Source organism: Cucumis melo, chromosome 1 (assembly GCF_025177605.1).
Source record: "Cucumis melo cultivar AY chromosome 1, USDA_Cmelo_AY_1.0, whole genome shotgun sequence".
Classification (NCBI taxonomy): Eukaryota; Viridiplantae; Streptophyta; class Magnoliopsida; order Cucurbitales; family Cucurbitaceae; genus Cucumis; species Cucumis melo.
This window is the reverse complement of record NC_066857.1, coordinates 25,051,773-25,192,760: the sequence shown is the minus strand read 5'-3', so window position 1 is coordinate 25,192,760 and position 140,988 is coordinate 25,051,773. Positions and strand designations below refer to the sequence as shown.

The window sequence follows — 140,988 nt, the reverse complement described above, 5'->3', positions numbered from 1 at the left end:
AATTGAGGAGAAAAATGTTAAATGACCCAGATTTTGAAAAAAAATGTCAAATGATCTTTTAGTGATGTCAAATTCGGGTGAAATTACCAAAATACTCTATTGCACATGCAGAAAAGCATCATGCTCGTCTCGCTCTCGCTCACTCTAGTGAAATGGAAACCTAAAAATTAACAGATACTTTAACTCAATTTAAATATGAACCTAAAAATACCAGTACATTGGCAAAAAATATACAGAAACTAATTTCTATTATGGTTAAGGATGAAACAAATTACGTTACGGAGAAGAGGAGGAGACACCACTACTTAGATACTTAGAAACCTTCCTATTCTCTCGGTTATTTGGTTTGTGGGAACTAATTGGAATGAGGGAATTCAAAGAGATAATTTTCTTCTCGGTTATTTGGTTTGTGGGAACCACTTAACAACTCTGTTCTCACATACCGGTATCTTCCTCTTCTTAAAGGGAAGTTGGAGAGTAAAACGAGGAATGTGGGAAAACTGCTCACATTCTCTATTGATTTAACTAATTAAATTAATCGTTGATTAAATCATTTTTAATTGATATTTAAATTAAATTATATTTAAAGGAGTATCTCTCACATGACATATAGTTTTAATGTAATTAAATAAAATTAAACTAAATTATTAATTAATTAATTGTTAAATTAAATATCACATATGTAATTTAATCCAAATTCGAATCATATTCAAATATAAATTTCTCTCATAATCTATGATTTTAATGTGAATCATATACACATTAAATTTTAACCTATAATTTTAATATGAATATAATTTACATTAAATTAATATTTGAACTTATTCGAATATTTTATTTTCTCATAAATTAATTTGAAATCAAAGTAGATTTGAATATTTCAAACTACAACCAATATAAATAAATTGTATTACCCTTTACGAGCTAGGAAGGGGACCTAATGGACCTACATATCAAAAGCTACAACGATATGAAATTAATTGGCTAAACTCATTAACCATATTAATCAATATTCCTTAAATGTGTGTACACTCCACTAAAGACTCACAACTGAACTTTTCTCACTGTAGATATATTTATGTGTCCATGGATATAGACCAATACCTGTAAGTTAGTCTTTCACAAGTGTTCGTAACACCAGCTAGGTAAAATTACCATTTTACCCCTAAGTTACTTCTAGTCCTTAAATATCAGTGCTCCTCTAATGAACAACTCGTTTAAGGTCCAACCACTAAACAGAAACCCATTTCGTGTCATAGGAGGGTGGGGCCCTTTGTTCAAGTTTCGAAGACACCATTTAAGGGAACACTTATCTACTTACTCTAAAGTCGGGAAAGAGTGAATTTCATATTGTGTGATTATATTTCCAGCTTCCCACTCGATCTTGTTCCCAAAATGATAAGCATATTGAGTCGGTAATATGACCACTCTCATCCGTACAAATCAAAGGACAATCCCTCGCGAACATGAGTTCATAATACACTAAGGATTAGGACTAGGCTACCTAAGTCATCCTAATGAAATAGAAACCTAACTAGTAACATCTAGTGGTTACTATTTCACGGTTCGGTCTTATGCAAACTCATTGCACAGAATACCCTCACTCGCATGTCACCTCCATAAATGCATTGGATCATTGCGTTTGTATCGAATACAAAGTGAACCGTATCAATAGTGTTACCAAGATAAGGTACACAATATCATCCCTATACTATAGACCCTTTAAGTTGTATCTCGAACATTGATCCATGTATGTCTCTACATACTGTTCAAGACTCATAAAATAGCTTAGGATGTTAGTTTATTGGATTTAGGTTATTAAGACAAAACTAATAATTTAATCGATAACACTTATTGAAATTATAATAACAATAACGGTCAATGAATTATATTTACTATCTACGAGTTTTATGAAGACATAAAACCCAACATGTCTATCACTTTCTCAATTAATGAAAATTGAAGGATAATACAACTTATTTCTCTGCATGCGAATTTGAATAAGTTCTATGTTTTGAGTAGTTTGAATTGTTCAAGTGAAATTAGAAGTTATATTTAGTATGGTTGGAAAGTTTATTCAATTGTCTACAACTTTCATGAAGATCATTTAAGTTAAATCAGATTGGAAGTTGTTGAATTTTTAGGTAGAAGACAAAAGGGTTTTTGGAATCATGAAATTTGAGTAGTTCCTGCTTCGGGAAATTTCTGAGAAAACCTACATTTGGTCTTTACTCCTTCAAATAAGTTGTATAGAACTTGAAAATAAAGAGTATAATATAAAACAGACTTATTTTGGTTAAGGAACGAATGAGATACGAACTTCTAAAGTTAGGTCTTTGAATATGAATTAAAATTTATATATGGGTAAAATTGAGAAAGTTTGGTTTTGTTTTTTAAGTTGGAAATCAGTTTGGTTTTTGTTTTTTTAAGTTGGATTTATGTATGACATTTTTAGTACGTCATATTAAGTACGCAAAAGAACAAGAATATTGAGGGTTCTAATACCCAATTATGATTTGTTTGTTGGGTCAAGAGGAAATAGGTCGAGTCTACAAAACTAAGGATTTAGCCAAGACTGTGAGTGACAAGACAAGTTTCAAAAATAGATTTTTAAACCTGTTTATTTAAGTTTAAATGTTATATATGCTTGGATGAACAAAACATGATTTCTAGTATAGTTTTCAAAAATAAGTTTCAATTTTAAATTTCTTAATGAGATTTATATATTAGTATGTGACTGTTGAGTTTCTGAAAAGTATTTGAGACGATTTGGACTTAAGTAAAGCATAATTTATGACAAGTATTTACTTAAAGATTTTTCAGTTTTTTATGAACAAGTTGAGTAAGTCTGAGTTTTAAGCAACAAATATATAAACATACATGTTTTAATATTGTCATGATTTTTGATATTTTAACTGACTATATGATTGTGATATTGAGCCTGAGGCTATATGATATCGTGTCATACAAATTATATTTCGATGTTGACGTTGAGTGTACTCCGTGATAATGATGATGTTTGAGTACTAGGTGCACGAGCCCCACTACGACAAAGATGTTGGGAGTGCTAAGCGAATCTCACTACATCTAGAGCTAATAAACGTTGGTTGTATTGGGCGTGTCTTACACAACGTAACTAAGTTATCATGTTAGTTATACAATTCTAGAAACATGAAATACCTTGTTAGAGATTTACAAATGTACTTGTTGAATATATGAGAAAGTTGTTTACATTAAAATCATGAGTTTGCTTTGCTTTACAGATTTATCTATATATTTGGAAGTTTATCACTTGTTGGTTTACAAGAATATCGACCTTATAAACCAGTCACTCACTAGGCTTAATAGCTCACTATTTCTAAATGTTTTCTCACTTTTCAAGTACCGATTGTGCTCCCTGTGCCTGATACACAATCATAATCTGCTAGAAGTTTCCAGTTCTATTTTCAGTACATGTGTCGAGTTGGCATAAGAGTTTGTATAGCCATATAAGTTGGATTTCGTAAATAAGTATGGGTAGTGAGTGTTAGTATCGTAGACTATTGCACGCTTGGTATTGAACACTAGCTGTAAATGTTTTTATCAGGTTATTGTTCTTTTTTAGTTTATTGAGTTGCATCACATAATTGCATTGAGTTTATATTAGAGTCTAATGTGATCTTGAGTAGGATGCCTTATTTTTGCTGTGTGATATGGTATAGGATGCGCATTGCTTGCTGTTTGATATGGCATTGAAAGATGTGTTCTGCATAGTAGAATTGATGAAACTTGCTAATACGTCGAGGTTACTCTACGTAGCCACAACTTGACATAAGAGTATGGTAAATATTTGAGCTGAGGAAGGGTAATAAGATGTAAATGAATATGCAAATTGGTTATACGAAATGACCATGTGTATGTGAAATGCATACGATGTGATATGAATTGCGACGAAATAACTGAAATGTTACGTATTCCTTTAGCATTATGATAAGTAGTTTATAAATGATTTGAGTTTAAAAGCAATCTCTTGATGATACTAAATGTTGTTTACACCGTTTGATTTGGCCAAAATTTTATGGCGCATTGAGGTAATTTTTATGAGTAAAAGGTGATGAGAAAAGGTTTCACTCACTAGATGTTTTTGCCTAATCTTTCAATGTTTTGTTTTATCTCCCTCCCCCAAATAGCGAAGGACATTCTGCGTTGAACTTGGATTGCTTGTTGTGCCCCTATAATCGCATCATTTGGTAGTGACCATTATTACCTTGCATAGCATGTAGAGTTAGGCGAGAAAAGTCAAGTTGCAGGTTTTGAGTGTGTACTTAATTTTTTTGAAAAACTTGTGTACCAGAACTTAAATGTATTTTCATGGTTTAATCATCAATGAAGTTTTCTTGTTTCATCTATGTCAATTTCCACATTTTACTATTATGTATGCATTTATTTTTGCTTACTGGGTGTGATGCATTGAATATCTAGACGGCACGTCCCTACTAGTCTTATAAAGTGACTTTTGGGACAGGGCGTGATAGATAGATACAGAAAAAAGTTCATTGACATATTCTATAATTTTTTTTATGTTTTGTAAAACTTTCAAACAGTTTTAACATTTACAGTAACTTTTTTGCTTTAAATCTTGGTTTAGTTTTAAAATAAAATTTCATACTTCTTACTTTAACTAATTTGAAAGTGACATTTTCTTCTTACACTAATATGCAAACTTAAAATTAAAATAAACTGATATTATGTATATATCTACACATATGTATATCTGTACCTATCAATCAAATTTGGCCTCCAAGTTGTTAACAACCAACATTTTAGTTCTTTGAGTTTAAAAATTATTACGAGTCTTCGAGATAGTCAAATTGACTAATGAAAAAATTGGAGAAATTATTAAATTACGATAATCAATACAATATCATTGACATGTAGAAAACAAAGGAATAGTTGCAAATACAATAATTAAGTTCAAAATATGAACATATATAACAATATTTTAAAAAATTAAAAATATAGTAAAATCCTTAAAGTCTATCAACTGATAGACCATGTTGACAGCATTGGTATATCACTGATAGACTTTGTTATATTTATAATTCTTTTAAAATGTTGCTATACACTTAATTATCATTCTTAAAATTGCTATTTATTATAATCACTAAAAATAAAAGGTAGTTTTCAAACCCTAAGATACGATGATTTAATATAATAGCACCTTATTTTAAACATGTAAGTCACTAAAGAGAATTAAAAAAGACAAAAGAAAAAAAAAACCAAAAACAAAACAAAAAATGGGTTTTTTCAAAAATATAAAAAAGCAGCAAAATTTTACACTGTATAGAACAATTCCGAAAATAGAAAAAACCTAGAGACCTACCGTATAAAATACAAAAAATGTCCCGTCAACTACGCCGTCAACAACACGCGCTTAATATATTTGCGATCGTTTAGATTTGGCTATTGTTTGGTACACGATCGTTTAAATATGGCTACAATTTATTTTTCAATTCTATTGTTTAATTTTGTTACATGATCGTTTAATTTGGTTATGTTTAAATTTGGTTACACGATCGTTTAGATTTGGATTTGGCTATTATTTAGTACACGATCGTTTAGATATGGCTACGATTTATTTTTTCAATTCTATAGTTTATTTTTGTTACACGATCGTTTAATTTGGTTACACGATCATTTAGATTTAATCGTTTAGATTTGGGCCCCAAATCTAAACGATTTTTTTTTTCAAATCTTGGTACACGATCGTTTAGATTTGGCTAAACGATTTTTTAAAATTTTTTTACTACACGATCGTTTAGATTTGTTTACACGATCGTTTAGATTTTGTTAAATGATTTTTTAAATTCTTTTGGTACACGAACGTTTAGATTTGTCTACCGATGATTTATTTTTTTTTACACCATCGTTTACATTTGGCTACTCCAATCTGAATGATTTTTTCAAGATTTTTTATACACGATTTTTTAGATTTGCTATTTTTTGTATACGGTCGTTTAGATTTGGTTATCCAAATTGAAACGATGTAAAAAAAGAAGAGGAAAATAAGAAAGATAATAGAAAGAAATTACAAGAGAGAAAAAAAAAAGAAAAATAAGAAATACGATGGAAAGATTAAACGACGTAAAAAAGAATCAGAAAAGAAGAAATACGAATAAAATATTAAATGATATAAAAAGAATAAAAAAAAGAAGAATATACATTAAAATAAATCGCAAAATCAAAAAAAAAAAGAAAAAAAGAATTGAAAAATAAGAAAGATTATGGAAAGAAATCGCAGAAAAAAAGGAGAGGAAAAGAAGAAAGACGATGAAAGAAATCGCAGGAGGAAGAATATGAAAGAAATCGCAAGAGGAAGAAGACCATTCCATCGCGAGGAAGAGAAAAAGATAGATGGGCAAACCTGAAATATTTAAAAAATGGCTACGAGTTTTGTTACACCGTCCGTAAATAGTTTGATATTTTGTTACATCTAAATTTTCCAAAAAAAAATAGTCTATTAATAATAATTGTTTTATAAATAATAATAATAATAATAATAATAATAATAATAATAATAATAATAATAATAATAAAAAACAAGCAAACAAATTAGAAGAGAGAAAAAGGTATAAAAATATGGTTATTGTAATATGGGTTCACAATATAATGAAAATGACAACTAAATTGATTAAATTGGATATTTAAAAGAACAATAACAACAACAATAGTATGGATCTCCGAACCAAAATAGTATTTTGTTGATATATACATTTAAAAACATTATTTTTTAAAAAAAATATCTTTAACCATTTTGCGAATATAAAGATTGGTTAAGGTTAATTCCAATTAGCTAATGAATTCAAGTGGTGTAAATAACGTTCGTGGAGGAGTTTCGATTAAATTTTATGCATTGAAGTTAGGTTAAAATACAATGTTTATGAAAGTGTTCCAATTAATTGTTTATTTTATTCAAATAAATAGTGTTCAAGCAAGTTCAATTATTAACTTCATTCATATAAGAAAAATGGAGGCTAAGAAAATTTCTCCCATTTGACTTTTTTATAGTTGAAATAAAAGAAAACAAAATAAACTATGAACGACACCACTAATCACAAACATAAAACTAACTATTTGTATATAGGGTAGAAAAACAGAGACTCACACTTCTCTAGATTTAGAGACATAGAAGAATGTAATATGTTCTTTTGACATCAACAAACATGAGGGAAATAAAAAAAATCTCTATGATACTTAAATAAAAAAATCTCTATGATACTTACTCATGTTTATTCAATAAAGAAAGAAACCTCTAACATATTGTCCATAATATTAAATCGATCACCTCTAACTAATCAAATTCTATCAAGATAGTCCAATGAAGGATTTGGTCAATGCACACCATCTCGAGAGAAATTGTCATCATTTCATGAGCTCTAACCTTATTGTAATTGGGAATGAGCTTTATGTCAGCAAGATAGACACAACCTAACTGGTTCCTGATGAACCTTGTTCAAGTCATCATGCTTCGTAAATAATATTTTAAAAAGTATAAGGGACCGTTTGGAGGAAGGGTTGGATTATGAAAGGTTAGTGTTATGATAAAACTAATTTTAAAATAAAATGATAGTATATGTTTGGAGGAAGAGTTACGTAAGTAGTGTTATGATAAAATGTGTTTGGGGGAGGGGTTATAGGGTAGTTATGATAAGATGTATTTGAGAAAAGAGTTGTGTATGTGGTGTTATGAAATTTATTTTTGTATACATTTCTTAAAAAATTGTATTCTAAATCCAATACATAAGTTTCAATTATTTAATTTACCAAATTGTCATATTTTTGTAAATTAATTTTCAGTAATTTTTTTAAATATGACATCCATTTTCAACATTTTTTACTCGAATGTTACGTGCAAATAAATTATTAATTTTTTTTAAAAAAGATTGTATTCTAAATCCAATACACAAATTTCTTATATTTAATTTCCCAAAATGTTCTATTTTTGTAAAACAATTTCGAGTAATTTCTTTCAATACGATGTCTATTTTCAACATTTTTTTACGTAATTGTTACGTGTAAATAAATTATTAAATTTTTAAAATCAATATTCTAAATCCAATACAAAAATTTTGTATATCTAATTTAAGAAATCATCATAGTTTTCGTAAAATAATTTGCTAATCACAATTAACATTTAATTAAATTAATTTTGTAAATAAAATATATTTAAAAACAATATTCTTTTTAATATCATTAAATTAATTAAAAAAATGACATTTGATAAATAAAAGAGTATGAAATAATAAAATTATGGAGGAGTTGAAGAGGGATGAAAGAGAGGGAAGAGAGGTTATGATAATCTTAAAACAAGTGTTATGATAACCCATTCCCCCAAACAAACCAACCCCACACAATGATAACCCTTAGGCCAAACGGCCCCTAAGTGTTTATCTTCTAAAATGCCATCGTAGATGGCTGCCACCCAGATAAAAGAATATAGACGTAGATAGTTAGATCTCCACTGCATCTTTCTTATATAAACTCCACCTCATCAATATGCTTTCGGAAGGAATCAAATCTCTCGCTGAAGTGTGTAGTAATGTTGAATAAACGTATTGATTCTATTAACTTGCATTTTCTACGGAGGAAAAAGGAGAGAAGATTATGACTTATCCTTGACGCCCAAAATTTTCACGAAATTTCTCTCATTTGGATCACGAGCAGCCACAAACTCTTATTCTTCCAAAGCAATTTACAGAGTACACAAGGAACACTATCAATTTAGTCTTCCTTGGTATGCTTAGGATGAGAATCGAATGAGTCGTGAACTCTTCCAATTTTGGCTTAGGGAATGAAAGAACAAGAGAAAGAGTTTAGAGGGTGAATTTTTACAAATAGTTATTTTTTTTTTTTTAACAATTAATCTTCTTTTCACATTCTGCAAATCTCTCCTGTATGTATGAGACAGGGAGTAAGGAGTTATCCCAAACAACTTCCCATCCAACACTTTGATGACTTATTCTCAATTTAATAAGATCAATTTTAATTTATTAGAAATAAATCAAATCACATTTAATAATAAATTAATTAATTAATCACATATTTAAATCATGTCTAAATAATATTATCAAATCACATTCATATTAATTTTAACTTATACTTTTCTAGGAATATTATTCAAATATCTATCTAACTTATATTATAAAAGCATATTTTTTAATCTCATTGATAATTTAACTTTATGTTTTAATATATCCGTATACATGGTATTAATTGCACCATTCATAATTAACTTTGTGTTGTATATGTATCTATATACAATTAATATAATTGTGTCACTCATAATTAATTTTTTATTATAATGTATATATATATTTTTTTATTATAATATATCTATATATATTATATTAATAGCATTATATACAATTAACACTCTTATTTAATTTTCATAATTCAAATTAAGTTAAAAGTGAATTGATTTTTATTTAATCCTTAACGAGCTATCAAGTTGACCATGAAACCTACAAATTAGAAACTTCAATAATACAAGGTTAATTAATTAAACTTCTTTAATTAAAATTAATCAACATTCATTAGTTGTTATAGGTCATTCCACTAAAGACCTACAATTGCACTCTTTACACGATGTTCGTAAATATAACCATCGAATAGTAAGTTGCTCATGGGTATAGCTGGGTCAAAATTATTATTTTATCACTATAGTTACATTTAACTTTATAAGTATCACTAATCCTTATAACGAACAAATAACTTATAGTCCAATTATAAACCAACTCTTCTCGAACTAGTGAGAGGACGAGAACTAATTATTATTCAAGACCTGAAATCAGCTATTAAGAGGACAATTCATCTACTTACTCTCAAGATGGGAAGAAATAAATTATATTTTGTATAGTTGTGTTTCCATCTTCTTACTTGATAAATCCCATAATGGTAGGCTTGTTGAATCGGTGAACTTGGTCATTCTCATCCATACAGATCAAATGATCGTCTTTATAGACAAGAGTTCACAACTCACTCAAAATTAGGCTTGTTGAAATGTTTATCTCGTCAATTAACATTGTTATAAAGAAAAATTAGACATTTCATGGTTTGATCTTATGCAACGTCTTCGCATAGAATTCCTTCACTCACATGTCTCTACATGAACAATTAGGATCCAATCATTTATAATTATTTACAACTTATGTAACAATTACAAAATGAGTCGTATCAACAGTGTTATTAGGATAAGACACCTAACTTTATCCTTATACTACAGACTTTTTGGTTATTACTTAAACATTGTCCATCTTTGCATGTCAACCACACATATGTTTAAGTTTACTTAAAATAACCATAGATCTTAATTTATTGGATTGAGTTAATACAAATAAATAAAATAGACCCATTATTTTATTAAATAGATAATTAGTGTATAAGTTTACAAACAACGATAACCACAAAATTTATTGCACATATGTGAACACCTTTCATATGTACATCCATCAATAATTGATTCACCTAATGGACGAAACATCAAGTTATATTTGGAAAAACATCTTATTGTTCACCTCCCAACTTTGAGAAACCGTGATTATAATTGTATCTCAATTTTTGAAGAACACATGAGGTAAAAGTGATTTATTATAGTTAAGTTAAATAATTTGTATTTATGATGTACATTATTTTAGTCGAGTTATAATAGCATGTGTTTAATGCATAAACTATTATAATTTGAGAATGAAATAATACACACTGTAACAAATAATAAAATATGACAAATGTCAAATAGTAAAAGTTGTAGTAATATGAAGTTTAAAAGTACATACCTAATTGAGAAATTTTAAATAGTATTAATGGTAGATAGAGATGATTATTGCAGTACGACATAGTTTTTGCCTCAATCGCTCCCTAAACTTTTAATTTTGAGTATAATGAATCCTTTAAAAATTTTAATAATCGATCAACCGACTATTATTTCATTGATTTTTATGTTGCATCTAAGAAATTTAAAATATATCCAAAATATACTTTTTTATTGGTGACATAAATTCTAATTTTCTGTTTGATTAAACTTTAAATTTTATTTTTTCTCATAATAAGATATATTTATTTTTAAAATAATGTTGGATATGACAAAAATAATAATCTAAAGATATATTAGACACTAATTTTAGTTTAAAGACCATATATATATAGATATACATATAGATGATTAAACGTCAAACTTCACAAATTGTATGAATTTGTGCTCCTAACGTCACACTTTGGATTCGTTGTTATTGAAACTGATTCAATTTTAAAACTTTGAAACTTATTCAATTGGTTAAAATATCTAATTGTTTATATAGTTTGACACTCATTTAACTTCAATTTATGTATTTTTTTAAAATTTTATTTTTTAATAAATCTTAAATTTGATGATGATTTCTAATTTATGGTTATTATTTTAATTTAAAAAATTATAGAATAATATTTTTATTACAAACTTATAAAGGAGGCATATTTTGAAGAATAGAAGAATTTTGTTGGATGAAAATTAATAGTATTTAATCAAATTGACCAAAAAGAAAAGATTAAAATGGATAATTTTATTAAAATTAGATGTAAGTCTAAAAGTAAGCACATGAAAGTATATTAAGTTACATTGAATAAGTTGGAAATTAGATGGTATTTTATTTTAACTATTATTTATTTAAATTGTGGAGAGAAAAAGAAAAGGATATTGGGAAAGATTGAAGTAAATAATTATGAAAGAATATATATAAAAAAAAAGGTTAAAAGAAAGAGAAGGAAGGAAATAAAAGAGATAGATTGATTGATTGGATAGTCCCATATCGGAAAGGGTGAGGAAGAGGGAGGTTAAGAGATGCGTATAAAAAGAGAATAATGAGAAGGGAAAAAGCATACCTTTCTCGGCCTTTTGGCTAAGATCAAGTGTAGTATCTGTTCTTATCAGTTTAATATCTGATACGTGGGCCATCGGCCCACATGATATTAAATTTATTTTTAAAGGGGGAAGGCCCAACACAATAGCTTGCTATTGGGGCTTTCGAGCGTCGCCTTTGCGTTGCACTACTGCATTGGCCTGGCGCACCCCTCCAATTTGTTAGTCTGAAATTAATTTTTTGTCTTCCTCCTTCCCTGTTTATCGTCCAATTTGTTAGTCTCAAATTAATTTTTTGTCTTCCTCCTTCCCTGTTTATCATTATATTTTTCTTACGATGTGTATTAGTGTAACAGTGGGTAGGAGGAAAAAAGGGAAAATGTATATTGTGTATTATTATTTCAATATTTCACAGCTTTAAATCCTTTTGTATTCTTCCTCCTTCCTACCTTTGTAGATGAAATAAAATGTATATTATTATTGTTTTCTTTCGAAGTTTAAAATGTCTTTTCTTCATCCTTCCTTCAATTTATGTAAATATATATATATATATATATTTATTATTGGTTTCTTTCGGTGAAAATTATTTGCTTTAAACAATTCTTTGGAAGCTCTTTTTTGTTTCCTTCAAATTTTAAGCTCTTTTTTGTTTCCTTCAAATTTTAAAAAACAAGTTCTCCCTAAACGCATCTTAAATTGATTCGAAATAGAACATTTTTAATTAATTAGGGATTAGGGGTCGTTTAATACCATTTCTCTCTTACCATAAATTCTATTTAAAAAAATCTTTAACAACAATAAGTATTTGTTAATTATTATCAGTTTTTACTATTTTACAAATTCATCAAAAATTAAAAGTTCATTACTTCTTTATCAAAATAAAACAATTTACATACAAAATATATCCTAGTGATTTAGTTTTTCAAATATCCTAAAAAATAATATCAAAAATAGGGTACGAGGCAAACTATTGACAAAAATAGAAGTATTATTAAAAAAAATATTCCCAAATTTTGTTGGATTTTATTTATATAAATTTGATGTATATATAGAATACTATTGTCTTAATTTTTTTAAGCTTGTTTTTACTTATTTTTCATCTTTTATCTGCTTAGCTTAGTCCGAATAACGAAATTTGGTGGAATAGAAATTTAAAAGATTGAGTTTGTTTAATTTTGTTTTAAGAAGTTTAATGCATTTATTAAAAATCCAAAATATATTAAATGTTCCATAAATATATAATACATTTAAATTTAAAAATAAATAACTTGTGGGACCCACGTATTAAATAATAAATAGATAAATATATAAATATATATTTAATACGTGTGGGACCCACACATTAAATACTAAATAAAATATATATATATATATATATATATTGAATATCTTTGAATTAAAAAGAAGGGAGTGGGGTCCACGCATTGAAGTCGTGGACCCCGTCTACGATTTTCTAGCAAAGTCGTGTACGGGGTACACGACTTCCACAAAATCACTCTATTTTTGTCAATACTTTGCCTCCCACCCTATTTTTGACATTACTTTTTTAAAATGCATTATTAAAAAAAAGATTCTGTATTCTTCCTCCTTCCTACCTTGTAGATGAAATAAAATGTATATTATTATTGTTTTCTTTCGAAGTTTAAAATGTCTTTTCTTCATCCTTCCTTCAATTTATGTAATATATATATATATATATTTATTATTGGTTTCTTTCGGTGAAAATTATTTGCTTTAAACAAAATATACTTCTTTGGAAGCTCTTTTTTGTTTCCTTCAAATTTTAAAAAACAAGTTCTCCCTAAACGCATCTTAAATTGATTCGAAATAGAACATTTTTAATTAATTAGGGATTAGGGGTCGTTTAATACCATTTCTCTCTTACCATAAATTCTATTTAAAAAAATCTTTAACAACAATAAGTATTTGTTAATTATTATCAGTTTTTACTATTTTACAAATTCATCAAAAATTAAAAGTTCATTACTTCTTTATCAAAATAAAACAATTTACATACAAAATATATCCTAGACGGGACTTTCTATTACAAAAAGGAAGAGAAAAGAAACAAATTTTATTACAAAATGTTATTTCAATAGACGGGACTTTCTATGCATCAAATGCTATATAATATTATTTACAAGAAACTGGATGCGACCAATACAAATAATTGTTGACTTCTTATCTTAATCATTATTTTTATTTTTATTATTTTTAAATTTTTGCCATCACCGGTTGACTTGAAACATTTAAGTTGATAATAGAAATGTATCACGCACCAATATTCTTTAGGGAAATCCGTGGAAATGGCAAACATAAGAATGGAAATTGTCAAAATAGCAAACTGTTATTTTATTTTTATTTATGACAAAACTAACTGCCTGAAATAATTTTCAACTTTTTTCGACCGAAAATGCCCCTCAACGGATGAGAACTGTCCATAATCAAATACAGTATATTTAAGGAACCCGGGAAATCAAACAAAACATCACATTGTAATCATCTGTAAACACACCCACTTATGATAATTATTAACCAAATCAAATAATTTTTATATTATTTCAAAGATCCCTAACCATATTCAATTGATTTCAATATCCCCTAATTATTTCCATTTTTTCTTTCAATAATTATATATTCAAACTTTAGCTATCGATTTTTTCCTTCAATAGCTATTAACGAAATGAATAGGTTCTAAAATTTTAATGCAATGAATTATTCCTTCCTAAAATAATGATAAACATGATGCAATAATTAACCATATACAAAAACATTAAAAAACCTAACGGAAAAGCATTTAAAACATTCAAAATTCAAATCTCTAAAATTCAAATTTAAATTCCAACAATTCCCTAAAATTATGGCAAATATAATGGAAATACATATGTTTAGATTCAAATCCCAACTATCTCTAAAATCATGCCAAAACACAAACCGGAATTATCCCTAAAATTGGGAATATCCATAAAATTGTTATCTATCTTTAATGTTGCCAACAAACCGGAATTAATCGAAACCAAAACACAAGATTCACCGAAAGACAATCTTTTTGAAATTTCACCGAAACGTTCATGGCCATTAAAACATAAATTTCAACGAAGAACGGAGCAAAGCATATTATTTTTGAAATTTTAACATATTTATATTCTAAACTACTTTAGAAAAATAACTAATATTGCTTTCCCAACATTATATTCATAAGATTATGCTATATACATTTTATTTCTTTGCCCTTGTCTACCATATTTTCGTAATATCCGACCATTACATCAAATTAAAACGTGATCCCTACAAATGAAACAGGTACTCGTATAATATATGAAACAATAATTTAATTTAATATTCATCCCTCCTATATACAATCTAGTAGTGAATACTTTATTCGATAAACGTGTTCCCTTTGAATTTTTTCCATGGCTTTACAACGAGTGAAGACCGTATTCGATGGTAGATGGATTGAGTCCTGCCAATATATTGACTATCGCCTCCTTAATGTATATGTTCCAGTTTCATCCTCGTTTCAAGAATTTGCAAATTGTATCTAACGTAGACTTTTTCCAAATTCAGAAGTTTCTGTCTCTAGATTGACCGTTTACTGGAAAGATTGCAACAATTCGAAACTCATTCGGATTGTTGATGATAAGGATGTGTCTTGGATTATGTTACTTATATCGAAATTCCCCGACAATGATCAAATAAAACTCAACGGATGAGAACTGTCCAGATTCAAATACAGTATATTTAAGGAGATAGAAAAATCAAATAAAATATCACATATTCGATTACAGTGTATTTGTGAACACACTCACCTATGATAATTATTAACTAAATCAAAAAATTGTTATATTCTTTCAAAGATCCCTGAACATATTCAATTGGTTTCAATATCCCCTAATTATTTCGATTTTTACCTTCAATAATTATATATTCAAACTTTAACTATTAACGTCCTATAATTTTAATGCAATGAATACTTCTTAAAATAATGATAAAGATGATGCAATAATTAACTATTAACAAAAATATTAAAAAAGTAACGAAAAATCATTTAAAAGATTCAAATTTCAAATCTCAAGTAAAATTCAAATTCAAATTCCAACCATTCCCTAAAATTATGGCAAATATAATGGAAATACTAAGTTTAGAATCAAATCCAACCCTCCCTAAAATCATGCCAAATAAAATGTGATTTAATTATGACAAATATAATGGAAATACTTAAGTTTAGAATCAAATCCCAACCCTCCCTAAAATCATGCCAAATAAAATATGATCTATCTTTAATTTTGCCAACCAACCGAAATTAAGGGAAACAAAAATAGAAGAATCACCGGAAGACAATCAACCGAAATTAAGGGAAACGAAAATTTGTACTAAAAGAAGAAGGTGGAAAGCGACGGTGCGGGTGGAAAGCCATTCGAAAATTTGAAGAATGTTAGAACCGGAGAAAGTTTGAAGAAAATTTTGAAGAAAATTTTGAGAACTCAGTATTTTTTACCGATACATGCAGAAAACAGAGGAAAAATCCAAAGGTTGAAGAAGGAACAGAAGTGTGAAACAAAACAACCCACCGATACTTTGGGTGGTGTAAACCGATTAAAAAAGGAAGGGCGTGCAAACGGTGGAAAAGCGACGGAAGAGAAATCGATGGTGAAAAAGTGTCGAAAGAGAAAGCGATGGTGGAAAAACGGAAGAGAAAGCTACGTTAGAAAAGCGACGGTGGAAATACGCCGGAAAGCTTTTAAAAAACGGAAGAACAAATACGCCGGAAAGCTTTACAGAAGATGGTTTATTTTTTTGGGAGGAAAAATTAGAAAATTAAAGGGAGTGTATAGTATGTATTAATTACGGGGTATTTGTGGTTTTTCTTACTATTGTATTTAGGAGTCTATATTGTAAGGTATGTAGGGGCATTTAAGGTATAGTTATCCCATTTATTAAGTGGAAATTAACTGTTTTGCTATTTTGACAATTTAAAAATAAATTTGTCATTTATCCAAAGTAAACTTTAGATTTCGTTATTCTTCTTGTCGCCCCTATTCTTTACATGGCTGTGGCCCATTTATGAACCTAACCATTTCTTGATCCAACCCCACTTACCTTGGGCTTCTTTCTTCGCTTATCAAAATATTTTTTACCAAATTGGTATAGATATCAAATTTTAGGTATGGTTCTAAAAAATGTCAAAAAAAAAAAAAAAAAAAAAAGAAGGGAAAAAAAATGAAAATCTTAAGAATTATAGCAAACAATTTATACCACACATAATTTCATTTTTAGATACTTGTAACAACCCCTCTAAATAAAAATATTTTTAACAAAATGAGAAAACACAACACTAACTTTTAATTGAAAATCTCAAATGCTCATTAAAATCATAAATAAATCTTAAGAATTATTGTTGCATGTCACGGTCACTTCTTGTCATTTGTCGGCTTCCCTCTAACTTTGCCTCAAAGATTAAACATAGAAAAAGTGATTATAAACATATACTTAGTAAGGGAATTACTAGTAGTCACATTAGGTGTCTGTTAACTTTCGACCATTAGAGTATTGTAAAGAAGTACCCTTAAACTGTCTTGTTCCCGAACACACGCAATCTAATGATCTCGTAGGAACATCTCTGGTCTTCGGTGAACCCAAAGAAACACTTAGGAAAAAACTGATCTTTGGTAAACTCGAAAGAACATTTAAGACAATCTGGCTGTAGGTGACTCCGCCGGACCACTTATATACATAACATCTCATGAAACTGGTAATCCCGTCAGACCATACAGTCATAAAAAGGTGGTGATCCCGAGGGACACCCATGAGGGTACGACTCTAGTAGATAAAGTTAACAAATCACCCTATTCATAGCATGTAGCACATCATAACATCATAAACATGAATTGAAAATTAATCATAACGTTTTTAAACATGAGATTAATATTTCATGCATCAACATTAACATAATCAGTCATTATCATTAACATAACTCAATCATCAACATACATCATCAATACATTATGCATTTTAGTTACATCAATGCATAATAGGAAAATCACATGCAAACTCTTAACTTCATTACGAAGGTCTAATAGGAGAATCCCTTACTTAGATTAACTTAATTATATTATTCCTAAGAGCAACGGTCAGACTTTCCAAGAATCAATCCTAAACAGTAAGGGGAAAAATAACTAAGTTCAATAACTTAGCAGTTGCTTAAAGATCCAAAAATCCATTTAATTCAACTAACTCAAATTGAGGTTGAATTCCAATTCAACCTTAATTGGGAAAAATCAAACTCTTAGTTCCTCCAATAAATTCTAACCAAGCCTTCATAAAGTTATACTCCAACTCAAATGAAATTCCATCTTAAAATCCAAAATTAATTTCTTTCGGTTCCAAAATTAATATATCATAAGTATTATAAAAAACTCATTAAAACTTACCCAAAACATTCCAAAATAGGTGAAAAGAGGGGAAAATGACTTGGCGAGTTGCAAGATGGGGGAACTCGGCTGGGGTGTGCGACTTAGAGGAAATGGATCGGCTAGAGGCACACAGCTCGGACAACCAATGGGAGGCTCGCGTGCGGTTCAGACTACAAGACGTGGCTTGGGTTGCTGATGGGGCTTGGATGCGGCGAAGACTTAGCTCGACCAACACTTCAATGACTCGATCGACGGTGGAGCGATCTGACGACTGAACAGAGGTGGCGACGAAGAAGGACAGATGGGTTGACTTGATGGGAACGATCAGAGAATCGAAGCGCGATGGAGACGAAGACGTTTTTTGACGAATACGACAGCTCTCGGCTTCAACGACGACTTGAACGAACGACTTCGCGGTGAACTGATCAACGAGTAACGACAAAGACAAGCGGAGAAAGAAATCGACGGATAGCGAATCCTGATTAGCGACTAGGGTTTCTTGAGGATAAAGAAGATAAATAGTTACTTGCACGCTTCACGAGGCTTATATAAGGAAAATAATAATAATATAATTATTATTAATTTTCTTTTCTTTTTCCTTATTCTTTTTCGAAAACAAATCTCATACTTTCTCTTTCTTTATTTAATACGAATCAAATCTCCTTTTTATCTTCTTTTTCTCTTCACCAAAAAGTAATGTCAAATACTTCTCTCTACTCAATCACATCCAACTTTATCTTCCCAACATAATGTATATTTTCTTAAAATGATTATATTATCTTTATAATATAATTATCCTTAACTTTATAACTTAATTAATTATATATATATATAATTACACATAATCTCACCAACTTGAAACAACCAATAACATTCTACTTAAATCAAATCTTTCAAAAAAGTTCCAAATTTCAAATAACTAATTAAATATTATATCTAATTAATTCTAATTTCTATAAAATCAAACAATTTCCAATAATATCTCAAATTATCTCCAATTAACACCTCAATAATTATTCCAAGATAATTAAAAAAATTAAAAATTACCTTATTTTTTGGACGTTACAATACTCATAAGGGGTTATAAAAAATAGAACACTTTATCGAAAAATCAAGTGTAGCAAATTTTTTTTTTGTAGTTTTGTTCTTTGAGGTGCAGATAGTTCATCAAAATTTTCTATTTTCGAAAAAACTCCTAATCCTAAAATACATTTGGGAGGATTGCAACTATTTTATTATAATTTTTTCTCTCTTTTTTAAAATTGAGTTTTAGTTGGTAAAATCTTTTCTTTCTAATATGATATATCTTTGGGATCTTTTAAAAAATATAACAAAGCGACAAAATATTTACACTACATAGAATAATTTTGAAAACGGAAAAAACCCACAAACTTACAATGAAAAATACAAAAAATGCCCCCATCAACAACGCACGTAATATATTTGGTACTAGCTATTGTTTGGTACATGATCGTTTATATTTGAGTAGGCAATTCTAAACGATTTTTTTTCAAGATTCTTTGTACATGATAGTTTAATTTGGTTACAAGATCGTTTAGATTTGCATTTAGATTTGATCATTTAGATTTGACCAAATCTAAACGGGTTTTTTCTTCAAGATTCACTGTACACGATCATTTAGATTTTTTATACACGATCATTTAGATTTGGCTAAACGATTTTTTTCAAGATTCTTTTGTTACATGATTGTTTAAATTTGGTTACACGATCGTGTAGATTTGGGTATCTGATCGTTTATATTCAAATTTATACGTTTTTTTTAAGATTATTTGGCATATGATCGTTTATATTCAACGACGTTTTTGGTACACGATTGTTTAGATTTGACCATCCAAAATCTAAACGACATTTTTTTTCAAGATGTTTTATATTTAGAACATGATCTCCAACAACCAAATAACATTTAAAAAAAATAAAAAGTTAGATTTTTTTTATTTGGTACACGATCTTAAACCAAATAACAGTTTGGAAAAAATTGAAAAAAAAAAAAGACGGAAATAAAAAAAATTGCAAAACACGAAGAGAATGAAGACGATGAAAAGAAAGGAAAAATCTAAAATATTTTAAAAAATGACCATATTCATGGATTTGTTCAGTTCGTTACACGAACCGGTAATATTTTGGTTATTTGTATATTTATGAAAACTTTCCTCTATCTTTCATAATTTTATATTTATATGATATATACATTCTTTAAATTTATTTGAACAAATTTGTTATCAACTAAATTTGTTAAAGATTCTATATTTAATCCTTATGACTATGCAAATTTGTGCATCTCAATCTACGAATTTCAATAAAAACTCAATTCCTCTCGATTCCTCACACATATCCAGTTACAAATTTCAATTACAAATTTCAATAATATATGTTTAGTAATATTATTGTGTATTTATATTTGATTGACTTAGTAAGTTATAGAGGAAGATAACTAAATTTGTCCAGTTAATTTCCTACAACTCTCTTTGATTGGATGAGGAAAAAGTTAAATCAATTTGAAACGATTTTAGTTTTTTCAAGGTCATTAGTTTTTTTTAAGGAATCTTTTAAAAAACATACTAAAAATAATTAAACCTAAACATGTACCAATTAAAGAAAAATTATTTAATTTGAACTATCGTGTAAAAAAAAGTTAAACGAAATTGATTAAACCAAGATCTAAACTATGTTATATCAAATCTAGATGATGTGTACAAAAAATCTTAAAAACATTATTTAGATTTGGCTACGATCAAATAACGTTTTTGTCAGGATCTTCTATATTTAGTATATAAGCATGTCCTCTAAAAATTTGAAATAGGAAAAATAAGATAAAGAAAGACAATAAAAAGGAAGAATAAACCTCAAATATTTAAAAAAATGATTACCTAGATTTTTTTCATTTTGTTATACGGTTTGTCATGTTTACGAAAATTTCCTTTTAAAAAATTTGCTGTTTTTTTGTTAGCCCATATTTTTTTTTTGTATTGATCGGCATTCGAATAGTTAAAAGTGTGTAGTTGACCTAAAAAGAATGGAAATATTCCTCGCTTTAAGTTTTCTTCACCGCTGCCTATCGTTTCCTTTCTCCTGCAATCTGCCACTGTATTGTTCTGTTCTTTTTTTTTTTTTTTGTCGATATAGCACAAGTATTCCTCCTTTTTAGTATCATTACATCAAATTAAGATTTGAAACTACAAATAACAAAAACGTGCAAACCATAAAATCCAATATAAAGAATGTGGAATGAAAAATTATCACAAATCAGGTCGAGTTCTCTTACTTGCCTCTGCTGTGGTAATAAGTTCTTGGATCTCCTTGGCATGGTTAGCCATTCCCCCATCTGAGTAAGCTCTAGCCATAGTCCTGTAGGTAGTCTTATCAGGTTTGCATCCTCTCTGCTCCATCATTCCGAGCACCTTCTTCATCTCCGCAAAACATTCCATTCGCCCGTAAGCATCCACAAGACAGTTGTAAAAAACGGTATCCAGCATTATATCAGAATTCTCAACTAAGTTCAGTACACTGTTGATTTTTTCGCATTTTCCTGCTTGCCCGTATGCTTTCACAAGTGAACAAAGTGTTACACAACTCGGTTTGATCCTCTCTGATCTCATAAGTCTAAACAGATGCTCCATCTGTTTCAAATTCCCAGCCCTACCGAATGCGTCAATAACAATGTTGTAGGTTACAATTGTCCATGAGTAATGATACTTCTGCATATACTCCATCACAGCACTCATTTTTTCGTAACTTTCAGCTTTGCCGTATGAATCCAGAAGGATGTTGAAGGTCTGAATATTTGGTTGGATTCCAGCTTCCTGGAACTTTTCATAACACTTCTCCATGGTCTCTATTTGTCCACTGTGGCCAAAGGCCCGGAGTGTCGAGTTCATGGTCCAAACATCGGGTTTACAACCATCATCGCTCAACATTTCCACCAGGATGGACTCCATTTCAGCGAACCTGCAGAATATATATACATATAAAAAGAAATTACTTTTTTACAATGGAAGTAATAGACACATTCATCTGGTTGCCAATTGTTTGATAGGAGAATGCAAATAATAGAAAGAGAATTGATTTCTAGTTTGTCTAAAAGACCAAACCATTTTGTTTTGATAGCCCCACCCCGCTACTACACAATGAGACACCCCATGCTAGCTCCAACTACTAGTCACAATCAATCTTAGCTTCTAGCAGTTGGTTTTGGAGCTAGGAATAAGGATAATTGGTTGTGGTAGGTTTTATGGCTGCATCGAAAGATATAAGCTCCATCTAAAAAGTGAAGTCAATGGTCATCTACAGTTTTCAAATCTAAACATAGTTCACTCGGCAACCAGATGAATCATTTATTATGTTCTCAAAAGGCAGGCACGTCAGAATACATTTTTGCTTTGCCATAAGCATCAATGAAGGTATTATATGTAATAGTGTTCGGTTTTATTCCTTGAGTCACCATGTCTGAGAGTAGAGTTTGTGCTTTGTTGAATGCAAACACCTGCAAGCATGACTTTATAAGGATAGAGTAAGTGTGAACATCAGGCTGGCAATCGGGACTGTTTTTCATCTCATTGAGGATTGAAAATGCCTTGTCAAGAAGACCACTCCTACTATAGGCCGACAAGAGAGCAGTATATGACTCATGACTAACTTCACAGCCTTCCTCAATCATTTCTTGGAACAGCTTGTACGCCTTTTCAGGTTGCTTACATTTTCCAAGCATGACGATTAGCTTAATGTACATCCCAGCATAAGGTCTGTACCACAATTGTTCACGTAGTAATTCAAAAACCTGAAATCCACAGAAACTTGCACAACTAAGAAGACATATTAGCTTCATCATGGTAGTTCTTGGCAAAGTTTTAAACTTTTCTTATTCTTAATAATGAATCAAATTTAACATTGTATGCTAATATAACAATCCATAAAATCTCAATGGTGCTATCTTTCATAAGTTGCTGGCCTTACAGTAGTGTATAGAATGCTCTTCTGCAGTCCAGTTTCAAGTTTTCTCATGCATCCAAATTTACAATTGTAACACAATCATCATCTCACTATATTTTGAGTCTGACAGACACCAAACTCAAATTACAACAGCAGCCTATATTTAACTTGTAAGACGAGCCAAAACTTTAGATCATTGGGGGCCAACTGAGACTGATGTGCGCCAGAAAGACAAGATACCAACATGTCCTTTTCCAGTTGATCGCTAACGCACAAGCAAAGCTACCGAGTGAATGCCAAATTGTTGCTATAAATCAAATTTATTCTTACCCCATGGTTAACCTTTGAGGTTCCATGTTTGATTTAACAAGACAACAACAAAAGCGATAGATAATATCTTCCTATCTCAACTTCATGTACCAATATCATACATATTTATTCTCTTTTGGTGCTGCACTTGCGTACTGATTGATTCAAACAAAAAATACAATTGTTTCCTTTCCTAGTTCCTAAATGAAGAAAGAACCAACTTCTGAGCTTCAATTGATGTTCGTTTGCACTCAAAGCAGTCAAATCGAACAGAGCTCCAGAGTAACTAAATCTCAATTTATTTTTGGATATCCGTGACTGAGTGACCGACCAGCTTATTGGCACCTGAACTAATCAACTAATCAACTAATCTTAGGGAGGTGCTGTCTGATACTACAACATTTTGGTATCCAGGAAACTGTAAGATATTAAAACCTAGGCACCATGAAATGAAATCATAACTAAATCTTAAAGTAAATTAGATTAAACTCAAACGTGAAGGAAGGGAACCTGCAGGATTCCCAATAGAGCCATTTCACCCATCATACAAGAATCACAAAAAGGGGAAGGAAGAAAACACTTGACCTTCTTCGTCCAATATTATCCAACCAAAATGACAACAAATTTCCGAACGAATAGAAGCAAAGCAAAAATGAAGGAAGAGGCAGCCTAAGACCAAAAGTAACTGACCTTGAGAGCAGACTCCCATCGTAAGGCCGTTATTCGATCATGAAGAGCTTCAAGAACAGTTCGAGGAAGCAGTTTCTTAGAATTATTGGGACCTCTCTTCCTCTCAATGACGGCCTTCGTGGCTTCTCGGCGCAAAATCACCGAAATGGCTTTCTGAGAAGCAATCTTCCGATTGACCTCTTCCTTTCTCTCGGCCGCTTCCTTAGCCTTCAGCTTTGCAACGTCCATGCGTCCTTCGTGAGGACTTATCTTCACGAGCTTACCATCTGTAGTAGTAGTAGAAGAGGAGGAGGAGGAGGGGGCGGGAGATTGGAATTTGGGATAGGTGGGTTGTTGTCGACGAAGAAAAAGGCGTTTATTAGGGTCTCGATGGTTGATTGGGGGGGGAAGAGGGTTGGCGGCCATGGATGAGCTCTGATGCTATTCTCAGGCCATTCGCTTCAAATCCGTGGCGGAATTAGAATCTCATCTCGGATGACTATAAATATATATACATAATATTGAAATATTTTAATTATTTTACTCTATAAGGTTATGTGTACTGCTTGGCGGACATTTGTAATGAAATTTGGAGTGGTCACGGTTGGAAATTTGAGACTATGGATCAACGAACTAAACAAGAGACTTCATAATGTTAAGGCCTCTTTTGCACAAGTGTGGTTACCCAAGTTAAAGAATATATACTATCATCACCAACTTAGTTTAGAATCTCTTTTGAAGGTTTAAGAATATATACCCACTTCCCACTTAAAAGATTATCAATGTGGGACAAAATACTCAACTTTGCTATTTGGGCCAAAGCCCATAAGTCATTTCTAACAATCCCCTATAAATGATTGTAGCAGCAAAGTTACTGGATAGGTGAAGAAGAATGAGATTTCATTGGAATTTGTTCTGAGCATAGAAGAAATATTAAGCTTAGACACCAATATCTGAAGATTTGAATTGATGCGTAGTGAAGTAAGGTAACAACTTTGTTAGAGAGAGTGAATTGTATCTTGAACTCCTTGTAACACTGGTTGAGACCCTTATGACACACTCTATCCCTAGTTACGGTTTTTGTCTCTGCAATGTAGATTTATGCCTTTATGGTCATGCACATAGAATGAACCTCGGGTCGACGTGAGAGCTTTAGAAAGAGACCTTTAAACTTTTTCGTAGAAGGCGGTCCCATCTTTACTGTCACGTTATATGCTCCATCAAGTTTGCCAAATCAAACCACTCAAAAAGAGCTATGGAGACTTCAACATTATCCACAACAACTAGGGACCCAACAAAGGTTTTTGTATCATCCATCAAGTCCATTTAAGGACTGTCTACACAATGGGATATACACCATCAAGTTTATCGCAACAGACCACCCAATTACCAAGTGCTATGGATCTCCGAAGAGCTTTAGGCCCATGTTCACTAAGGAATCTAGAACCACTTTCCTTATTAGTCCTTTGGTTAAAGGATCAGCCAGGTTCTTCTCAGATCGAACAAATTCTAAGGAAATAGTTCCTTCCTTCAGTAGTTGTTTTACCACTGCATGCCTAAGACAATATGTCTACCTTTTCCATTATAAACACTGTTCTTGGCAATACATATGGCAACCTGTGAATCAAACTGCATGGACATAGGCACAAATGCCCCTCATAATGGTACATCTCCTAGTAGGCTTTTGATCCACTCAGCCTCCTGTCCTACCAACTCTAATGCTATAAACTCGGATTCCATAGTGGATCTAGCTATATAAGTCTGTTTCGCAGACTTCTAAGATATTGCTCCACCCTCGAGAAAAAAATACATACCCACTAGTAAAGTTAACCTCATCATTGTCTATGACCCAGTTTGCATCACAATATCCTTCTAGTACGACAGGAAATTTGTTAAAGTGCAGACAGTGATTTAACGTCCCTTTAAGATATCTTAATAGATGGCGTAAAGCATCCTAATGGTATCTATCAGGATTATGTGTATATCTACTCAATCTACTGACAACATATGTAATATCAGGTCTAGTATAATTCATTAAATACAAAACACTACCTATGATCTTTGTATATTTAGGTTGAGACACACTTGTAAACTTTAGTTTCATGATTATACAATAAAACCCCAACATTGTATATAACGATAAGTGCCAAGATCTTTGAACTAGATAATTTTACAAATTAAATTAAGTTAAAGAACAACATACCTTGATCCATGATAACCTTCTTGAGGAATTGTGTTTCTCTCACTTGCCTTCCTTTAAGACTTAATTTAGGTTTCTTGATGGGAAGAGTAAACTACTTAATCCCCAGGGCAGTAAGAAAACCAATTCCCAAGGTTCTATTTATAGACACCATCCATCATGGTGTTAAATTAGGGCATTATCTTTTAACCTAATGGGCCTAATAAAATAATAAGTCCAAAAGAGATAAATAATATATAATGCAATTAGGCCACATTAATAATAATATTATATTTAAGAATAAATCTAACATTCTCCCACTTGGCCCATTGACATTATTTATCATCTACGTTCGTAGACATAATGTGCAAAATTACATTTCATAACATATCATGTCAAGTCAAAGAAACTACTAAAGGATCATGGTGGTCATACATTATTGCATTAACATACTCCCTTCCACGTATCACTGAAATAGTTCTTCTCTTAACATGATCTATAATAAAGATAATCAATAATGGTCCAACAATAAGTGTCTTTATCAAAGACCATGTCCTATTTGGTTTACATAATTCATTTATGTATATACTAATCATAAGAACAGAACCATAAGATAAAATCAGAAACAATAAATAAATGAGCTCAAAGTGTCAAATAACATAATCTTGATCTCAATAATGATATCTATTGATGCTCATACGTTCAACGTGATCATTGAACGTCTTTGGTGGCAATTCTTTAGTCAGTGGATCCGCAATCATAAGTTTGGTGCTAATGTGTTCGATTGATATCCTTTGTTTCTGAACTTCTTCTTTAACGACAAAGTATTTTAATTCCATATGTTTAGCACCTTTAGAATACTTGTCGTTTTTTTTAGAAGAAAACTGCTGTAGAATTATCATAATAAATTCTCAGCGGCTTGGAAATATTGTCGACAATTCCAAGTCTTGAGATAAAGTTCCATAGCCATAAACCATGAACTGTAGCCTCAAAGCATGCTACAAATTCAGCTTTAGTGGATGCAATTATAATAGACTGCTTTGCACTTTTCCATGAAATTGCTTCTTTAGCTAATAGGAACAAATAGCCAAAAGTGGACTTTCTTGTATCCACACATCCGGTAAAATTTGAATCTGAATATCCAATCACCTCAAGATGATAAGATCTCTTGTAAGTAAGCATATAATCCTTTGTTCCTTGCAGATACTTTAAAACTTTCTTTGCAACTTTCCAATGATCCATTCCTGGATTACTTTGATACCTGCCTAGCATACCCACAACAAAACTGATGTCTGGTCTTGTACAAGTCTGTGCATACAATAAGCTTCCAACAATAGATGCATAAGGAATAGTTTCTATCTGATTTCGTTTCAATTCATTCTTGGACATTGCATGAGACTAAATTTATCTCCCTTCTGAATTGTAACTACACTTGAAGAGCATTTGTCCATCTTAAATTTTTCTAAAACTTTATTAATATAGGCTTTTTTGAGACAATTCTAACAATCCATGTGTTCGGTCACGGAATATTTCAATTCCAATCACATACGATGCCTCACCCATATATTTCATTTCAAAGTTTTTAGAAAGAAATTCTTTGGTTTGACATAACAAACCAAGGTCATTTGTAGCAAGCAAGATGTCATCAACATATAGAACAAGAATTATAAACTTACTTCCACTGATTTTTAGGTATATACATCGATCAACAATGTTTTCTTTAAAGCCAAAATATGTGATGGTATCATTAAACTTAAGCTTAAGATACCACTGTCTGGAAGCTTTGTTTAAGTCCATATATTGACCTCTTTAATTTACACACCATATGTTCCTTTCCTTCAACCATAAAACCTTCTGGTTGATCCATGAACTCTTCTTCATATAAATTTCCATTTAGAAAGGCAGTTTTCACATCCATTTGATGAAGCTCTAAATCATAATGAGCTACCAAAGCCATAATAATTCTTAACGAGTCCTTTTTCGAGACAGGAGAAAAGGCCTCTTTGTAGTTAATGTCATCTTTCTGAGTATAAACTTTGGCAACAAGTCTAGCCTTGTATCATTTGATATTGCTATTTGAGTCACGTTTGGTCTTAAAGACCCATTTACACCTAACTCTTTTACTTTCTTTAGGCAATTCTATAAGATCCCAAATTTCATTATCATTCATAGATTTTAACTCTTCTTTCATGGCATCTAACCATTTGGCAGAATTATCTCCTTTAATGGCTTGTGAAAACGAAACTGCATCATTATCAATGCTCAAGTCAAATTTTGACTCATGCAAATAAACCACATAGTCATCAGAAATAGCTGATCTTCTTGATCTTACAGATCTTCTTAACTCTATTTCTTGTGGTCCCTCAGTTATAGGTTCATTTGTTATAACATCATCATGTGGTGTTTGACCATTAATTTGTTGTTCTTATGGACTGTTAACAGAGTCAACAACTACAGGAACAACAACTTGAGAAGAAGTTATAGATGAAGGAATTTCCACCCTAACTTCTTGAATTTCCACTTTACGTGGTTCCAAACTCCCACTAATTATGTCATTCTCAATGAACCTTACATTTCTAGTTTTAACTATTCTCGTACTGTGCTTAAGACAATAAAATCTATACCCTTTTGATTTTTCTGGATAACCAATAAAGAAACCACTGGTTGTTCTTGACAACCCCAAACATGTAGGTGTCTTAAACTAGGTTTTTTTGCTGTCCACAGTTCAAAAGGTGTGTTTGGAACTGACTTACTAGGAACCCTGTTTAATAAATATTGAGCGGTTCTTAATGCATACATCCACAAGGACACAGGTAAAGATGGATTAATTAACATGCTTTTAACAATATTCATTAATGTACGATTTCGCCTTTCTGCAACACCATTTTGTTGTGGTGTTCTTGGCATTGTGTATTGAGCACATATGTCATGACTTTCTAGAAATTTAGCGAATGGACCGGGGCATTGTCCATTCTCATCATATTTCCATAATACTCACCACCTCTATCAGATCTTAAGATTTCCACCTTTCCATCTAATTGCCTTTCAACTTCATTTATAAATACCTTTAAGGCATCTATTGCTTGAGATTTTTTATGCAATAAATAGATATAACCATAACGTGAGAAATCATCAATAAAGGTGATAAAATACTTTTCTCCACCAAAAGATGGTACATCAAAAGGCTTACAAATGTTAGTGTGTATAATTTCAAGAAGCTTACAGCTTCTTGTGGAGTCTTTATTAATTGTGTGTTTTATTTGTTTCCTTTAATACAATCCACACAAATTCCAAGGTCAGTAAAATCCAAATCTGGAAGAATTTTATTCTTTATCAATCTTTTAATTCTTTCTTTGGATATATGACCTAAACGTTTATGCCACAAGTAAGCTGATGATTCATTAGTTTGACCACGTTTAGTATCAACGTTATGATGTAGGGTTACAAACTCTCAGCAAAAACATTATTAAGCTTTAATTTATATAATCCATCACAAAGAATACCAGAACCAATAAAAATGTTCTATTTGAATAAACTAAAACACTAATTTTTAAATTTAAAGTAGTAATCTGAAGTATCAAGTTTTGACAAGGAAATCAAATTACGAGAAATAGAAGGGATATAAAAGGTATCAAAAAGGTCTAGTGTCTAAAGTTAAAAGATAGGTTCTCACAGCTTCAACTGGAACTTTGACTATGTTTCCCATAAAAATGAATTTCTCATTTGGGTTTGTGGTTCGAATCGTAAGGAATCCCTACATCGTATTGGAAACATGAATGGTACAACCAGAATCAATCTACCATGTATTATAAGAAACTTCAGTTAAGTTTGATTCAAAACATACTAAAACATTATGCTCACCTTTATTCTTGAACCATGCCTTACGTTTTAGACAATCTTTCTGATAGTGCCCAGGTTTATTGCAAAAACGACACTTATCCTTAATTTGTCTCTTTTTGTGGATTGGGGCAGATGGCTGTTTTACCTATAATTGTCCATGAATGTCATTTCCATTCTTTTTTCCAAGTTTCTTTCCAGCTCCTTTGTGACCCATAAGATTGGTAAAGTGAATTACTGGTTTCTTAAGCCTCGCTTCCTCTTGAATTAGCATACTTTGTAATTCATGTACATTCCATTTATCTTTCAGAGTGTTATAGTTCATGTGAACTGGACCATACTCTGAAGATAAAGAATTAAGGATAAACGTTACCAAAACATTCTCATTAACTTCCATTCCCATGGTCTTTAATCTTGCTGCCAAGTTCGTCATTTCAAGGATATGCTCATGTATAGTACAAGAACCATCAAACTTGATGTTGGTTAAAGTACTTATAAGTGTTCCAGCAAGTGACTTATCAGCCGACTCTGACTAGAACATTTTTCTACAAATTTCATAAATTCCTTAGCATCTTTAGTTTTCTTAATTGTGGACTTAATATTGCTATAGTCATTCACATAAACATTAAGCTCAATCTATTTGATCTTTCCCAAGCTTTATAGAAAGATCTATCCTCATCACTGCTAGAAGAATTAATTGCAGCAGGTTTCTCACTTAAAAGTGCTAAATCAAGATCCAAAACTCCAAGATGGAATCAGATTTGTTCGCACCAATCAGAGAAATTGAGTCCATTAAAGTTTATTATAGATGTAGCATGCGAATAAAGAGAAACAGGAGCTGAGCAGATGCTGCAATTACAAAATAAACATGCTTATACATAATTGCTTTGAGAAATAAACTTAAAGATACTGACATATTTTCAGATAATATTAAATAATCATTAATTTATACATTGAAGTTCTTCTTTGGAAGACACAACAATGTATAACATTTACACATAACTGATGTTAGATTTAGTTTCATATAATTGGTAATTTAAATGCTCAAATTAGATACATTAGTTATATTTGGATATACTAATAATATCTAACCAAACACCTCAATTAACCACAATAAGATTCAAAATTATAAAACTGTTAATTATCTTTGGGCAAATTAAATGTTCTATAATAATGAAAATCAATATACTCATGACAAATCATTAATGTTTCATAATATTATCTCATTCATTAGCATCAAATGGACATGAGTAATTGAATCAATCTTAATTTGATGTCTAAAGATCTACCAATTTGGCCACTTTGGTGACTAACAAATTGTTCATAACATAGGCATCATGATAAAGCAATTCTAATTAACCACAATAAGTTTCAAAATTATAAAACTACTAATTACTCGGAACGACCCAACTTTTCAGACTAAGCTGAGGTTACTACTTACTGCTAAGACTCGACAACAAAACATGCAAACTCATAAAAAGACATGTTTACGATTCATTAAAACCTTCAATACATAAGAAAAGCATTTTTGGGCCCTATTTTAAATCACTTTCCTAAAGTTCCAAAACATAATTCATGACTCAATTTAATAATTAAAAAGGAATAGAAATAACAAATACGTTCAGTGGAAGCATAAAAAAACTAGACATGTCCATATGACCTTTACGCATCCTTCTTGCCTCTCGTCGGTTTGCCCCTAGCGTTACCCAAACCTAAAAAAAGTTAAAGAGTAAAGGGTGAGTATAAAAATATATCTAGTAAGGGACCCACTACTGGCTCGCTGGGATAATAACAGTTAGCTTTCTATTAAAGGGTACCCTACATAAAATAGTTTAGTGGTTCCGTAGAACGCACACATCAATCAGTCTAGTGATCCTGAGGGATACACATATCAGCCTAGTGATCCTGAATGATGCATATATCAGTCTAGTGATCCCGGAGGATACACATATCAGTTTAGTGATCCTGGAGGATACACATATTAGTCTAGTGATCCCAGAGAACGCACGTATCAGTCTAGGAATTTCGAAGGACACTGTGCCTGCAAGGTACACTACCCCATAGATAAAGCTAACCATTACCCCTCCGTCCATACTAAACCGTCTACAACAATCACATCACAATATCATTCAAGCTAATGGCTCAGTTTATAAGCTTAGTCAGTCAAACAGTTTAGGTTTAGTCAACAGTTCCATCAGTTGCTATACGTATATCCAATCCACACAATACTATCACCTTATCTAAGTCCAGTCAACGAATCAAATCATCACCATGTAAATACACCTGACAATCACTTTTCATCTCAATCCAAACGCTAGTACAACTACAAGTAAACCATATTATGCATAATGTCCATATTATGATTAACGTCCCTCTTCAATCTACAACACAGTCCATGAGCGAATACACAATCTACACATGAGGTTCCCGAACCCTTAGTCCATCAACGACATAAATCAATAATAAGCAGCCCAACAACATACTTCAACTATACATAACATCAAGATTTTCATAATCCATCGACATTACTATTTTAGTTAACAGCACGACCCATCAATATAACTAAATTACACAGAACATCTGGGCATCCGTACTCCATCAGTAGAACAACCCATTCACATATATACAAACTACACATAACATTTTAGGCATCCAAGCCTCATCAACAAAACAACCCATTCATATATATATATATATATAAGCTACAACTAACAATCATGTCACCTTTAATCAGTTAAGAGTGCATACTAGTGATGTTTTCTAGGCATACATGCATCAATCGATTCAATACAGTCGCTATTGTATAATCATTATATGAGTTACTACGTTTCTCGTCTCGGTTTGGGGTCCAGTAGTAAAAAATCCCTTACCTGAGATTTAGCTACAATCCTTGTTCAAGTCAACGTCCAAACGAATCTACCTAAACACAAACATAAGGATTGAAACGATGACACCACCAAAATCCAAATTTAAAACGCTCCAAAGCAACATCCACAAACTTACCCAAGTAGAGGAGAGTTGACTCCAAACTACACTTGCCATAAAACCCAAGAATTCGAGCGTCACCTCTTTAACACCTTCAAAGATCAAAAGTTAACCCAACCAATAAGTCCAACGTTTTAATCCAACATTTATACTCGAATCGACTATAGAAAACATTAAGAACTCATTAAATTACCCTTACCAAAACTCATCAGGACTCAGCGCAGATGGAAACGGCTTAAGTGGCTCGATGAACAGGGAGATCGGCTTGGAAAAATCAGCTTGGCTTGGGAGGCAGCTCGGGTCGGGTCGGCTCGAGTCGGCTTGGAACGGCTCGGCTTGAAGGTAGCTTGGCGCGTGCGACTAGGTGAGCAAAAAGGCTCGATACGGCTTGGTGTAGCGCTGCTCGTCAACGGAGGAGAAATCGAATCAGATGCAGTAGCGGATGACTGGACTTCGTCGAACAACACACAGAGACGAAGAGGTGATGACACGAATGGTAGGGCTTCAACGATGGAGATAGATCTGGCCAACCGAAACCCACTCAACAACTTACGTCATGGCTCGTAAAAAGATGCGATCGTGGCAGCTCGACGTTCTGTTGAAGATAGAGACCCGACTATTGTGGTGGACGGAGAAGCGACAGACTTGGCAGCGGGGGTAGAGATGCGGCAAAAAGAAGGAAAGGATTGGAGGAGGTGGTGGCGATGAAGAGGAGAAAAGGAAAATGAAAAGACAGGGGGGGCTACGGTGTGTGGGAGAGAAGAGAAAATTAGGTTAGAAAAAAATATAATAAAAAAATAATATTAATATTAATAATAATAATGATAATAATAATATAATTTATATTATATTATTAAAATTTATACATTTTTTTCTTTTCTCTACTAAACCTAATTAATTTCAACATCAAAATTTTTTTAAATCCTCAAAATTAATATAAAGTGTTAAAGTTTACCTCAAAATTTTGGGGCGTTACATTGTTCCCTCCTTAAGGAACTTTCGTCCTCAAAAGTTCTATTCCTTAAACAACTCTGGATAACGAGCTCTCATGTCGTCTTCCCTCTCCCATGTAGCCTCTTCGACTTTGTGATGCCGCCATAAGACTTTAACTAAAGGGATCTCTCTGTTTCTCAGCATCTTTACCTCTCTAGCCAATATCTCAACTGGTTGTTCTGTATAACTCAAATTTTCATCAATCTCTAATGGCTTGTAATCTACTACATGGGATGGATCTGACACATACTTCCTCAACATAGAAACATGGAATACGTCATGAACTGCCGAGAGTGATGGTGGCAACACCAAACGATACGCCACAGGGCCAATTCGCTCTAGAATCTCAAATGGTCCAACAAAATGAGGACTCAACTTTCCATTCATTTCAAATCGTAAAACACCTTTCATAGGTGCTACTTCCAAGAACACTTTATCTCCCACATCAAACTCAAGATCTTTCTGTCTCATGTCAGCATAGCTTTTCTGTCTACTCTGTGCAGTCTGCATGCGTGCTCTAATCTTCTGTATCGCTTTGTTAGTAGACTGAACTAACTCAGGACCCATCAATCTCTGCTCACTAACCTCATCCCAGCAAACAGGAGATCTACAACATTTTCCATACAATGCACCAAATGGTGCCATGCGAATGGTAGCTTGAAAACTGTTATTATAAGAAAATTCCATCAAAATGCAAGTGAGAAACCCGACTACCTGGAAATTCTAATGCACAAGCTCACAACATATCCTCTAAAACTTGGTTCAGACGCTCAGTCTGACCATCGGTTTGTGGGTGGACATCTGTACTAAAGTCTAACCTCATGCCCATAGCAGCCTGTAAACCCTTCTAGAACTTAGAAGTGAAATGGGCATCTCTATCAGAAACAATCGACACTGGTACTCCATGCAGTCTCACTATCTTAGTCAAGTACAATTATGGCCACTTACTAGCAATATAAGTGGATTTTCTCGGAATGAAATGTACTGATTTGGTAAGCCTGTCAACAACAACCCAAATCACTGTAAAACCCCTTAGAGTTCTAGGTAGTCCTGTAATGAAATCCATAGACACATTTTCTCACTTCCATTCCAACACACTCAAGGGTTGTAATAAACTTGTTGGTTTCTACCTTGGTGCTTTAATAGGCTGCTGATCAGCCTTTCTTTTCTGTCATGAAGTCGACCCTCTTCCTGCGATCTTGGACGAGTTAGCCCTCTCCTGTAAACTGAGATCTACTGCCAGGCACAGTGCATCAGCATGGGTGGCTGGTCGAAAGGCTCGAATAAGACCCTGGATATCTAGCCTGAGACCTCTGATAAAATTATCGGCTCTGGTAGCCTCGGTCGTTATCATCTCAGGAGCGAAACGGGACAACATATCAAAATCTGCATCATACTGCTCTACTATCCTATCGCCTTGCTTCAGGTTTAGAAACTCTTGCTGCTTGGCATCTCGCAAACTGACAGAGAAGAATTTCGCATAGAAACTCTCTTTGAACTGTTCTCAAGTGATCTGACCCACGTCACCCCTTAGCATCCTCTCTGCCGTCTTTCACCAGGTAGTGCTTCTGTTTGTCAACTTAAAAACGGCACACTGAACTTTCTGATCATCAAGACACTTCATATACCGAAATATGGTCTCCACAGAGGACAACCACATCTGAGCCTTGGTGGGGTTCTCCAAAGACCCGTCGAATGTCGTAGGGTTGTATTTTCTGAAATCCCTAAAATGTTTAGCCTCTGCCGACAACTGGTCCGGCACGCTCTAGGGTACGACTGAAGCCTGAGCAGGAGCTGGCGGGGCAGACTGTTGCGACTTTTGCATCTGCATAATCAAATCCTTGAACCTCTGCTCCATAGTAGCGAGGTCTGCATGAGTGACTGGTATAGCAGGGTCGGTAGCTTGAGCTACAGGTTACACTTTAGGTTGGACACGTCTTGCTCCTCTTCCTCGACCTCCTCGACCATCCCTACGAGCACCTCTCCTTGGCAGCATTTTCCTAACAACCACCAATGACTCCTTTAGTCTCATACAATAATTTACTTCACAGTTTAACTTAGGCAAGTTCATACATATAAAGTTATACATATAATTTCATGAAAGCGTACCTGACGAGTGGCAAAGGATCGTTTTAGCCATAGGGACATAAAACACAGACTCACATCATAAGTCAGTCTACAGAACCTAAAACTTAGGCTCTGATACCAACTGTAACGACCCAACCTTTCAGACTAAGCTGAGGTTACTACTTACTGCTAAGACTCGACAGTAAAACACGCAAACTCATAAAAAGACCTATTTACGATTCATTAAAACCTTCAATACATAAGAAAAGCAATTTCGGGCTCTATTTTAAATCACTTTCCAAAAGTTCCAAAACATAATCCATGACTCAATTTAATAATTAAAAAGGAACATAAATAACAAATACGTTCAGTGGAAGCATAAAAAGACTAGACATGTCCATATGGCTTTCACGCATCCTTCTTGCCTTTCGCGGTCTGCCCCTCACGTTACCCTTACCTAAAAAAAGTTAAAGAGTAAAGGGTGAGTATAAAAATATACCTAGTAAGGGAACCACTACTGGTCCCGCTGGGGTAATAACAGTTAGTTCCTATTAAAGGGTACCCTACATAAAAAATCTAGTAGTCCCGTAGAGCGCACACATCAATCAGTCTAGTGATCCTGAGGGATACGCATATCAGTCTAGTGATCCTGAAGGCTGCACATATCAGTCTAGTGATCCAGGAGGATACACATATCAGTCTAGCGATCCTGGAGGATACACATATCAGTCCTAGTGATCCCGGAGGATACACATATTAGTCCTAGTGATCCCGGAGGATACACATATCAGTATAGTGATCTCGAAGGATACACATATCAATCTAGTGATTCCAGAGGACACACGTATCAGTCTAGGAATCCCGAAGGACACCGTGCCTGCAAGGTACAGTACCCCATAGATAAAGCTAACCGTTATCCCTCAGTCCATACTAAACCGTCTACAATAGTCACATCATAATATCGTTCAAGCTAACGGTTTAGTTTATAAGCTTAGTTAGTCAGACAATTTAGGTTTAGTCAACAGTCCCATCAGTTGCTATACATATATCCAATCCACACAATACTATCACCTTATCTAAGTCCAGTCAACGAATCAAATCATCACCATGTAAATACACCTGGCAATCACTTTTCGCCTCAGTCCAAACGCTAGCACAACTACAAGTAAACCATATTATGCGTAACGTCCATATTATGATTAATGTCCCTATTTAGTCTACAACACAATCCATTAGCGAATACACAATCTACACATGAGGTTCCTGAACCCTTAGTCATCAACGACATAACTCAATAATAAGCAGCCCAACAACATACTTCAACTATACATAACATCAAGATTTTCATAATCCATCGACATTACTATTTCAGTTAACAGTACGACCCATCAATATAACTAAATTACACAAAACATTCGAGCATTTGTACTCCATCAGCAGAACAACCCATTCTCATATATACAAACTACATATAACATTTTAGGCATCCAAGTCTCATCAACAGAACAACCCATTCACATCTATATATATATATAAGCTACAACTAACAATCATGTCACCTTTATTCAGTCAAGAGTGCATACTAGTGATGTTTTCTAGGCATACATGCATCAATCAATTTAGTACAGTCGCTATTGTATAATCATCATATGAGTTACTACGTTTCCTGTCTCGATTTGGGGTCTAGTAGTAAGAAATCCCATACCTGAGATTTAGCTACAATCCTTATTTAAGTCAACGTCTAAACGAATCCACCTAAACACAAACATAAGTATTTAAATGATGACACTACCAAAATCCACATTTATAACAATCCAAAGCAACATCTATAGACTTACCCAAGTAGAGGAGAGTTGACTCCAAACTACACTTGCCATAAAACCCAAGAATTCGAGCGTTACCTCTTTAACACCTTCAAGGATCAAAAGTTAACCCAACCAATAAGTCCAACGTTTTAATCCAACATTTATACTCGAATCGGTTATAGAAATTGTTAGGAACTTATTCAATTACCCTTAGCAAAACTCACCGAAACTCAACGCGGATGGAAACGACTTAAGTGGCTCAATGAACGGGGAGATCGACTTGGCTTGGAAGGCAGCTCGGGTCAGGTTGGCTCGGCACGGCTCGTGGCTCGGCTCGGCGCGCGCGGTTAGGTGAGCAAAAAGGCTCAGCGCGGCTTGGTGTAGGCGCTGCTCGTTAATAGAGGAGAAACCGAATCAGATGCAGTAGCGGACGACTAGGCTTCGTCGGACGATAGGGCTTCATTGGATGACACACAGGGATGAAGAGGTGACGACACGAATGGCAGGGCTTCAGCGTTGGAGATAGATCTAGCCTGTCGAAACTCGCTCAACAACTTGCGTCGTGGCTCGTAAGGAGATGCGACTGTGGCGGCTCGATGTCCGGTTAAAGACAGAGACCCGACGGTTTTGGCAGACGGAGAGGCGGTGGGCTTGGCAGCGAGGGTGGAGACGCGATGGAAAGAAGGAGCGGATTGAAGAAGGTGATCAGCGACAGGAAGGAAGAGAAGAGGAAAACGAAAATACGAGGGGAGGGGGAGGGGCTGCGGTGCGCGGGAGAGAAGAGAAAATTAGGTTAGAAAAAAAATAATAAATAAATATTATTATTATTATTATTATTATTAATGATAATAATAATATAATATAATATAAATTAAATTATATTATATTATTAAAATTTATACCTTTTTTTTCTTTTTCTTTTCTCTTCTAAACCTAATTAATTTCAACACCCAAAAATTTTTAAATCCTCAAAATTAATATAAAGTGTTAAAATTTACCTCAAAATTTTGGGACGTTACATTACCTTTGGGCAATTTAAATGTTTTATAATAATGAAAATCAATATACTCATAATAACATATTTATGTTTCATAGTATAATATAATTCATCATCATCACATAAATATGAGTAATTGAGTTTAACCTTAATTTGATATCTATGAACTTACTAATTTGGCCACTTTGGTGACTAACAAATTATTGATAATATAGATATCATATTAAAATAATCACAAATAATTATTTCCTTAATTTGCAAAACATTATCAATGGAATATCTATAAAACTTATTAATTTGGTCACTTTGGTGACTTACTAGTTTGATCACTTTGGTGACTAACAAATTATTCATAACATATAGATATCAAATAACATAATTCCAAGTGATTTACCTTATAATTTGTAGTTAGATAAAATAATTTCATCAAAACATCATACATTCATACATTATCCTCCAAAATTTAATTGTTTAATTTAAATTTTAAAGATAAGTGGGTCCTTTAAACATAACACATAAAATATAATTAACACATGATCATCAATTCCAACATAAACTAAATATATGCATACTAAATACAACATTTTCGAAAATCATTGAAATCTAAAATTTAATTAGATTTAGAATGAATTAGATTTTCGACAATATCCTAACCTTCATTAGATTTTAATTCCTTTAATTATGGATTAGGAAATTGATTTAAATTACTTATGCCTTCAAAAGATAATTGAAATTTATATTAAAGTTCAATATCTTAATCCTTTAAATTATTAATTTTTAATGAGAAACTTTAATCATTAATAGTTAACATTCCATAAAGTTTATGGCTGGCAGTGGTGTTGAATAAGAAATTTTGGAACCAATTACAAATTAGCATGTCATTTACTAAAATAATTGTATTTGGGATTAACTAAAAATTGGCATGTGTCCCAAATTAAATTTAAAGACAAATTGGACAATTTTATTGAGATCACATGTCTTTATTATGACAATTGGATCAAATTAATTATTTTTGTTCAATTAAATATTATTTACTTCGGCTAAAATTCAATTAAGCCCAAAATTAAATATGACCCAAATCCATGTGATTGAGCCCATGGGTATGGTCTATGAACTAGACCATGCTCAAGTTCATAAAAACTCACCATGGAACTCTATAAATAGAGGAGTTCTCTTTATTTGTAAAAGGAAAATTTTTTACTCAATAAGGTCTAGAGAGAATTTTTCCAAGAGATAGAAGACTCTTCAACTCCTGAAGTCGATCACCCTCGAAGATTGAAGCTCCTTTGAAGATACAAGCTTTCTTCCAAGACTCCAATTTCAAGAACACCCTCGAAGTTGAAGCTTCTTTGAAGATACAGGTTTTCTTCTAAGACTCCAACTTAAAGAACATCACGTGCTCCGCTTCCTGAAATCAAGCGTAAGCATCCAGCCAAGAGAGAATCAGAGGATTAAATTCTAGAGATCGAACCACATCGAATCGAATCAACATAAATACAACATCAACACAAGTTCAACTTTACGAATCACATTTCTTCAGAAATCTCGTGTGAACAAATTGGCATGCCCAGTGGGACCTCTCTACCTCTCATCTCTCTCTTGTCATCCAAACCTACAAAAAAAATCAATGGCATCAAAGAAGGTTGCATCCAAATCTTCTGTTGCAAGCTACGGTTACACAGGAACCTTCACCTACAGTCATTCTAAAGGAATCACTCAAAAGCAGGATCAAGGTTCTGACGTTGCTCAGAGCATTCTTAAGCAATTGATGGAGTCTTATAAAGCTGGGATTGTTATCAAGGAAAATCCTTTATATGATAATTCTGATTCTACCTCTAGCAAGTCAAAAAAGGAAGCACATCCTGACGTGATATCTGTCATGATGGCTGATATAACGGCCGAGGCTGCCATGGCAGAGATGGAGAGGAAAGTTAACTTCTTGATGAAGGTTGTGGAGGAACGAGACCATGAAATCACAACTTTGAGAGAGCAGATGAGGACTCGTGAAACTGCTGAGTGAAGTCAAACTCCTGTTGTTAAAGCTAGATAAAGGAAAAAATGTTATGCAGGAAAACCAACCACAACAACAATCAGTCTCTGTTGCTTCTCTCTCATTTCACCAGCTACAGGATATGATCGCGAACTTCGTTAGAGCTCAGTATGGAGGACCGCCACAAACTTCTTTCACGTACTCTAAGTCGTACACCAAGAGAATTGACAACTTGAGAATGTCGCTCGGGTACCAACCTTCGAAATTCTAGAAGTTCGATGGAAAGGGCAACCCAAAGCAACCTATCGTCCACTTCGTCGAAACATGTGAGCATGCAGGATCAAAAGGAGACCAGCTTGTCAGGCAGTTCGTTCGAAGCTTGAAAGGAAATGCTTTCGAGTGGTACACCGATCTAGAGCCGGAAGTCATTGACAACTGGGAACAGTTAAAAAAGGAGTTTCTAGAGCTTACAAACACCAAACAACGAAAGGGAGAGCCAGTCATCGATTAAATAAATCAATGGAGAGCTCTAAGTCTTGACTGCAAAGATCAACTCACCAAACTGTCGACTGTAGAAATGTGCACCTTAGGCATGCATTAGGGACTCCTCTACATTCTACAAGGAATAAAGCCACACACATTCGAAGAGTTAGCAACTCACGCTCATGATATGAAATTGAGCATCGACGGCAGAGAAACTAAGGATTTTCCTGTTCCTGAAGTAAGAAAAGATAAGAAGCAGACGAAGGGTGCTGAAAAGGTAGTGAAGAGCACCGTGAAGGAATCTATGGTCGTAAACACGACTTCACTAAAGTTCTCTAAAAGAAAGGAAGGGAGAGCTGAAAAGAAGGATGATGGAAGCAAAAGACGACGTCTGACTTTAAAAGAAAGACAAAAAAAAGTTTACCCATTTCTCGATTTAGATATTGCTGACATGCTAAAGCAACTACTGGAGAAGTAGTTGATCCAGCTGCCGGAATGTAAGCGACCTAAGCAAGCAAGAAAGGTGGATGATCCAAACTACTGCAAGTATCATCGGGTCATCAGTCACCCAGTAGAGAAATAAAGGTTAGCTCATGAAAAAAAGATCGAGCTAGACCTGGAGGAGGTAGCTCAAACAAACCATGCTGCAATAACCATAATGTCAAAGGCTCTTTCGCCAAGATTGATTTTTGAGCAAAGGGAAAGCTTGGTCCAGTTTGGGACTTTCGAGCCTATAGTGGTCCAATTCCATCAGGAAGTTGCACTCGAAGATTCTCAAGAAAAAGAAAGATCGATCGAAAAGGATGAAGAAGAGTGGATCGTTGTGACCCGCTGAAAGAAAAGAAAGTCAACTCCGACCCAAAAAAGAGTCTCATTTCTATAGAAATTATAGAAGAGGGAATAACACTCGAAAGCTTAAGCTCGTGCACGAGGAAGACAAGGATTTTCCTCAACCTCAGTGCTTAGTAATCTTGGCAAACTTCTTTCCAACAAGATTCCTTCGTGATCATCAGGATGAAAACCCAAGAGTTGTTGCATGTCATGCTATTAATGCAACGAAGAAAGAAAGCATCCCGCCAAGATCATTAGAGGAGAAATGAGTGTCAAAAGACCTATCGAGGTTCAATGTGGATGATTTGTTATCACTTCCTCAAGAAACCAAAACCATCCTTATTAATGCATTGTTGAATTCAGCAGCATCAAGTTCGAGTGCTCCAACTGTGACATACGAGAGTACTCCTTATTGTATGTCTATAAACTTCTCAGATGAGGATTTACTATTGGGATCTAAACTTCATAATAGACCCTTGTATGTTTCTAGATATGTTCGAGAACAGAAAGTTGACCGAATTCTCATCGATAATGGATCAGTTGTCAACATAATGCCAAAGTCGACTATGAGGCAATTAGGCATCTTAATGGATAGACTCTCAAATAGTAAACTGGTAATTCAAGGTTTCAACCAAGGCAGTCAAAGAGTAATAGGTATGATACACTTAGAACTCATAATTGGTGACCTAAATGCTAGTGCATTATTTCATGTTATAAATTCAAGGACCACTTATAAGTTGTTACTCGGTCGTCCTTGGATTCATAGAAATGGAGTAGTAACATCGACACTGCATCAGTGCTTTAAATTTTATCAAAATGGTGTAAAGAAGGTTGAGGTCGACTCTAACCCATTCTCAGAGGCTGAGTCTCATTTTGCAGATGCAAAGTTTTATTTGAAGAATGACAATAGCCCAGAAGCCGTACCTGTAGAAATTCCTCTTGTAAACAGAGAAGATAATTTACAGTTGAAATCACTTGCAAGCAGGGAACCACATAAAAGTACAGGAACCTTTAATTTTGGAAAGGGTGAGACATCCATGAGCACCACAAATCTTTATGGATGAAAATACTTCAAACCCACCGATTTTGCGCTATGTCCCCCTGTCGAGGTGCAAGAAAGGCGAATCACCATTTGTAGAGTCCCTACAAGGCTTGAAAGTTGATGACATTGAAGTCCTAAAAGAAAGCTTCACTACACCGCTTACCAAAATAACTAAGCAAGAAATAAAGATAGACCTGACATAAGCAAGCTTGCCTCAAAGGTGGACGAAAGACGGGTTCGACCCCAAGGCTTACAAATTGATGGTGAAAGCAGGTTATAACTTTACAACTCATACCGAGTTTAAAAGCTCGAAAATTCACGAACAACCCAAGCTCTCCTCAATCCAAAAGAAGCTGTTACGGGAAGGACATGCTATACCCGTGTCAAGAAAAGGACTTGGATACAAGTTGCCAGAGCCAATCCATATAATTAGAAAAAGGAAGGAAAAAGCGGTTGACAGTAATCATATAACTGTAGAGGAGGTTGATAGTATGGAAGAAAAAGAAGGTGGCAGTCAAAGAACCTTAGAATTTGACCGAATTAGACCACATGTTGCACGCGCCCCAATATTTGAAAGACTAAGCATGACAGAGATAGAAAGAAAAGGTCACCAGTCAATATCTAGCCTTAACCAATGATCGACCCTTCAAAGGCTAACTACAACCTTTAGAAAAGAGAAAGACATATATCAGGCCTTAATGGCTACAAGACCATCAACCTTTGAAAGGCTAAGCGTGGCTAAAAAGAAAAATATACAAACACTCCGTGCTTCAATTTTAAATCGTATTGGGGATGGAGGCTCACATGTCAAGGCTGGTTCTAGCATAGATACAAAGAAGAAGGAACCAACATCTCGCATGTCAGTTTGGCACCGAATTAAGCATACAGATGTCGAGAATTACCATGGTAAAGAGTTTTCTTGTGAGGTAAAGGGAGAGAGAGAAATTCGTAGCAATGTTCCTACCCAAATAAAAAGAAAAACTTTTGTTATTCTCAATACAAATCAAGGTTCCTTGAAAGTGAAAAGACATGATGTTATACTAACTAATCCTGAAAAGGAAGACTCAGAACAAAAAGAAGGTGAAACCTCATGTCATCACATCACCATTCTTAAAGAATCAGAGATTGAAACCCTTGAAGACGCAAAAGATGTCCCACAGAGTCTAAAGGATGGTGGCCAATCTATTGTAGATAAGCTGAAAGAGGTAAACCTTGGTACAATAGAAGAACCACGCCCAACTTTCATTAGTGCATTTCTCTCTAGCGAAGAGAAGGGTAAGTACATGAGTTTGCTCACAGAGTATAAGGAAATTTTTGCTTGGTCGTACAAGGAGATGCCAGGACTTGATCCAAAGGTAGCAGTCCACTATCTCGCAATTAAACCAGGGTAATAACCGATTAAGCAAGCATAACGACATTTTCGACCAGAGCTTATTCCCTAGATCGAGGTTGAAGTCAACAAGTTAATTGAAGCAGGATTCATTCGCGAAGTCAAATATCCCACATGGATAGCAAATATTGTCCCTGTCAGAAAAAAGAACGGCAGTTTCACGTTTGTGTAGACTTTTGTGACCTTAATAATGCTCTAAAGATAATTTTCCTTTACCCATCACAGAAATCATGGTTGATGCAACTACTGGACAAGAAGCGCTGTCCTTTATGGATGGGTCATCTGGATATAACCAAATACAAATGACTCTTTCAGATGAAGAAATGACAGCTTTCAGGACTCTAAAGGGAATATGTGATGCCCTTTGGATTGAAAAATGTTGGCGCCACTTATCAACGTGCTATGCAAAAAGTGTTTGATGATATGCTATATAAGTATGTCGAGTGCTATGTTGATGACCTTGTTGTCAAATCCAAGAGACAACAAGACCATTTGAAGGATCTAAAAGTCGTGTTCGACCGCCTGCAAAAATATGAGCTAAGGATGAACCCTCTCAAATGCGCGCTCGGTGTGACTTCAGGAAAGTTTCTTGGCTTCATTGTAAGGCACTGAGGGATTGAGATAGATCAATCCAAGATTGATGCCATTTAGAAGATGTCAAGGCCAAAGAGTTTGCATGACCTAAAAAGTCTTCAGGGACGATTGGCTTATATTTGAAAGTTCATCTCCAACCTGGCCGGTCGGTGTCAACCTTTTTAAAAGTTGATGAGAAAAGGAGAAAATTTTGTGTGGGATGAGGCTTATCAGAATGCTTTTGATAGTATAAAGAAATACTTGCTTAATCACCCAGTATTAGGAGCTCCAGTACTGGCAAGCCAGTAATATTGTATATTACTGCACAAGAAAGGTCTCTAGGCGCATTGTTGGCCTAAGAGGAGGAGAAGAGAAAGTTGGCCTAAGAGGAGGAGAAGAGAAAGGAACATGCTCTCTACTATCTAAGTAGAACCTTGGTTGGGGCCGAAGTTAACTATTCTCCCATTGAGAAAATGTGTCTTGCACTTTTCTTTGCTATTGATAAGTTGAGGCACTATATGCAAGCGTTCACAGTTCATCTAATAGCAAAGGCGGACCCTATAAAGTATGTTCTGTCTAGGCCAATTATATCTGGACGTTTAGCCAAATGGCCAGTTTTACTCCAGCAATATGATATTGTCTATATTCTTCAAAAGGCGACAAAAGAACAAGCTGACAGACTTTCTAGCAGACCACCCAATTCCTTCAGATTGGAAGTTATGTGAAGACTTGTCAGACGATGGAGTTTTCTTCATGGAAGTTATGGAACCTTGGACAATGTATTTTGATGGCGCAGCGTGAAGAAGTGGCGCGAGGGCAGGCATCGTCCTCATTTCTCATGAGAAACATATGTTGCCTTATAGCTTTGCACTTGTTAAACTGTGCTCAAACAATGTGGCTGAATATCAGGCTTTGATAATTGGCCTTCAAATGGCATTAGAGATCGAAGTATCATTCATAGAAATTTACGGTAATTCAAAGTTGATAATCAATCAGCTCTCGCTTCCTGTATGATATGAAACATGAAGACTTGAATCCATATTTCGCTTATCTCAACAATTGATGGAAAGGTTTGACAGCGTGATGCTGGAGCATGTCCCTTGAACAAAAAATAAGAGAGCAGACGCATTGGCAAATTTGGCCACTACCTTGACGCTGTCGGATGACGTAGCTTTGATTATACCACTTTGTCAACAATGGATTATGCCTCCAATTTTATTTGAATGTCAAGAAGCGAACGTAACAACATCCCATTTGATTGACGAAGAAGATTGACGACAACCTATCATAGAATATCTTGAACATGGAATGCTTCCAAAGGATTCTCGTCATAAAACTGAGGTACGAAGAAGAACTGCACACTTCATTTATTACAAAAAAACCTTATATCGTCATTCTCTTGAAGGGCTTTTCCTTCAATGTCTTGGAAAGGAAGAGTCAATAAAAGCTCTAAAGCAAGCGCATGCAGGCGTCTGTGGAGCACATCAATCTAGACAAAAGCTTCAATTTCAGTTGAGAAGAATGGGCTATTATTGGCCTAAGATGGTTCAAGATTCAATGGACTATGCAAAAAAGTGTGAAGCTTGTCAATACCATGCAAACTTCATACATCAACCTCCAGAGCCTCTACATCCAACTAAGGCTTCTTGGTCGTTCGAGGCTTGAGGACTTGATTTAGTTGGCTCTATTACACCAAAATCATCAGCAGGACATTCTTATATCCTTGCAGCAACAGATTATTTCTCAAAGTGGGTTGAGGCCATTCCCTTGAGAGAGTCCAGGAAAGAGAACGTGACAAACTTTATTCGTACCCACATCATCTATCGATACAGTATTCCTCACCGGATTTTGAAAGATAATGGAAAACAATTCTCCAATAGCATGATAGACAAATTATGTGAAAAAATCAAATTCAAACAATACAAGTCATCTATGTACAACGCAACTGCGAATGGCCTAGCAGAAGCATTCAATAAAACTTTATGCAATCTTCTAAAGAAAATTGTCTCCAAGTAAAAAAGGGATTGGCAAGAAAGAATCGGTGAAGCATTGTAGGCTTATCGAACTACTAATTGCACTCCTACAGGGGTTACACCATATTCGCTTGTTTACGGTGTAGAGGTTGTCCTTCCCCTTGAAAGAGAAATTCCATCGTTAAGAATGGCAATGCAAGAGGGGTTGACTATCGAAGACAATGTCAAGTTACGTCTTCAAAAGTTAGAAGCACTTGATGAAAAACGATTAGAAGCTCAGCAAGCATTGGAATATTACCAAGCGAGAATGTCTAAAGCTTTTGATAAGCATGTTAAACCTCTCTCCTTTCAGGTTGGTGATTTAGTACTTGTTGTAAGAAGATCGATCATCACAACGAGGCATACAAGAAATAAGTTCACACCTAAATGGATGGACCTTACATTGTCAAAGAAGTTTACACAAATGGTGCATACAAGATTGTTGATCGAGGTGGATTAAAAATTCTCTTAATCAACGACAAGTTTCTCAAGAAATTTTATGCTTAACGTCATTATCCAGTAAAAAAAATCAATTGAACTACATTACGACTTGATCCCTAAATTATAAAGGGTACGTAGGCAGCTTAAAGGAAACTTTAAGTTCAGTCACACGTAAAAAGAAAAATCATGTTTCATTATCATCTCATATGTAAGAATTGCAAAATAAATGTAAATGTAGCCACACTAGAATTAAAAAAAAAAATCTTTGCATTATCATTCAACAATTTTTTTTACATTTACAAGGATTGCAACAAAAGAAAAGGGGGCAAAGGGGGCATAAATCAAAGCTTCCACTTAAAGTTCTTAAATTCTTCTCGTGCAGCTTCCATGCTTCTGCGGACCATAGCCAAGGCCTCAATTGCTTATTCAGTAATAGCAAGGGTGCCTTCAAGGGTGTTAACTTCATCCTGGAGCTTGGCAACTTCTAGTTCTTACTGGTCTATGACCTCTACTTTCTCACAAGATAAGATCGACAGTTGTTCAGACTCAGCATTTATATTCTGAAGTCTCCTCTCTAGTTCCTTCTTTTCTAAAGATAACTGCGTGGCTCTTTCTTGAATAACTTTGGCATCCCCTCGTAGTTGTTCCATCAAAGTTAAAGCTTCCTTGATGGTAGAGGTCTTTTCATCTAATTGACGAGCTTTATCTGTTGACAACAATTGTGCTGAATATGAAGATTGCACATCGTTGAAATTGCCTACCCTCTTAAGATAACTATTTAGATACTCTTCAAGAGGAGTCAAACCATCTGCATGGATCTTCTAAATCCCCGAGAGAACTGTTGCTATTTCTGGCCTAAGCATTGGGATATATTTAAAAGGAGTTCGCATGATCTTATCTTGTATATCCTCCCACATACATAAGGCTGTTTTCTTGAAGAAGTTTGAAATCACCTTTTCACCAACCCATTGAAAAGGCTCAGGATTTCTTGTAATCTGTCTATTAGAATTGTCTAAAGGCGATTGAGAACACTTAAGGGGAGCATGTGTCGAGCTGACCTTCTGTAAGGGTTCTTAGGACAAGCATCTCCTTTGGATGGAGGACTCCCAATGTCTTTTCCTCCCACTGTCATCTTGCCTCGATGAATCTCCTCGAGAATAGCAGATGGATGTAAGGACTGTTCGACTGGTTTAAAGACGGGAGTCTTCGAGGTACCAACTTCCTCAATGGTCGAATCAACTGCATGAGGTCCCGTCAAAGATTCACCCAAGCTCCTTTGAAGATACTCCAATTTCAAGAACACCCTCGAAGATTGAAGCTCCTTTGAAAATACAAGCTTTCTTCCAAGACTCCAACTTCAAGAATATCACGTGCTCATATTCCTCAAATCAAGTGTATGCATCCAACCGAGAGAGAATCAGATGATCAAATTCTAGAGATCGAATCAACATAAGTACAACATCAACACAAGTTCAACTCCACGAATCAAATTTCTTCAGAAATCTCGTGTGAACAGGTGGATCAATTAAGACTTGAAGAAAACAAAGGTGAATTTAAAAGCTTGCCAACGGTGGATTTAAACTTTTAAAATTTTCTTTCCTTCTTCCGGCTTTCGATAAAATCAAATTCTAAACTTCATAATCTTTAATCAAAGAATATTTAATTCAAATGATAATCGATAATTAAAGAATCTTGATTTAAATTTAAGAAAACATGCAGTGAAAACATAAAAACATATAAACCATCCATGTAAAATTACAAGTTCTCAATCAAGGCTCTGATACCACATATAAACTTTAGTTTCATGATTATATGATAAAACCCTAACATTATATATAACGATAAGTGTCAATATCTTTGAACTAGATAATTTTACAAATTAAATTAAGTTAAAGAACAACATACCTTGATCCATGATAATCTTCTTGAGGAATTGTGTTTCTCTTACTTGCCTTCCTTTAGGACTTAATTTAGGTTTCTTGATGGGAAGAATAAACTACTTAATGAGGCAGTGAGAGGACCAATCCCTAAGGTTCGATTTATAGACACCACCCATCATGGTGTAGAATTAAGGCATTATCTTTTAACCTAATGAGCCTAATAAAATAATAAGCTCGAAAGAGATAAAAAAAATATATAATGCAATTGGACCACATTAATAGCAATATTATATTTAAGAATAAATCTAATAATACTAACTCATTTATTCTTCTTAAGATGTTTACTAGCATCATAGGGAGTTCTTACTGGAGAACATCAAAGGAATCAAATTTCTTTAGTATTTTCTCCATATAATGAGATTGACACAGGGACAAACCGATTTTTTTCCTGATTTTAACACAAAGAATTACGTCTGCTTCTCCTAGGTCTTTCATTTCAAAGTGTGATGAAAGGAACAACTTAGTATCATTTATCAACTCCATGTTTGTTCCAAAAATTAACATGTCATCAACATATAGACATATTAATATGCAATCAGCTCCAAACAACTTTGAATAAACACATGTATCTGAGGAATTTACTTTAAATTCATTGTTTATCAAAGTATTATTAAACTTTTCATACCACTGTTTAGGAGCTTGCTTAAGACCATATAGAGATTTTCTAAGTTTACACACTTTGTTTTATTGGCCAAGAACTTTAAACCCTTCTGTTTGTGTCATATAAATTTCTTCTTCTAAGTCACCGTTTAGAAAGATAGTTTTTACGTCCATTTGGTGAATAAGAAGAACATTTATGGCAGCTAATGTAATTAAGACCTTAATTGTGGTTATCTTAGTTACAGGGGAATATGTATCAAAGTAGTCAATACCTTGCTTTTGAGTATACGCTACCACCACTAATCTAGCCTTGTATCTTTCTATTGACCCATTTGGTTTTGTTTTTCTTTTGAAGATCCACTTACACCTAATTGGCTTGCTTCCCTTTGGAAGATCCACTAAGTCTCATGCTTGATTCATGACTAGTGAATCCAGTTCACTTTTAATGGCCTCTTTCCACGTACTTGACTCCACAGAGTTCAGGGCTTCTTGGTAATTTTTAGGATCCTCATCTATTAAAAACAAGTTTGTGAAATTACAGTCAATTTCATCGCGTCTTTCCATTATAAAGGTGCTTAGGAAGTCTGGACCAAAACTTTTCTCAGTTCTTTGTATTTTACTTCTCCTAGGCTCTAATTCATATCCTAAGATCGAAGTATTAGCAGTTTCAGAAACAGGTGTTTCACTAATAATTAAGAGGTTTTCAGGATCATGCATACTTCTAGATAGGCAGGGAACAGACAAAGATTGCTTTAATGGAAACACATGCTCAAAGAATTCTGCATCCCTAGATTCATTTATAGTTTTATCATTTAAACACATAAACCTATATCCAACACTATTTTGAGCATAGCCAATAAATACACAGTCAAAGGTTTTAGACCCTACCGTAGATTTCTTCAATGCAGGAAATGGTACCTTAGCCAAGCATCCCTAGACCTTCCAAATATGAGAGATTTGGGGCATGTCCTTTCCAGAGTTCGTAGGGAGTTTTGTCTAGCCTTTTGTGGGGAATCCTGTTAAGAACAAAGCACGCAAAGAACACAGCTTCCCCCACATATTATTAGATAGACCAGAGCTTAACAACATGGCATTCATCGTTTCTTTATAAGTTCTATTTTTTCGTTCTGTTATGCCATTTTGTTGTGGTGAGTAAGGAGCAGTAAATTCATGAACAATACCATTTGACTCACAAAAATCTTTAAGAGTTTTATCAGAATACTCACCACCTCTATCTGATCTTAATCTATTTATCCTTTTTCCTAGCTAATTTTCAGATTCTGTTTTAAATTTCAAAAACATAATACCAGCTTCATCTTTTGTTTTTATTAAATAGATCTTAATAAATCTAGAGAAATCATCAACAAAAGATACATGGTAATTTTTACCACATCTACTAATAGTGTTTTTAAAATCGGCTAGATCATAGTGAATTAATTCTAATAGATCAGTACTTCTAGATTCGACTAGTTTGAAAGGTATCTTATAGAACTTACTTTCTACACAAACATGACATTTACCAGTTTCATGCGATTCAGAAGTATTAATAAGTCTTAAGTCTTCAAGCTTCCTAATTGATGCAAAGTTCACATGTCCTAGTCTAACATGCCATAAATTAACAGATTCAACTATGTAGGCAGAACTAGAAGCATTTGCATTCATGGAAACAGTGTTAAGTACAAACAGACCATTGGACAGATACCCTTTACCAACAAATTCTCCGTTTTTTGTGAGGACAACCTTGTCATTTTTTAGTACAATCTTAAGCCCTGCTCGATTTAACAGACTCCTAGACACCAGGTTCCTACGTAGGGAAGGGACATATAGAACATTACTAAGAGAGAGTTTTTCTAGAAGTTAACTTTAAAATAACCTACTCTTTCCCGATTACGCCTGCAGTGGCTGAGTTTCCCATGAGTACGCATTCTTCATCTATAATATCTTCGTAGTCATTCAAAAGTTCTCGATTGGTGCAAAAGTGTCTCGAGGCTCAAGTATCGAGAATCCAGTCAGTCTTGTTTTCTATCAGGTTGACCTTCACAACAGTTGTTATGACCTCATCGTTTTGTTCCGCTAGATTGGCTTGAAGTGTTAGTTTCTGGATTGGTTTCTCTTTCCTTTGGTTACATTGGTATGATTTATGTCCTTTTTCGCATACATAACATACTAGCTTCTTGTTCTTGATTTGTCCCCTTTGAGCCTTGAACTGCCTTTTCTCTGAGTTTTTCCCCTTATGTCCTTTATCCTGCTTGGTCCTGTCTCTATTTACAACAAAAGATTCAACTAAGTTAGCATTAACTGAATTTAATTTTTTGAAGGCTAACTTATCAGTTCCTGGAGTTTCAAATCCTTCTTTTTGTGCTTAAGGTGATTACAGTAGCCATTCCATGATGAAGGAAACATTTCCAGCAAGACATTTTCTTGAAGAACTTCACACATCTTCATGCCTTCAGGTTGAACGTTCGTCACGAGGTTCTCGTACTCATGTATTTGTTCCACATCTGGCTTGTCGTTTGTCATCTGGAACTGCAGCCACTTTCCAACAACATATTTTTTCCATCCAGCATCATCTTCTCCATACCGAGATTCCAGAGTGCTCCAGATGTCCTTGGTAGATTTTTGAGCTACGAACAGGTCGAACATCGGGTCTGACATGTGGTTCAACAGATGCCCATGAACAGTCTTATTATCCTTTGCATACTTATCAAGATCGATCACTTGGTTCTTCTTTATTAAGTCAGCGGCAGTAGTAAAAGGTCTTGTGGATGATTCTGGATCAGAAGGTGTTGGAGTGGTAGCTGGAGGATCAGACGGCAGATCAGTGGTAAGGACGTGGTTGACTTTTAGCTACTAAAAAAATATCAACAATTTTTTGGACCAACAGTGGTAGTTTGTTCCATAAAGTGGCTCTAGCTTGGACAGGTCGGGTAGAATTTTGTTAGAGGTCTTGATCGACATATTTGCTTTCAGATCGTTGGAAATTTGAGACTATCGATCAAGATAATTGCTGTGTCGTGACGAACCACTGCTCTAAAAGCAAGTTCGGCTGACTGTGGTGCTAATCGTGATGTCGGTTGCTCCTCAAGGTTAATACAGCTTTCCAGTACTTACGTGCACTCGTCAAAACAGGGAATATAGACAAAAACTGTGTGTAAATGCTCAGGACATTGAGAGGAAAGCCAAACAAGAGACGAAATAAGAGAAGAGGAATTGGAAGAACGTTTTGGTGTGTTGAAACCAAATGAGATCCCTCCAATTTTTAGAGAAGTGAAGGTAGAGAGTGGAGGAGAGTGAACGTGTCCATGTAAATTACCAAAAGTAATAAGAGATAAAAGATAAATTACCAAGATATAGGTAATAAAAGTTACATCACTTTTTGATGTGGTGATAAAGTCAACTTAATTTGAAATCTCCTTTGAAGGTTTAAGAATATATAATCGCTTCCCACTTCAAAGATTATCAATGTGGGACAAAATACTCAATTTTGCTATTTGGGTCAAAGCCATCATTTCTAATAGTCACCTGGATCCATGATCTCCTCAATTGCCTGTGATGTGATGGATTACAAGACTTCAGAAGAGGTCTGAAAAGCATTAGAAGATCTATATGGAGCATCTAAGAACTAACCAATTACGAAATGCTTTGCAAAATACATAAAATGGAAATATGAGAATGTCTAATTATTTATATGCTCTATGCTTTTGCAAAATTGAGTAGGTCCATTTATATTAACGTAGAGTCCACAATTATTTATAAAGACAAATTTCAAAATTTTTAATGTAAAAACAGGGAGTCTATGGTCCCTTAAATTGATGTTAGATAATTTTCTCAATTTAGCCATCTACTTCAAATTTCCAAATTAATACCATTTTCAAGAAAAAAGGACCTAAAAGGTTTTGGATTTTGGGAGGTTCACACTCGTAATTATCTTTACATATATACATATACATATGAAATTTTGTTTGTTTGTTTTTTAAATTCTTAATATTGGTTCTGTTAAAACGAGTATTGAATAGAGTTGGACTTGAACAACTCTAATTTCAGTCTAAAGTTCAGTTCAATTAAGTAAAAATTGGATTAATATTGACAAGACGGATAAATTTATTTGAAAGCTATTCTCATATTTTAAATAAGTTGTCTATTTAGTTGATTAGATGTAAATTTAATACATTGAACTAAATTGGCTTGATAAACGATTAGGCAGAGAATTAAGTATATGTTCCATCAACATTTCATTAGTAGTATCAAACAATCAACAATTTTTTTTTTTTAATTTGTTTATCAGGTTACTACTTTTGTCCACTTTTACTTACAGCCAACCAAATATTAGATTAAGAAGTTTTTTTTCTTTTTTTTTTTTACCTTTTCGGATTGACTAGATAAAAATTGTTTTTCAAAAAAGCCATTTTATTTAAACGCTAGTGATGCAAACTATTTTTACCATCAAACAATAATTAAACATATACGAGAGAGGCGTTATGCTTCAAAAGATTAAGAGTATATTTTTGGTGTTCGAAATTACTCCAACACATAGCTTCAATCAATCAAACACAATTAAATGTTTGAGTTCACACTTTCTAATTACCATAAGAATTGATTTTCAACGATTACATGTTTCACCAAGTACTTATAAACAAAATAAAGTGATTCTAACCATCAAACATCAAAACATTTTTGAGTAACTGTTGATATGATATGGAACCGAGTTAGAAAACATGCAGGAGATATCCAAGAATTGGATCAAAAGGATAAGGGGAAAACAAAACAAGAAATGTTTTGTATATTTAGTAAAATGTAAGTTGACATAATACACAACTGAGTGAGGTCATGTATATTTCTTATATCTATATATTAGATTAGTTTCAGGACTCACAAAGGAAAAGAGAAAAAAAGAGAAGTGTAAATCATGTACAATACAAATTTTGGAAAAGAAACAGTTATTATGTGTGTGGGTGTGATATTCTGTGTTATGCACTATACAAGGGAACTATGTCTCTGTGTACATGTGGTGTATACTATTTTCTTCTCTACGATGAGAAACGTCTTTTCGACCCAAATAAAGATCTGAAAAGAACAATGAAATTGGAAGCAAAATAAGATGATGCCTTCTAACAAGCCATCTCAGAACTTTGAGAGAGAGAGAGAGAGAGAAAACCTGAATTGATAGTTCGACAAAACTTCGAACTGGTGGCAACTTCACTCAACTTCTATACAAAAATGGGTTTCGATTTCTAGGCCAACATGAATTTGCTCCCTGCAAATTGTGATGAGCAACTTAATCAGCAAAGTCCTCAATTGTTAACAGAGATTATGCACACTTTTCTTTTCTTTTCTTTTCTTTTCTTTTCTTTTCTTTTTTTTTTTTTTTTTTTTTTGAGAAATAAGTATTTTGGAGACATACAACTAAGTTGTTTTCCTTTATACTTTCCATTGACTCAGCAAGCTCCACTTGTTTTGATGCAGTAGCAAGCAATGCCTAAAGGAAAATAAATTCATCAGTTAAAAGCACATATTTCACTATTTCAGCATTACTGTTATTATGGAAGAATTTTCTTACTCTCTTTGTCTTCTGCAAGTCATATTCTATAGATTTTATACGATTCAGCGATTCGTGAAGCATGTCCTCTTTTTCTAGAGGGATTTTTGAAGGTTTATTTGTAAGTTCCGTCACCATAACTTCCAAATTTTGCAGCCTTTTCCAGAGTGGGTCCACTGCTGATTCTTTAGATTCTTCTCGAGTCCCTGAATCCTCCAAATGATGGTCGGAAGAGGCTTCACGTTGTTGGTTCTCAGTGTGTCTAATCATGAAAATTCTCCCGAATCCAGGAACTAGTAGATATATACAAGCAAAAATTTTGAATACAAAATGAATAAATGTACTCGTAACTTGAGGAATGAATTTTTTTGGTTGCCCTGCTGGTTGGACATCAGCGTATAGATTATCTGTCATGTTTACGAAAACCCAGTCAGACAAAGAATGTTACCAAATAAAGTAAAGTACTATTACTGCCATCACATGTAACATTCTAGTTATTACAATTTGAACAATTCATCAGTTTCGTGGAATAAGAATATCCTTAGGCAACTTTATAAAAAGAACATATTGGAAGAGGTAACAATACGGTGTCACTTATTTGATGTTTAACTAGTGGAGAATTCATAAGCTACCCGAAAAAATGTTAAAAAATATTAACCCTGGCAATGTTAATTTGATGTTTAATTGTAAGATATGCATAAGCATCCTTCAAAGAAGAGGGAAAAAACATCAAACCCTGCAGCGTATAGGAAGACACATGGATCATTTTCTTTGATACCAGTAGAAACAGTAAGAATGAAAAGAAATCCAAAAGTGCATATACGGTTCAAGTTTAAGCATGCATATGATGATGCTATCAGAAGAGGATGGAAAACATATGCCAAGGAATTCAACAAGCATATGAGTTTTAGCTATCCAAATGCAGCATATAGGTCAACTAAATTAGTTTCCAAAATTGTTATTGATAGGTTTGTCTTTTCATTATTATAAAATGATTTTTGCTCGCTTTGCATCTCCAGGAGCACATTCTGCCACCAGGTAGATATTTCATGCAAACGGTGCAAGAAACTGAGTGAAATGATGTTCAACATGATGATTGAAACTTTTTTGTTTTTCTTGTTTATGTTCTTGTTTGTGTTTTTGTTTTTGTTTTTTTTTTTTATTTATTTATTATTTTTAATCATAGCATCAATGAACTAATTGGAAATTACCCCACCGTATCCACTGGTGATTTGTTGCAATTCAATGCATGAATAAAAAAGGGATTCCAAGCGGTCAAATTTAACAAGTATGGAAGCCAGATACGTGCAATGTATATGTGTGTGCATGTGTGTATGTATTCTACAGCGAAGATACATCCTTCATCTTGCATAGATTTTATCAGGCTCGTTTCTAAGGTAAGAAAATGAAGGAATAGTTTGAATGTTAACCTACTTGAACTATATTCTTCAACTAATCCAGCAGCATCCGTAGGTTCAACGACGCTGTTAATGGGCCTAGACGCAGAACACTTTTCCTGGCACAAACATATAATAAAAAAAGAGTAAAAAGATTGACATTTACATAAAAATGTAGAAACTATTCCTCAATAATGTGATCTGCTAATGAGATCAAAGCTGCTCGAAAGCATACACCTTACCAACTAACTGGACAATTTTCAGCACCTTTTCCCTTTATACTTCCCTGAAATGCAATGGTATTTTTGAATTTATGATAGACCTAAATAGAAGTACTTCTTTTGCAAGGGGACCATAAAAGAAAATTCCTAAAACCTATCCTGCCCGACTTGTAATTGCTATATTTACAAGACAAGCAAACTGCTTTTCAGAGCAAATGTTTCAAACAATTGCAGTTATATCACAAACAGCATACAGCATCCTAGTGTTGCAACAGCTGAAGGAATCAACTCCAGCTTTGTAATAAAGAATTAAACCCTCAGAATATGTTGAGGCTAAAAAACCTCTTGTTTACAAATGTGCATAAAAGAATCTAATTTCCTTCATGCTTACCCTGGCAGTCACTGAAACAAAATTTCCGATGCTAGAAGCACTGGCAGTTGCAGTTGCCTCTGACCCTGATTCAGGTGAAGAAATTTCATTACCCTCCATCTGTGAGTAGGAAAAGAAATAGCATCACAAATGGCAGGTCAGCAAAAAGATACAATGAAGCCAGATATGATATGAAACAACATGGCCACCTTCGAGTTAAAAAAGTTGATTTCAAAACTACTCCTGCCGTAGAAATTGTTAGCCTTTCTTGAGTGAGTAGCTTCTTCGGTAAAAACAAGCTGCTAGGCAAAACAAGCAATGATGTAACTTCATGCTTTATGTAATGAAGCTAACAATATAATAAATATGAAGACTCCCATTGATTTTAAGATTTTTAGAAATTGATAATTACAAAGTATAATAAGCATCCTAAATTGAACAGGATCAGACTTTCTTGATTTCGGGATCATTCCAGGGGCCCTTGTCAGATCTAAGACATCCACCTTCATTTGAACACGAACAATCTCCTCCTAGGAAGTCGGGAAGCTGACTGTTTAAGGAGGAAACATTCATGTCAGTTCGGAATTAAAAAAAAAAATCAATACAACGTGAAAAGAATACATGAGAAACAAAAGTATTTTGAAAGGATTTCAGACCTTGAGTCTATGACCTCCAACAGCTTATATTGAAATTTGCAGCCCAAAACCTACATAACCAGAAGAAACAACTTCGTTGCTCAAAGTTCATAAATAGTTGCAACCTCAGAAAAATGAAAATTCACTGAAAAGGGGCCTTTTGTACATGAATCTTCGCTGTAGTCCTTGGATCAAGAAAGGTTTTTGCAGTATTCCATAGAAATTTGAACCCATTGCCAGCATTTACAATGAACATTTGATTCAGCGTCTGCAGAGTAGTGTGTATGAAAGAAATTATAGATGCTCATGCTCCTAATGTAAGAAAACTGCGTAGTATAAAGTATAGTTTAAGCAACCTCAGGATAATTTTCCCCATCAATTTTTTGCATGCGCAAAACAAGGTCAGTCGCAAGCTTTCTAAAGCTCATCAAGTTCTACACCATTAGAAGAAACAATACTGATGTCAGCAGATACAATGCAAAACTACAATAACATGATAACACTCGGATATGCTCAGAAATTACCAGTCCCTGAACATCCAGTATCGTTGTTGTACAATATATGTGCCTTTTTGCAGCAATAGAACATGCTGTGAATTTCTCAGAAAAAAGCTTCTCAAACCCTTGAACATGATATTTCAAAAACCGATCAATTGTAGTGACATTCATTAGCTTTCCCGGTTCAATTTTTCCAAGTCTTTCAATATAAACAGGTCTTCCTCCTTTATCCACACCATGGTAACCATGAGGATAATATCGTTGAACTTCTTCATACTCATCATATACGAAATCCTACAGTTTAGGTACAGCATCTCTTAAGTAATGAAAAGTGCACAAGCAGAAACTTCTCATACACAGAAGGGAGAAAAATTGCATTAAGAGTTGCTTCTGATTAATACCAGCTGAAGGTTCTTCTATAACCTCCCTTGGTTCTAAAGATGGGACAGGGGTCCCTTCCATACTTTCTTTTTGTATAGAGAAAATTTGTTTCATGAAAAACTAAGACCTCACTGCTAACTCAGGGTATAGGCATTAGCACATTCTTGCACAATCGTTGATGTTTCACGTTTGAAACACCTATTTATGCAAAGGAAAAAGATATATATACAAAAGAAGCAGGCATCATCTCACATTACCTGCATAATAGTATCTATATGATTATCTTTTCTCCAGCTGAGCATCTCAGTCCACATGTTGAGAGTTTTATCCATGTCAAACTTTCTAGCCTTGAGAAATCTGAGACAAATGAAAAAAAAAATCTGTAGAGAAGTAACAGGCAACAGTAGAAACTTCATATCTCATTTCTCTTCCATGGAAAATCACAATTTTATCTTTTATGACATAATTTTAAACTAGATGCCTCTCCCGCTTGTTGCAACATCTTATGGAATTCTGAAGTCCAACATAAAGTTGAGATGTCTACGTGGTATATGGTTCTTGGTGGAGTGCACTAGCAATAACTTTAAGAAATAAGTCCCATTTATCCTCGTGATGCTCGCTCATACATAACTGATGGTTTAATCTTTTTCTAAAACACAAACAAAGTTTTCACTGTCCACTGACGACATAAAAATTTTAGCAAGGATTTGTTTGTTCAAATCTCTTTAGGAATTTACAAAGAAGGACCCAGCTAGTATTAGAATTCCATAATTCACTATAAATACACAGAGGCCACTGTTAGACCTCCCATCAAGTTTGTTTACAAAAGAAAGAATAAAGAACACGTGTAAAATGTGGTAGGAGGAGATAAGTTAGTGAGCTGTCTAGTATAAATAGGAATTGTTTAGGCGGGAAAGTTAGTTAGCATTTTATGTGAAATTTAGTTGTTGCATCTTGAGACAAAGATCAACAAAGTGTATTTCTGGATTGATATTCTGTCAATTCAGATTGTAAATCTATACTGAAATAAATACGAATTTCATACCAAAGATAGAGTTCTATCATTTTGGTATCAAAGATAGCTATAATGTTTTCGAAAATAGATCTCAAATCTAGGTATCATCAGATAAGAATGGTAGATGAAGAAATTCAGAAGACAGTTTTTCGAACTCATGAAGGGCACTATGAATTTCTTGTTATGCCCTTCGGTTTAACAAATGCATCAGCCACTTTTCAAGCATTGATGAATACTATTTTCAAGCCTTATTTAAGAAAGTTCGTTTTAGTATTCTTCGATGACATCTTGATTTCCAGTAAAGATGAGAAGGAACATGTGCATCATATGGAGAAGGTATTCGCTACTTTGAGGAAACATTGCCTATATGCGAATAAGAAGAAGTGCAGTTTTGCTCTCAGCTGAAGATCGAATATTTTGGGACATATATTATCTAGAGACGGCGTTGCAATTGATCTAGACAAAATTAAAGCCATAGTTGACTGGCCATGCCCCATGAATGTCAGAGAAGTTCGAGGATTGACGGGTTATTACAGGAGGTTTGTTCAGCACTACGGTTCTATAGCAGCTCCATTAACTCATTTACTTAAAAAAGGTGGATTCAAATGGAATGATGAGGCCAAAGAAGCATTTGAGAAGCTGAAGAAAGCTATGATGTCTTTACCAGTGTTAGCTCTCCCTAGTTTTGATCATCCCTTTGAAATTGAAACGGATGCTTCAGGCTATGGAGTGGGTGCTGTGTTAATACAATCTAAAAGATCTATTGCTTTCTACAGTCATACTTTGGCGATGAGGGTCAGAGCAAGAGCAAGACCTGTTTATGAAAGAGAATTAATGGCTGTGGTTTTGGCTGTACAGCACTGGCGTCCTTATCTATTGGGAACAAGATTTATTGTTAAAACGGACCAGAAGTCACTTAAGTTTTTGTTGGAACAACGAGTAGTCCAACCGCAATATCAGAAATGGGTAGCCAAATTACTGGGATATTCATTTGAAGTAGTTTATAAACCAGGCCTTAAAAACAAAGCAGCTGATGCTTTGTCTAGAAAACCGCCGGATATACAGTTTTGTGGAATCACTGCACCAGTTTTGGTTGATTTAAAAATTATCAGAGAAAAGGTGGAGAAGGATGAGCAACTTTGGAAAGTAGTAGCTGAGTTGAGTAATGAAAGGGAGCTGAAAGACGGTAAGTTCTCATTGAAGAATGGGTTACTGCATTACAAAAATCGACTGGTCCTTTCAAAATCCTCATCTTTAATTCCAGCAATGTTAAATACCTTTCATGATTCAGTCGTTGGAGGCCATTCTAGATTCCTAAGGACATACAAAAGAGTGGCAAGCAAATTGTATTGGGAAGGTATGAAGTTTGATGTGAAAAGACACTGTGAAGAATGTTTGACATGCCAACGCAATAAGATTTTGGCAGTTTCACCAGCTGGCCTGTTGGTACCATTGGAAATTCTACAAGTCTGGAGTGATATTTCCATGGACTTTGTTGAAGGATTACCCAAGGCTAAAGGATTTGAAGTGGTATTAGTGGTGGTTGACCGTTTGAGCAAGTATGGTCATTTTCTGCCATTAAAACATCCTTATACAGCCCAAACAGTAGCAGATTTGTTTTTGAGGGAAGTAGTTCGTTTACATGCTTTCCTTCATCTATTGTTTCTGATAGAGACAAGATTTTTCTCAGCCATTTTTGAAAAGAATTGTTTAGATTGGTTGACACAAAGCTAAACAAAAGCACTGCCTATCATCCCCAATCCGATGGCCAAACTGAGGTAGTAAACAGGGGATTGGAGACCTACCTACGATGTTTTTGTAGTGAGAAGCCGAAGGAATGGATTTCTTGGCTACCCTGGGCTAAGTTCTGGTATAACACCACATTTCAGAGGGCGCTGAGCGGATCTCCTTTTCAGGTGGTGTATGGGCGTAAGCCTCCTACATTGTTGTCATATGGGGATGGTGACACTTCAAATTCAGCATTGGATGAGCAACTGCGCGAAAGAGATATACCTTGGCAGCTTTACGTGGGCATCTTCTTTTGGCTCAGCAACAGATGAAACAATATGCAGACCGTAAAAGGAGACATGTGAAGTTTCAAGTGGTTGACTTGGTGTTCTTAAAAATTCGTCCATACCGACAGCTCACGTTAAGGAGAAAAAGGAATGAGAAACTTTCTCCGAAGTATTTTGGACCATATAAAATCTTGGAAAAAATTGGTGTAGTAGCATATAAACTGGATTTACCAGCAAATACAGCTATTCATCCAGTTTTCCATGTTTCTCAGTTGAAGAAATGTGTGGGAGATCAGACAGGGGTGTTGCCAACAATACAGTATGTTAATGAGAAGTTTGAATGGCAGACACAACCAGAAGAAGTCCTGGAGTACAAGTTGAATAAAGCCGGCAGTTGGGATGTGTTGATTGGCTGGAAAGGACTTCCTAAACATGAAGCTTCATGGGAAAGCTACGACGAGATGCATAAGCTCTATCCTATCCTTCACCTTGAGGACAAGGTGAATTTGGAAGGGGGGAGTAATGTTAGACCTCCCACCAAGTTTGTTTACAAAAGAAAGAATAAAGAACACGTGTAAAATGTGGTAGGGGGAGATAAGTCGGTGAGCTGTCTAGTATAAATAAGAGTTATTTCTGAATTGATATTCTATCAATTCAGATTGTAAATCTATATTGAAATAAATACGAATTTCATACCAAAGATAGAGTTCTATCAGCCACTTGATCTACACATGGAATCTAAGTAACTCAAGCTTTTCTCCCACTCAGACCTTTTATCAACAAATTTCCCATGACAGTGCTTTGACAAGCTTGAACCCATTAATTTTTCTTCTTTGAACTGCTTGAAACCATCATACAGTTAAATATTATTAAACCTAGGCATCACACACCTGAGAACAATAAAAATATTGCAGTGTCCTACCCCACAGTACCAAAGGATAATGAAGGGGAAATGTACTCCCAAACCTTCAAACACAACACAGCTTGGATTGATTAGATATGGACGTCCATGCTCATCAATCATTTCAAGAGTAGACAGCATCCCTAAGTATGTCCACACTTATAGAATTCGAATACTTTATGGTCATTCATTCAAAGACTAGGAAATCCTATGGGAATATGCTTGTTTAGCTACTGTTTGGGAGTTTCAAAGTGAAAGGAATGAATGAGTCTTTAGTGGAACGAATTAGACTTCAATACTTTTGGGATTATTGTGTTCTTCAACTTCTTGGAGTGCTGGGACAAATTCCTTGTGTAATTAATCTCCCTTTCTCTTATTTAATCCCACTTGGAGAAGACCAGTTTTTTAGGTCTTTAAAGACTCAGGTTAATAGAACATCCTGTCTCCCCGGTTCCATCGATTTATTTTTCTCTCTTCAACAAAAGTTTTTCCATTGAAAGTTGCATCAAAAGCAAAATGATTTACTTGGTACAATGCATACTTCAAAAGATGATATTTATTTCTACATGAATTTCAAACATGCATTCTTGAGTGCTCCCCAAACCTGCCACTAAGGACAGAGAAAGGAGAAGCAATTGAAGAAAACTGGCAAGAGAATAAAGAATGAAAACTGTAAAAGAACAAGAACAATGGAGAATGACCAAACCAAACATCACCACAAAAGCAAATGAGTTTCATTTATCAACGACGTATTCAAGAAAGAGGAAATTAACGTTCCAAGGACTACACTGAAACCACCGACGGGAAGACCAATATAGAACTCTGGCCAATTAAATGAAGCCGATGGATACTTAAGGGAACCTAGCATCACCCTCAAAAAGGAATCCCGAATCCTATAGGCTATAACTAACCAAATAACAAGAAAAGCACATCTTACAGATCATGTTATCAATACCTATTCTTACCAATCAGGTCAATAATACCCATCTCCCATAGAATAAATGTTCAGAAAGACAGAACTCCAGCTTAACCAAATTGGAGCCAGCCTTTTCTCCAAATGTCTCATGAAATTAAACTCTCTAAAAGCCTAGCAACGAAGGTAGGAATTTTTGCTTAGGTAATAAAGAATTACTATGTTTCTTGCATAAAAAAGAGAAATCGATGCGATTGTGAATTTCTAGCAAGATGGCCAACAAGCACAGCGAGGCAAATTATTGTATAAAAAAAATGCCGAGAAGACGTCTAAATCTAAAACTTTCCAGCAATTCTTTCATCAGCGTCGTCTATACTATTGAACTTTATTCAGATCATTTAAATATCCATTAGTATTCAAACAACAGAAACACCCATTCAAACTCGAGAACTTCAGAAACGAGATTATGATAATCAACAAGAAGAAGGAGCCTACAAGGATTCAAGAGACTGGGATTGATCCAAAATACTTTCAGCTGTCAAACAAGAGTTTAGGTACCTGAGCATAGTGTGATAATCATCATGACGAGGTGGCAACAGATCTGTAGCGATCAAAACCTGGCGGAACTTATTGACAGAATCTTCCTCCCCAGCATCCCGGACCTCATGAACCGAAATCGTAGCAAAGCGGCAATCAGCAACCCTACTACTTTGCTTTCTCAGCGTATTGCTAAATTTAGCAGAAGCAGTAATGGCTCTCTTCCTAAGAGATTTAGAGCGAGTTCGGCGTCTGTCATCTTCAGAGGATTCAGGTTCAAAGACCCTGGGCCTCTCATCATCTTCAAATTCTCCTGAAACACAAAAGAAACAAGAGGATCAAGCTATGAGAAGCAGAAATGGAAATAGAGCAAAAAAAAAAAAAAAAAAAAAGAAGAATGATTCAAATCGGATCGGAAAGTGTACCCGGCATTGTGATGGATGAAAGCGTAAAGGAATCCAGAAACCGACGGAAATAAGGGAGAGATGATAGAAAGGAAATGGTGAAAGAGAAAGGTAAGAAAGGGAATTGTATTGGGGAGCGGCGTTGATGGTTGGTCTTCTCCGATGGATGGCTACTTTTGGGTTTGTAATTTGACTGCTCAACTCCTACTCCTTTTTCTGTTTTTGCTTTCTTTTTCTTCACACCACTTAAAGGAATCTATTCACATCACAATTACTCTCAATCAATTCTTTTTCCAAACACGTTCCATCGAATCACGAATCTCTTAAATGAAATCCATGTTAGAGTTGTCAACCAGTAAATATTAATTTCTACCTACGTGACACCATGACCATGTTATGTTATCACAATTGTCTTTAATCTCAATTGTCTAATACATACACTAGAATTTGAATTGGTATGATATGAAAAAAGTTGAGAATCTATTCTTATTTTCATCTCACCTAATTCTTTTTCTAACCGAATATAATAACAACAATTAGACTCTCTCTTCCTCTGTTATTATAGTCCTAAATCTATTTTAGAAGAGTTTTGAAATAATGTTTACTGCCACAATATGAAGTTTTGGAGTCCAAAATAATCTTTGTTTCAAACCATTCTTCGAGATTATTTTTTAGTTTATTAGAGGACTGTACACTTTTTCTATTTGCGAAATTGTTCCACAAATATTTTATATTTTTTAAAGACTCCTCTACGTTTTATATTACTTTAAATTAGATCATCTTAATTTACTATGGTAAATATTTAAATAAAATATATTTTATATAGTTCAAATATAACTATTTTTTGGTGTAGAGAAATAAAAGTAACTAATTCAAAAATAAAATTGTACTTCTTATACAACTTCGAGAATAAAAAAGTGCACAGTGCCAAAATTATAGTTAAAATAAGAAAAAGATATATCATACCCATTTCACTTATTTCTATACTTTTCAAGGGAATAATTTATCTGCAAACTTTGAAATTTGGAATTGGGCTGAATTAGATTTATTTTTTAAAATTTTTGTTTAAACTAATTTATTTAACCAAATACAAAATTTATTACACTGGTCAAATATTTTATTTTTAATAAGTTTCCATTTAATTAAAAACCAATAAAAATCCTACTCAAACAATAAATGTATAAATGTATATATGTAACTAAGGTAGTGAAGAAATACCAAATATGGTAACTTTTTTGAATTTGGTTTTGTTAATAGAGGCTCCATGCCATTTTGAGTTGTATGAAGTTGGCATTATTTCAAATTAAAACAAATCTCACCATTTTGAATTTAGCCAAAAATGTTATTTTTAGCCATTTGAAAAAGCATCTTTTGCTATAAATAACCCTTTCTTCTTCATCCACACAACACAAAGTAATGAAAAATTCACCAAAAAAAAAAAAAAAACTAAGAAATTTTTACAACATTCACTTCCTCCATTTTTCATCTAAGTTTCTAACCTTCATGGCTTTACTTCTAACTTTCATATCTTCTTAAAAAAACCAAAAGATCTACAACATCCATTTATCTTCTTTAAATCTTCATCTATTTCCCTACAATGCCAATAATCCAACACACAAAAGAAACTCTAACATAGTTGGAGGTGTATGGTAGGGCTTTGATCCAATGATCCACACCCCAAACAACATAAGTTTGGTGTGTTGGGATTTCAATCTCTCTCTTTTCTTTTCTTTTTCTTCTTATTATTTTGTTTAATTTTTCTTGAAAGTTCTTTATTTTTCTTCTTATTCTTACTATTCTCATTATTTTACTTTATCTTTCTTTAAGCTACCATGAAAAATAAATAAATAAATAAAGACCAAATGGTTAAATACTTGTTTATTATTTCTATTCTTATTTCTTTACTTTTCTTTCTTCTATAATTATTTATTTATTATCTTGTGATAATTTTATTTATTTATTTATCATGTATCTTTACTTTATATATATAATTAGCATTTTTATTTATTTAAAATTTTTCTTTTTATATCATTGATTATTTATTCTTTAATACTTTTCTCATATTGCTTCTTTAATATGTTCTTGCCTTTTATATATTATTTAATATTGTATTTTATTTCTTTATTTTGTGGTCAATTTAATATGTTGTTGCTAATAATTTTTTTAAAAAAAAATTGTTAATATTTTCAATTATCTTTTCTTTAAAAACATCCGATGATGAAATCTAGGAAATTTGATAATCCGATTACTTAGAATTCTTGAGGTGAGGAAATCAATTATTCGGAAGTCCGAGATCGATCTTCAATATATTTTTATTAAAATCTCAATATGTTATTTTGTATTTGCATAAATTATTATGATGTTTCTTTATTCTTGTTTCTACTTATCTAATTTTCATATTAAGTCTCATTTTATTTCTTATTTAAAATTTTCAACTCTTTCGAATAAAAATTTCCAAGTTTTAAAATTCTTCTAATTTAAAATTTTCAAGTTTTAAAATATTTCACAAAACACTTTTTTTAAAAATCATTTAGATTTTTTTTAAGTTATAATTTTTCATGTTTTTCAAACGTTCAAAATTTAGTCTATGATTTCATAAGGTTTTAATCAATATTTTTTAATAACTTATACTGTTTTTTCTTAAACAAAATCCTACAACGGAATTTAGGAAATTTGGAAGTCCGATTTTCTAGAATTCTTGGGATGATGAATCACATCTTTAGGAGTCCAAGATTTGATCCCAATAAAGAATGATTTTAATTAATGTTTTAAAAAAATCTCTTTATTAAAAGGTTATTCTTATGCCGGATTTTGAGAAATTGTACTAATTCCTCACTTTCTTGAAGTGAGAATATTTTCTTCAACATAGTCCAATTGATGGAATGTTTTCCACTTATTTTATGGGAACATTGCTTCAAATATTGGAGTAATGGGGTAAAATAAGACATTAACTTTTAAAGAAATTAAAGAATATTTTCAATTCAAAATTTAGAATTTGGCAACTGTTTTCTTAACGGGTGTTCGGGAGTCATACACAAATGACTCCCAAATTCAACTCTAGTTTCACATACCATTTTTTAATGATTTTATTTAAAAGGTTTTTACTATATTTCGATGTTCAATCACACCGTAAAAAATATTGGTGGCGACTCCTATTTTATTTTAAAAAAACTAACCCATTTTGAGGACGTCGGCTGCTCTACGTCGTCTCGAGTTTATGAAACTTTTCCTCTATAATAATTATGAAATAGTGTCTTAACTTTTATTTGTTCATAAATTTAAAATGTGTCTACTATGCCTTTCGACTTTCAAATTTGTGTTTATTTGATCCCTAAACTTTAAAAGTGTTTCATAGGCTGTGCAAGTTTATGCAATAGGTCTCTAATATATATCATATAATTTCTTAACATTCATAGAGTTGTTACTGTTAGAAGAAAGTTTAGGTTTTAGAGTCCTAAACATTAAATTCCATTTCATATTTAACGTAGCAGTCAAGTTTTAAAAATTCAAATTTTCTACTAATCTATCGAATACAAAATTATTGAGGTATGGAACACTTTTTATTTTAATTCTATAGGCTTCTAAGACATAAAATAAAAAGTTTTGAGAACTTTTTAGACACAAACAAGATTAATATAACCTATTTTGATAATTATCAGGCCAATAAAATAAAATCGAGTAAAATTTATTTTGACTTATATGATTATTTTTGGAGCAAATAAATAATAAAGTTTAATGATGATGATGATAATAATAATAATAAATAAATAAATAAATAAATAAACATGAGCATAATTGTTGAAAAGAAATGCAATGGGAAAGAAAAGATGATAAAAAAGAAAAAAGGAATAGATACCGTGAAAGGATAAAATTCTAAAATTTGAAATGTAGTTGGGGAAAGCCGAAAGGTGCCAGAATTTAGGGATTTTATTCTAAAAAAATTGCCAATTGCCCAATTTTGCAAAATAAATGAATAAAGTGGCTTTCTAAATTTCTCCTCTCACTAATAAACTAAACGCATACACAATGCTTATGCTTTAATTAAACACGTTGAAATTGTCAAACCAAAATATATTAGGACATGTATTCATCTATACCTATATCATGATACACGTATATAATAATTTATTTTGATTTACCTTAGTTTATCATATATAAATTATGATATTTTATCACATTTTGAAAGTTTTGCTATTTAAAATAATTTGTTTAAATATGCACATATATGTTAATTTGGTTAAGCCATTAAGATCCATACCACTGGTGCTAATTACAAATATATTTTCAGCTAAAAGAGGGTTATTCATAACAACTTTGGTACTGAGCACATTTTTTTAACTATTGCAATTGGGCACCAAAACCTCATTCCTACGATGAATTTTTAAAAACCAACAAAATTATTTAATCTATTTTAACAAATAAACTAAATAAGCTGTCCATTTAAACATATTTTAATGAATAAAAACATTACTTATTTTGAAAAAAAATGTTGATTTTTATAAATATAACACAAAGTAAAAATATTTACGGTTCTATAACAAAATTTACAAGTCATGGAACTAGTCATTTTTTTAAAATATTTGTCCTTCATTTTCATCGTCTTTGTAATCTTTTGCGATTTTTTTTTGTCTCTCTCTTATTTCTTCTGCCATTTTTATATATTTTTTTAAATAATTATTTTTGTTCAATCAATCATATATCTTGGATTATTATATTCAAAGTGTTATTTGATTCAAGTCCGTGTATCAAATATAAAAGATCTTGAAAAAAATATAAACGATTATGTAGCTAAATGTAAACTATTATGTACAAACAATCTAAAAAAATATAAATGATTTGGTAACCAAATCTAAAGTGTAAGTACCAAATATATTACACGCTTGAGTTTTATTATATTTTTTAAAGATGTTGAACTATTGATAGCTTAAAATAGTTGAACTAAAACGAAGTCAAAATTTGATATTTGATTAAAAATAATATCTTTAATAAAGATGTTGAAATAACTTGATAATTTGAATAAGTCGAACTACCCAACCCAAATTGTAAGAGTTAGGTTCGAGTTGCATTTTTTAAGATTCGGATTGAACCAACTAAATCCAAATTTGTAATATTATTTTAAAAAAAAAGTATATATATATATATATATATATATATAACTTATAAATATAATGATATATTATTTGTGAAGTTTGTAATTGAATTTTGTATTTAAGATCTGAGTTTTATGAAATCACAGTTATTAATTTATTAATGAATGAGGTAAATAGATTTTAAGTATTTTAAGTTAATAAAAGAATATACCTAAAAAAGAAAATAAATAAATAAGGATATTGTATCAGATTATTTGGTTTTTGTTAGAAAGACAATTACCACCAAGACCGTCCATGTTCATGAGAGGAGACTTGACAATCATTTTCTAAAATTCATTAAAAATAGTTTCTTTTATCCACCACTACAATTAACTCTTTTATATTATAAATTATTATTAGCTTCCACGGTGAAATCTCGGTAGATTATATTTGTTCCCATGGAAAAATTTATGTATTTTTAGAACAAAAAGCGTGAGCGGCAGGATTCGAACCTGCGCAGGCAAAGCCCACATGATTTCTAGTCATGCCCGATAACCACTCCGGCACGCCCACACTGATGTCATATTCACCGAGACTTTTATTATATAACTAACTAACACCCAATTTTCACACTTGCCTTTTCAACTGTTTTTAGGAATTTAAATACTTTTTTCGATATGAAATCATTGTAGCTCTAAATAAAGATGACTTATGTTCATTGTACTAAAAAAAATGAAATTTTAAATAACAGTTAGTGTAGATAATTGTGAGTTATAATATCTCATTAAATCTGAATCAATTTGAAGTACAAACATCTCCTAAAATTCGAAACTATTTAGAAAGGAAAGCGGTGAAAATTTAGTTTAACTAAAAGAATTATATAAATAAAGTGGCGGTTTTATCCACAAAGTGTGGGCGTGCCGGAGTGGTTATCGGGCATGACTAGAAATCATGTGGGCTTTGCTCGCGCAGGTTCGAATCCTGCCGTTCACGTTTTTTTTTTTTTTTTTATTTTGTTTTATTTTTGATGTTATTATTATATTATAGCAAATTTCGTTGTTCCTTTTTTATTTTTATATTAAGCATTGTAATTTTCTTTTTGTTATACGAATGTGTGATTGACTTTTTTTTTTTAAATCATAATTATTTGTAACTTGGGGAAATGTGAGCATTGGTCTAGTTTTGTCCTCTACATTAAAAAGAAAAAAGAAAATAAAAGAACTTTCCCATGCCATCCACTCTGTAGAAAAACAAAACAAGTAATTCTTAATTTATTTTTTTTTTTTAAAAAAAAAACAGTTATGAGAGATAAGTTGTAGATTATTTTTTTTATTGTTGAAATCCAGCCAGAGATGTGTTTAATTTAGCCAATTTAGAAACACTAGTATATGGAATATTTTTATATGTGGTAAAATATACCGATCATAATACACTGGTAACACTCATCTAATATGACAGGAGTCTATCATTTAGCATTTACAATAATTTTCTTTTTTATTTTTCTTTTATTTTATTTAGTGACATATCTTCACCATAATTATTAAGAAGAAATAATTGAAACCAAAGTGACATTTGGAAACTGAACTCTAGACATTGCAACAAAGCCAACATCTCAATATGTCAACAATAATTAACATGGTCAGATCTTCTCTTAATGCTTAAATGGAAACTAAAAATATAGTTTAGGGACGAGAATAAAAAGTTTGTTAAAAGAAAATCTTGGAGAATATTGACAAATTTTTATTTTGTTTGAAAGAACAATACAAAATGTAAATCTTTACAACAAATTCACAAACACTATTTAAATCTTTACACAGCACCTATCTCAAAGTAAACTGTTACAAATATAATATAACTTAAAAAAAAAAAAAAGTACACAGAAATTTTTTCTTCACAGGATGGCCTTTGCAATCCATATACGCGTCTTGGCCTCCTGACCTGAAAATTATCCACAAAAGTATTACTATTAATAGGAATCTAAATGCTAAGAACAAACACTTACTGAATTCTCTAAACAATTTTCCATGCTTATATATGTTTCAAATAATCTTTATGAGTTCCTTGATTCGATAATTCTTGATCTACACATACTTTTCAATAACGATATACTATAAAGTGCTAAGATAAAATCCACATTCTAATCCATCAGTTCCATACTTCACAGAGAATATCTAACGGTACATGAACATGAAAGGTAATCAAAATAATATATAGACATAAACGAAACACGTGCAACACATCTAGTATCCAACTAGTAGAGATTAATAGAAGACCCTTATTGTATAGATGAGCAAACGAGGACCTTCAAAAATATTTCTACCCAAAAAAGTAAACCATATACGAATGAGAATCTTCTGCACGATATCTAGGAAGTCCCTAAAGTTCATTTTTGTCTCAAATAAATCCCTAACGTTTGAACTTACTATTTTAGCTCTAATAGGTCCCTTCTTCAATTTTGTGCGTAATGAATCCATTACCTAATCAACCGGTACACACAAAATTGAAAGTTAAAGGACACTATTGAACAAAAAGTTCATTTTTTTATCCAATAGACGAGTTAACTTTTTAAAAATTTGAATATGTTGAGTAAAGGAATAAAGCTAATGATAAAGAACAAGGAATGCTGATAACCTGTAGCAACAACCATACAAGCAGAAGGAATCTCAGGAAGAGAAACTATTAATTAGCGGAAATTATTTGGATAGTATTACATAGCTCCCTATTACTCTATTTTTCTTCTTGCACATTCCAAATTCTGTCACATCTTTAGATTCACAATTTGCTTTCTTAAGCACTAATAGTAATTTATGGTAAGTTTTTTATCTTCACAAAAATGAAATTAATATCTGCAATTTTCCAAATCATTGAAATTCAATTTCAAGAGATAAAGTAAACAGATAATTCATACCTTAGAAGAGAAGAGGTTAACAAAAACTGTTAAAAAGCAACTCCAAGCCGTCAAATATATTGGAGTTTGATATTTCAACAGGAGATTCCATTTTGCTCTTTCTTTTTCTTCACAGATGGAGAAGTTCTGACCCTTCTAACCCCATAGCTCTACGACACGACCTTCCACTATCTACCGAAGAAAAAAACTCTTCTGGAGCACATTGCGACAGCCTAAAATTCTACTTCTGTACAGTGAATCTCTACTTCAGACGTTAGATGTTCCAATGGTTGCCATAGTCGTAGGACCATTTGATGCCAGCTGAATTTTAATTATCAACTTTTCTCTCCACTTTAGTGTCCTCCATGTGGAGTTTTTCATCAATCACATGAATATCTTGAACATCTATTTCCATATCAACGATAGAACCTCCTAAATCATTGACTGCGTGAGTTATGTGATCCAAATTTTGAAGTGCCCCACGAGAAAGAAAGCTTTTCTCAAAACCACCACAGTGTGGTGCTGCTTCAATAGCATCAGATAACAAGCTATTATCCCTCAGCTCGTTCAACTTTACCGTCCTTTGAAGTGAAACAGCATTTCCAATTGGATAACCAATGGGTGGATCTCCATTTGAGCAATGAGCTGTGACAGACAGTTCTTTATGTTCATCCAAAATGTAATCCCGGTTTCCTTTTAACTGTTCCTTTTCTGCAAAATCCATCTGTCTATACGCTTCTATTTCCTTCTCCAGAACATGATAGTCTATGTCCCTTTTGACAAGGATCTCTCGAAGGATATTCATCTTTTCTTCATCATAAGAAAACTTTTCTTCTACTTCCCTATGATATTGCCTTGCTTCCATTTCAAATGACGCCTTCTCATTTTGCAAACGTGTTATCATGGCTATTGCTTCATCAGCAGCAGTGGCAGCGGCAGCTCTCTCCTCCTCTAGTTCCACAAAAAGAGATGCCCGTGCAGCTCTCTCTTCTTCAAGGGCCAGCTCCAACAATCTAATAGTACTTGCTTCATTTCTGATAATGTCTCTCTCTTCAGCATTACTGGTACCTTGTCCTACAGTGGAAGAACCTTTATTCATATAATTATTTTCGCCAAGTGAACCACTTGATTCAAAGCCTTGCCAGATTCTTTGACCCAAGTCTGGGTGATTTGATTCATTACCATCATCTGAAACGGAAAGGTCACAGAAACATAATTATATAGCAAAAATTTTGACATAGAATCCCTCCTTCACCTTCTTTACATACCCCACACCCCACAACCCTCCCACACACACACACACACACAAAATAAAACAAAGCAAAAGAGATGAGAATCCCTGATGGATCAAATACAGCTTTCAAGCAATTCCTTTCATAGGGTAAGTGGGTTCGTTACTTTCTAGTCGGAAGGCTGTCTTCTATGGATATAAGCTAATGTTGTTAGCTGAGTTGATTAGGTCCATATTTGGGAGTGATTGCTGAATGATTCAATTCACTTTTGTCATGTTTAGAACCACTTCAAAGTACCCTTTCAGTCGCTCAAAATCAATTTAATTTTTAATTTTACACTTTTGAATGCCTTTTTCATACCATTAAATTGGCTTTGAACAATATCAAAGAATGAAAAAAAGATTTTAACCACTCTAGAATCACTCCCTAACATGCTGTATTTCTTGTTTGCTAGCTCAGCTACATCTATAAATTAATAGGACGAGAAGAAAAGGAATCAGACAATGTTTCTTCACTATTACTCTGTGGCGTTAAAGTCCTTTAATAGGCTGCCACCAAATCAGTTAGCAACAGTTCTGTTAATCTGAAAAATATGTGCATAACCAGAAAAACAAATATAGAAATGGTAAAAATAGAAAGAAAAAGGATAAAAGAATGTGAAATTAATCACATAACACACCTGTAATAAAGTCTTGTCTCTCAACCAATGCCACAAATTCCCTTTCCTTTCTAGTTTCATTCCCCTCACAAATTCCCTTGGACAATTTCCCATTGTCAACGGCAGCTCTCCTCCGCCGTCGGATTTTAGTCCTCGGCTTCTGGTACATCATCTTCTTACCCTTACCATCATATTCACCATATTTATCAACCATATTTTGTAACCTTGGGACAGTACTACAGCATACTTCTGATTGCAATCGAGAAATTCCATTCTCCCTTAACATATTCCTATTCGAATTCCCAATTTGTTCAGCATCCATAAAAAACAAATCAAAAGGAAACCTATTCTTGACCAAATCGAGCACCAAATAGATCTTCCTCTTAGGCCAATTAACAACGAGTTTATGTAAACACAAATTAGTGTTGTGATTCCCATAAAATCCAGTACAGGGACAAGGCAAGCAAAACCCAACAACTTTCAAAATCTTGGAAGGGATAAACATAGTGGCCGACACACACAAAAGAAAATAAACAACAGCTAGGTCAAGAAAAGCTCTAACTAGTCCAGATAAAGTCCATGAATGAATCTCGTGGAAAGACATCGATTTCAATTACCAAAATCCCAAACTCTTTCTATAACTTAGCAACTAAGAAAAATCAGAAAACCAACAAAAGACTAAGAGAGTTGAGAAACAAATACCGTCCAGAAAGCTTTCCAAAAACTGAAGAAAAAGCTGAAGCTGAAAGAACAGAAACAGAGTAGGTAAAAAAAGGAGAAAAAGGAGCAAAAAAAAAAAAAAAACAGAATAACACAGAGGGGCAAGATTAAAAAGTGAAGGAATTTGCAAAACCGGGACAACCCATGTAAGAATCGAGGGAAATTGATGACGGGTTGGACTGGAAAGAGGGGAAACTGAATCAGGTGTCCATTTCAAGGGGCAGAGTAGGTGGAGGAAGAAGAAGAAGAAGAAGAAGAAGACAAGGATTAAAGCTATGTCGTCTTCTGGATCATGTATAGGATTTGATTGAGGAATTGAAGGAATTAAAAGGGAAAATAGAAAAGAAAAATTAGAAGAAAAAAGAAAAGAAAAAGAAGAAGATGAAACCACATGCGGCAATGATATGGTTGACACAGTGTCACCGCTAAAAAAGCAGAACGTGATATGATTTCATCCAAACTTACTTAAGAGATGATTCTCGATTCTATATTACAATAATTCATAGTTACTAAATATTAATCTATTTACACGTGCCTTTCTTTTTTTTTTCTTTTTAAAAAAGAAAAAAAGAAAAAGGTTTATATCCAACTTATACACACGCATAAAGAAACAAAAGAGTCAAAAAGTAGCTTCATTACAAATTTTTTAACACATCTTTCCTAAATTTAACTTAACTCTCAACTTTCAACTTTTAAAACAACAGGCAAATTACATTTTTATTATTAAGTGCTCATTTTAATTTTTGCCCTCACTATTTAGTAATTAATTTAAAATAATTATGAAGTAAAATTTATAATTTAATTTCAACCGTGATGGTAAAGAGTAGTGTTCATACGAGATTTCAAAAGAAATGTAATTCGTAGAGTTGAATTTTATATTGATTTATGTATCGTGGATACAATCCTTAATATTTACTCTTTTAATTTTCTCTCGCATATAATTTAAGACTTATAACTTTTTTTATCTACAATTTTCAGGAAGTTGTGGTTACAAGTCTATTTGAGCTTCAAGGAAAGTTTGATATTCCAAATCTTCAATCTTTCAGAATATGATCTTTTGAACTTGCACATTTTTAGAGCTTTTTGAAGTTTGAATCTTCAATTCTTCAGAGTTTCGATTCTTCCTTCAACTAAAAATCTTCAAAATGAATAGGAAGGTCTCTATTTATAGAGAATTTCCATGAGTTTTAGATGGGTTTGGGCTTGGGCTCATTTGACTGTTGGGCTTGGACTTAGGCCCATTTGCCTGTTGAGCTTGAGCTTGGACCCATTTGCTTGTTGGGCTTGGGCTTGGGTCCATGCGCTTGGTGAGCTCGGGCTCGGACCCACTTGTTTGGTGAGTTTGGGTCCAGTATTTCTTTGGCCCAATTTTTCATCAGGGGCTTGACCTAGGTTGGATATGAGAAAATTTGACTACCCAAATCCAATCAAATTATAATCATCATATTTCTCTCAAACAAAGTTGCACGATCTAGCCGAGCCAAACATCTCTCTTTTTGCAAGCCTCGTTCTGCACCCGCTCCTTTCGTCTTTGAGCCGCTTCTGTTCTCCGTCTAAGTTGTAGCCTCCATGAAGCAGAACGAAACGTTTGCCAACTGCATCACTGTTAGAATTTATGTCTTAAAACTCATAGTTTGTAGTTTAAATTACATTCTATTCAATAAAGTATTTTTTTTAGGACTTATTAGTGAAAATTGAATACTATAATCTTGAATAAAATAAACTAAAGTCTTGAGGCTATCTAGTATAGACTTGAACTTTATGTAAAGACATAAACGTGGATCGGGTTCGAGTATATAGCCCAAACGGTCTAAAATGTATGAATAAGGTTGGACGCCTTATTCTAGGGACACTATGGATGCGACCTACTTTATAATTAGTATAAACGATGTTATCCTGAATCGTTCATGTAGAGACATGAAAATGGAAGCATTTTTTGTAAAGAGTTTACATAAGATTGGAACCATGAAATAGTAACTTTTAAATTATAACACCATTGACTTTATAAAACAGACTATTTCGACTATTGATGACTTAGGTAACTTAATCTTAATCATGAGTTAACTATGAATTTCTGTTCAAACAGAATTATCCTTAGACTGCATATGTGAGGGCATCTTAACAGCATTGACCCAATAAGCTTCAAATTTCAGGGGTAAGAACGGGTGGATGGCTAGGGACATAGGGTGCAAGATGAAATTCGCTCTTACTTGCTTTAAGGTTAGTAGATAGGTTATTTACTTAAGGACTGAATCCAAGTCTTTAATAAGGGGCTCCACTCTCTCATTGGCCTGAGAGGAATTTGGTTTATAGGTTAGACCTTAAACAAATTGTTCAATAGTGGATCAGTGGGCTTCAGGATCAAGATATAATCTCGGGGATAAAGGATATTTTGGCCTAGTCGAGGTCACGAACAACTTTTGAAAGATTAACTTACTGATCATTGTTGAATCAGAAGGACACAAATATATCTATATTGAGGGGAGTGCAACTACGAGACTTTAGTGGAATGACCCATTAGTTAACAAATGATTATTAGTCTAGTCTAAAAGAATTTAGCCAGGTAATCTCGGATCGTTAGATCCCATGACCTATAGGTCCATTAGGTTTCCTTGATAGCTCATACGAAATTAACTTAGAACAATATGTTGGAATAATTCGAATTGTTCGGATTAGATAAAGAGAGAGAAACCGACAAATATATGTGATATAACTGTCTGTTATCAGTTTGAGATAGAGCTGTTCACACGAGATTTCAGAAGAAATGTAATTCATGGAATTGAACTTTGTATTAATTTATGTGGTGTTGTGGATACAATTTTTAGTATTTACTTCTTTGATGCTTTTTCTCAAATACAATTTAAACTTAGAACTTTTTGATATTCGATCTTTAAGAAGTTGTGGTTGCAAGTCTATTTGAGCTTCAATCTTCTGGAATTCAAGGAAAATTTCATTTTCCAAGTTTTTAATCTTTCAAAAGATGATGATTTCGATGTTGATAAGAACTTGCACATCTTGAGAGCTTTTTTTGAAGTTTGAATCTTCAATTCTTCCTTCAACCAAAAATCCTCAAAATGAATGGGAAAGTCTCTATTTATAGATAATTTTTATGGGCTTTAAGTTGACTTGGACCCATCTTCTTGTTGGGTTTGGACCATTTGCTTGTTAGGCTTGGGCTTGGGCTCGGGCTCGCTTGCTTGTTGGACTTGGTCTCGAGCTCGCTTGATTGTTGGGCTTGGGCTTGGGCCCGCTTGCTTTTTGGACTTGGGCTCAGGCCCACTTGCTTGTTGGGCTTGGGCTCAGGCTCATTTGCTTGTTTGGTCAATTTTTATATTTAGGGCCTAAATTAGAATATTAGAAAACTTGAGTATCCAAATCCGATCGAAATATGATCATCATAATTTTGTTGTGATAACGTGGTACAGTTTAATTGGCTGAAATTTCTTGTTCCATAAGAGCTTTATGTTTAAATGTGATTTAAATATTAAAAATATGAATTGATCAAATTTATATTCGAAAGCTCGAAATTGATGAAGATGGTCAAAGTTGTAAATAATCAAAAGATTGACTTTTGACTTTGAAAAGTCAAACTTTGATCGACTTTATATTCAAATGTGACTTGAATTTCGAAAAAATGAATTCGAATTCTACTTAGAAGGTCGAAATTAGTCAAGACACACAAAATGATAAAAAGTCAAAATGTTAACTTTTGACTTTGACTTGAATGGTTAAATGACCATATTGTCATTTGACTAAAGTTAGTGAGAAAATCCAACAATTTGTTGGATAATCTCACTAACACTTAGTGGGATAAATGACTACTGAGATGTAAACACATAGCACATTAAATTCCACTAATTGTTTATGGAAAATGAGGTGTTAAACTTAGGTTAATCTTTGGTTTGTTTTCAAAGTTTGAAAAAACTTTTGGAAAATTTTTAAATTTTGAAATTAAAACAAAAGGTGAAAAAAATCTCTCTTTTCTCGCCAACCTTCAACAAAATAAGACCCAAAATTTTAAAATTTTAATAAAATAAAACAATTAGGTTGAGAAAAATACCTTAAATTTTTTAGGCTTACATCTCGGGTTTGTGTACATGAGGAGATTACGAGGAACATGAAGCTACAAAGGTGAGTTTTTCTATAAACCCTAATTTTGTTTAATTAGGGTAGTTTATACATGTTAATCTCTAAATAGTTTAGACGCAATTAGAGTAGATTCCATCTTTATTCCATTTCGCATGTCTCGTTTTTCTATCAGTTATGAAGTCATTTATTGTTGATCCTCTATAAATATGATAAATATTGAATACAATTATGGTAATATTTTCAATCATCTTTCTCTCCCCCAATTTCTTATCCTTCCGGTGAATTAATGTATGTTAATATTTCCAATCATCTTTCTGTCCATTTTTTATTCTTCTAGTGAAATTTTTTTTGGTGAGTGCATATTTCTCTCCAATCATCCAACCAATCTCTTTGTCTGTCTATTCTTTCTTATTTTGTTCATCTCTTTCAAGTTTTTCGGTGAGTGCATATTTGTTTCATGTTATTCATGTTTTTATGATGAAGTAAATTATAGTATGCCGGTGAAGTTTTCCAATGAAATAAATTTGTTTCATCTTATTCATATTTATTTCTAGGTATTTCAAAAAAAAATTCTTACATTAATAATCAGTATTTTTTTTTAACTTGAGAGTAATGTATTTCAAATTTATACTTATTGTATTACATCGAATTTAATTAGCAATGATTTTCTTGTATAGAAAGTTTTCAGAATTTCTTACGGGGTCTAAAATTGTTTTCGGTTTACATGAATCATTATATACCAGGATATATTGTTGATAATACGGTACAATGATATATATATATATATATATATATATATATATATAGGTATGACAAACATTGAAGTACATTATATACCGGGACATATTATGTATAATACAGTGATATATATATATATATATATATATATATATATATTATTTTTTTCATGTATGACCAACATTGCAATATATTTTAGTCCATTAACAAATGTCGTTTCAATAGTTACACGATAGTTCCTAAAAATTGTATTTTCTAAATCAACCATGTATATTGTTGATAATTTTCGTTCAATTGCGTTGAATATATTATATTTATGGGACAATGTTATTCTTATATTTAAAGTTTTGTTTCTAAATTATCACATTATATTTTTCATATTATTCGTTGAAGTCAATCTGAAATTACACATTCAATATATGTTAGCATATGAAAAACTCAATATATAAAGTATGTGAAACCAAAATATTATCATCATTAACAACTAATTTTATTACATGATATTTTATTGGATCGGATTAATTGAGTCTTTAAGATATATTAGGTTTTATATAAAACATTGTTACAACTATTTATTATATAATAATATGCAATATAATTAAATATACATGTTTATATATGAGAAAGTATGTAAAATATATATCTTACTATTATGTAACTTACTAAAAATCTATAATTGTTACAATTATATTTGATATAATATGATATATATTTGAAATTAATAACTAAACCAAATAACTGCACGAATATAACAATTTTACAACATATTATTTACCAAATAATACATGAGATGTATATTTTCATTTTTTAATATGTTTATCAACACAAATACTCGAGCAACATAAAAACATAAGAATGAAAAATAATGAAAAATATGTAAAATACCATATAACAATAATAATAAAAAATAAAAATAAATATAATTTATATGGAAAAGAAAAAATGAACCAAATATTTACAATTAAAAGAATAAATATATAATATCTCACATCACATAAATCGAGTCTCATATGATTAAAAAAAATATACATGTATTATCTCACATTAAATGCTTAAAACTAAAATGAATAATAATTTCAAAAGTCAAATTTGAAATAAACTTTTATTTTTTTTCTCCATATTTTTGTCATTACGAATTTCTTTCATTTTTTAATAATATTAATCATAAGTCTTTAACTCAAATGCCTCATAAACTTTTAGGGTGTGTTTGGGGGAGGGAAAGAGTTATGGGGGAAAAGGATTATGATAATCCTAGGATTATGATAATCCTAGTATTATGATAATATGTGTTTGGGGGAAGATTTATTATTGATAGTGTTATGATAATATGTGTTTGGGGGAAGAATTATTATTGGTAGTGTTATTATAATATGTGTTTGGGGGAAGAATTATTATTGGTAGTGTTATAATAGTATGTGTTTGGGAAAGGGATTATTATAGTAGTGTTATAATAATATGTGTTTGGGGAAAGAATTATTATAGTAGTATTATTATAATATGTGTTTGGGGGAAAGATTATTATTATAGTATTATTATAAAATGTGTTTGGAGGAAGAGTTATGATTGTAGTATTATTATAAAACTTGTTTGGGGCAAAGATTACGTTAATTAGATTTATGTTATTTTTTTTTAAATAAGGAATGTTAATATAAGAATAAAAAATATATAATTTTTTTTTCATGATCAATATTCAATTATGTAATTAGAATAATCTAAACATAATTCTGTAACTAGGTTTTGAAAATATAATTCTCTTACGTTATGTCGTCCAAAATTAAATCGTAAATCCGTAAATTCATTAGCGTATTTAAACCAAATTATTTCCACGTATTAGCAACTTATAAATATTGTAAAAAAAAAACTTGAACGAAAACACTACATTAATAGGATAATACAACAATTCATACCATTACATTTTAAAGCGAAACGAAAATACAAACTAATTAACTTCAACAGAATTTAAAGTTCGTTATATAATAAGACATAACAAGTTAGAAGAATAACATATAGTCCAAGTAAGAAAAGTTTCATTAATACAAATAAAACAAACTAACTAGTCATTGGTTTTCTTGAAGAATGAGGCTGCAGTAGGGGTACTTCATATGGTCGGGAACTTCAAGGAAAGCTTTCATGTCATCGACGTTACGCATAAGTATACGCATTAAGCGACACCTATCCATCAATGTGAGCTCAGGGATGGCCTCCAAATGTCGAACAATCTCTTGACGTGTTTGGGTAGCATCTTGACGTTGTAGGATAGGCCATTCAGCAATGCGATGAAGTTGTTCATTTCCATACTCAATGGCAGTACGAACTATGTCCCCACTATCTGTGGCATGTCCTGGACGTTTCCGCTTAGACCCGCTTGAAACATTTCTACGTTCACTGACCCTAGCGGTTCTTGTTTCCATGAAATCATCAGGCGACATGTTCAATCCCGGACTGTACATTGGCGGAAAGTCCGTATCTGGCATAGCATCAGCAGCTCCTGCGTCATACCCAGGAGGATCGTTTGACCCAATGTCCGCAAAACTCTCAGCCCGACCTCCTGTTGCACGATCTTTGCTAAACACGTACGACAGTTCGTCATAGTGGACAAACGACTTATTAAGGAGGCCTTTCGCCGCCGGATGACTCTGTATAAGTGCAATAATAAATTATTAGTCCATGTATTCAAATAATCAAACAAGTGTTCAAATATCTAGTAACGCACCTTTACCCAATCGTCAAAGACTTCTTTCTCAGCGACGATGCATTTTTTTTCATCATTCCACCCAAAACCACTACAGTTTGGGCCACGCATCTCCGCAAGTGCGTGAAACATTCTCTTCATCAATTTGATTCGACTATCGATGGTTGAAGCATGGATATTAGAACCTGGGATCTTGAACGCCATCATTCTCGCCAGCTGATTTAAGTACCCGGGACGAAAGGTCCCATTGTCGGACCTCCACCCACCAGCATTGACCAACTCCACGAGGCACTCCACGAGGCCTGCCTCTTCCTCTTTAGTCCAAGTATGTTTAGGTAGTCTCGATGAACTTGTCATGCTAGACGTAAAACGCAAAACATATTAGTTTCATTAAGTTCCGTATGATTAGATAACATACATACGATTAATTTCATAGTACAATGAACTCCTGCTGAAAAACAGTTTGGCAGTAAGTTAATTGGTTAACCAATACATTCAAAATAATCATGTTACAAAAACTATGACAAAATAAGACTTATTGGCAGAACTACTTAAGTATGAAAATGAACGGGGAACATTTAATTTTTCTATTGGTTACGCAACTCCCATTCAGTAAACATTTCTTCTGCAAGGTTGTCCCTCCATTGACTCCACTCATTCGACGTCTCTATGTAATGTATGTCATCCGCGGCAGTAGTCGCGTGGGTGGAATCAACCTCATCTATGTTGTCTTCTATATCAAAGTTCGTCATCTCCCTATTGATAAGGTTGTGAAGGAGACAACATGCGAGTATTGTGCGACATTGAACTTCTACAGGATAGTATGACTTTCCCCGCAGTATCGCCCATCGACCCTTCAAGACACCGAATGCTCTTTCGATTACATTACGAGCAGAAGAATGTTTCATATTGAAGAACTCTTTCGACGTTGAAGGTGCATTTTCAGGGCCACGCCATTCTTGTAAGTGATAACGTTGGCCTCTGTATGGTGCCAGGAAACCCTCCGCATTTGGGTACCCGGCATCAACCAAGTAGTAATAGCCTGTAAGCACAATGCACGATTAAAATGTCGCAGTTGTTACTTCTAAAATTCCATTCATAGGTACAATGCCCTTGTTACTTACCCTTGGGCACCTTAAGCCTATTAGGTCTTGAAAGGGCATCACGGAGGATGCGTGAGTCCGCAGCTGATCCTTCCCAACCGGCAAGTACGTAAACAAAATCTCCTTTCGTGTCACACACGCCAAGTACATTTGTGGCCACCTCCCCCTTGCGTGTTCTATACCTAGCCCGGTCACTTGCTGGAACGTTGACTTTTATGTACGTGCCATCTAATGCACCTAGGCAATTCTGCACCGCATAACTAAAAATTATTGAGAAGAACTAACGTCGTTGTGTTGGAAGTACGTAGTTCGAGACAAATGTGTACCTCAAACCACCTCCATCTTTGATCTGTGCATTCATTAGGCACTGGTTGTGGTTTTTTCAACAGCTCCTCATGAAGTCGAATGACAGCCAACAAGACCATGTTGAAATGGCGGGAAATTGTCTCACCCGACCGCATGAACTCTCGTTGAATGACACGATTTTTCACATCGTGCGCAAGAATGTGGAGGAACATTGCTACCATCTCCTCAACATCGACGACTTCCGTCGACGTTAGTCCAGCAATGGTCCTCAGTAGGTGACACAGAATGGCGAAACATCTTCGGTCCATTCTCGTACTTTGGCGACAGACAAGGTCTGACCCATGAATCATGCGAAAGTAAGCTAACTGTCTAATCCTATGCCTAGTTTCATACGGGATGCGCGTTATCCTCTTCGTATCATTCTTCAAGAGCTCCAACATTAGTAACAACTGTCATTGGGATGCTATGAACGCATTTACAATAGACGCCAACTCGTGTTCGTCCATTCTAAATTATAGATTGACACCCTGTTGTTAACCTAATCACATAATACCAATGTTGGTTTTGAAATGTTGGAAATATCTTCAAAGGTAAACTAAGTTAATATGTTTACAAATTAAGTAATTGACTTCTACTACTTTTTTGAAAATACGTTTTTGTGCAAACTTCATTTATGTTTATGTTTTGATTTATGTATATATGGAAGTATACGTATTTAAATTTCCGAAATAAAACATATTGCTAATTATCAATTGAAATCTATCGTGATAATTAGTTTACGAAATAAAACATATTGCTAAATAGTATCATCCATATAATTTTTCTTACGTGACATTTATATAAAAAAATTTCCACCTAATATAAATTATATTGCTCGTAGGAAACAGACTTCTAAAATTAATATAAATAGTAGCATTCAAGAAATCAATTCTTTTTTCTTTTTATACTTTCCCTTATTCTCGTTATTATGCATCATCCACTCATATGTCTCCAATTTGACCACTCAATTTGTATTTTATAGCGTCTCATTGTTGGAACGTTTCTATATTCTTTAATGTACTCTAAATAATTCAAAATTACAAAAGTAATTAAATAACATTTTTTTATAAAAATTCACAAAATTGAAAACTAGTCAAATTAAGCAACTTTTAATCTACCTCAAAATTAGATGTGACTACAACTAGTACAAATAATAGTTTTTTTCTTTGCAAAAGTAAACTAATATTTTATTTCGAAAATAATAAAATTTCAAGTTATGGTTGGAAAAAAACAAACAGATTACAAAGAAATGGAAATTACTTAGGTGGTTGGTTTCTTATTTGTTTTTTAGAAGAATTGTTAATGGTCGAAACATACCCTAAATAAAATGAATTTGTTACCTATTGCTTCATCATTTATGAAGAAGGGGCACGTTCATTGTGATTTAAAAAAATTTTAAAAAGACTCGAGCAATGCTTTTTAATTAGTTAAAAGCAATTTTATTTATAGTATTTAAAATGTATTTTATTTGTAGTACAAATTTCAAAAGTATTGATTTTGAAGACATGAGAAATGATTTTAAACTTCCAAACATGCAGTGGTTGGAAGACATACATGATCACTCACCAACACAACAAAAAAGGAAATAGAGGACTATTTGAAAATCTAGAAATGACACATTCCGTATGATGGTTTATTGGAGATATATATATAGACAGCGAGAGAGAGATAGAGAGAGAGTTAAACAAATGTAAACGTCTGAGGATTTATAATTGAAACAAAAATGCAATAAAACAACTAAGTACAGGAATATATAGATGGACTTCGTCAAAGAAGGAGTTTTATAACCGTAGTACCTCGTTTACGAATGCTTCAACCTTTACAACCTGAAGATATAGACAAAAAAATAGTTTGTTATTACATATGCGTGCCGGTAAGAATAACGTATTGTAAAAAAATGAATGACAAAACGAAAATGAAACATACCTTAACCGAAACGAAACTTCACAAATCCATGGAACGGGTCAAAAAATCAAACAAGGTGTGAGTACATAATGTATGTAAAAGAACATAGCCTCAGAGTTAATTTGATTACCGCAAAGACGTTCAAGAAGAACGCAGTTACGGTACCATTTTTTGCGGTGGAGTTCATAACATCATATGTAAAACAGAAGCAACCAAATACAGACATAAAATACAGCAACCATTACTTGTGACAGTGCAGAAGGAAACAAAGCATTACTTGTCACAGTGCAGCAGGAAACAAATTTACAAAAACACTCTTTTGTAAAATACAGACAAAGGCAAAGAAGGCGAAACACAGAGTTAATTTGATTACCGCAAAGACGTTCAAGAAGAACGCAGTTACGGTACCATTTTTTGCGGTGGAGTTCATAACATCATATGTAAAACAGAAGCAACCAAATACAGACATAAAATACAGCAACCATTACTTGTGACAGTGTAGAAGGAAACAAAGCATTACTTGTCACAGTGCAGCAGGAAACAAATTTACAAAAGCACTCTTTTGTAAAATACAGACAAAGGCAAAGAAGGTGAAACACAGGGGCTGAATTGAAAAAAAAAATTAGCATAGTTGAAAAAATATCAATTGTCGTTGGAAACATGATAAACATACCATATAACAAAGAATGGAATGCAAGTATAACAATGGAATTTGAATAACATACCAAATACAAATGCAAGTATACCAAAAAGGATAGTTAGTTGAATATGGAATGGAAGGAGGAAGGGTCCATTATATAGTAAAGGGAGTATAAACCAGCAGTAAAGAAACCCAACAAGAATCCCATAAAAAAGGGGATTTCACAAATTCAGTCAAACTTGAAGGAAGTAGGTAATCTTTTTCAACAGAAGCACACAGTATCCATGACATTATGACATTTTTTTGAACAGTAGGCAAAACAAATAAAAACATGTTCAACAGCATGGATATTACCACAAAATTTAGCTCATTAAGAGGCAGAAGAACATATGAATTACAACATATGAAATACATGTGAATAACAGAGAGTGCGGATGATAGAAGAAATTCGGAATACATATGAAAAACAGAGAGCGCGGATGATTAATGAACTTCACAGACGAGGCAGTAAACAAAATTTCAACATAAGGCCTAAATTAAACTCAGCACCGCGAAGAGGAATAAATATTAGACTGATAATAAGAAAAAAAATTGCATAATGTAATCAGATTGACCACCACAATGCTCATCATCGGCTGACCATACCTTTGGTGCACACCGAAGACCCCTGCCGTGCTCCGCCATGCCCGTACTCGAATTCCTTTCACGATTTAGTGTAGCATCTACCATAAATGGTTGTTCGGTATGAAAAAAGTGTAGTAAACTCGTTCTAGGACTGGCAAGAGTGGGGAGCGGCAAGGGTTTGTTCGGCATACGAAGGGTATGGAAATATGGAGAGAGGATGAGAAATGTTTCGGAGGTCACGCACGTTGGTGGCAACCGATCAACGAAACAGAGAGATTAAGAAGGGTTTCGGGAAGAGTAGGGCAAAAAATGGAGGACGAAGAACACGAACATCTCCTTCGAATTCAACGAAGGAGATGTAAATTAATTTCAAGACGGAAAGAGAAGAGATCGGTAAAAGGGAAGTAATCAGAGAAAAAAAGGGAAGATAATGAAGGGAAAACGTTAGGAAAATCGCGAGAAGAAGTACGACATCAGATCGGAAAATGGTAGGGTTAGGAGACGCGTACGACGGCTAAGGAAGTAGAGAAGATAGGTTAAAAGGGGGATTAGGATAACCCTAATCCCCTTTCAACAAAATACTTGGGCCAAACAAGGTTTGGCCCAAAATCTTTTTCCTTTTCCTTTTCCCTTTAAAAATTTTAATAATTGATCAATCTACTATTATTTCATTAATTTTTATTTTTATCAAATAAATTTAAAATAAATTTAAAAATATATTTTTTTTTATTGATGACATTGTTGAACAATAAATTTTGGCGAATTAAATCGTGTCATGTCAGTTGTGATGATTATATTTTGATTGGATTTGAGTAGTCAAGTTTTCTCATATCCAACCCAATTCAAGCCTCTAATGAGAAATTGGGCCAAAGAAATAATGGGCCTGAGCCCGCCAAATAAGTGGTCCTAAGCGCTAGCCTACTAAGCAAATGAGCCCGAGCCTATGCTTGCCAAGAAAATGGGTCCAAGCCCAACATGCAGATGGGCCCAAGCCCAAGTCCAAGAGGCAAATAGGCCCAAGCCCACCTAAAGCCCATGGAAATCTCTATAAATAGAGACATTTGTCATTCGTTTGAAGATTTTTGGTTGAAGAAAGAATCGAAGTTCTAAAGAATCGAAGCTCTCATTCTGAAGAACTGAAGCTCTGAAGAATTGAATATTTAAACTTCAAAAAGCTTTCAATGTTGGGTTTTATGTCCTAAAACTCGTAGATTGTAAATATATTCCATTGACCGTTATTAATAAACTGTTTTATTATTATAATTTCAATAAGTGTTATTGATTATATTATTAGTTTTGTCTTAATAACCTAAATCCAATAAACTAACATCCTAAGCTGTTTGATGAGTCTTGAACAACATGTAGAGACATACAGGGATCAATGTTCAATATCAACTTAAAAGGTCTATAGTATAAAGTTAAGGTTGGATATCTTATCCTAGTAACACTATAAATACGACTCACTTTGTATTTGATACAAACACATTGATCCAATGCGTTCATGTATGCGACATGCGAGTGAGGGTATCCTATGCAATGAGTTTGCATAAGACCGGACCACAAAGTAGATTACTAGATGTAACTCCATTAACTAGTTGAGTTTCTATTTCATTAGGATGACCTAGGTAACTTAGTCTTAATTTTGAGTGTTTATGAACTCCTGTTTGCGAGAGATTGTCCTTTGATTTGTACGAGTGAGAGTGACCAGATTACCGACTCAATATGCTTATCATTTTGGGGACAAGACCGAGTGGGGAGCTGGGAACATAATCATACAAGATGAAATTCACTCCTTTTCGACTTTAGGGTAAGTAGATAAGTGTCTCCTTAAATGGTATCTCCGAGACTTGAACAAAGGTGTCACTACCCTCTCTATGGCACGAGAGGGGCTTTTGTTTAGTGGTTGGACCATAAACAATTCATTAGAGGAGCACTGATGTTTAAGGATTAGAAGTAACCTAAGGATAAAATGGTAATTTGACCTAGCTGGTGTTACGAACACTTGTGAAGGACTGGCTTATTGGTATTGGTCTATATCCTTGGACACAGAAATATATCTATAGTGAGAAGAGTTCAGCTGTGAGTTTTTAGTGAAATGTACACACAGTTAACGAATATTGATTAATGTGGTTAATGAGTTTAGCCAATTAATCTCATATCGTTTTAGCTTCTGATCTATAGGTCCTAATTTGTAGGTCCATTAGGTTCTCTTCTTACCTCGTAAAGGGTAATGCAATTTATTTATATTGGTTGTAATTTGAAATGTTCAAATTTACTTTGGGAATTAATATAATGTATGATGATACATTATAATATAAAGTTTATATTTTAATTAGACTTTAATATATAAATTTAATTTTTGATATAATTCAAAATTAATTTATGAGAGAACAAAATATTTAAATAAGTTCAAATATTAATTTAATGTGAATTAGATTCATACTAAAACTATAGGTTAAAATTTAATGTGTATATGATACATATTAAAACTATAGGTTACGAGAGAAATTCATATTTGAATATTATTCAAATTTGGATTAAATTAAATATAAAATATTCAATTTAAAAATTAATTAATTAGAAAATTAATTAATAGTTTAGTTTATTTTGTTTTAATTAAATTTGATTTAATTAAATTAAAACTATAGATTATGTGAGAGATATTCATTTAAATATGATTTGAATGAAATATTAATTAAATATGATTTGAATGAAATATTAATTAAATATGATTTAATTAAATATTAATTAAATATGATTTAATTAATTATTAATTAAATATGATTTAATTAATTATTAAATAAATAAATAAATTAATTGTTTTAATATTGATATTAATTTATTAAATTAATAGGGAATTATGGTTTTCCCACATCCCCATTTTTCTCTCAACTTTCCTCTTCTTTAGACGGAATACGAGGAAGTTACTGGTAAGCATTCACAGAACTCTTCTGTGTACGTAAGATTCTCCCTTTCTCTTTGATTCCCACAAACCATCTAAATCTAGAGAATAGAAAGGTTTTCAAGTGGTGGTGTAACAAATTAGGCTTTGGTAGATTTAGAGTCATCAACGTGCGTAAGTTCTTCTTCTCTGTAATTTTTTCTTAAAAACATGTTTAGCCATAATTAAATTAAATTTTACCAATGTACTGATATTTTTAGGTTCCAATTAAAATTAAGTTAAGGTATCTGTAATTCTTTCCTTTCACTCAAGACGTGCAAATTCTTATCAACCTCGAGATCATTATCTTCTGAAAGATTGAAAACTTGAAAGATCAAACTTTTCTTGAATTTCAGAAGATTGAAGCTCAGACTTACAACCACAACTTCCTGAATATCGAAGGTCACAAAGTTCTAAAGCTTAATTTGTATTTGAGAGAAAACATCAAAAAAGTAAATATTATAGATTGTAGCCACAACACCATATAAATCAATATACAAAGTTCAATTTCATGAATTACATTTATCCGAAAATCTCGTGTGAACAGACATAAATCTTAACTTCGTGTTTGATGGAAACTTAATTTTTTCTTTCCACATTAAGATATATTTAATTTTAAAACAATGTTGAGTAGGATTGAGTCTTCTTACTCGACACAAAGTTGAATTTTATATTCCAACATTCAAATTTTAACAATATTCAAATACATATTGATCATAAAAATTATTATTTTAGGATTTTGTGGAGACAAAAATGAAAATCTGAAGATATATTAGACACTAATTTTAGTTTAAAGTAGATATACATATAGATGATTAAACGTCAAACTTCACAAATTGTATGAATTTGTGCTCCTAACGTCACACTTTGGATTCGATGTTATTGAAACTGATTCAATTTTAAAACTTTGAAACTTATTCAATTGGTTAAAATATCTAATTGTTTATATAGTTTGACACTCATTTAACTTCAATTTATGTATTTTTTTAAAATTTTATTTTTTTAATAAATCTTAAATTTGATGATGATTTCTAATTTATGGTTATTATTTTAATTTAAAAAATTATAGAATAATATTTTTATTACAAACTTATAAAGGAGGCATATTTTGAAGAATAGAAGAATTTTGTTGGATGAAAATTAATAGTATTTAATCAAATTGACCAAAAAGAAAAGATTAAAATGGATAATTTTATTAAAATTAGATGTAAGTCTAAAAGTAAGCACATGAAAGTATATTAAGTTACATTGAATAAGTTGGAAATTAGATGGTATTTTATTTTAACTATTATTTATTTAAATTGTGGAGAGAAAAAGAAAAGGATATTGGGAAAGATTGAAGTAAATAATTATGAAAGAACATAAAAAAAAAAAGGTTAAAAGAAAGAGAAGGAAGGAAATAAAAGAGAGAGATTGATTGATTGGATAGTCCCATATCGGAAAGGGTGAGGAAGAGGTAGGTTAAGAGATGCGTATAAAAAGAGAATAATGAGAAGGGAAAAAGCATACCTTTCTCGGCCTTTTGGCTAAGATCAAGTGTAGTATCTGTTCTTATCAGTTTAATATCTGATACGTGGGCCATCGGCCCACATGATATTAAATTTATTTTTAAAGGGGGAAGGCCCAACACAATAGCTTGCTATTGGGGCTTTCGAGCGTCGCCTTTGCGTTGCACTACTGCATTGGCCTGGCGCACCCCTCCAATTTGTTAGTCTCAAATTAATTTTGTCTTCCTCCTTCCCTGTTTATCATTATATTTTTCTTACGATGTGTATTAGTGTAACAGTGGGTAGGAGGAAAAAAGGGAAAATGTATATTGTGTATTATTATTTCAATATTTCACAGCTTTAAATCCTTTTGTATTCTTCCTCCTACCTTGTAGATGAAATAAAATGTATATTATTATTGTTTTCTTTCGAAGTTTAAAATGTCTTTTCTTCATCCTTCCTTCAATTTATGTAATATATATATATATTTATTATTGGTTTCTTTCGGTGAAAATTATTTGCTTTAAACAAAATATACTTCTTTGGAAGCTCTTTTTTGTTTCCTTCAAATTTTAAAAAACAAGTTCTCCCTAAACGCATCTTAAATTGATTCGAAAGGGGTCGTTTAATACCATTTCTCTCTTACCATAAATTCTATTTAAAAAAATCTTTAACAACAATAAGTATTTGTTAATTATTATCAGTTTTTACTATTTTACAAATTCATCAAAAATTAAAAGTTCATTACTTCTTTATCAAAATTAAAAGTTCATTACTTCTTTATCAAAAGAGAAGATTATGACTTATCCTTGACGCCCAAAATTTTCACGAAATTTCTCTCATTTGAATCACGAGCAGCCACAAACTCTTATTCTTCCAAAGCAATTTACAGAGTACACAAGGAACCCTATCAATTTAGTCTTCCTTGGTATGCTTAGGAACTCTTATTCTTCCAAAGCAATTTACAGAGTACACAAGGAACCCTATCAATTTAGTCTTCCTTGGTATGCTTAGGATGAGAATCGAATGAGTCGTGAACTCTTCCAATTTTGGCTTAGGGAATGAAAGAACAAGAGAAAGAGTTTAGAGGGTGAATTTTTACAAATAGTTATTTTTTTTTTTTTAACAATTAATCTTCTTTTCACATTCTGCAAATCTCTCCTGTATGTATGAGACAGGGAGTAAGGAGTTATCCCAAACAACTTCCCATCCAACACTTTGATGACTTATTCTCAATTTAATAAGATCAATTTTAATTTATTAGAAATAAATCAAATCACATTTAATAATAAATTAATTAATTAATCACATATTTAAATCATGTCTAAATAATATTATCAAATCACATTCATATTAATTTTAACTTATAATTTTCTAGGAATATTATTCAAATATCTATCTAACTTATAATATAAAAGCATATTTTTTAATCTCATTGATAATTTAACTTTATGTTTTAATATATCCGTATACATGGTATTAATTGCACCATTCATAATTAACTTTGTGTTGTATATGTATCTATATACAATTAATATAATTGTGTCACTCATAATTAATTTTTTATTATAATGTATATATATATTTTTTTATTATAATATATCTATATATATTATATTAATAGCATTATATACAATTAACACTCTTATTTAATTTTCATAATTCAAATTAAGTTAAAAGTGAATTGATTTTTATTTAATCCTTAACGAGCTATCAAGTTGACCATGAAACCTACAAATTAGAAACTTCAATAATACAAGGTTAATTAATTAAACTTCTTTAATTAAAATTAATCAACATTCATTAGTTGTTATAGGTCATTCCACTAAAGACCTACAATTGCACTCTTTACACGATGTTCGTAAATATAACCATCGAATAGTAAGTTGCTCATGGGTATAGCTGGGTCAAAATTATTATTTTATCACTATAGTTACATTTAACTTTATAAGTATCACTAATCCTTATAACGAACAAATAACTTATAGTCCAATTATAAACTAACTCTTCTCGAACTAGTGAGAGGACGAGAACTAATTATTATTCAAGACCTGAAATCAGCTATTAAGAGGACAATTCATCTACTTACTCTCAAGATGGGAAGAAATAAATTCTATTTTGTATAGTTGTGTTTCCATCTTCTTACTTGATAAATCCCATAATGGTAGGCTTGTTGAATTGGTGAACTTGGTCATTCTCATCCATACAGATCAAATGATCGTCTTTATAGACAAGAGTTCACAACTCACTCAAAATTAGGCTTTGTTGAAATGTTTATCTCGTCAATTAACATTGTTATAAAGAAAAATTAGACATTTCATGGTTTGATCTTATGCAACGTCTTCGCATAGAATTCCTTCACTCACACGTCTCTACATGAACAATTAGGATCCAATCATTTATAATTATTTACAACTTATGTAACAATTACAAAATGAGTCGTATCAACAGTGTTATTAGGATAAGACACCTAACTTTATCCTTATACTACAGACTTTTTGGTTATTACTTAAACATTGTCCATCTTTGCATGTCAACCACACATATGTTTAAGTTTACTTAAAATAACCATAGATCTTAATTTATTGGATTGAGTTAATACAAATAAATAAAATAGACCCATTATTTTATTAAATAGATAATTAGTGTATAAGTTTACAAACAACGATAACCACAAAATTTATTGCACATATGTGAACACCTTTCATATGTACATCGATCATAATTGATTCACCTAATGGACGAAACATCAAGTTATATTTGGAAAAACATCTTATTGTTCACCTCCCAACTTTGGGAAACCGTGATTATAATTGTATCTCAATTTTTGAAGAACACATGAGGTAAAAGTGATTTATTATAGTTAAGTTAAATAATTTGTATTTATGATGTACATTATTTTAGTCGAGTTATAATAGCATGTGTTTAATGCATAAACTATTATAATTTGAGAATGAAATAATACACACTGTAACAAATAATAAAATATGACAAATGTCAAATAGTAAAAGTTGTAGTAATATGAAGTTTAAAAGTACATACCTAATTGAGAAATTTTAAATAGTATTAATGGTAGATAGAGATGATTATTGCAGTACGACATAGTTTTTGCCTCAATCGCTCCCTAAACTTTTAATTTTGAGTATAACGAATCCTTTAAAAATTTTAATAATCGATCAACCGACTATTATTTCATTGATTTTTATGTTGTATCTAAGAAATTTAAAATATATCCAAAATATACTTTTTTATTGGTGACATAAATTCTAATTTTCTGTTTGATTAAACTTTAAATTTTATTTTTTCTCATAATAAGATATATTTATTTTTAAAATAATGTTGGATATGACAAAAATAATAATCTAAAGATATATTAGACACTAATTTTAGTTTAAAGACCATATATATATAGATATACATATAGATGAGTAAACGTCAAACTTCACAAATTGTATGAATTTGTGCTCCTAACGTCACACTTTGGATTCGTTGTTATTGAAACTGATTCAATTTTAAAACTTTGAAACTTATTCAATTGGTTAAAATATCTAATTGTTTATATAGTTTGACACTCATTTAACTTCAATTTATGTATTTTTTTAAAATTTTATTTTTTAATAAATCTTAAATTTGATGATGATTTATAATTTATGGTTATTATTTTAATTTAAAAAATTATAGAATAATATTTTTATTACAAACTTATAAAGGAGGCATATTTTGAAGAATAGAAGAATTTTGTTGGATGAAAATTAATAGTATTTAATCAAATTGACCAAAAAGAAAAGATTAAAATGGATAATTTTATTAAAATTAGATGTAAGTCTAAAAGTAAGCACATGAAAGTATATTAAGTTACATTGAATAAGTTGGAAATTAGATGGTATTTTATTTTAACTATTATTTATTTAAATTGTGGAGAGAAAAAGAAAAGGATATTGGGAAAGATTGAAGTAAATAATTATGAAAGAATATATATAAAAAAAAAGGTTAAAAGAAAGAGAAGGAAGGAAATAAAAGAGATAGATTGATTGATTGGATAGTCCCATATCGGAAAGGGTGAGGAAGAGGTAGGTTAAGAGATGCGTATAAAAAGAGAATAATGAGAAGGGAAAAAGCATACCTTTCTCGGCCTTTTGGCTAAGATCAAGTGTAGTATCTGTTCTTATCAGTTTAATATCTGATACGTGGGCCATCGGCCCACATGATATTAAATTTATTTTTAAAGGGGGAAGGCCCAACACAATAGCTTGCTATTGGGGCTTTCGAGCGTCGCCTTTGCGTTGCACTACTGCATTGGCCTGGCGCACCCCTCCAATTTGTTAGTTTCAAATTATTTTTAACATCAAAGATTACCTTCGTTTTGAAAGTGCCTTTCAATAAATAGATGAATATCAATATTTGATAACATTGACTTCCAGCACTGGTCCAGGACAACTGTACTTGTTCATCCTTTATATTTATCTTTACCCAAAATACAATACTTTTTTGTAAATAATTATATTTTAACAAATATAATTATCTTTTTCTATTACATATATATAATTGTGAATAAAATTTTCACCCATAAATTAGTTAAATAACATCCATAATTATTTTAATTTAATTCAACTTCAACAACATTAAAAATCTATAACTTTACTTAATCCTTAATATATCATTTTACTTAGTCCTCTCAACCTAAAACCTTTAATTAATTAAATATCATTCAACAAATATTTAATTAAAATAATTCTTATTAAATGAAATAACGTCCAATAAATTAAATAACGTCCAATAAATTAAATCTAATTAAATAAAATTAAGATAAGTAACTCCAAAATTATCTTAATTTTGGAACGTTACATGTATACTCATGAAAGAGACTAGTTGTCACTAGTTGTATAAAAGACACATTGTAACAGCAATCAAATCTTAAAAAAATTCGAGGTATTCTTTTTTTTAAAAAAGTTGAGGTATTTTCTCAATATTATTATTTTATTATTTTATGTTATTAAAGATTTTAAGATTTTTATTTTGTTTTAATTTTATTGTCTTATGTTATTAAGATTTTAGTTTTGTTGGGCGTTGTGTCATTTGAAAAAAGTTGTTATTTAATAGAATATAAACCATGCCGTCAACAACGTGAGTAATATATTTGGTACACGATCGGTTTATATTTGGCTATTGTTTGGTTCACGATCGTTTAGATTTGGATAGCCAAATTTAAACGATTTATTTTTTCAATTCTATCGTTTAATGTGGTTACACGATCGTTTAAATTTGAGTAACCAAATCTAAATAATTTTTTTCTTTCAAAATTTGGTACAAGATCGTTTAGATTTGTTACACAATCGTTTATTTTTCAAAATTCTTTGATACACGATCATTAGATTTGGCTAAACGATTTTTTTATAATTCTTTTGGTATACGATTGTTTATTTTTTTGTATATGATCGTTTAGATTGGAATAGCCAAATCTTTATACTTGACTATTTTTTATATTTGACTATCGTTTAATGTGGTTACACGATCTTTTATATTTGACTATTTTTTGTACATGATCGTTTAGATTTGGTTATTCAATTCTAACGATGTAAAATAAGAAAAGGAAAAGAAGAAAGACAATGGAAATGACGTAGCGAAAAAAAAAAAGAAGAGGAAAAGAAGAAAAACGATAGAAAAAAATCGTAGCAAAGAGAAAAAGAAAGATGAAAGAGCAAACTTGGAATATTTAAAAATGACTAACTTTATAGACTTTGTTACCGGGTCGTAAATATTTTAGTGGTTTATTATATTTATGAATTTTTTCTATAATATAATTATATATTATCATCATCATCATCATCGTGATTATGATCATGATCATCATCATCATATTGAAGTTGGACTATAATGATTGAGACGGTAGTTAGAATATATCAACTGAAATAGTTCGACTTTTATGTATAGTTAGAAAGTATTGATAGTTTACACTATCGATTGAATTTAGATGATTTGACTGTTATGTATAGTTTAGGTATATTGATGGGCTGTACTATTGATTGAATTTAGATGGTTTCTTTGTTATGCGTAGTTTAGATATGTTGATGGACTGTACTGTTGACTGAACTATGATGTGCTCTAGCGTGTTGATTTTGATTGGTTATGTGTAGAGCATGAATTGTTGTTTTAGATGTGTTTTGATGTGATTGTCATGGACTGTTTAGAATGGATTGAGGGGTAACTGTTAGCTTTATCTATGAGGTTGTGTACCTTGCAGGCGTAGTGTCCTACGGGATCACCACATGTTGTGCATCCTTCGAGATCACTAGACTGATATTTGTATCCTACGGGATTACTAGACTGATGTGTGTTTCCTACGGGATCACAAGAATGATTTGTGCATCCTACAGGATCATTACTCCCTAATAGGAAATTAATCGTTTTTACCCCTAACAGATTAGTAGTGGGTCTTTTACTAGTTATATTTTATACTCACCCTTTTATGTTTAACTTTTTTAGGCAAAGTAGTGCGAGAGATAGACCGATGAGGGGCAAGAAGGACTCGTGATCGCCATATGGGAACGTTTTTGTAACGCCCTGAAAATTTTAAAATTTTTTTGGAGCTCATTATCTTAGTTTTGGTTTAATTAGGTTTAATTTATTGAATGATATTCTTTTCATTTGATGGAAATTATTTGGTTTTAGGAAAATTAGAATTTAATTAAATAATTTTGGGTGGTTATTTAATTAAATTGGAGGAGTGGAAGTAATCTTTGAGATTTGATAATTATATGGATATATGGATATATATATATATATTTACTTTTGAGAAAAGAGAAAATAATTATATTTGTTGAGAAAAGAGAAAAGAGAAAAGAGAAAGATATTGTGTTGTTGAAAGAAGATAAGGAAAGTAATTGAAGAGTAATATTTTGGAGAAAAGATATTTGTGGAGAGAAAAATTTTAAACAATAATTATATTATGTAAAAATATAATTATTATTTAGTAAAAGATAATTATGATGATAAAGAGAAAGTTTGATTGGATGGGGGATTTAAATGAAGGGCGAGAAGATTTGAATGTATTTGGAAAAAAATTTAAAAGGAAAAAAAAAAAAGAGAGATATTATTAGTAATAACAATAATATTATTAATAATTTTATTTAAAACCCTCATGTTGCGTGCCATCTTTAATCTTTCCTTTCTCTAAACCCTAAGCTCCACCTCCTTCACCATTCTTCACCGCTGACAACCACACACATCCTCATCGTCACCCAGCCGATCACCCTCGTCTCCTCCATCTTCGACCACCAAGACGCATAAAGTTTCCATCAAAGTCATACACGTCCTTAGCTCGAGTTGGAGTCCGAAAACCTCCCTTGCACGTCGGTTTGCCTCCACGTGTTTCTTGCCATCTCCATTTCGCGCACCAGTCAACAAACCACCATAAGCCATTGTTCAAAACACCATCCAACTCATCTCCGTGCCATTCGTAAGCCGCAGGCGAGTCGTCCTTTTCGTCAAGCCGACCATGCGTCCCTTACGAGCCGTAAGCCACTACAAGAAATCGCAGTTCTTTCGATGCAGAAAAAGGTATCAGAAGAACAAACGTCAGAAAAGATGCATTATCTCGATGCCACTTTTCACACGTTGAGCAAATGATCTTTTCCCAATGCCGTGATATAGTTGTGGAGAAAGAGGACAACATTTATGACGTATGGGTGTAAGGCGTCGGGAATAATAGCTTATCCCAACGTGACATGCATGCGTCGAAAACTATTAGTTGAAAATTTTCAAACATTAATTATGTTAAATAGATATTCTTGACGCATCCTGCATGGTGTTGGGGGCGTCGTCAGGAGTAAGGGAAGCTCCCGATGCTATTTGGAAATGGCGTCAGGAGTAAGGGGATCTTATGACGTTTTCATGCTATGTCGGGATTTCCCTTATAAAATTGATGTTTGAGTTATGTAAAACATAGAACCAAAACGAAAGAGAAAAAGGAAGAGAGATCGATTCTGCCAGCAGAACAAAGAGAAGAGGAACGCTCAGCCCTCGTCGCCGTGAGCCTGCCGTCGTCCCTCTCTCACCGTCTGCCATCGCACATCCCTATTTGATGTAAGTTTAAAATTCTAAATCTTTAAAAATGATAGTTTAGGTTAGGTTTATTTAAATAGTTTAGGTTTTTATTTTTTAAAATTAGTTTTAGGATTTTAATGGTGAATTAGTTTTAGGATATTGTTTAGGAATAGATTTTGGTTTTTGGAATGAGAATTTTTGAATGTGGGTTGTGTTGGAATTTGTCTTAAAACTCGTAGTTTGTAGTTAAAATTATATTCTATTCAATAAAGTAGTTATTGAGAACTTATTAGTGAAAATAGAATACTATAATCTTGAATCAAATATCTAATGTCCCGAGGCTATCTAGTGTATACTTGAATTTTATGTAGAGACATAAATATGGATCAAGTTCGAGTTTATAGCCCAAACGATCTATAGTGTATGAATAAGGTTGGGCGCCTTATTTCGGGAACACTATGGATGCATCCCGCTTGTAGTTAGTACAAACGATGTGATCCTGAATCGTTCATGTAGAGACGTGAGAGTGAGGGCATCCTATGTTAAGAGTTTGCATAAGATTGGAACCATGAAATAGTCACTTTTTTCAGTTGTAACACCATTGACTATATAAACTGACTAGATTATGATGACCTAGGTAACTTAATCTTAATCCTGAGTTAACTATGAACTTCTGTTCAACTGGTATTATCCTTAGATCTGCATAGGTGAGGGCAGCTCAATGGTGCTGGCCCAATAAGCCTCCCATTTCAGGGGTAAGATCGGGTGGATGGCTAGGAACATAGGGTGCAAAATGGAATTCACACCTACCCGCTTTAGGGTTAGTAGATAGGTTGTTCCCTTAAGGACTGAATCCAAGTCTTGAACAAGGGATCCCGTCCTCTCATTGGCCTGAGAGGGATTCGGTTTATAGGTTGGACTTTAAACTAAATGTTCAATAGTGGATCAGTGGGACTTAAGGAACAAGAAGTAGTCTTGGGGGTAAAACGGTATTTTGACCCAACCAAGGTTACAAACAACCTGTGAAGGATTAACTTACTGATCATGATTATATCAAATGGACAAAAATATATCTACGGTAAGGGGAGTACAACTACGAGACTTTAGTGGAATGACTCGTTAATTAACGAATGTTGATTAGCTTGGTCTAAAAGGGTTTAGCCAGTTAATCTTGGATCATTGGAGCCCATGATCTATAGGTCAATTAGATTCCCCTGCTAGCTCATATGAAATTAACCTAGAACAACTTGTTGATATAATTCACATTGTTAGAATTAAGTAGAGAAAGAGAAATCGACGAATATATATGATATAGTCGTCGGTTATAGAGCTTTATAGTTTAAATGTGATTTAAATATTATAAATATAAATATGAATTCATATTTGGAAGCTCGAAATTGGTGGAAAAGGTCAAAGTTGTAAAAAGTCAAAGTGTTGATTTTTGACTTTAAAAGTCTAACTTTGACCGGCTTATTCAAATGTGATTTGAATTTCAGAAAAATGAATGCGGATTCATGCTCGGGAGGTCGAATTTAGTCAAGACGGACAAAATGGTAAAAAGTCAAAAAGTTAACTTTTGACTTGAAAAAGTCAAAGTTTGACTTTGACTTTAATGGTCAAATGCCTCTTAGTGGGCTATGTGGAAGCATATGGTGATGACACGAAACCCACTAAGAGATAATGGAATGGTGATGAATTCCACTAAATATTTGTGGAATGCTAGTTGTTGAGTTTTAATAAACTAATTACATGCAATTTTGCATGTAATTAGTCTATTTAAGGGGCATTATTTCAACTTGAAAAAAGATTTTTGCAATTTTTGTAATTTTGAATTACAAACAAACTTATGCTCTCAAAACTTATCCTTCACCTCCTATTTCCATCTCTTTCTCTATTTCCTTCAATTAACGGGTCCTACAACCTGGTTCTTAGTCCGGAGTATAGCGGGTCAACTCTAGTGGTGGTTTCGGGTTCTTGATTGTGAAAAGATTTGGAGCATCAGGAGCTACGAAGGTAAAAAATTTCTTTTAACCTTAATTAGTGTAATTGGGGTAGTTTTAAACATGTTAATCTCTAAAGTGTTTAGTTGCATATAGAGTAATTTTTTCGATCCTATTTCCGCTGCGATTGTATGCTTTCCATCAAGTTGAAGGGGGGGTATTTGAGAAATTGATTTGGAGAATTAAAATTTTGAATGTGTGGGTTGAATTTGAAGAAGAGGAGTGATGTTAAATTGAATATTTGAAGGGCGTGGGTTGGAAATTAGAGGGGAGGGAGGGTTGAATTGAAATTTTGAAAAGAGGGTGAGGTTGAATTGAAATTTTGGAGGGGGGAGGTTGAATTGAAATTTTGAAGTGGGTGGGGGGTTTGAATTGAAAATTTGAGGGATTAGGGTTGAAAATTTGAGGGGCAAATGGGGGCAATGACTATATTATTGTGTTAAAAATTCTGTAATATGTGTTAAGATTTGTTTTGGCTATCCTAACGTTATGGTAGCCTTTAGTTCAATTCTAATAGTTTATTTGTTAGTAGTTTTGAATAACTTTGTTGTTGATTTGAGATGGCTATCCTGCAGTTATGGTAGCCTTTTTTGTTTTGAATTTGTGTGTATTTCTGAGGGTTTGAAGGAGTAGTAGTAGGATAGCTTGTAAGGTAGTGTTATTGGAAGGGGTGGGTAGGATGTGAAGATTGAAGTTGTTTGTTGTTAATAATTAAGTTGTGCTAGCTATCTTGTAGTTATGGTAGACTCTGTAATTTGAAGTTAGTTTTAGTGAAAATTTCGAGAGATTGTATATTCGAGGGAGTAAGTTTAGGATGTGAAAGGAGAGGAATATGTTTCTAATCAACCCTATTTATGTTTTAGGGACTTAAACGATGGACAATGGTTGGATGAAACTTAGGAATAAGTTTCCCTTGAGTATAAAGATGGAGCGACCCAACTTTTAGAATTTGCCAAGTTTTACGTTGATGCCTGCAGACAAATAAGGTGTCCATGCAAGAGATGTAAGAACTTAAATTGGAACTCACTAGAGGGTGTGGAACGATATCTACTGACTATTGGTATATCCCTCTACTACACAGAATGACTGTATCATTATGAGTCATTAAACTTTAGAGGTATAGAAAACTTTGAGGAAGGAACTAGTAGTAATCCTTTTAATGAAGAAACTAGTAGTAGGCAGTTTAATGAAGAAGATGATATGTTTAGTATGCTGAATGATTTACAAACCCCAATTGAATAGGAAGAGGAAACGAAGGAACATCGTTTGGAAGATGAAATGTCGAGGAATATTGGGGTAGATATAGATGAAGATATAACAAACATATTTCAGGACTTATTGAATGAAGCATGTAATGGGTTGTACCCTGGTTGTTCTGAATTTTCGTCCTTGAATTTTTTGGTTAAGTCGATACATGTAAAGGTTCTAAATGGTTGGAGTAATGAATCGTTCAACATGCTGTTAGAACTCTAAAGAGCAACGTTTCCAATGTGTAGTAGTACTATCCCTAGTTCATTTTATGAAGCCAAATGAAAATTTCGTGACTTGGGCTTGGGATACGAAACTATCCATGCGTGCAAGTATAACTATCCACGCCTCAAAACTTTGAGGTAATTTCAACGATTTATACTAATTTTTAAGAATTTAAAATTTTTTGGGTGTTAAAATTAATTAGGTTTAGAAGAGAAAAGGAAAAGAAAAAGGAAGGGTATAAATTTTAGTAATATAATATAATATAATATAATATAATATAATAATAATATAATATAAAATATATTATTATTATTATTATTAATAATATTAATATTATTTATTTATTATATTATTTTAACCTAATTTCAAACCCCCTCACTGCGCGCTGCATAGTGTCAAGGGCATAATCGTCCAAGGTATTATTTACCGATGGCCGTATGCCCGAATACCCCCAAATCACTTTATCTTTATGTCTTGAAAGTAGTTTAGGTTAATTCTTTCGTTTAGGTGTCGCCGAGTCACAGTGTGACATTTCGGCTTTTTCATATGCAAGCGTGCCAAGGCCAAAAATCTCAATATGTATTATAGGGGGTACATGACCAGTCCGACCCCCGCCCAAGCCTTGTCGCACTCTTTGCAAGTTAAGCTATTTTCTTTGCAATTGACAGTCTTCAATGCTTTCTTTATGATGTTTTCAACTATTTAATTTCTCTTTCCCGTTTTTATAAAAACATTTTCTCAAGAACGAGGAGGGAGGCTACATCATACCGCGAGTTTGTCTGCGGATTTCGAATTTTGAACGGCTGACTTGTTGATCGAGCTAAACAAGTGCCGCACAATCGTGTTGAAAAGTTACGATTGTGACAAGTGGTATCAGAGCCAAATTGGCTAATTGGCGATAAGACCAAAACATGTCGTCGTCGAATCCATCGGGCAAGGCCAGAAAGACCGACTAGTAGAGCTAGAAGAACAGATGCTCTACCTAGTCGAAGTTTCCGACTCCATCCGCTACTTGGAGTCTCGTATCGATGAAATTTCCGAGAAAACTAATACGATCGATGCGGTAGCTGGCCGTGTCGAAGGGTTTCCGATACAAGAGTTGATGACAAGGGTCGACGCTCTAGAAACAACTATAAACATCGGAAGAACTGTCAACTACGAGCGTGGAGACAGTTCGACGGACTCTGTTGCCCATATTGAGGAGCGTGTTCAAGAGCTGGATAGCTCTCAAAAGACGCTGTTAGAGATGATAAACGGCATGTCAGAGGACTTCCGAGCTACCCTCGATGTCGTCAGAAAAGAAATCGCAGATGTGAATGCGAGACTGAGCCTCACAATGCGAGCAATGGCAAATCAAGCTCCCGTTGGGGGAGCCATTCCGGTTAGTAGAGTGAAGATCATGGAACCAAAGCCCTTCTGTGGAGCAAGAGACGCGAAGGCCCTAGAAAACTATATCTTTGACCTGGAGCAATACTTCAGGGCCACAAACACGGTTACAGAGGAAGCCAAAGTCACGTTGGCGACGATGCATCTTTCTGAGGATGCCAAGTTATGGTGGAGGTCCCGATTTGTTGACATGCAGGAGGGACGTTGCGCGATAGATACTTGGGATGCTTTGAAGAAAGAACTTCGCTCACAATTCTTCCTTGAAAATGTCGAGATCTTGGCTCGACGAAAGTTACGCGAGCTGAAACACACCGGTAGTATTCGGGAGTATGTGAAACAGTTTGCGAGACTGATGTTGGATATACGCGATATGTCCGAGAAAGACAAAGTTTTCTGTTTTGTCGAAGGATTGAAGCTGTAGGCGAAGATAAAGCTATATGAACAAAGAGTTCAAGACCTCACGTCCGCGTACGCTGCAGCCGAACGGCTGTTTGACCTGTCCAACGACTCTCAAGATACGAGACGTCATCCAAGTTCCTCATGTGGAGGAAGTAGGAACAACCACCCAAGTTCTCCTAAAACTACGGGAGGGGACAGACGCTTTAATGGAGATCGTAGATCCCATCAATCGAATACTGGAAACTCCTGGCGAGGACCAAGTAACCAGAATGTGTCCAATCGTCCTCTTAGTTGCTTCATATGTAAGGGACCACACATGGCCAGGGAATGCCCAAACAAAACTGCTTTCAGTGCATTCCAGGCATCTTTGGCCTCAGATTCAGACAATCTACAAAATCAGACTGAGAGGGAAACAGACCAGACAGAAGAAGTTGATAACCCTCGAATGGGGGCCTTGAAATTTCTGTCATCTCTCCAGAAAAAGGTGGGGGAGACGAACACACCAGTGGAAAGGGGCTTAATGTACGTTGACACCTGGATCAACGAGAAGCCAACCAAAAGCACTATGGTTGACTCCGGTGCCACACACAATTTCATAACAGAAGCAGAAGCTAAACGTTTGAATCTCCGCTGGGAGAAGGACGCAGGAAGAATGAAAGCTGTGAATTCTGCTGCCCTACCTATCATAGGACTAGTGAAACGAACGATGATAAGATTAGGAGGATGGAGTGGCCTCGTAGACTTTGTAGTAGTGAAAATGGATGACTTTGATGTGGTACTGGGAATGGAGTTCCTACTCGAACATCAGGTAATCCCAATGTCTTTGGCCAAATGCTTGGTGATCATTGGACCTACAACCTCGGTTGTACAGACTGACCTACGTCAGCCAGATGGGCTGAAAATGATCTCCGCCATGCAATTAAAGAAGGGGCTCTCTCGAGACGAACCGACATTTATGGCCATCCCACTCAATTCGTCAGAGAACTCCGGGGAGACAGTCCCTAAGGAGATCGTGCGCGTACTAGAGAAGTACCGTGATGTGATGCCCGATAGTTTGCCCAAGTCTTTGCCACCTCGGAGAATGATTGATCATGAGATCGAGTTGGTGCCAGGGGCAAAACCGCCTGCGAAGAATGCTTATCGTATGGCGCCTCCGGAGTTAGCTGATGTTCGGAAACAGTTAGATGAGTTACTGAATGCAGGGTTCATTAGGCCTGCAAAAGCTCCGTATGGGGCCCCGGTTCTTTTCCAGAAGAAGAAAGATGGGAGTTTACGATTGTGCATTGATTATCGTGCCCTGAATAAACTCACGGTTCGCAACAAGTATCCTCTTCCCATAATTACTGACTTGTTTGATCGCTTACATGGGGCGAAATATTTTTCAAAGTTAGACTTGCGGTCGGGGTACTACCAAGTAAGAATTGCAGAGGGAGATGAGCCGAAGACAACCTGTGTCACCCGGTATGGTGCGTTCGAATTCCTCGTAATGCCATTTGGTCTCACCAATGCCCCTGCCACCTTCTGTACGTTGATGAACCAGGTCTTCCACGAATATCTCGATAAATTCGTAGTAGTCTACCTGGATGATATAGTGGTCTATAGTACGACCATGGAGGAACATAGAGACCACCTGCAAAAGGTTTTTCAAAAATTAAAAGAGAATCAGCTGTATGTCAAAATAGAAAAATGCTCTTTTGCACAGGAGCGGATAAACTTCTTGGGCCATGTGATAGAGTGTGGCCGAATTGGAATGGAAGAAGGGAAGATTGCTGCGATACGTGACTGGGCAATGCCGAAATCAGTCTCGGAGCTACGTTCCTTCCTCGGGCTGGCAAATTACTATCGTCGATTTGTCGAGGGATTCTCCAAACGAGCAAGCCCGCTGACTGAACTACTGAAAAAAGACGTTCACTGGAATTGGGACCTCGAGTGCCAAGCCGCCTTCGACGGCCTAAAACAAGCCATGATGGAGGGGCCACTTCTAGGGATTGCAGATGTGACCAAACCTTTCGAAGTCGAGACAGATGCGTCTGATTATGCGTTGGGGGGTGTGCTCTTACAGAATGGACACCCGATTGCATATGAAAGTCGAAAATTAAATGCAGCCGAAAGGAGGTATACTGTGTCCGAAAAAGAAATGCTCGCAGTAGTACATTGTTTGAGGGCCTGGAGACAATACCTACTAGGTTCGACGTTTGTAGTGAAGACGGACAACAGTGCAACCTGCCACTTCTTTACCCAGCCAAAGTTGACTTCGAAACAAGCAAGATGGCAGGAATTTCTGGCCGAGTTCGACTTTGAATTTGAACACAAGAAGGGGTCGAACAACCAGGCTGCTGATGCCCTAAGTTGAAAACAAGAACATGCTGCCATATGCCTATTAGCTCACCTCCGGGGGAGCGAGATTGGCGGGTCGGTTAGAGACACCTTGAGAGAGTTCCTACAGAAGGATCATGCCGCTCAGAATGTCATGAATTTAGTGAAGGCGGGCAAAACACGACAGTTTTGGGTCGAGGAAGACTTGTTAGTCACAAAGGGCAATCGACTGTATGTTCCAAGAGCAGGGGACTTAAGGAAGAAATTGTTGTATGAGTGTCACGACACTTTATGGGCTGGCTATCCCGGATGGCAACGGACGTACGCCCTATTGAAGAAGGGCTACTTTTGGCCGAATATGAGAGATGATGTCATGCAGTACACTAAGACATGTCTCATCTGCCAACAAGACAAAGTAGAGAAAGTGAAGGTTGCTGGACTTCTCGACCCTCTACCGGTTCCAACAAGACCTTGGGAGAGTGTCTCTATGGACTTCATCACCCATCTTCCTAAGGTAGGCGACTTTAAAGCCATCTTAGTCATCATTGATCGTTTTTCAAAGTACGCCACCTTCATCCCCACCACCAAGCAGTGTTCAGCAGAAATGACAGCTCAATTGTTCTTTAAGCATGTTGTTAAGTTGTGGGGAGTCCCGACAAGTATAGTGAGCGACAGGGATGGTAGATTCATTGGCTCCTTCTGAACGGATTATTTTCCTTCTTGGGGACAAGTCTGAACATATCCTCAAGCTACCATCCCCAAATTGACGGCCAGACTGAGCGATTCAACTGCATGCTCGAAGAATACTTGTGTCATTTTGTAAACGCAAGGCAAAAGAACTGGGTCCAGCTGTTGGACGTAGCCCAATTCTGTTTCAACGCTCAGACAAGTTCATCTACAGGGAGAAGCCCATTTGAGATTGTTTCTGGGAGACAACCAGTACTGCCACACCTTGTTGATCATCCCTTTTCAGGGAAGAACCCTCAAGCCCTCAATTTCACGAAGGAGTGGAAACAGACAAATGACATCGCTCGAGCGTACTTAGAAAAAGCATCGAAGCGGATGAAGAAGTGGGCAGATAAGAAGCGACGGCCTCTTGAGTTTCGAGCGGGAGACCAGGTACTCATCAAACTACGACCCGAGCAAGTCAGGTTTCGAGGACGCAAAGACCAACGTCTTGTCAGGAAGTACGAAGGACCAGTTCAAGTGCTGAAAAAGGTAGGGAATACTTCTTATAGAGTTGTGTTGCCCACATGGATGAAAATCTACCCAGTAATTCACGTTAGTAACCTGAAACCGTACCATCAAGACACGGAGGACCTGCAGCGGAATATCGTAACTCGTCCAATTATCGACCTTAGTCAGAAGGAAGACAAAGATGTTGAAGAAATTCTGGCCGAGCGAGTAAGGAGGGGCAGAAGACCCACACGAAGGATCCACGAGTATCTAGTAAAGTGGAAGAACCTTCCTGTGGAGGAGACCAGCTGGGAGCGTGTCGAAGACCTTGAAGCGTGGAAGCAGAAGATTGAAGATTTTAAGCTTCGTCAGTTGACGGGGACGTCAACCATTTAGGTGGGGGAGAATGTCAAGGGCATAATCGTCCAAGGTATTATTTACCGATGGCCGTATGCCCGAATACCCCCAAATCACTTTATCTTTATGTCTTGAAAGTAGTTTAGGTTAATTCTTTCGTTTAGGTGTCGCCGAGTCACAGTGTGACATTTCGGTTTTTTCATATGCAAGCGTGCCGAGGCCAAAAATCTCAATATGTACTAGAGGGGGTACATGACCAGTCCGACCCCCGCCCAAGCCTTGTCGCACTCTTTGCAAGTTAAGCTATTTTCTTTGCAATTGACAGTCTTCAATGCTTTCTTTATGATGTTTTCAACTATTTAATTTCTCTTTCCCATTTTTATAAAAATATTTTCTCAAGAACGAGGAGGGAGGCTACATCATACCGCGAGTTTATCCGCGGATTCCGAATTTTGAACGGCTGACTTGTTGATCAAGCTAAACAAGTGTCGCACAATCGTGTTGAGAAGTTACGATTGTGACACATAGCAACACCCCTCAGTTTTTCTTCTTCTTTCTTCCTTCTTCCGACAGCCGCTGTCCACCACACTCCAGCTCATCTTCTCTTCTTCTTCTTTGCTCAGTCGCCGCCAGCCGCTGCGTCGGCCTCTGTTAGCAAGCTCCACCGCCGTTGTCATCATCTCTTCATTCGTAATAGCCCATCTCTGACTCTCTCTCTCTCCGTTTCACGCATTCGATCGACCTCCGACCAAGCTTTTCCCGTCGCGCCTGTAGATCCACCGACCTGACCGATCTCTGTTGTGAAGTTCGATAGCCGTGCGTAGTGCAGAAAGGTTGTGTCGCCTCCCTATCGCCAGCCACCTTAGTCTCTTTCTTTCCATCGCCCGCCACAGCCTCGAGAGAACACAACCGTCGTTCTTCTTCAAGCTGAGCCGAACGATGAACAGAGCCGAGTTGTTAGCCTAGTCGAGCCACGAGCTGAGCCAAGCTGCGACCCGAGCCGACTCGAGCCGAGCTGCCTCCAAGGTCAAGCCGATCTCTCTGTTCACCGAGCCACTTAAGCTATGTCCCTCCATGCTGAGTCACGATGAGTCTTTGGTAAGGGTGACTTAGTGAGTTTCCTAACGTTTTCTATAGCCGATTCGAGTATAAATGTTGAAATAAAACATTAGACTTATTGGTTAGGTTAACATTTGATCCTTGAAGGTGTTAGAGAGGTGATACTCGAATTCTTGGGTTTTACGGCAAGTGTAGATTGGAGTCAACTCTCCTCTACTTGGGTAAGTTTGTAGATGTTGCTTTGGAGCGTTTTAAATGTGGATTTTGGTGGTGTCATCGTTTAAATCCTTACGTTTTTGTTTAGGTGGATTTTTTTGGACGTTGACTTGAACAAGGATTGTAGCTAAATCTCAGGTAAGGGATTTTTTACTACTGGACCCTAAACCGAGGCGGGAAACGTAGTAACTCATATGAAGATTATACAATAGCGACTGTACTGAATTGATTGACGCATGTATGCCTAGAAAACATCACTAACATGCACTCTTGACTGATTAAAGGTGACATGATTGTCAGTTGTAGCTTATATATATATAGATGTGTATGGGTTGTTCTGTTGAGAGGATTGGATGACTAAAATGTTATTCGTAGTTTTTATATATGTGAATGGATTGTTCTGCTGATGGAGTATGGATGCCCGGATTGTAAACCCGATATTTTCGTGGTTTAATTTCTTTAAATGTGGAAAAAAAAGAAAAGAAAAGAAAAGAAAAGAAAATGGAAATTAAGTGTGTATGTGTGTATATATATATATAATGGTTTTATTAGGTAAAATAAAGAAAAAAGAAAAGAAAGGATAAAAGGAAAAAAAGAGGAAAAATTTCATTTTTCTTTTCTTCTTCCTCTCTTTCCTTCACCGCCAAACTTTTTGAAGAAAAAGTTCTCATCCATCTTCCATTTTTTCTTCTTCAAATTACAGAGAAAATTTAAGAGAGAGTTTGGAAGGAAAAAGAAGAGGAAGTTTACTAGAGTTTTGAGGTTGAAGAAGAGAAGGAGAACTCAAGCAAAGTGTATCCATGGCAGATTCTTGGTTCATTCTGCACATCACTGGTTTTTAATTTGGTTTGAACTATTCAAAAGGAATTAAGAGGTGAGGTTTATATTTACTGAAATTTAACTCATTTTCAAACAAATTTTATGAAGAAAGTTGGAGCAAACTCTGATATTCATTGGGTGGTTTTTGATGAAGAAAACAGGGTAGCTGGTTTTCACACGAATTCAAGAGGTCTCTGGTTTTTCTTATATTTCAGAGTGTACCGGTGAAGTTAGGATTTCTATTTAGTATTTTTGGAAAGCTTATTCAATTTACTACAACCTTTATGAAGAAATTGTGAGCTAAATATGATTGAAAATAAGCTTAATTTCTGAAACAAGCCAGGGGATAACAAAAGACTCCATGTTTGAACTCTCTCTATTTCGGGCCATTTCTGTAGCAATCTGTTGAGAATCATATTTTCTTTTCTTGAGGTAAATTATAGAAGACATGCAAATGAAGATTTTGATATAAAGAACACTCATTTGGGTTAAGTATTGAGGGAGTTATATTCATTTGAAGTTTATGTTAGATATCTTGAAATTTCAGAGAGTTGTTGAAATAGGATTTTATATCTTAAGCTTTGTTTTCGTGAGCGTCATCTTTAGTGCGACATGTTATGTATATCTTTATAAAACCAGAATGTTTAGAGTTCTAATACTCGGTTGGATTGTTGGCAGGTCGAAAAGAATTAAACCGAGCTTACAGACCAAGGATCTAGCCCAAGACTATGAGTGACAAAACCAATTTTGAAATATTTTCCATAACTGTTATTTATGATTGAATGCGATAAATGTTTATTTACGAAGTCATGAAAGTTATTTGAATTTCATGACTATTTTCAAGTATACATTTGGAGACTAGATTTCTTAATGAAATTTATGCTTGCACGTGGATATTAAAAATTTGGAAAGTATTTAAACCACAATGTTTTAAGCAAAGCATGAATTAGTAAGAAGTTTTGTTTTAAGAACTACAATTTTCCATGAAAGAGCTGAGTAAAGTTTGAGCTTTGTGTAAGATTTATAAGCAAGCATGTTTTAATATTTTTAGATGATTTATGAAATTTTTATTAACTACATGACTGAGATCTTGAGCCTAAGGCTAGAGATTATCGTGTGCACATTGGTTAAATTCCGTTGTTGATGTTGAGTGAACATCGTGACAACGATGCTGGCGTGAGTGCTGGGCGGACCCCACTATGACAAAGACGATGGGAGTGTTGGACGGGTCCCACTACATCGTAGAGCTTGTAAACGTTGTTGTACTGGGTGTACCCTATACAATGTAGATTTGTCATGTTAGTTAAAATATTTCGATATACTTGTTATGCCTTGCTAGATTTCAATGACGTACATGCTGAGTATTTGAGAAAGCTATTCTTACTACTCCACGTTTACATTTACGACTTGTATAAACAGATTTATATGTGTAAAATTTTCACGTGCTCTTATCTTTAAATTTATAGTTTTAAACTTCACTCACTGAGCTATAGCTCACCCTTCCAAAATGTTTTACCCATTTTCCAGGTAGAGATCGAGTTCCCGGTGCCTGATAGACTGCCTTAGTCTGCTGAAGCTCCATTATCGATTGTTAGTACGTGTTTCGAGTTAGGTTAGAGTCTGTTGGGTTATGATGTATATACACCCTTTTATGTTATAGATACTCTACAGTTTGTATAAGCTTTAGAAGCTGCAGTTGTGTAAATTTTTGTTGGTTATATTTTTATTAAGGTGTCTTTAGGTTTACTCGTGAAATCAGTTAATTCCGAGGTACATTTCATGTATGTGTTTGACTAGCCTAGGATCCGCTGTGTTTTGTTGCATGTATAATAGTTTATATACTAGATTGGCAAGTTCACCACATTAAAGTTTTAAGCAGAGTCGACAGATACATGTAAAGAAAAATTGTTGTTGGTCGGCTTCACGCTGTCTTTCGATCTAAGCTATCAGGTAGTCCGGGAGGGGGTTTGACACGGAAGTTCTGTGTAATATAGTCATATTGATGGGCCGTGCTGTTACCTGAAATAGTGAGATCGATGGATTAAGAAAATCTTGATGTTATATATAGCTGAATTATGTTTCTGCTTTTTAGCCCACTATTTTTTGGTAGTTCGATCGTGTGGGTTGCATATTATTGAGTTATGCCGTTGATGGACTAAGGGTTCAGGACCTCATGTGTAGGTTGTGTATTCGCTGATGGACTTTGTTGTAGATTGAATATGGACGTTTGCATAATATGGACGTTATGCACAACATAAATTAGTTGTAGTTGTGCTAGGGTTTGGACTGAAACGAAGTGATTGTCAGATGAATTTACAAAGTGATGATTTGACTCGTTGACTGGATTTAGGTAATGTAACAGTATTGTGTGGATTGGATATATGTATAGTGACAGATGAGATTGTTGACTAAACCTAAACTGTTTGACTGGCTAAACTTATAAACTGAACTACTAGTTGAACGATATTATGATGTGACTGTTGTAGACGGTTTAGTATGGACTGAGGGGTAATGGTTAGCTTTATCTATGGGGTAGTGTACCTTGTTGGTACGGTATCCTTCAGGATTCCTAGACTGATATGTGCATCCTTCGGGATCACTAGACTGATACGTGTATTCTTCAAGATCACTAGACTGATATGTGAATCCGAAGGGATCACTAAACTGATTGAAGTGTGCGTTCTATGGAACCACTATACTATTTTATGTAGGGTACCCCTTAATAGGAAGCTAACTGTTATTACCCTAACGGACCCAGTAGTAGGTCCCTTACTGAGTATATTTTTATACTCACCCTTTACTCTTTAACTTTTTCAGGCAAAGGTAACGCGAGGGGCAGACCGACGAGAGGCAAAAAGGATGCGTGAAGGCCATATGGACATGTCTAGTTTTTTATGCTTCCGCTGAACATATTTTTTGTTTCTGTTTCTTTTTAATTATTAAATGGAGTCATGGTTAGAACAACTGTTCTTCTATTTTGTTTTGATGACTTCATGGATTATGTTTTGGAACTTTTGGAAAGCGATTTAAAATAGGGCCCGTAATTGCTTTTCTTATGTATTGAAGGTTTTAATGAATCGTAAACAGGTCTTTTTATGAGTTTGTGTGTTTTACTGTCGAGTCTTAGCAGTAAGTGGTAACCTCAGCTTAGTCCGAAAAGTTGGGTCGTTACAACAACCGTGTATTGTACTAGAAATAATTGACTGATTTGCAACACTGTCCTACAGACTTGATACAAGGTTAATCATAGTAGACGAAAAAAAATTCTGCATAAGGTATTGCACCATTTTTCTTTGGTACCGAGATTACAACGCTTGTTTGTATCGTAGGACGGGTTTGCTGACATGAGATGACATAGGAATAAACATGTTGAAACAGATGATGTGTTGATACATCCAGTTGATGCAGAGGGATGGAAGCACTTTGATTTTGAATTTCCTGATTTTGCTTCTGTTCCACGGAACATGCGTTTGGGGTTAGCTTCAGATGAGTTTAACCCGTTTGGTCAAATAAGTACCTCGTACAGTATGTGGCCCATTGTGTTACTTCCTTACAAGTTGCCACCATGAAAATGCATGAAAGAGACAAATTTCTTTATGTTACTGCTCATACCTGGTCTTAGATCTCCTAGTAGGAAAATCGATGTGTAACTTCGACCATTGATTGAGGAACTAAAAGAGTTATGGACTTTTGGGGTGCGTACGTATGACTCGCTTACAGGTCAGTTATTTCAGCTACATGCAGCCTTGTTGTGAACAATTCATGACTTCCCAACGTATGATTACCTATCACGGTGGAGTACAAAGGGGTATCAGGCATGTCCCATATGCATGGATGACAGATCGTCGTTCGGGATACGAGGTAGAATATTCTTCATGAGACATAGGTGCTATCTTTCAGAGAACCACGTGTGGCGTAGAAGTAGGCTACTGATGGAAAGGTAGAGCATAGGGCTCCTCTAGTGGTGATGAATGGGTACGAAATCTTAGAACAGCTAGATTAGTTGGAATTTCCAGTTATGAGTAAACATTCTTTAATAAAGGATAAGAAAAGAAAAAAAAGCTCTTAATTGGACGAAGAGAAGTATTTTTTTCGAACTTCCTTATTGATCAAGACTACTGTTACGTCACAAACTTGACGTAATACACATTGAATTGAGAAGAATATTTGTGACAATTTCGTTGGTACGTTGTTGAATACCGAAGGAAAAATCAAGGATACCATAAATGCTTGGTTGGATCTACAAGATCTGAAGATAAGAAAGGATTTACACCTTATAGAAGTTGGTAACTGATTGGTCAAGCCATACGCGAGCTACACGTTGAGTAGCAATGAACGAGTTGAGTTTTGCAAGTTCTTGAAATCTGTTAAGTTTTCCGATGGATTTGTTTCCAATATATCGTGATGTATGCATGAAAGAGAGGGAAAAATATCAGAACTCAAAACGCACGATTATTAGGTTTTTTTTTACATCAATTGCTATCTATTGATATTCAAGCATTCTTACCAAAAAACATGTACACTGCTATTACCAAATTATTTAATTTTTTCGTGACTTGTGTGCCAGAACGATAAGAGTAAGTGATTTGGACATATTGCAAGCATACATCATAATTATACTTTATAAGTTGGAAAGAATATTTCCACCTGCCTTGTTTAGCTTTATGGTACACCTAGCTTTTTACTTACCATATGAAACCAAGGTTACTGGTCTGGTTTCTTACAGTTGGTTGTATCCCATTGAAAGAAGTCTACGCACTTTAAAACAGTATGTTAGAAACAAAGCACATCTTAATGGGTCAATTGCATAAGCGTATGTGATGAATGAATTAAGCACCTTTTCTTCGCGTTACCTAAGTCGTATAGAGACTCGATTCACAAGAGATGAGCGAATTGATGATACCATTGTAGAGGACGAAGTAATTAGTGAGTATGAAATTTTCAAGCAGAAAGTACGACCCTTAGGTATGTCAAGTCTTCGTACTATATCACAGGAAGAGAAACACCTCTTCAATTGGTACATACTCAACAATGTAGACGAAATATCGAAGTATCGCAAGTAAGCATTCCTCATCTTCGTAATTCTTAGGTATTATTGTTGAGTATTCGTTATACATTTTTGTTACAGAAATTAAACTCATAAGCATCCCCGTCAGAAAACATTTGAGGCTAATATGTTGACATGCTTAAAATGCTATGGATTTGTATAAAAGATGTCAACAGGGATTCCCTGAATGGTTTCTAGCACAGGTATATAGCAAGTTTTCGTGTGACATGTATGCATTAACATATTTAAGCACATGAATATGTATAATAGTTGTCACATTGATTTTCGGTTATAGAACTGCGTGAGTCTGAAATTCTATCTCATGATTTCTTCTCACTTGCGATGGGACCATCATTTGACATTCATTGTTACAATGGATGCATCATGGGTAGGCTGAGATTTCACACGTCAAAACTTGATTCTCGATGCACTACACAAAATAGTGGACTGATGGTCATTGGTGAAAGCGATGCAAGTGAAAGTGGCGACAATAATTTCTACGGTGTTTTAGACGTAGTGTTGCACGTTCAATATTCGTTAAAAAGAAATGTCTGGCTATTTAAGTGTCGGTAGTATGACACAGACGTGAACAAAAATGAAAGAACACACGTTGACTAGGGTACAAATCTCTCAACACGTCCCGTTTTTGGTTCGTCGAAGAACCAATAATTCTTGCGACGCAATCACATCAAGTTTTTTACCTGGATGACCCAAAAAATGGTAGCAACTGAAAAGTTGTGCAAGTCGTCCAGAAGAAGTGTATATGGGACGTGCCAGAAGTGGACGATGTTGAGAATCAGCACCTGAATGTACTAAAAATCATTGTCAGCCATCGTGTGGATGAGCACATTGAGGATGACACTCTGTATAGGACTGACGTTGATCCCACAATCGTTGAAAGATCGGTTATGCGTCATGTCACTGACGACTTCATCGACAATGTGGATGAACAATTGTCACATGTAAGCGGAACAAGCGACGACGAAAAATTATAGTGACAAACCACGTATCCACATATTTATGTAATTTATATATTTCGATTCTAGCTATGCGTTCGTATTTGCTTATTGAATATTTGTTTTTATGTCCACAGGCACTATGTCGTCATTCGCACGCGAATTCGACGAGACAGATGCCATGTTCCTCGAGTTTGCAGAGGATTTAGATAACCTTGCAGGAGGGTCGTTGTCGGTGGACAACAATTTGGGTGAGTCTAATAATGGTATACATTTTAACTTAAGATTATTTCAAGTTTTTTCTAACATTATATGTTTTATAATTTATTGAGCATGTACTTCTCAACCATCTGTGACTCTGACTTTTAGGAGAAGTCTGTAGTATCGACTCTTAAAGTTGGAGCACTACATTGCAGCCAATGGGCAGATTCTGATGACAATCGCCCCTAGGATGGAGAAGCCTATTTCTCCACATGTCGTTTGCTTCAGTCAGGCGATAAGCATGTGTTTGCGAAAGATATTTTCTGTCTGTTGGCTTAAGTGAGCGGACGTAGGCAGAGAATACATCGAGGTCGTCAAGGATGACCTTTAGGTAAGTCCACTAAACATTTATGATTTCATTTGAAACATATTTAAGTTAACCTAATGTGATATTTTTGTAATGTGTAGCGGTTTTTTGTGCTTGATTTCAATGATCAAGCAATGAATAGATTCGTTGAGCATTAGATGCTCAGCACCTTTAAAGAGTTTCGGGGTGATTGTCACATGCACTTCAAAAAGTATAGCGGCCCCGATGAGACTTGTACCAACCCATCACACCTATTGGTGGGACGTGATGAGGATTGACACTACCTCTATGACCACTACATAAGCCGTGCATTCCAGGTTGATGGAAAAACAACAAAGATAGCATGAACAACGGAAGACAAGGATCATGCTTTACTTTATATGCATCTAAATGATTTTGGAATTAACATGCTGTAACTAAACGGCAGACCTAAACGAGGAATATAGAAGATAAATGATGAACTTACCTTTGTAGTTCTCAACTTCTTCTTCGTTCCAAAACTTCTTCTCTGCCTGAAGATCACGAGCAAAGAGCAACAACTAAGTTGACCTACTAATCTCAGGACTAAGAACTGAGTTGTGGGACTTGTTTTTGTGAAAGAAACCTTTAAAGAGATGGATGGAGGTAGGTGTATCGTTTAGATATTTTTTATGAGAATCATCATCCTAATCTCATTCTGAAATGAGAAGTTTATATAGAAAAATTACATGCAAAATGCATGCAATTTATTTCATGAAATTTTAACACCTAATTAATCCATTAACTATTAATGGAATTAGTGGCTTCTAAATTCATTATAAACTGCCACATTTCCCACTAAAATTTAGTTAATAAGTAAATTAGTCAAAGGGAATTTGGTCATTTGACCAATTAAGTCAAAGTCAAACTTTGACTTTTCTTAGTCAAAAGTCAACTTTTTGACTTTTGCTATTTTATCCGTCTTGACTAATTCCAACCTCCCGAGTATGAATCCACATTCATTTTTCTAAAATTCAAATAATATTTGAATATAAAGTTTAAAGTTTATAATTACCGAATTATATCATATATACTTGTCGGTTTCTCTCTCTTTTCTTAATTCGAACAATTCGAGTTACTTCAACATATTGTTCTTAGTTGAATCCATATGAGCTAGTAGGGGAACTTAATGGATCTATAGATCATGGGCTCCAACGATTCGAGAATAACTGGCTAAACTCTTTTAGACCAATCGTAATCAACGTTCGTTAACTAATGAGTCATTCCACTAAAGACTCATAGTTGCACTCCTCTCACTATAGTTATATTTCTATCCACCTGATATAACCATGATGGGTAAGTTGATCCTTCACAGGTTGTTCGTAATCTTGGCTGGATCAAAATACTGTTTTACCCCCGAGATTACATCTTGCTCCTTAAGACCCACTGATCCACTATTGAACAATTGGTTTAAGGTCCAACCTATAAACCTAAATCTTTCTCGGACCAATGAGAAGGTGGGGCCCCTTGTTCAAGACTTGAATTCAGTCTTTAAGGGAACAACCAATCTACTACCTCAAAAGTGGGTAAGAGTGAATTTCGTCTTGCACCCTATGTCCCTAACTATCCACTCGGTCTTATCCCTAAAATGGGAGGCTTATTGGGCAAGTGATGATGAACTGCCCTCACCTATGCAGATCTAAGGATACTACCGAATGAACAGAAGTTCATAGTTAGCTCAGGATTAAGATCAAGTTACCTAGGCCATCATAATTGAAATAGTCAGTTTATATAGTTTACGGCGTTATAACTAAAAGTGACTATTTCGTGGTTCCAGTCTTATGCAAACCATTTACATAGGATGCCCCCACTTTCATGTCTCCACATGAACGATTCAGGATTATATCGTTTGTACTAACTACGGAGCAGGCCGCATCCACAGTGTTTTTCCAGAATAAGGCACCCAACCTTGTTCGTACACCATAGACTATTTGGGCTATTAAATCGAACTTAATCCATGTTTATGTCTCTACATAAAGTTCAAGTGTATTGACAAACTTAGTAAAATAGCCTCGAGAGCTTAATTTATTGGTTTTAAGATTATAGCATTCAATAACAAATTTATTGAATCAAATAACAAAATACGAGTTTTAGGACACAAATTCCAACACAAATGAGCAACTGAACCCTTTGTCATGGTTAATTATGATTTCAACTTTTAATATGTATAAGAAATGAACAATATAATTGTTTTCATGTAGGAGTAATCACGGAGAACAAGGCTGCTAGAAAAAGCAGCCTTACAATCATAGCAGCAGGTTAAAGTTGTTTCTACAATAACACCACGAGCTCGCTGAGTAAAGAGGAGAGCCCGTTGATCGTGTGGAGTTATCCAACCAACACTTCTACTCTTATTTGTCCTCTTTAATATATAATATATATTGTAGTTACTAAGATAGTTTCTAAATTTATTGCATCATCAAATACTATAACTCCAGTCCTAGCTTACCCTAGAGGGTAGTCAACCACTCTCTAGGGATGAGATATGCGAGACGGTGTTGGGTAGACGACGATTCTACTTAAAAGACCTTAGTTGGGGACGCAAGCTTAAAGCCTGCAAGATGACCAATGCAAGCAGTTCCATGACGTAATGTCCACAGTCCATAGTAGAGCTTCAATTATAGGCTAAGCTTGATCAAGCTATAAAATGGATTGATGAACAAACAAGAAATCATGAAGCGTTAGTTTCAAAAGTGGAACGGATGCGGAAGCTGATAGAAGACATGGCTCGAGCACAACAAGGACCATCACGTGATCCCTAGCTTTGCAGTACGTATATATGTTTCTACTATTCTTAAGTTTTTGAAATTACAGTATACAGTAATGATATGCATATATATGTACTAAACTTAGCCACTTTTGTATCATGTAGAACCCGCGGTGTAGAATGACGTACGAGAATCGTTAGAAGATGTACAACTTTCTTTGTTCTTTTCTTTTTGAACGAGGAATATTTTTTATTTCTACTTGCACGCTGTTAAATTTTTTTAACTTCTTTGTATTATGAACATTAAATTTTTTGTTGAATTTGTGTTTGTATTTCGTAATTTACTAATTTATTTTGAATTTTCTTTAATTGAATCGAAAACAAATGTGAATGTTTCAGAAAATAGAGACTCGATTGAAAAACAATACAGGAAAAAAAAAAATAAAACTTACATATTTATACTATAAAAATTACATATTAAAAATATTTTTCGACGCAGTACAAACGTCGAAAATATGTTGCATGGACGACGTCGGATATAAACATGTCGGGAGTAGTTATTCCCGACGCATAGATAATGTTGAAATTGTGGACGTCGGGGATTACTTATGGCCGACACATTAAAGACGTTAGTAAAGAAGACGTCAGAAGAAGGTTATTCCCGACGCCTTGTTGGAGACGCGTCGGGAATCTGTCTTCCGACGCGTTTCTTTCGACAGTCTTCCTGACGTTCCCTTTTGCGTCGAGAATTCTTTGCCTGATATCTTTCTCATTGAGATGTGTGAGTGTAACGCCCCGAATTTTCGAGGTAAACTTTTACCGTTTTATATAATTTTTCGGGAATTTTAAATTTTGGATTAATTTCTGAAATTCTGGAATTTATAGTTGTAAATTTATATAATAATAATATAATAGTAACTATATTATTATTATTATTATTATTTATTATAATCTTTATATATAATTTAATATTAATATTATCTTTTATCTTTATTATTATTAGTATTATTATTATTATTAATTAATTATATAAAAGTTAATACATATATATATATAATAATATTTTATATATTATTATTATTAATTAGAATTATTAAAGTTAATATATATATGCATTTAATAATATTTTATTTATTATTATTATTTTTTTTTTAATATTATTATTATTATTAATTTTCTTAACTTAATATATATATATATATATATATATATATATATATATATATATATTTTAAAAAAAGGGGAACCCTACTACCGCGCGCGAGCCCCCCCCCATCTTCTTCTTCGTTTCATCTTCCTCCCGCGCCGCAGCCGTCTCTCTCTCCATTCCGTTTCAGCGCCGCCGTCCACCATCTCTTCTCCGTGCACGCCGCCGCCCGTTTTTCTCTTTTTTTCCTTCCGTCGCGCACGTCTCCGTCTCTGTCCACGTCGTCGCCAGCTTCGACGTTCGTCCGCCGCGGTCTCCCTGCCATTTCGGATCTCCTCTCGGCTTCAAATCGTCCGACCGTGTCCGTCGTCAAGCCGTCGTCCTCCGCCGTTTGAGAACAGAGCCAGTCGTCGGATTCCACCCAGCCGCGACTCACCCCGTCGTCGAACGCCGAAGTTGTCGTTGAGGTCGTCCCGATTCCAAGCTGACCCGACCCGAGACCCATTTCCAGCCGAGCCGCGAGCCACAAGCAAACCCAGCCGAGCCGCCAGCCACCAGCAGATCCAGCCGAGCCGCGAACCACAAGCCGAGCCGAGCCGTAAGTTGACTTGAGCCGAGCCGCGAGCCGAGCCGCGAACTGAGTTGAGCCGCGAGCGGAGCCGCGAACCGAGTTGAGCCGCGAGCCGAGCCGAGAACCAAGCCGAGTTAAGCCGAGCGAGCCGAGCCGAGGACCAAGCCGAGTTAAGTCGAGCCGAGCCGAGCTGAACCGAGGCCAAGCTGAGCCGAGCCGAGCTGTGAGCCGAGGCCAAGCCGAGCCGAGCCGAGAGTGAGCCGAGCCGTGAGCCGAGGCCAAGCCGAGCCGAGCGGGGCCACCTAAGCCTTCCTTCCTCCACTTCGGGTCAAGGTGAGTCTTCGGTAAGGATTGTTTTTGATGAATTCCCTAATGTTGCCATATCCGATTCGAGTTGAATATTGGAATAAGCTTTGGTCCTATCTTTCATCCCTTGAAGGTATTAAGGAATTGACGTTTAAGTTCTCGGGTTCTGCGGCAGGCTTGTTTGGAGATAGTTTTCCTTTCCTCGGGTAAGTCAACGGATGTCGCTTAGGACCATTTAAAATGACTTCTACTGGTATCTTCGATTAAAACCTGCGTGTTTTCGTTTAGGTGGATCTGTTGAGCGTGGACTCGATCGAGGGGCATAACCAAGTTTCAGGTAAGGGTTTTCCTACTACTGGACCTCGAATCGAGGCTGGAAACGTAGTAATCCACAGGGGATTACACGTTAGTGACTGTACTGAATAACTGTATGTGTGTTGACTTTTAAGCATTGTTATTATATTCTTGTCTGATGTAAGAGAAATGCGACCGCTAGTTGTAACTTGTGCGCTATCGAGTATAAGGAGCTTCTTGTTAGTAGATCCCGATGCTAGATGTCCGGTATAGTGTGGTTATGTTACCGGGCTACGTGGTAGATTGGAATTGCATGTCGATGGACCTTGAAGTTACGGTTCAGTATGTAGTAATCATTGGTCTGGATGTTGATCATGGAGTTTGGTCGGGGAAGGACAGTGAGTCCGGTTTTGGTTGGTTAGTTGATTGGGTCTAGGGTTTTCCCTAATGGTGTGCGAATTGGTGACGCGTATAGCAACTGAGGGTGTAGTTGTTTAAACCTATACTATCTGACTGACAAAGCCTATGGCGGAACTGTAATATGAATGCCGTTGGGGTGTGACTGTTGTGGACGGTTTAGTATGGACTGAGGGGTAACGGTTAGCTTCATCTATGGGGTAGTGTGCCTTACGGATATGTGCATCCTTCGGGAGCACTAGACTGATATGTGCATCCTTCGGGAGCACTAGACTGATATGTGCATCCTTCGGGAGCACTAGACTGATGTGTGCATCCTTCGGGAGCACTAGACTGATGTGTGCATCCTTCGGGAGCACTAGACTGATATGTGCATCCTTCGGGAGCACTAGACTGATAGGTGCATCCTTCGGGAGCACTAGACTGATGTGTGCATCCTTCGGGAGCACTAGACTGATATGTGCATCCTTCGGGAGCACTAGACTGATAGGTGCATCCTTCGGGAGCACTAGACTGATATGTGCATCCTTCGGGAGCACTGGACTGATATGTGCGTTCTACGGAACCACTAGACTGTTATGTAGGGCACCCCCGAATAGGAAGTTAACTGTTGTCCCCTAACGGGCCCAGTAGTGGGTCCCTTACTGGGTATGTTTATACTCACCCTTTTCTCTTCTTTAACTTTTCAGGTAAGGGCACAGCGAGGGGCAGACCGACGAGAGGCAGGAAGGATGCGTGAAGGCCATATGGACGCGTCTAGTTTTCTTATTGCTTCCGCTGATGTTTTTGTTAGAATATGTGGTTTTGTGATTTTGAGTTGATGACCTGAGTTTTTATTTGAAACTTTTGTGACTGTGATTTAAAATAGGGCCCGATACTGTTTTTTTTGTAATATTTTTAACGTTTTAAGAAATCGTGACAGGTCCGTTATGAATTTTATGTTGTGTGGTCGAGTTTTGGTATTGAGTAGTGACCTCAGCTTAGTCCGGAAAGTTGGGTCGTTACAGTGAGCCACCTTCTTCCTAGCTGAGCCACCAGTCTTATTTTTGGTCTTTTCCCCCTATTTTGGTAAGTTTTTATTTGGTTTTAGGTATGCCTAACAAATATCAATTTTGATCTTAAATAAAATTAACTTTGGATTAAGTTGGATTACATTTTTCATGAAGGTTTGGTTAGATCTAATTAGAAGAACTGAGAACTTTGGTTTTTCACTAATTAAGGTTGAATTGGAATTCAACCTCGACTTTGGGTAAGTTGAATTAAATTTATTCTTGGGTCATTAGTCAACCATTAAAATTATTCTTTTAGTTGTTGAGTTCTCTTACTATTTAGGTATTGACTGTTTGGATCGCTTGACTGTTGCTGTTAGAATTATTTTTGGTTAAGTTAATCTCAAGGTAAGAGATTCTACTACTAGACCTTTGAACTGAATTTAAGATAGACTGCATGTATTTACGATTATGCATTGATGGTAGCTAAAATGAATAATGCGATGTTATTGATGATGATTGATGTGATGTTGATGATGATGAATGATGTTATGTTGATGATGATGACTGATGTTATGTTGATGATGATGACTGATATGTTTATGATGATGTTACATGCTTTTGGATTGTAGTGTGTCTATTAATTTTGTCTGTTAAATTTCTTACCCTACCTGTATTGTGATCTTATCTATGGAGTTACTCGCACGACTAGGGATGTTCCTACGAGACACTCACATGGTTTAGGGGTGTACCTACGAATCACATGCATAGTTAGGGGACTGTTATATTGTGTATACAGGGTTCACTCGCACGACTAAGGGTGTTTTGATGGGACCACTTGCACGATTAAGGGTGTACCTACGTATTACATATATGTTTGTGGAGTATGTACCTGAGATCACTCGCACGACTAGGGGTGTTTCCTCGAGACCACTTGCACGATTTAGGAGTGTTCGTCTAGTCTCATTCAATTAGGTGTGCTCCATTGGACACACGACATTATGATTATGTTTCTAACGAAAAATTAACAGATCACATAGCGGGACCGTACTGGGTCCCTTCCTGGGTATATTTATATACTCACTCTTTTCTATGTTTAATATTTTAGGCTAAGGTAGAGAACTTGAGAAGTTGGGGAGCGACAAAAAGGGATCCGTGACATGCCATATGAGGGCACAGTTAGCTTCCACGTCTATTTATATGTTTTTTTTTTGTATTTTAAATTTTAGACATTTTACTTAAGATTTTGTTCTATCTATTTGTTTTTATTTTCTTTAAAATTTGTTAGAACCCACATGTCACGTTTTCAAATTATTTTTGTTGGTTTTGATAACCTTATATTTTATGAAGATCTTGATTTTATAAAAAATTTAGTTGTCTGTCTTTTCAAGAAAGTGTAAATTGTTATTCGTCTTTTTTGAGTAATGACCTTAACTTAATTTAAAAGTTTGGGTTGTTACAAATTTTCTTTTAAATTCTTCCGCTTAATGTTTTCGCTGTTTTTTGTTTTAAGAATTAAAAATGAGTCATGTGTGGGACATCTATTTGTTTCTTTTTTCTTCTTATTTTTATGATTTTATAAACGATGTTGTAAACTTTTAAATTTGTTTGAAATAGGGCCCGGAGACAGTTTTTCTTATTTGGATGTTTACTTAATTTTAAATAGGTTTTTATGAATTTTTATGTTTAGATGAAGTGTCTTAGTATTAAAGTAATGACTTCAGCTTAGTTTGAAAAGTTGGGTCGTTACATATATAAACCTTAGTTTCTTTCAAGGATCCAACACAATAGCAATATACAAACAACAAATTGGTTTTTACATTGTTCCTCCAATATTTGTCAAAATTTTCCTTCATGTTATTAGCCATTCCAACTAACAATATATTTGCACTACCCACATTCAAACATATGATGAAAAGTAGTACAAACGCAGCAGAATTATGGATCTAATTTTACTCTAAATACATCTAAACAATTTGGAATGACTAATAAAGGGGAGGGTTATAGAGGGAAGAGTTATAAAGGGGAGGGTTGGGCTATGTAACCCAATCCTTGTTTGGGGGAAGAGTTATCATAACCCTAGTTTTACCCCCTCAACCCTTCTTCAACTCTTTCTTAATCCATTTTTTTTTCTCATTTATAATCTTTATACTTATGAGTTTTGTTAATTTTAATTTTTTTAATTTTAAAAACACAACTTGTTTTTAAGTTATGAATTTGGTACAATTACATTATTTAAATTTTAAGTTCTTCCTTTATTCTTGAATTAGGTAATTTATTGTGATTACACAATTAAATTTTTAATTTAAGTACCTTCAATCAACTCTATGTTCGAATAGATATCAATATATTTGTGAAATTAAAATTCTGATATCGATCTCGTATTGTATTTATCAGATTGATATCAAAATTGTAATTTCACAAATATATTGATATGAATTCGAACATAGAGTTGATTGAAGGTAATTAAAAGTTGATATCAATCTCAACCTCATTGTTTCTGGTACTTTGTATTTCCAATTTTTATTTGCACTTATTTACATGTCTACGAGTTGAGTATCACATTCATAAAACCAATTTATTGAAACGTAACGTATACTTAAATATAAAGTCAAAAGTCAACATTTTGATTTTTTACAACTTTGACCATTTCCATCAATTCTGAGCTTTCGAATATGAACACATATTCATATTTTTAATATTTAAATCACATTTAAATATAACACTCTATCTCAAACTGATAACTGATGACTATATCACATATATTTGTTGGTTTTTCTCTCTTTACCTAATTCAAACAATTCGAATTATTCCAACATATTGTTCTAAGTTAATTTCATATGAGCTAGCAAGGTAACCTAATGGACCTATAGATAATGAGCTCCAATGATTTGAGATTAATTGGCTAAACTCTTTTAAACCGAGCTAATTAACATTCGTTAACTAATGGGTTATTCCACTAAAGTTCCGTAGTTGCACTCCCCTCACTATAGATATATTTCTGTCCATTTGATATATCCATGATTAATAAGTTAATCCTTCATAGGTTGTTTGTAAGCTCGGCTCGGTCAAAATACCATTTTACCCTCAAGATTACATCTTGCTCCTTAAGTTCCACTGATCCACTATTGAATAGTTGGTTTTAGGTCCAACGTATAAACCGAATCCCTCTCAGCCTGAAAGGGTGGGGCCTCTTTTTTAAGGATTGGATTCAGTCCTTAAAGGAACAACTTATCTATTAACCCTAAAGCGGATAAGAGCGAATTCCGTCTTACACCTTATGTCCCTAGCCATCCACCCGATCTTACCGCTGAAATGGGAGGCTTACTGGACCAACGCTGTTGAGCTACCCTTACTCATGCATATCTAAGGATGATTCTATTTGAGCAAAAGTTCATAGTTAGCTCAAAATTAAGATTAAATTACCTAGGTCATAAATAATCGAAATAATCAGTTTTATAAAGTCAACAGTTTGTAACTTAAAAGGGACTATTTTTATGGTTCTAGTTTTATGTAAACTTTTTACACAGGTGCCCTCACTTCCATGTCTCCACATGAACGATTCAGGGTCACATTGTTTGTACTAACTACAAAGCAGACAACATCTATAGTGTCCCCAAAATAAGGTGCCCAACCTTATTCATATACTATAGACTGTTTGGGCTATATACTTGAACTAGATCCATGTTTACGTCTCTACTTAAAGTTTAAGTCTACACTAGATAGCCTTAGGACCTTAGTTTATTGGATTTAATATTATAGTATTCTATTTTCACTAACAAGTCTTCAATGACCATTTTATTGAATAGAATATAATTTAAACTACAAACTACGAGTTGTATGACATAAATTCTAACAACGTATATAATTCTAAACCACTATAATCTGATGGAAAACTAAGTTCGAAGTAGTATATAAAAGACTTTTAAAAACCGTATTAACATCTTAGCATTTGTTCAATCTTCCTTATTCCCTGACATATCATGTCTATAAGAGGCATCTTTCATTTTCTAATCTATCAAAAGTCCTTTTCAAACTTAACAACAACTCCAAGCATGATATATGTGGAGTTCCATCTTGTAGGAACATTAAGACACACATAACTCTCACAAGCTATTTTTTCAATTTCAATGCATTTTTTAAATTTAAAAAACAAGTGCAGGAGAAAACTTTATAAATCATATGACATATCCAATCCAATTAATACAATCATTATGTTCCTTAAAGCATCACTTTCTAGATTTAATATATGGGCATACCAACAAACATACATAAATTTCCCTCTAACAATAATCCCATATTGAATCTTTTTAATAGATAAGCAACAACGATGTCATTTGAACTTGTATTATCAATTGTCAAAGTCATTATCCATCTCAATGCCCCAATCCTTTAAATTCTTTTTGATGGTTTTAGCTATAGTATTGCCTTTATGATTCTCAATTGGACAAAAACTAAGTATGCTCTTATGTAATTTCTAATCAAGATCTATGAAATGGGCAGTTAGGACCATATAATTTATATTTTGTCGTGATGTCCAACAATTTGTAGTGAAAGAAACTCTAATACTTATTTTTAACAAACATGTCTCTCAAACGATTCTTCTCATTAACATACAACTTAAGCACATCTCTAGCCATATTAAATCGAGATGAAACAACATATCTAGTTTGATTTGCACATCTTAATCTATTCATAAATTTCTTAAATTTCTTACCCTCCACAAACTTAAAGGGCAATTCATCTACTATTATAGTTTCTATTGGCTTTATGACCCTTAATCTCAAATTAATTAATTAATGTTTGATGATAACAAATCTGAATTTTTTATTGATAATTTTATTATTTTGAATAGTCCATAATGTAGAGCTTGGAAAAATGATTCTGGTCCCTCTTGAATTACCCAGATCGGAGTTTCGAAGAAATTATTGCTGAAAGAAGCTTAATGGAAAAACTCCTGAGATGGTGACGTGACATCCAAGTAATCAATTTGAACTAATTAGATAAAACCACTTGGAGCAATGGAGGAGTAGCACATGTGGCTTTTGTTTTTGTTTTTTTCTTTGGCTTTTAAAAAAAAAAGAAAATTTAATATTATTATCTATCTCGGTGTCTAATGACTAGTTTTTTTAAAAAATGGTGAACTTGTTTTCTTGGGCTTTAAACAAATTATTTCTTTTTAAAAAATATTATTATGATATTATTTGTATCTAACGTTAATTGAGTTTAAATCCCAACCATTCAATTTTCTTTTACTTACATCAAATAACCTAAAAATATTTTTTCCATCTTTTTAAATACTTCATTTTCCCCCAAATTCTCAACAACTTAGTTCAATTTTTATAATCCTCAAAAAGTGCAAAAGACACCCATTTTTATTCTATCTAAAACTTCCGATTTTCATTATTTTCATCTTATCCTTGAGAGAATTCTTATCGTATTGTGAGCTCAAAATTGTATACTCACTATTTTAGAGAGTTTTATTTTGTGTGATTCAAAACTTTAATATAATGTGATGGTTGGATCTAACATGTGGAAAGGATTGAGTTTTCTCTTGAACCCGAAAAAGGAGTAAGTAGTGGTTCGACTCTAATCTGCGAAAATATTCAAAAGAAGGTCATTTTCAGTCAAAATCCCAAGAGGTGCTTGGGAGAGTGGATGTAGGTCGAGTTTGAATGAACCGCTATAAAATTACGGTGTCTTCTTCTCTAACTCTTTTCGAATTATTTTTGCATTTAATTTTGGTTGCATATTATTGTTGGTTGAGATTAATTTGCATTTTCTATTACATAATTTTTTTTATCAATCTTGCTATTTAACATAATTTAGCTAAAGTTTTTCTATTTAATTTAAAAATAATCTAATTAGTTTAATTTAGGTTTATTTGTTAAAAAATTTATTTAAACCCTATTCACCCCCTCTATGGTTGTCATACCAGTCCAACAATTGGTATCAGAGTGAGGTTGCTCATCTTGAAATTTTAATTTCTTGATAAACTTTATTGCTAGAGCATTATGGCAAACCTATTGGCTAATGGGATTGGTGAAGGTCAATCTATTTCTAGACCTCCCTATGTTGATGGTTCAAATTATGTATATTGGAAATCTAAAATAAAAATTTATTTGCAATCTAATGACTATAATTTTTAATTAATTGTTGCTAAAGGTCCTTATGTACCTGTGAAGAAAGTTGATAATGTTGATAAGCCTAAATAAGAAGAACAATATGATGGAAAAATGAAATGAAAAAGTGTTCTTTAATGCTAAGGCTATTAATTAATGCTTTGAGCAAAGATAAATTTAATAGAATATCCATGTGTTCTTCCCCTCAAGAAATTTGGAATACTCTTGAAATTACTCATGAAGGAACAAATCAAGTTAAAAAGTCTAAAATTAGCATGCTTGTGCATAATTCTGAAATGTTTAAGATGGATGCTAATGAGACTATCATTGATATGTTTACTAAATTTACTAACATTATAAATGCTTTGAAGGATCTTGGTAAAGTCTATACAACTTTCGAAAATGTTAGAAAAATTCGGTCTCTATCTAAGACTTGGGAAGCTAAGATGACAGCAATCCAAGAAGCAATGGATCTCACCAAACTTCCACTAGAAGAGCTCATTGACTCACTCATGACTCAAGAGATCATTATGAAGGAGCACTTGGAGGATGAGTTAAAAAAGAATAAGAACATTGCATTAAAGACCATCTCCTTGGAAGTTGATCTTGAAGATAAGGATGACCTTGATGAAGATGACATTGCTTATTTCTTACATAAGTACAAAACTTTCATAAAAGGAAAGATATTTCAAGAAACACCTATCAACCCAAAAAGAGTCAAAAGGTGAGAAAAGCAAAAAGGATGAGGTGATTTGTTATGAATGCAAAAAACTAGGTCACGTTAAACTGATTGCCTTCTCCTTAAATCATCTAAAAATCCAAGAAGAAGGCAATGAAGGCTACTTGGGATGATAGTAGCGAAAGTGAAAGTGAGGTTGAAGAAATGATACACCTTGGTCTCATGGGTCGTAGTGACAAAAAAGATGAACATGTTTGTTTGAAAGCCTCCAAGAAAAATAAATGGTACTTGGATAGTGGTTGTTCAAGATACATGACAGGAGACCGATCCAAGCTTATCTCTTTCTCCAAAAAGGATGGAGGCATGGTAACCATTGGTGACAACAAGAAAGGTAAAATAATTGGTAAGGGCAATATAGGAAATGATTCATCTACTTTGATTGAAAATGTTCATTTGATTGATGGCTTAAAGCATGATTTGTTTAGTATTGTCAATTGTGTGATAAAGGATTTAGAGTAATATTTGATAAAAATAATTGCATAATTGAAAATGTTAGTGATAGAAAAGTTTTGTTTGTTTGAAATAGGGATGAAAATGTGTACACCCTTGATTTGAATGATTGCCCTATTATTGATAAGTGTCTTTTAGTTTTACACGATGATTCTTGGTTATGACATAGAAGACTAGGACATGCTAGACATGCACTTAAATTTGAGAAAGCAAAGTTTGTGATGCTTGTCAAATGGGTAAGCAAACTAAGTCCACTTTCAAATTTAAAAATGTGATCTATACTATTAAATCCCTACGACTATTACACATGGACTTATTGGCCCTTCTAGAATTGCTAGCTATGGAGGAAATTGTTATGCATTCGTTATAGTTGATGATTTTTCTAGATCTACTTGGGTTTTGATGGTAAAACACATAAGGATGATGCTTTGAAAAGTTTTATTAGTTTTGCAAAAGGAGTTCAAAATGAAAAATAACTTTTTATTTCTAAAACTATTGATCTCAACTCCAAGCCATGCCTAGATCTAAGCCGCTGCCTCTGCCTTGCCGTGAATCGTCGTGATTTGTGATAAGTGTGTAATTTATGGGTTTTGTGGGTGTTTTGCTTCGTAGCTATATTGAGTTGTAACGTTGGATATATTTTATATTCTTTTTAAGGACTAATTGGAGACTCTTGAAGCATTTTGGATTTTATTGTTAAGGGTTGATTTGGATCCAACATCGATTTCGGGTAAGCTAAATTGAAAAACAAAATTTACATGATGACCATTGATAATTTTATTAAATAAAATTATTCATTTCTTATCTTTATGTTTAGGATTGGTTCGCTGGCTTTTAGTTCGATCAAGGAACTTAGCTAAATTTAAGGTAAGAGATTTCTACTACCTGACCCTAAATTAAGTTGAAATGTAGTGTATGAGACGATTTGACTGATTATGCGAAGAATTAGAATGTGTAAAATTGGGAGGTTCAACTGAATTATGTAGTGGAATGTCTAAAATCGACTTATGTGTGAACCTTCATATCTCGTCCGTTTATGCATAGATTTGGATGTATTGATGACTCTGTACATTGATGATTGAATATGTACTAGCATGATTAATTTGACTGCTTATATGTTGAACTAAAATATTGTGGATAGGTTGGATCCTAAATTTTTTAGTTGACCGTATTGGACTATTTAGATTGGTATAAGTTTATCTGGATTGAGGAGAAACTGTTAGCTTTATCTATGGGATTGTGTACCTTGCAAGCATAGTATCCTATAGGATCAGCACATGCATGTTCCTACGAAATAACTAGACTGATTAGATGAATCCAACAAGATCACTAGACTGATTAAGTGAATCCTACGAGGTCACTAGACTGATTGACATGTATCCTTGGGATCACAATACTGTTATGGTGCAGGATGCCTTATAATAGGAAGTTAACAGTTTTTACCCCTAATGGGACTTGTAGTAGGTTTCTTATTGTGTATATTTTTATACTCACCCTTTTTATGTCTAACTTTTTCAGGCAAAGGTAACACGAGAGGTAGACTAGTGAGGGATATGAAGAACTCGTGAACACCATATTTTTAAAAATACTTATGCTTATTGTTTTATTGTTTTCGTTTTTTAAGTTTTGATGATTGAAATGAGTTTTATGTTTAGAACGACTGTATGTTCTGGGTGACTCAAAACTCAAATACTTTTGAACTTTTATTTTTGTTTGAAATAGAGCCTGAATTAAACTTTTCTTTGATGTTCATTTTTGAAACAACTTTTACAATCTTGTATTTGAATGATTTGTTTTGGGTTGAACTATAGAGTGTGTTTGGGTTAAAGTAATATTCTTAGCTTAGTTTAAGAAGTTCGGTCGTTACAATAGTATATAAAGCAGATTGTAGATTAAGAATGAGCGAGTATTTGAAGAATACCGTTTTTTCCAAAGAAAGCCATAAGTCTTTTGAAGATTCATTGTCGAAAACGTGGGCAAGAGTAGAAGATGATAGAGTTGCATTGATCATTAGAGCCTAAGCTTTGGAGATCCCTTAAAGATATTCAGAATTGACCTCTGTTGTGGGTGTCCCTATAAGTGATCAACAAGTGAATTTTAAAGGTTTGGCGAGAGAGTCATCAATATGTCCAAATAGGGAATGAGCTTTTAGAATAGAGGAAACTTGATATTTTCATAGAACATAGTTGCTTGAATCCAGCTGAAGGGGAACTAGGTTACCAAGACTTGATAGGAGGAACAACGACGAAGAGAGCATATAGAAGAGGTTCTTTACGATTCAGAGACATCGGTCGTAACAGGGACCATTTCACAAGTGGTTTTTAGATAGAAGACCACTCTAATACCATGAAAGAACATAGAAATTGTACGTAATTTGTGTTGTTTATTAACATATTTTCACTCTTATATACACCAGTGTGAAATCACTGACAATATAATAAAGATTGCTGATTTTTATCTACAAATTAAAGCAAGAATATCTAAAATCAAAGGCACATATTAAGCATTAAATTACGGCGCTAAGAATATTAACAATGGAAGGCATAAATTAGGCAGTGATTTGATGAGAAGATTTGTCTCAAATATATATGAGCTCTCTAATACTAGAAAATGTCTCCTTGAATAAGTAATATGATACTATTATCTTATTGAACTACACAAATTTTTGTGCCAATTCTTTGCTATTTACGTTTTTCTATTTAGCTTAATTTATTTATCGATTTTATGGGTATTTCACGGGGGTATATTTAAACATTCAAATTATTACTATACAAAAAATACTTAACAAATAAGCAAAGATTGATACACGCTTTTTTATTTCTTTGATTATCGAATACATGTACCATAGGTACATCATGTGTGGATGATAACCAAAAACTTAATAAAATAAGCTCCATTGCTGAGTATACTCACCTGTTTTAGGATACAAAATAATATCATACCAACGTGTGTCAACATCAATCGCCATCCCACATTTAGGGTTTATGATTGAGCCATCAGCTTGGAAGTTCCATCGTTGGCTTGATGATCCATTGCACATAAGAACTGTAATAATCCTACCTGGCGTGCAGTCCGACGATGTCAACGACACACATAAATTGCGACTGCTGTTTACTCTTATTGTTCCATCACCATAAAGAGCCCAATATTGTTCACTCTTGTTCTTCGCACAATCATCCAACTCAATGTTTGTATTATTATTTGTTGCCACTAAACAAACCCCATCCAATCCTATAATAGAACCTACAATTGGATTTATGTAATTTCCAACTCTCCAACATTGGCCAATAGTTTGTTGATTGGCTTCCATTTTCAATTTGGTGGTTCTTGCGGGTGAATTTGCTGTCAAGACAAGGCCAGAGCTAGGATTGCTGATTGTCCCATCTACTGAAACTTTCCATTTAATGACACTTGGTTCAACTTTACTGCAATCATAAATAAGAACAAAATTAGTGTCATTAAAGGTTAAACACTTTCCTAATGACTGAATTGTCCCATCTCTTTGAAATGTCCAACGTTGATTCATTTGTTGTCTACATGGGTACAAAATGAGAGGACTTCCATCATTAGAAAGTCTATTTTCAACATCAACACAAAGTCCTGCTCTCCCAATAATATGTGTAGTGCGTGATTGTACATTGCATGGATCATTTTGGACCGTCATCTTTATGATTTTTTTACTAACATTGCAATGATGATGTAATTGCATGGCAATATTAGGGATTATGATTGGATAATCAATGGCATCTACTTGAATGATTTTATCATTTGAATCATAAAGCTGAATAACTTCTCCAAATATTCCTTGTAATGATGGAGATACTTGGATTTGTGAAGAAAGTTTGACCCAATTGTCTTGTAAGCTAACAAATGCAAGACTAGGTTTGAAATTGTAACCATACTTTATGTTCATGAAAACACTTTGCTCAATGAACTTGAATTTCATTCCTTCTATTACCATTTGAAGGATAACAAGAAATGCATTAGGAACAGAATCTTGGCGATAGTGAAATAAGGTGGAGATGGCTACATCAATAGGATCAAATCCAAGAAGAGTTTCAAATCTAGTAGTATTAGCTGCAATTTCAATAGATTTATAGTCGCTATAGAAATCAATTATGACTCGACAAGTCGAAGGGAAGACGACTTGGAAAGCTTCAATCGGGGCATCGAGAAACATATAGGAAGTGTTGTTTGAAAGATATCCTACAACTTCAAGATTCACTTTGTCTAATGCAAGAGTGATAGTTTCGTCAATTACATTGGCGAGGGAAAAAGTGAAGAAACGTTGAGAAGGAGGGAATGAGGTTTTCAAAATAGGTATACCATATAATTGAGAAGTGTTTTCAATGATGGAATGGCGTAATACTTGAACGAAGGTTTTGTAATTATTGGCCTTTGACTTTGAATTTGACAATGACAAAGAGAGTGAGTTGCCTTCAATGGTAGAAGTGGCAAGAGAAAGAAGAACAACAATGTAAAACATTAAAGATCTCATTTTGTGTTTCAATTTATTCTTGTGTGGAAGGAGGAAGGTATGGTTTTTATACAAAGTTTCTAAGATACATTTGGGAATGGACACAATTTTAAGGTATGTTTTGAAAATAGTAGTAATTAAATAACTTTTTTTTTCCTATTTCACGGGTTCCATCAATTTTTTTCTTATAACTTTCATTTACCAATGTATCCTTCTTAAAATTGGTTATAATGGATGTGTTTGGTAGAGAATACTATTTTAGGTTTTCAAATTCATTGAGTTCAATAGATATGTGTACGAGAACAAGGTACTCTCTTGACTTCTAAAATCGTCGAAAAATAACAAAAACATATTGGGAGATCCTATCCTTGCTCTGTTGGTTTCGTCGGATCAGTCTAACTGAGAAATCCATATTGTGAGTTACTTTGAACTCATGATGAGGTGGCAACTGACGTTACGAGAGTTCATCGTTAGCTTCATTGCTAATTAATCTCTTGATGAGGTGTTTAACTGTCTAGAGATTCTTAATTTGTCTTTTAAAATATTTATTATAGAATTAATTATTTTTAATTTTGATCTTCATAACCTAAAATTTATATAAGCCAAATCGATAATAATTGAGTATGGGAAAAATTTTCACATACACTAAGAGAACAATCTAAATTAGCTACGTTTTTACAATAAAATTTATTAATTAGTTTTTTTTAAGAGAACTATTTTTTGAAAAACATCAATCCAGTTTTTAGGGATTTTTGTTTATCCACTTTTTCACTCATATGGAGATTTCTGAAGAAGATATTCTTACTTTATCAACAAGTTTGCTTTTTCTCTCATATGAATTTTTTTTGAGAAAATATTTTAATTACTTCATCAACAAGTTTTCTTTTAATTTTACATTAAGATTTTTCAAGAAGATATTTTAATTACTTCACCAATAAGTTTCTTCAAGATATTTGACCAAAATCTTTAAAGACCATTTGTTCAAATCTCACTACAAGAAAATATGTATTTTTCGATGCACAACACATATGTCGGGATAACTAACGTTGGAAAAAAGGCTTCTCCCGACGTCATAGAAGCTCCGTTGGAAAAGGTTGACAATTCCGATGTGACATAAGGCGACGTCGGTATAAAGTAATTTAATAAAAAAATTATAAACTTCTCCCGACGCCATACATAATGATGTCGAATTTTTTTTTATAATTTTTTAAATATATTTAACTTCTTCTGACGCCATGTATAACGACGTCGAGAGAAGTTCATAATTTGTTTAATATATTTAACTTCTCCCGACGCCATGCATAACGGCGTTGGAAGAAGTTCATAAGTTTTTTAATATATTTAACTTCTCTCGACACCATGCATAACGATGTCGGGATAATTTAATATTTTTTTTTAAATATATTTAACTTCTCTCGACGCCATGCATAACGGCGTTGGGAGTCCTCCTTTGAAACCTAATTTTCAGATCTGTTTTACAGATCTGAAAGGCAACCAAAAAAATGAGAGAAAGAGAGATTTTTGACTTCTGAAAGATGAGGAAAATTTCCATCGTCGACCACCGTCCAGTCTTTCCATCAAGTCTTTCCATCAAACTAGCTCCGTCATTCTGTCATTGCATTCGCCCGTCACCCCTTGTCAACGGTAAGCCAAACTTCATCATCCGTCCGATCTTCACCGTCAAATCCCTCGCCGACAATAAGCCAAACTATGTTCATTTTATTGTGGATTTGTTGTTGATTGTGTAAATTTTATTTTTATTTTGTTGATTATGTTGTTATTGATTTATTGTTATTGTTCTTTACGTTCTCTGTTCTCCCTTCTGATCCGGTGCCACCATCGCCCTTATCTCTTTCGGTTAGTTATTTATTTAAGTTAGATTTTTGCTTTAAAATCCTAAATCCTACTTCTAATTTTGCCTTAGTTTTGCTAATTTTTCCATTCATATGCTTGATCTCGCTCTCGGTTTTGCAAAAAAAAAAAAATTTCATTTAATAATGGAAGATATTTTTTATTAAAAAATAGAGGATCTCCTGACGCATAAATATAGCATGGGGAGATCCCTTGACATCTCCCGATACTTTATTTTGTGCGTCGGGAGATGTCAAGGGATCTCCCGATGCTATATATTGTGCGCGGGAGATCCTCTTCCGATTCATTTTTCCCGACTTCGATCTCGAAGCAGATTTATGCGTCGGAAGAGGATTTTTCGATGCTTTTTCATATATCTCCCAATGCCTTTGTGCGTTAGGAGACCTCCATTTTCTTGTAGTATCTCTTTTAACCAAAAATATCTTTAAAAATTGCTTTTTTCAATTCCCGTTTGAAGTTCATCATACTCTATCTATAAATAGGAGTTTTTCACTATGATCTTTCAAAATTATCGAAGTAGACACATCCAAAAAGAAAAATGTAGCAAAATTTTGGGAAGGTAAGTCTTTACCCTTAACTAAATACTTTCACGAAGATTATATATTACTACTGTAAAGATCGATCCAAGAACAATGAAAACAATAGATTAAAGAAGACTTTAATAATTGAAAGCTTCAAATATCTAAATTAGGAGAGCCTGGTATCTTCGAAAGATTCAAATATAGAAGTTAAGGGGAGCTTGATATTTTGAAGATAAGAGATTAAAAAAGACTTTAATTAATTGGAAGCTTCAAATTAAATCAAAGGGAGCTTGATATCTAAGCTTCATTTATATATTCAAATAAGGGGAAGTCTGATATCTTCGAAAGGTTCAAATATAGAGGTTAGGAGGAGCCTGATGTTTAGTAATAACGACTATTACTAAAGACTACCAAAGGGGAAGCGTCATATGAATATCTAGATTAATGAAGTGCTATATAGCATCTAGATTAATAAAGTGCTATAAAGCATTCTTACAATATCGTACTCATTTGAATCTATATAAAATCTCTTTATCTGAGTCTTAAAAGCTCTCCAAAAGTAGGTGTTATACTCATCGAACTGGACTATTAAAGTTATAGTATTTATTTCTCTCCATATACCCTTAATTAACAACCTAGCCTTTAACTAAAGTAACAACATAAAAGTAAAATAATCCATTTTACTTTTTCAATATCTTAAACATAAATTATATTATAAATTATATTGACAAATTATAAATTAGTAATAACTTATTTATCAATTTAATATGAGTGGATAATTAAGACTAACCTTATGATATATAATTAAATATATAGTAGCAAACACATTTAAACATTTTTTTAGAATTAAAATCAAAATTACTAATCTCCTACCAAACACATATATGAAAATATAAATACAACTTTGTTTATGTTGAACTTTTGTTTTCGGATTTCTTTTTTTTAGATTTCATACCAAATAAATCCTAATTGATTTAATTAGAAGAAGAATCATCAACAATAAAGAAGAATACAAGGGGCCAACAAAAACCTAGCTCCTTTAACATCTAAGTGTATCAGTGACCACAACACGAGGTTTGTGATCTGGATTTTCTTACGTCAATTGTTAATCTTTTTTAAAGAATACAAGCGACTTCAAGAGTTTATTTACTTATTTTTGTTTTTTAATTTTCTTTGGAATATTTCGAATACAGTCTTTTTTCTTTTCCATACTTTTTAGTGGGAAAATTTCAAAACCAACAAATTTTCTAATTTTTACAAAATAAATAAAAACAATAAAATAAAAAAATTCCATCATATATCTGATCTTTTTGATTTTTTTCTGTAAAAGGAGTATGACATATACATATACATATACATTCACAAAGATCTATATATACATGTATATATATATACATACATGTCTATATATATAAATATATATACATATACATATACACACATATAAATGTATATACACATATACTTATACATACAGAACATATACATACATGCATATATAACTACAAGAAGTGGGGAGATTTTCAATGCACAAAAACGTCGACGGAAGTGGAAAAGATGTCGGGAAACAAATTTTCGACGTAGAAAGGAACGTCGGGAAGACCGTAGGAAGAAACGTGTCGGGAGACCTCTTTCCGACGCGTCACCAACAAGGCATCAGGAATAACCTTCTCCTGACGTTTTCTTCACCGACGTCTTGATGCGTCGAGGAGTAAATAATCCCCGACGTCGACATTTTCGACTTCATTAGTGTGTCGGGAATAACCACTCCTGATGTGTATATATCCGACGTCGACGATGCTTCGGGAAAAATTATCCCCGACCCGAAAATTGCAACATGACGTTTGTAGTGCGTCGGGAAATATTTTTTATATTTTAAATATGTATTTTTTATTTTTTCCTAAAATATTTTTCTATAATGTTTTTTAATCGAGACTTTATTTCCTAAAATAGTCACATTCGTTTTTTATTACATTAAAAAAAATTTAAAATAAATTAGTAAATTTCGAAATACAAACACAAATTCAACAAAAAATTTGATGTTCATAATACAAAGAAGTTAGCATTCATAATAAAAAAATTTAATGTTCATAATACAAAAAAGCGCAAAGAAAGCCATATGTCTCTTAACGAGCTTCGTACTCCATTCTACATTGGGGGGTCCTACAATGATACAAAAGTGGCTAAGTTTAGTGTGTGTATATATATATATATATATA

At 33.9% G+C, this 140,988-nt stretch overlaps 4 protein-coding genes, 1 long non-coding RNA gene and 5 other non-coding genes across 11 annotated transcripts; 5 read left to right on the top strand and 5 right to left on the bottom strand.

The window, feature by feature from the left end:
* The first annotated feature begins 11,888 nt into the window (after positions 1 to 11,888).
* On the top strand, positions 11,889 to 12,084 carry LOC127144320 (U2 spliceosomal RNA). The gene has a single exon (XR_007815973.1). It is a non-coding gene; the product is annotated as a U2 spliceosomal RNA (small nuclear RNA).
* A 9,339-nt stretch (positions 12,085 to 21,423) lies between these two features.
* Positions 21,424 to 24,718, bottom strand: LOC103497549 (pentatricopeptide repeat-containing protein At5g48730, chloroplastic). Its single transcript, XM_008459787.3, has 3 exons — positions 24,229 to 24,718; positions 22,671 to 23,077; positions 21,424 to 22,248 (listed from the first exon to the last, which is right to left on the bottom strand). The coding sequence occupies exons 1-3, from the start codon at positions 24,631 to 24,633 to the stop codon at positions 21,540 to 21,542; spliced, it is 1,521 nt and encodes a 506-aa protein (XP_008458009.1). The 5' UTR covers positions 24,634 to 24,718; the 3' UTR covers positions 21,424 to 21,539.
* Positions 24,719 to 55,121: 30,403 nt separating this feature from the next.
* Positions 55,122 to 65,457, bottom strand: LOC103497548 (phosphatidylinositol/phosphatidylcholine transfer protein SFH9). The gene is made up of 15 exons (XM_008459785.3): positions 65,216 to 65,457; positions 64,812 to 65,103; positions 59,667 to 59,766; positions 59,056 to 59,322; positions 58,888 to 58,965; positions 58,698 to 58,799; positions 58,553 to 58,602; positions 58,347 to 58,446; positions 58,106 to 58,195; positions 57,918 to 58,016; positions 57,343 to 57,424; positions 55,930 to 56,315; positions 55,774 to 55,848; positions 55,528 to 55,626; positions 55,122 to 55,436 (listed from the first exon to the last, which is right to left on the bottom strand). The coding sequence occupies exons 1-14, from the start codon at positions 65,220 to 65,222 to the stop codon at positions 55,573 to 55,575; spliced, it is 1,782 nt and encodes a 593-aa protein (XP_008458007.1). The 5' UTR covers positions 65,223 to 65,457; the 3' UTR covers positions 55,122 to 55,436; positions 55,528 to 55,572.
* Positions 65,458 to 70,754: 5,297 nt separating this feature from the next.
* TRNAS-AGA (transfer RNA serine (anticodon AGA)) lies at positions 70,755 to 70,836 on the bottom strand. The gene has a single exon. It is a non-coding gene; the product is annotated as a tRNA-Ser (tRNA).
* Positions 70,837 to 71,174: 338 nt separating this feature from the next.
* Positions 71,175 to 71,256, top strand: TRNAS-AGA (transfer RNA serine (anticodon AGA)). Its single transcript has one exon. It is a non-coding gene; the product is annotated as a tRNA-Ser (tRNA).
* Positions 71,257 to 71,982: 726 nt separating this feature from the next.
* LOC103497547 (probable myosin-binding protein 5) lies at positions 71,983 to 76,247 on the bottom strand. Of its 2 annotated transcripts, XM_017046740.2 has the most exons (5): positions 75,903 to 76,213; positions 75,743 to 75,782; positions 75,062 to 75,330; positions 73,172 to 74,338; positions 71,983 to 72,201 (listed from the first exon to the last, which is right to left on the bottom strand). In XM_017046740.2, exons 1-4 carry the CDS (start codon positions 75,904 to 75,906, stop codon positions 73,479 to 73,481), a joined length of 1,173 nt encoding a protein of 390 aa, XP_016902229.1. In that variant the 5' UTR covers positions 75,907 to 76,213; the 3' UTR covers positions 71,983 to 72,201; positions 73,172 to 73,478. The 2 variants fall into 2 exon arrangements, with proteins under 2 accessions (XP_016902229.1, XP_008458006.1); XM_008459784.3 differs by having other exon boundaries at positions 75,062 to 76,247.
* A 16,095-nt stretch (positions 76,248 to 92,342) lies between these two features.
* Positions 92,343 to 92,538, top strand: LOC127144319 (U2 spliceosomal RNA). The gene has a single exon (XR_007815971.1). It is a non-coding gene; the product is annotated as a U2 spliceosomal RNA (small nuclear RNA).
* Positions 92,539 to 96,443: 3,905 nt separating this feature from the next.
* On the top strand, positions 96,444 to 96,639 carry LOC127144318 (U2 spliceosomal RNA). Its single transcript, XR_007815970.1, has one exon. It is a non-coding gene; the product is annotated as a U2 spliceosomal RNA (small nuclear RNA).
* A 26,364-nt stretch (positions 96,640 to 123,003) lies between these two features.
* Positions 123,004 to 124,351, top strand: LOC127149946 (uncharacterized). Its single transcript, XR_007821825.1, has 3 exons — positions 123,004 to 123,094; positions 123,177 to 123,225; positions 124,289 to 124,351. It is a non-coding gene; the product is annotated as an uncharacterized LOC127149946 (long non-coding RNA).
* A 10,426-nt stretch (positions 124,352 to 134,777) lies between these two features.
* Positions 134,778 to 136,385, bottom strand: LOC103497644 (seed lectin-like). The gene has a single exon (XM_008459893.1). The coding sequence runs from the start codon at positions 136,383 to 136,385 to the stop codon at positions 134,778 to 134,780; it is 1,608 nt and encodes a 535-aa protein (XP_008458115.1).
* Between the last annotated feature and the right edge of the window lie 4,603 nt (positions 136,386 to 140,988).

Coding starts and splice junctions, on each gene's coding strand:
- LOC103497547 (XM_008459784.3), bottom strand. CDS start 75,644: ATGTCTTTCCACGAGATTCATTCATGGACTTTATCTGGACTAGTTAGA. Junction 74,339..75,061: donor GAGACAAGACTTTATTACAG/GTGTGTTATGTG, acceptor TTTCCGTTTCAG/ATGATGGTAATGAATCAAAT.
- LOC103497549 (XM_008459787.3), bottom strand. CDS start 24,633: ATGGCCGCCAACCCTCTTCCCCCCCCAATCAACCATCGAGACCCTAAT. Junction 23,078..24,228: donor GATGGGAGTCTGCTCTCAAG/GTCAGTTACTTT, acceptor TGTGGATTTCAG/GTTTTTGAATTACTACGTGA. Junction 22,249..22,670: donor GCTTATGGCAAAGCAAAAAT/GTATTCTGACGT, acceptor TATATTCTGCAG/GTTCGCTGAAATGGAGTCCA.
- LOC103497644 (XM_008459893.1), bottom strand. CDS start 136,385: ATGTTTTACATTGTTGTTCTTCTTTCTCTTGCCACTTCTACCATTGAA.
- LOC103497548 (XM_008459785.3), bottom strand. Junction 58,603..58,697: donor GGACTACAGCGAAGATTCAT/GTACAAAAGGCC, acceptor CTGGTTATGTAG/GTTTTGGGCTGCAAATTTCA. Junction 55,627..55,773: donor TAAAGGAAAACAACTTAGTT/GTATGTCTCCAA, acceptor CACAATTTGCAG/GGAGCAAATTCATGTTGGCC.